Source organism: Pan paniscus, chromosome 18, assembly GCF_029289425.2.
Source record: "Pan paniscus chromosome 18, NHGRI_mPanPan1-v2.0_pri, whole genome shotgun sequence".
NCBI lineage: Eukaryota > Metazoa > Chordata > Mammalia > Primates > Hominidae > Pan > Pan paniscus.
This window is the reverse complement of record NC_073267.2, coordinates 32250882-32379450: the sequence shown is the minus strand read 5'-3', so window position 1 is coordinate 32379450 and position 128569 is coordinate 32250882. Positions and strand designations below refer to the sequence as shown.

Genomic DNA, 128569 nt, shown 5'->3' with positions numbered 1-128569 from the left:
AAATTGGAAATCATCATTCTCAGTAAACTATCGCAAGAACAAAAAACCAAACACTGCATATTCTCACTCATAGGTGGGAATTGAACAATGAGAACACATGGACACAGGAAGGGGAACATCACACTCTGGGGACTATTGTGGGGTCGGGGGAGGGGGGAGGGATAGCATTGGGAGATATACCTAATGCTAGATGACGAGTTAGTGGGTGCAGCGCACCAGCATGGCACATGTATACATATGTAACTAACCTGCACATTGTGCACATGTACCCTAAAACTTAAAGTATAATAATAATAAATAAAAAATAAAAAAACTTACCCAGGCATGGTGGCACATGCCTGTAGTTCCAATTATTTGGCAGACAGAGGTGGGAGAATCACTTGAACCCAAGAGTTGGAGGCTGCAGTGAGCTATGACTGCACCACGACACTCTCTGGCCTGGGTGACAAAGCAAAATCTCATCTCTTAAAAAAAAAAAAGGGAAAAAAAGCTTGACATGTACAAAATAATATGTTAATGTAAGTTATAAGAACATAATGGGCCGGGCGCAGCGGCTCCTGCCTGTAATCCCAGCACTTTGGGAGGCCGAGGCAGGTGGATCACGAGGTCAGGAGATCGAGACCATCCTGGCTAACACGGTGAAACCCCGTCTCTACTAAAAATACAAAAAAAAAAAAAAAAAAAATTAGCCGGGCGTGGTGGCGGGCACCTGTAGTCCCAGCTACTTGGGAAGCTGAGGCAGGAGAATGGCATGAACCCGAGAGGTGGAGCTTGCAGTGAGCCGAGATCGCACCACTGCACCCCAGCCTGGGCAACAGAGTCAGACTCCGTCTCAAAAAAAAAAAAAAAAAAGAACATAATGAACACCTGTGAACATATCACCCAATTTAAGAAGCCGAACATTAACTAGAACAATTGACACTTACTGTGTGCTGCTCTCAGATCCCACCTTCTACCTGCTTTCCTCCCAAAAATAGTCACCATCATGATTTTTAAAAGTCATTTTAGTTTTCTTTGCATAATTACCATATTTATACTCCTAAACAATGCACTATATTTACTTTTATTTGTCTTTGCATTTTATAAATTTATCTCCATGCTGTATTATACTGCTGTTTGTTTTCAACATTATGCTTTTTTTTTTTTTTTTTTTTTGAGACGGAGTCTCCCTCTGTTGCCCAGGCTGGAGCGCAGTGGCATGATCTCCCGCTGTCCTCCCACCTCGGCCTCCCAAAATGCTGAGATTATAGGCATAAGCCACCACGACCAGCCTGAATATTCTTGTATCGTGTCCTGATGTATGTGTACAAGTGTTTTTCTAGGGTGGAACTGTTGGGTTGGAGGGGGCACAAAAAGCTTTTAGGAAAGGAGAAAGGAACAAATTGGATATCTACGATTTTTTTTTTTTTTTTTTTGAGACAGAGTCTCGCTCTGTTGCCCAGGCTGGAGTACGGTGGCACAAGCTCAGCTCACTGCAACCTCTGCCTCCCGGGTTCAAGCAATTCTCCTGCCTCAGCCTCCTGAGTAGCTGGGACTACACGTGCCCGCCACCACACCTGGCTAATTTTTGTATTTTTAGTAGACATGGGGTTTCTCCATGTTGCCCAGGCTGGTCTCAAATGCCTGACATCAGGTGATCTGCCTGCCTCGACCTCCTAAAATGCTGGGATTACAGGTGTGAGCCATCATGTCTGGCTACTATTAGTTTTCCTATTTAGAAATTGTTCATCTGGATCCTCCCTACCTTTCAGCCATTTGCAATACATTTGTTGAGCATAAAGAGTGACCTTCTTGGCTGGGCATGGTGGCTCACGCCTGTAATCCCAGCACTTTTGGAGGCCAACATGGGTGGATCACCTGAGGTCGGGAGTTCGAGACCAGCCTGACCAACATGGAAAAACCCTGTCTCTACTAAAAATACATTAGCCTGGCATGGTGGCACATGCCTCTAATCCCAGCTACTCGGGAGGCTGAGGCAGGAGAATCACTTGAACCTGGGAGGCAGAGGTTGCAGTGAGCCGACATCACTGCCATTGCACTCCAGCCTAGGCATCAAAACTCCCTCTCAAAGAAAAAGAGTGACTTTCTTGTCCACAGCAAAGAATCACTGGAAGCCATTTGATGCAATATGACCTCATCTCTCTAGCCAGTGTCGATTGGGTTACAGGAGGGCACCAAGAAGCTTTTTGAAGGCTGTGCCAATGTACACTTCCAGCAATATCTTCTTAAGCTTGAGTGCAGCTCCTTATTTTCCCAAAGCACAGCTAAGACTAAGGCTGCCAAGTTTTTAAAAAGATTTAAAGGAAACTCTGAGCATTATACAAGAAAAATACTGGCTGGGCCCTGTGGCTCATGCCTGTAATCCCTGTACTTTGGGAGGCTGAGGTGGGTGGATCACTTGAGATCAGGAGTTCAAGACCAGCCGGGCCAACATGGTGAAACCCCATCTCTTCTAAAAATACAAATTAGCCAGGTGTGGTGGCAGGTGCCTGTAATCCCAGCTACTCGGGAGGCTGAGGCTGGAGAATCACTTGAACCCAGGAGGCAGAGGTTGCAGTGAGCCGAGATCGCGACACTGCACTCCAGCCTGGGCAACAGAGCAAGACTTGGCCTCAAAAAAAAAAAAAAAAAAAAAGGAGAAAAAGGAAACCTTGAAACTAAATGCATAATTTCCTGTTGTAATTCTTTGGCCATGTCCGTTCTTTGTGGAGCCTCTATTCAGTCAAATTGTCCTGTGGGCCAACTCATCTTGGCAGGATAAAAGCCTCCTTATCCAGTCTTGCCTTCCCCAGAGAAAATAAAGGGGGTGGAGGAGGGCCAAAGAAAATTAAGACCCTCCCCCTCCAAAAAGAGAAACAACAACAAAAAGCATGCAAGGATTAACATGCTATCTGCAAAGTCACCACCCTGCCCACAGTGTGGCCTTTCACTTCACTGAGTAATATATTGTTTGTAATACAACAATGTAATCAGCTTCTTCATTCCAGAACAAAATTTTGCCTTACTATCATCATATACCCAGAAGACCCATTAAACTGTGTTTTCAAAAGAGCAGCCTTTCCTTAGAGATAAATTTTATAGCTACCCCTAGAGTAGTTCTGTTGGCCAAAGCCTCTTAGCTTGCTAGTGAAAGAAACGAAGTCAAGCCAGCTTAAGCAGAAAGGGAGAATTTGTTCTGAGGATACAAATATATAGTAAGGTACCAAAAAAGAATTTATCATTGGCCAATTTGGATAAGGTGCCCTCCTGTAACCCTCCTGTAATCTAATCAACACTGGTAGAGAGATGAGGTGACAGTATACCAAATGGCTTTTGATGAATCTTTGCTGTGAACTAGAAGGGATTAAGTTATGCTCAACTAATGGTTTGCAAATGGCTGAATGGTAGGGAGGATCCGCACGAAAAATTTCTAAATAACAAAACCAATAGCATGTATCTCATTTGTCCTTTTTCCTTTCCAAAGAGTCAACAATTATTGTATGAGTCAATTATCTTTATAAAAACTACATTCATTAACACAAATGCAAGATCTCAACTATATATCTTTAGTTATATACATGTATACACATATATGTGTATGTATGCATACATTATCCTCAAAGACAACTAATTTAGAGCGTTCCTCATCCCAGTATCTCAGAGAAATACAAAGCAGTTTCTTAGACTTGGCATCATTGAGATTTTGGGCCAACCAGATACTTCTCTGTTGGGTGGGGAGGAGGCTGTTCTGTGCATTGTGGGATGTTCAGCAGCATCCCTGGCCTCTACCCAGTAGATGACAGTAGCACTCCCCTCCTTCCCACAGTAACATTCAAAAATATCTCCAGATGTTGCCAAATGTCCCTGGGGTACAAAACTCTTCCAATTAAGAACCACTGGTATAAACAAGTCAGCTGGGAGTGGTGGCACACACCTGCGGTCCCAGCTATATGGGAGGGTGAGGCAGGAGAATTGCTTGAGCCCAGGAGTTTGAGACCAGCCTAGCCAGAATCTCTGCCTACCCTAGGCAGATCTCTACAGAAAAATACAAAAATTAGCCATAGTGTTGGTGTGCACCTGTAGTCCCGGCTACTCAGGAGGCTGAGACGTGAGGATCAATTGAGCCCAGGAGGTCGAGACTGCAGTGAGCTATGATCTCCCCACTGCATCCCGCAACAGGGACCCTATCTCAAATAATTAATTAATTAATGGAAGAAAGAAAGAAATCCTAGCTTTGTCATTTACTCTATTACTTTGGGCAATTGCCTTATGTTTCCAGAACTTCAATTTTCTTATGTACAAAATGGGAATAACTTTTTGAGCTATTTTAGAGCTATCGTAAGGATCAGAGCACATAATCACAAACCACAAAATATGTCACAGTGTACAGGACAGGGCAGGTTCTCTGTAAATGACAGTATTTGCCCATTTATTTTTCTGTAAATATGAAATATACTAGGATACTTGATGTGGTTACAATCAGGTGGAAACTGACCTATGAGGGAGACAGACAGATAGACACGGTCTTTTTTGTTTGTTTGTTTGTTTGTTTGTTTTTTGAGACGGAGTCTCGCTCTTTCGCCCAGGACGGACTGCAGTGGCACAATCTCGGCTCACTGCAAGCTCCGCCTCCCGGGTTCATGCCATTCTCGTGCCTCAGCCTCCTGAGTAGCTGGGACTACAGGCGCCCACCACCGCGCCCAGCTAAATTTTTTGTATTTTTAGTAGAGACGGGGTTTCACCATGTTAGCCAGGATGGTCTCGATCTCCTGACCTCGTGATCCGCCTGTCTAAGCCTCCCGAAGTGCTGGGATTACAGACGTGAGCCACTGCGCCCAGCCAACAGATAGGTACAGTCTTTATCTGTTCGTGCGGCTATAAGAAAGTACCAGAGACTGGGTTATTTATAAAAAATGGAAATTTTGGCCAGGCACAGTGGCTCACGCCTTTAATCCCAGCATGCTGGGAGGCCAGGGCAGGTGGATCGTGTGACGTTAGGAGTTCGAGATCAGCCTGGGCAACATGACGAAACCCTATTTGTACAACGCTATGAAAAAAAAAAAGCTGGGTGTGGTGGTGCATACCTGTAATCCCAGCTACTCGGGAGGCTGAGGTGGGAGAATCACTTGAACCCAGGAGGCAGAGGTTGCAGTGAGCCGAGATCGTGCCACTGCACTCCAGCCTAGGTGACAGAGACCCTGTCTCATACAAACAAACAAACAAAACCCAGAAATTTCTTTCTCACAGTTCTGGAGGCTAGGAAGGCCAAGATTAAGTTACCAGCAGGTTGGTATCTGGAGAGGGCATGGTGGCCATTTCCAATACGGCACCTTGCTGCTATGTCCTCCTGGGGGGACCAGTGCTGTGTCTTCAAGTGACAGAGGGATGTAAGGGCAATGAAAGGGCCTAGCTCTTTCCTGCCAACCTTTTTATGAGGTTACTAATCCCATGCCCTCATGACTTAATGATGCCCCACCTCTTAATACTACCAGACTGGTGGTTAAGTTTTAACATATGAATCTTGGGGAACACATTCAGACCACAGCAGATATATTGTAGAAAAGAATAGTCCGTAAATTCCCCAGCAGTAACACTTCGCATATATTGCCTCTTCTTACTTGGAGTATACTGTGTTTCATATGGCTTTTTAAACTTTGTAAAAACTGCAGCAAGTGCCTGATTACTTAGGGCTTGTTTATCTAGTGACAGACTATTTAGTCCATTAATTTTGTGCTGTACAACAGGAAAGAGAGAGAAAGAAAATGACTTCTGCAGAGACTGAATCATCTTTATGTCCTCTATGGTAGTTGGCACTTAGTAGATATTAAATAAACAAGAGGCTGGGCAAGATGGCTCATGCCTGTAATCCCAGTACTTTGGGAGGCTGAAGCAGGTGGATCACTTGAGCTCAGGAGTTCAAGACCAGCCTGGGCAACATGGTAAAATCCTATCTCTACAAAAACTATAAAAAGTAGCGGGATGTGGTGGCATGTGCCCATAGACCCAGCTACTTGGAAGGCTGAAGTGGGAGGATTGCTTGAGCCCGGGGGGGTGGGAGTTGGACTGAGCCAAGGTCCAGCTCCAGCCTGGGCCACAGAGGGAGACCCTGTCTCAAAACAAACAAACAAACAAATCTCTTTAACTCCCAAAATGGAAAGTTCTCCAAGATATATGTTAAGTGATTAAAAAAAAAAAAAAAAAAAAAAAGGACCAGCCTGGCATGCTGGCTTATGCCTGTAATCCCAGCACTTTGGGAGGCCGAGGGAGGCAGATCACCTGACGTCAGGAGTTCGAGACTAGCCTGACCAACATGGGGAAACCCCGTCTCTACTAAAAATACAAAATTAGCCAGGTGCGGTGGCGCATGCCTGTAATCCCAGCTACTCGGGAGGCTGAGGAGGAGAATCGCTTGAACCCAGGAGGCGGAGGCTGTGGTGAACCGAGATCGCACCACTGCACTCCAGCCTAGGCAACAAGAGCGAAACTCCATCTCAAAAAAAAAAAAAAAAAACCGCATCTCTACTAACAATACAAAAATTAGCTGGGCAAGGAGCTAGGTGATTATAGTACCAGCTACTCAAGAGGCTGATGCAGGAGAATCACTAAACCGCATCTCTACTAAAAATACAAAAATTAGCTGGGCAAGGAGCCGGGTGACTATAGTACCAGCTACTCAAGAGGCTGATGCAGGAGAATCACTTGAACCCAGGAGGCGGAGTTTGAGTGAGTTGAGATTGCACCACTGCATTCCAACCTGGGCAACAGTGCGAGACCCTGTCTCAAAAGAAAAAAATAATATAAAGTGACCAGGTGTGGTGACTCACATCTGTTATCCCACCACTTTGGGTGGAAGCAGGAGGATCACTGGAGCCCAGGAGTTTGAAACCAGCCTAGGCAACATAGTGAGACCCTGTCTCTATATTAAACACACACACACATGCACACACACACACACACGCACACACACACACACACAAAGGCAGCCAGACTATGCACTAGAAACTGCCCTGGGAATCCCTTTGCATTCTCACAAGAATCCCATTTCACAGATGAAGAAACCAAGGCACAGAAATATTAAGTAACGTGTCCAGGTGCGGTGGCTCATGCCTATAATCCCAGTACTTTGGGAGGCTGAGGCAGGCAGATCACGAGGTCAGGAGTTCGAGACCATCCTGGCCAACATGGTGAAACCCTGTCTCTACTAAAAATACAAAAATTAGCTGGGTGTGGTGGCAGGTGCCTGTAATTCCAGCTACTCAGGAAGCTGAGGCAGGAGAATTGCTTGAACCCAGGAGGCGGAGGTGGCAGTGAGCCGAGATCACACCACTGCACTCCAGCCTGGGTGACAGAGCAAAACTCCGTCTGAAAAAAAAAAAAGAAGAAATACTAAGTAACTTGTCTGAGGCCACTTAGTTACCAAGACGTGGGAGCTGGGACTTGAACCCAGGCAGTCTGGCTGGATTCATGCCTGCAGCCTCTGCACTCCTGCTACTTACTGTGTGAGAAGCGCCTGTTCTGTGGAAGGTTGTGGGCTGAGATCTTTCCATGAGTTCCACTCATTTACCCCCAAGGCTGTTCTTAAAGACGGGCATGACAGTTATGCCCATTTTACAGATGGGGCCCTGAGGCTCACAAGGGCACGCCACTCGCCCATTTCCACAAAGCTATAGCTCGTTAGCAGAGGGCAGAATTCGGCCACCTCTCCCCTAGCTCGAAGGCTGTGATTGACACAGAGATTTTTTTGTTGTTGTTGCTGTTGTTTGTTCCTTTTTCTTTTTTTTTGAGACAGGGTCTTGCTCTGTCATCCTGGCTGGAGTGCAGTGGTGCGATCTCAGCTCACTGCAAACTCTGCCTCCAAGATGCAAATGATTCTCGTGCCTCAGCCTCCCAAGTAGCTGGAATTACAGGTGTGCACTACCACGCCCAGCTGTTTTTTGTAGAGATGGGGTTAGTAGAGATTTGTTTAATAGAGATGGGGTTTCACCATGGTCTCTACTAAACCCTGTCTCTACTAAAAATACAAAAATTACCCAGGCGTGGTGGCACATGCCTGTAGTCCCAGCTACTCAAGAGGCTGAGGCAGGAGAATCACTTGAACCTGGGAGGTGGAGGTTGCAGTGACCCAAAATCATGCACTCTAGCCTGGAGTCTCGCTTTTGCCCAGGTTAGAGTGCAGTGGCACAATCATAGTGGCTCACTGCAGCCTCAAACTCCTGGGCTGAAGGGAATCCTCCCACCTCAGCCTCCCAAGTAGCTAGGACTATAGGCATGTGCCATCCTGGCGAGTTAATTTTTTGTGTGTTTTTATTCTCTTGAGACAGAGTCTTGCTCTGTTGCTCAGGCTGGACTGCAATGGCGTGATCTTGGCTCACCGCAACCTCCACCTCCTGGGTTCAAGCAATTCTCCTACCTCAGCCTCCCGAGTAGCTGGGATTACAGGTGCGTGCCACCATGCCTGGCTAATTTTGTATGTTTAGTAGAGACAGGGTTTCGCCATGTTGGTCAGGCTGCTCTCGAACTCCTGACCTCGTGATCCACCTGCCTCGGCCTCTCGAAGTGTTGGGATTACAGGCATGAGCCACTGAGCCTGGCCTGGTGAGCTAATTTTTAAATTTGTTATAGAGACAAGAGAGACAAGAGTCTCTCTTATGTTGCCCAGGCTGGTCTCGACCCCCTGGCCTCAAGTGATCCTCCCACCTCAGCCTCCCAAAGTGCTGGGATTACAGATGGGTGTCACCGCACCTGGCCTCTGAGGAGGATTTCATTATAAACCTGCCCTGAAGGGAGGGAATCCAATTTTACGAGAGGGTGTAGCCTGGTGAGGCCTGGATGACCCCCAGAGGCAGGGGCTTGTGCCTGGGCTGAGGCCTAAGGGACAATGGGCAGACATGAAGTTGCCCCAGGCAGAGGGTACAGTGTGGGCAAAGTCAGGAAGTGGCAGGGCTTGGATCACTCCAGGAAGAGAAAGGAGTCATGTGTCACAGAAGCTCGAGACCCAGAGAGTGAGGCAGGCAGGCAGGCAGGGACCAAGCTTGGGCACAGCCAGGAAGGCAGGACAGGTCATGGTGGGGCCAATGGAATCATTACCCAAGTCGGGGATTTTCAGGGAAACAGCTTAGATAAGGCCAGGCATACAGTAGCTCCCACCTGTAATCCCAGCATTTGGGGAGGCTGAGGTAGGAGGACTGCTTGAGCCTGGGAGTTCGAGACCAGCCTAGGCAACATAGTGAGACCCCCATATCCACAAAAAATTTAAAAAAGGAGTTTGTGTTCCTGTAGTAGCAGACTTGGGAGGTTGAGGTGGCAGCATCACTTGAGCCCGGGAGTTCAAGGCTAAAGTGAGCTGATTGAGCCATTGCACTCCAGCCTGAGCAACAGAGAGATACGCTGTCTCAAAGGAAATACAAATTAAAAAACCAGCCGGGCATGCTGGCGTGTGCCTGTAGTCTCAGCTACTTGGGACACTGAAGTGGGAGGATCGCTTGAGCCCAGGAGTTCAAGGCTGCTGTGAGCTATGATTGTGCCTCTGCAGTCCAGCCTGGGCGACAGAGAAAGACCCTGTCTCTTAAAAAAAAAACAAAAAAAACTTAGATAAGAGGATGCTGTGCCTCCCTGGGGGTCTTCAGTCACCCATGGTCCTGGCAAGAGAGGAGGGCCAGGAGAGAGCTTCACCCACCTGCTGTCCTGCCCATGTGACATCCGCAGGTGCTGCCATGGCCACGACTGTTGTTACACTCGAGCTGAGGAGGCCGGCTGCAGCCCCAAGACAGAGTGCTACTCCTGGCAGCGCGTCAATCAGAGCGTCCTGTGCGGTTAGAGCCCAGCAGCACCATGCCACCCACCCTGAGTATCCCCTGGGCACCCTGGCATAGCCAGATGACTTCCGTGCCCCTGTTGCAATAACCACTGCTTCCAAGTCTCTATAGACCACCCCTTGGGTATATCTAATGTAAGTGATATTTATTTTATTTATTTTTTGAGTCAGAGTCTCGCTCTGTCACCCAGGCTAGAGTGTGCTGATGTGATCTTGGCTCACTACAACCTCTGCCTCCTGGGTTCAAGCGATTCTCATGCCTCAGCCTCCCAAGTGGCTGGGACTACAGGCATGCACCATCACGCCCAGCTAATTTTTGTATGTTTTTCAGTAGAGGTGGGGTTTCACCAAGTTGGCCGGGCTGGTCTCAAACTCCCCACCTCAAGTGCTCTGCCCGCCTTGGCCTCCCAAAGTGCTGGGATTACAGGCATGAGTCGTGGTGTCTGGCCCTAATGTGAGTGATCTTTAACAATGAGGACTTGAAAAAGAAAACCCTGAAGAAACCTAATTCTTTGATGTCTGGATGACAAGGAAGAAGATAGAAATGGCATCAGATAATAAACAGTGTAAATGTTTATCAGAAAGAGGCTGGTGGTCGGGACCAGTAGGAGGATCGCTTGAGTCCAGGAGTGCATCTCTACAAAAAAGTTAAAGGATTTTTTAACATTGGCCAGGTGTGGTGGCACGCATCTGTGATCCCAGCTACTTGGGAGGCTGAGGCAGGAGGATTGCTTGAAGCCCAGGAGGTTGAGGCTGCAGTGAGTTGTGATCGAGCCACTGTACTCCTGCCTGGGTGACAGAGCAAAACCCAGTCTCAAAAAAAAATAATAATAATAATAATATTTTACATAACCAACCACTTCTAAAGATTAAAAAAAAAACCCTACAATTAATTAAAAACCTCAGGTCCCTCAGGCAATCATACCAGATATTGAAACAAAGCAATAACATAAGGACTGCAGTATTTATTTTATTTTTATATTATTTATTTATTCTTTGTTAGTTTGTTTTTGGAGTGTGGGTTTTGTTTTATTTTTTGATTTTTTTCTTTTTTTCGACCCACGGATTTATTCTTATTGCCCAGGCTTGAGTGCAATGGCATGTTCTCAGCTTACTCAACCTCCGCCTCTTGGGTTTGGGTAATTGTGCTTCGGCCTCCCTCTGCCTCTTGGGCTTGGGCGATTGTTCCACCTCATCCGCCCTCCGCCTCTTGGGTTTCGGTGATTGTTCCACCTCATCCACCCTCCACCTCTTGGGTTTGGGTGGTTTTTCCGCCTCGGCCTCCTGAGTAGCTAAGGGAGGAGTCATGAGATTATCATCCACTGAGGGTGGAAGAGGGATAAGGAGACACTCCTTCAGATTATCATCCACTGAGGGTGGAAGAGGAGAGGGTGGAAGAGGAGCAAGGAGACACTCCTTCAGATTATCATCCACTGAGGGTGGAAGAGGAGAGGGTGGAAGAGGAGCAAGGAGACACTCCTTCAGATTATCATCCACTGAGGGTGGAAGAGGAGAGGGTGGAAGAGGAGCAAGAGGACACTCCTTCAGATTATCATCCACTGAGGGTGGAAGAGGAGAGGGTGGAAGAGGAGCAAAAGGACACTCCTTGATATTATCATCCACTGAGGGTGGAAGGGGATGAAGGAGACATTCGGGAGGTGTCTTGAGGCTCAGGGAGTTATCCGTTATAGAACGTTGTTGAGTTGGAGGAGGTGGCTGGTGGCCCATCCTGTTTTTTAAAGTTTCAGCTGTGAGGTAGGGCCAGTAGGGCAATCCTGAAGAATGACGATGCTCCGCTGCCACCATTCTGACCTGTAGGGCCGAAGAAGGGAATGTTTTCACACATATTCATTTGATGGACAAAATTACCGCCACCAACACGGTCTGCACCTTCTGTTGCTGGTGATAGATTTTTGCACCTTTCCATCCTCCAGGTTTCAAAATAGCAGTATCAGTGTCATAATATCACCCTTCCACTGAGTACTGCCGACAGCTGGGGGGTAAAGAAAAGTCATTGGGGCACACTGTTGTCTCCACATGCCACTGTGTCTGTCTGCAAATGTAGGCAGGCTGGGGTCCTGCCCCAGGGAAGACAGAGTCATAACAGAGTAATAAAGAAGCATGTTTGAGACACAGGAGTGTCTATGTCTATCTTCATTCCTCCCTCACAGCCATCACCAGAGCACGTTTCTTGCACCAGGTCAACAGACAGTAAGAGAGGCATGAAAAGCCCATTGTCCACACATGTTGCAGCTTCTTTTTGGAGAATGTTTTCCAGGCCTTTTATGTTCTGTCTCTGATTCTCAGAACTCTGCAAGGTCAGTGTGACCACCCTGCTCCAAATCTAAGAAAACAGAGGTTTCCAGAGGAAGGAGAAATTGTGCCCAGGGTCACACAGCTTGCAAGAGGCAGAGTGGAAGTTGATTCCAGCTCTGCCTGCAGGACCCTCTCATTTCCCCTCTGTTTCCCTTCTTGACAAAGGATCTTCTTCACTCTGGAGGTGCCACCCATGAGAACAAAGAGCTCTGGAGAGATGTGGATTCCTGAAGAGCTGCAGGGAAACTGGGAGAGGGTTTTCTGACAGAACAATCTTACCTCAAGAAGTCAGTTAGGCATGGCTGTAATATTTCTTTTCACTCCCAGGTAATACCAAATTGTAAGTGCACTAGGACATAAAGAATACTTTTGTCCATGGAAAAATGAGGTGGGAATTCTAAACAATGCAAGTTTTAAAACTGTGTTTCACTTCAAGTGTACAAGTCCCATCACGTGTAATCATAGGACTCGGCAGCTTTTGAAGGTACAGAGGCCACACAAGAACCAGCTTAGCTGAGCATCATTTAAGGCCTTCATTTGGAATTGTCCCTGTGGGTAATAAGTTACATTCATTCTTCACTAATTTACAGTCAGGGCCCATTTGCTATTACAAATATGGAACCTCTGACACTTTGAATATTAGATCAGGGGCCCCACTGGGTGGGGATGAAGGTGTTTTTGCACAACACGGTTACCAACAGGGATGGGACTGTGATGCTTGTAGGCAGCCTTTCTCTCTGCCATCTCCCTCTGCAGGGCTTGAGCACAGAGCTGTAGGGAGAAAAATGTATCCATGTCCTGACCTGGCAGACTATGTTCAAAAGCAAGGAAAACAAACAAACTTACCCGGTTGCAAAGAGGCTTTCTTGCAGAAGGGGGGATCTGAAAAAGCCAACACATGAGAAATTGAATGTTGAGAGAGTCTAAGAGCCGTGGCATCATCTGCATCAGCACTGAACTATCCTGCAACTGCGGGGAGGAAGCTCCTTACTTTGCATTTGTGGTAGTCCTCTGCCCGCCGCCGCAACTCTTGCGCATGTTGAAATATTTTCCTATGGATTACAATCACTTTCATCAGATAAAGCACCACTTTCAGGATGATTTTAAATAATCTGCCATGTTTCTGTTATCCTCACAACTGTACCCTTACACAATCTATCTGTACCTAGAAAACGTATTTCAGATGGCTATAAGAGTACAGTCTGAGCCGGTCGCGGTGGCTGATGCCTGTAGTCCCAGCACTCTGGGAGGGCGAGGCGGATGGATCACGAGGTCAGGAGATTGAGACCATCCTGGCTAATACGGTGAAACCCCGTCTCTACTAAAAATACAAAAGATTAGCCGGGCGTGGTGGCAGGCACCTGTAATCCCAGCTACTCGGGAGGCTGAGGCAGGGGAATCACTTGAACCTGGGAGGCGGAGGTTGCAGTGAGCCAAGATCACGTCATTGCACTCCAGCCTGGGTGACACAGCGAGACTCCATCTCAGAAAAACAAAAACAAAAACAAAAAAACTGTACGGTCTGATCCAAACTGTTGCTATATTGATTCCTCCTCTTGCTTACTGCCTGCTGACTTCTGAGATGATAGTTTCCTTCCCCATTCTCAGTATATCCCTAATTCATCCTTCGTTGAGCATCTTTTATCATAAAGCTGTATTCTCTTTGTATTAATATCCTTACCGTGTTTCACAGGGCAGAAACAGCTGGGCTTATAAACAGGCATAGTCCTTTTGAAGGATGTGGTTGATCCTACAACAACACACTTTCCTAAGGATGACAACAACTCACCCCACCCCTAGAATGGCTGGTATGAACCGAGTTTCCACACAGTCTAGCTGGCAATGGGGTCAGGAGACGTTTTGCTGCTTCACATCTTTTGGTCACTGGTAAATATTAAGGTACTTTGTTTTCTGTTTTGTGAACTCTCTCTCTCTCTCTCTCTCTCTCTCTCTCTCTCGATATGTCTTCTGACCATTTGTTTCTATTTCTGCATTTACTGGGTCTAAACACTGTACAAAGGTTAAAAACAACACTCCAATGGGCGTTTCCCAAGAGGGTGGGGTTCAGTTTCTGAACTCACTTGTAGGTGTGTATTTCTTTCATATCCAATTTCCCATTTTCCTCTGCCTCTGATACCTGCCTCTCCTTTTCTGCATGCTCACATTCTTTCATGCTTAGTTTCCTCAGATTAGAAGGGAGAGAAATGCACACACATGATCCACCAGCCCGTGTGGGATTCCCTCTGCCCTTCTGGCATCTGAAGGCTGTGATTCAAAGATCCCCCCTGCAACCTTCCCACAAATGAACCAACTGATTCTCACAACCAAAGGGAGAATGGACACCTCCCATTGAGGGACAAAAAAAAGTCACACTCTGGCCTGCTGGCAAGTCACCTGTCATTTCCAGCTCATCTTCATACTTCCATAGTTAGTCCTATTCTTTAGTAAATATAAAGACTATTAAAAGCTTCTATGAGGTGCACTATGTGTGTCTCTGGGGTCAGTCTTGTGCTTGACACAGCGAAAGCTCATTTTAGTTCAGTGTGAAAAACCAGACCTCACCAATTCATCACAACTAACTCCATCGGAAGCAGAGGATTGCTCCTCATCTGACTCCTCCTGTGTGAGACCTGATTCTCAGTCAGAGGCTGATGCCGGAACTGAGACCATCAGCCATAGAGAGATCGTTCCAGAATATGGTGTCATTAACCCCGCAGTTCACTACTGCACTTTGCCATGATTCAGGACTGGAACTCTTGTCATCGACTTTAAAGATCCTGGTTGAGAGAAAAGGCAATCTGAATGCTGGGCGCATCTATTGAATTAGAAATGATCGGAATGGCTCCTAAGTCGGGTGTTATGTCCTGAAAATAGGTGACAATGGCAAACCATCCACCCTGGTGTTGACTGACTTTAACAAGGTTCAGTTCACAGAGATTGAGGGCAGAAAAAGGAAATGGCCTAAAAAGGGTAAGTTTGCTGTGTTGCCCTCACACCACTTGATTCATGGTCCTGATCCTAAGGATCTCACCTGATACTTGGTTTTATAGGAAGGATGTGTAAAATTCCCAGAACGCTAGGAAACAGGGACAAAAACACTTCAAAGAGAAAGTTCATGAACTTGTTTCTGACCACAGGGCATCCTTCAGCACATGCTGTCTGGAGTGGCCTCCAACAAGGAGTGTGTGGTGAGGTGCTGAGAATGCAATGGGAGCAGGGTCCTGTCCCCACGCTAAAGAAGCTCACAGTTTAATGCAAATGAGAAGCCAGTGAGGACATCACTACTCCTGCTGTGCACTTGGGAACTAGAAACACAAAACCTGACTCTGGAGGGAAGCTAAGGAAGCATTCTACTCTTGAGTTGACATAAGTGCATCTGAAGCTTCTGATCTCCGATGAGAACAATGGGGGACACCAAACAGAATATAAAACTCATGATTGAATACATCAAATTGCTAACATGGCAGTAAACAGACATGAGGTGAAGATGGAGAAGAAGGAAACCCAGGACGAAAGTCAGCCTCGCATTTGGAACCCATTTCCCTGAGTTTCATTGCTGAATTCCAGAAGGAACTACTGAGATGCAAAGAAGCACAGCAGCTTTTGCACACATGCATGGGATTAGATGGAAAACAAGTGGATTGAGGGTCTGCCAATGAAAGCGACCCATACTGAAGTCCACTGGCTCTGGTTGAGACCCAGAAGAGTCATGCATCAGAATAAAGGTGGACAGAAAATACCCTGGCCTTTGTAGGGACTGAGCCTGCACCGACGACCTCAATTGCAGCCTGTATGGAGGACCCCTGACCATCCCCCAGAAGTAGACTCCCATCTCTTCTGCAGCAAGATAACATGCTACTAGGCCTCAATTCATTGCTAAATATTTTTTTAACAAGTATCTCACATTTAACAGAAAAAGATCAGTCATATGGCAGCAAAATACAATGTAATATGACCAAAACATGAAAGACTGTGAAAATGAATCTGGAGGTGACCCAAGGATTGAATTCAACAATCCAGGCTGGGTGCGGTGGCTCACACTGGGAGGCTGAGGTAGGCAGATCACCTGAGGTCGGCAGATCACCTGAGGTCAGGAGTTCAAGACTAGCCTGGCCAACATGGTGAACCCCTGTCTCTACTAAAAATACAAAAATCTGGCCGGGCACGGTGGCTCACGCCTGTAATCCCAGCACATTGGGAGGCCGAGGTGTGCGGATCATGATGTCAGGAGTTCTAGACCAGCTTGGCCAATATGGTGAAACCCCGCCTCTACTAAAAATACAAAAATTATCCGGGCATGGTGGCATATGCCTGTAGTCCCAGCTACTCAAGAGGCTGAGGGATAAGAATCGCTTGAACCTGGGAGGTGGAGGTTGCAGTGAGCCAAGATCATGCCACTGCACTCTAGCCTGGGTGACAGAGTGAGACTCTGTCTCAAAAAAAAAAAAAAAAAAAAAAAAAATTGGCCAAATGTGCTGGCACGCACCTGTAATCCAAGCTACTCGGGAAGCTGAGGCAGAATTGCTTCAAACTGGGAGCAGAGGTTGCAGTGAGCCAAGATTGCACCATAGCACTCCAGCCTGGGCGACAGAGCGAGACTCTATCTCAAAATTAAAAAAAAAAAAAAAAAAGGCTGGCTGTGGTGGCTCACGCCTCTAATCCCAGCACTTTGGGAGGCTGAGGCAGGTGGATTACCTGAGGTCAGAAGTTCGAGACCAGCCTGGACAACATGGTGAAACCCCATCTCTAGTAAAAATACAAAAATTAGCTGGGCGTGGTGGTGGGCACCTGTAATCCCAGCTACTTGGGAGGCTGAGGCAGGAGAATTGCTTGAACCCAAAAGGCAGTGAGCTGAGATTGTGCCATTGCACTACAGCCTGGGCAACAACAGCAAAGCTCCATCTCAGGAAAAAAAAAAAAAAAAAAAAAAAAAGACAGAGAAAGGAAAACCAATGCCAGTACTAGCAACTCCTCTTCCCCCGAAAAAATGACAAACAAGAATGTAGGAAGGGAAAGGAATTATACAGCTTAAACTAATGAAGCAGAAAGGACAAACTCAATTTTGAACCCACTGAATTTGCCACAAATATTGTAGAAAATATTCTCAAGGACTTTACAGTTGTCTACTTTGATTGGCACATGGTTCATACAACAGTATTTGTGTCAAGGCACATCTTACTGTTTTCTGGCGGTCTTCCTCTTTCCATTGATTTTGTCATGATGGTTGATTTTCGTTGTCACCTTCCTCTTATGGATTTTCGCTCTAAATTTTCTTTCCACATGTCTCCATGGAGTAATGACGTCTTTCAGGCCAATTTTATTTCCTGGAAAGGAAGAAACTCTTTTCTTTGTGTGCATACAAATGGACCTCAGCCTTTGGTGAGAGTGAGGAGAAGAGAAGGTGAGAAACCTGAGGAAAAGAAGCTGTTCTTTCCCTTTCCAGGGCAAACTCATTTCCACACTATGGGGACTCCAAGAGAGCCATACCTTCCTGTCTACGTCGTTTGGACCTCCAGGCTCTCTGCTGTACATCCGTGGATCCATCATGTCCATTTCGAGACCAGAAGATAGTCTTCAGGAAATACACCTAGGAAATAATAATATAAGAATGACGGCTGGGCACGGTGGCTCATGCGTATAATCCCAGTACTTTGGGAGGCCAAGGCAGGTGGATCACGGGGTCAGGAGTTCAAGACCAGCCTGGCCAAGATGGTGAAACCCCGTCTCTACTAAAAATACAAAAATTAGCTGGGCATGGCAGCGGGCGCCTGTAATCCGAGCTACTCGGGAGGCTGAGGCAGAGAACCGTTTGAAGCTGGGAGGCGGAGGTTGCAGTGAGCCGAGATCACACCACTGCACTCCAGCCTGAGCGACAGAATGAGACTCTGTCACACACACACACACACACACACACACACACACACACAAGAATGACATGAGGCTGGCACGGTGGCTCACTCCTGTAATCCCAGCACTTTGGGAGGCCGAGGCAGGCGGATCACCTGAGGTCGGGAGTTTGAGACCAGCCTCACCAACATGGAGAAATGCTGTCTCTGCTAAAAATACAAAATTAGCCAGGCATGGTGGTGCATGCCTGTAATCCCAGCTAGTCAGGAGGCTGAGGCAGGAGAATCACGTGAACCCAGCAGGAAAAGGTTGTGGTGAGCTGAGATTGTGCCATTGCACTCCAACCTGGGCAACAAAATTGAAACTCTGTCTCAAAAAAAAAAAAAAATAGGCCAGGTGCGGTAGCTCACGCCTGTAATCCCAGCACTTTGGGAGGCCGAGGCGGGTGAATCACAAGGTCAAGAGATGGAGAACATCCTGGGCAACATGGTGAAACTCCATCTCTACTAAAAATACAAAAATTAGCTGAGCATGGTGATGCACGCCTGTAGTCCCAGCTACTCGGGAGGCTGAGGCAGGAGAACTGCTTGAACCCAGGAGGCAGAGGTTGCAGTGAGCCAAGATCCCACCACTGCACTCCAGCCTGGTGACAGAGTGAGACTCCGTCTCAAAAAAAAAAAAAAAAAAAATGACATGAATATACTTCACACAACTGAACTGTACACTTCAACATGGTTAGATGGTTACTATCATCTTATAAGTATTTTACCACAGGTTAACATGTTTCACAACTTGAAAAGGAAGTAATTACCTTCAGCTCTCTGAGTTCTAGAATTTGTAACATTTCACCCCCTGCTCCTTCCTGATCTGCACTGGAGCATCTTCCTTCTGTCCCTGCTCTACTCAGAGTTCACTTTCCCTTCCCTCACATCAGCTTCATTGAGGCTGGTTTGAACTTAACGCAAAACATTCTCACTAATGACTGAATTTCCACCAAGATTTCCATATTATCACAGTATGCTTTTAATCTTCTAAGATATTAAATATTTGTTCTCATCATAGCGAAAATGCAATGCAAATCCCATCTCAGATGTGGGTCAGATACCTATGAATCTCCTGAGGTAGTCATTGAAATGACTTTTTTCTTGAGATGGAGTGTCACTCTCAACCATGCTGAAGTGCAGTGGCGCTACCTTGGCTCACGGCAACCTCCACCTCCCAGATTCAAGCGATTCTTGTGCCTTGGCCTCCCAAGTAGCTGGGATTACAGGTGCCTGCTACCATGCCTGCCTAATTTTTGTCTTTTCAGTAGAGATGGGGTTTCACCATGTTGGCCCATCTGGTCTTGAACTCCTGACCTCAAGTGATCCATCTGCCTCAGCCTCCCAAAGTGCTGGGATTACAGGCATGAGCCACCACACCTGGCCTGAAATAGTATCTTTCAAATTCTTTGTAGAATTTGCTTTTTCCTGATTTCTGCACATAGGATAAAAAAAAAAAGTCATGTACTAGGATTTTGAGAGAAGCAATGGGTAATCTAAAAAGATGAAAAGAGCAACCACGTCAATCCCACAACTACTGCTAGATTTCATAGGAAAGGTAGCTGGCCCAGTTTGGAGCTAGGAGAAATGTTAAACACATGAAGAAATGACAAGCAAAGAAATGCCATCATGCATGAATGCTTCATGGCACCCATGATGTCCCTGCTTAGGAGGTAATGGTATAGATGACTAGATGACAAGGACAAAGATGAGAGGTGCGAAGTTGTCCAAGTCCAACAGCTCAACTGAACTTTCCTAAATGGAATTGTTAAAAAGTGGTAAATTTAACAACTTCCCCTGGCTCACGTGGTGGCTCACGCTTGTAATCCCAGCACTTTGGGAGGCTGAGGCGGGTGGATCATTTGAGGTCGGGTTTTGAGACTAGCCTGGCCAACATGGTAAAACCCCGACTCTACTAAAAATACAAAAATTAGCTGGGCATGGTGGTGGGCACCTGTAATCCCAGCTACTTGAGAGGCTGAGGCAGGGGAATCGCTTGAAGCCAGGAGGTGGAGGTTGCAGTGAGCCGAGATCACACCATTATACTCCAGCCTGGGCAACAGAGGGAGACTCGTCTCGGGGGTGAGAAAAGACAAAAAAAAAAAAAAAAAAAAAGCTTCCTCCAATTTATACCGAAAATTCTCTGTTCAGGACTAAGTGGCATAGAGAATGTTAAATGTGCCTAGATATCTTCATAACTCATATATTTTCTGTTTTCTACATATCTTGAAAGGCAGTGCCAAATGACGTGTAATTATCTAGGTGGTGAAACTGAAACATACTTCCTCTTCCCTTGAATATAAAAAAGCATTGTGGTATTAGTACTTTTATCTTGGATCATTGTTCAGAAGGAGGTTCAGCCCCCAGACAACCACATTTTTACTGTCATGAATGGCAAGACAAAATGTAGAGCTCAACTTACCCAAAGGAAAAAAGGCTCAAAAGACAAATTATGGCACAACTTAGCAGCCAAATTCTTACCAAGTACAGACTTTTGACATACTGATCTCTCTCCGGTTGCAAGTGGGAACATGCACTTTGAATGATGTCATTCAAAATTACCCTGCCCAGACACACTTTTCATCGATTCTCTTGGAGGGCAGTTCTAAGAGATTCTCTGGGGCTTTCTCTGCATCATGAGACGCAGTGCTGTTCTGCCCTTCACCTTCCGGCAGTTTGTCACCTCGTCCCTATGACCTCAGAGGAACTTTGTCTCAGGCCAATTGTTTGTTCCTTGGCCTCTTTCATTTCCCCTAAAAATCATTTGCTGCCCCTCTAAATGGCCTACATCTCCATCTATCTCCCTCTCCCCTCAGAAGAGGGTGCTCTTTAAGCATCAACCATCCGGCCCTTCTAGCAGTCTCATTTTTCAGCTGGTTCCCATGTTTATGCCTGTTCTAGGTTTTTCTTTTCCTGTTAAGCTGTCTGTTGTCAGCTCATTTCTGCAGTGAATCTTCAGAGAGGAGATTGGAAGCTTTCCTTCCACCCATACGATAGAACTATAAAGCAGAAGAGTTTAGAAAGAATTTCCTATTTAAGTGACGAAACCTCATACTCCATTTGTGATAAATAGCACAAAGGTTAAAAAAACTTATTTTTGACCAAAAGCTCTGTTGACATTCTATTAAACAAACACCGACCTATTTAATTTTCATAATGTAAATGGCAGACATTTTCATAATTCTTATGCTAATAAATCATTTCCCTGATTGTTTGGGTAAAACCACATATTCATAATGAAGTCCAGAAATGTGAATTGTTTTATATAATTTATTCTTATTTGTGATTACAAGTATACCTCTACAGAAAGTTAGTATACTCACACAAAGGTAATTTGTGCAGAAGAGAATGGTAAATGTGTAAGGTCTCAGAAACCCAATAACGATAATTATCAAATTATCCAATTTTTGTGGAGATGGGGTTTTGCCATGTTGGCCAGGGTGGTCTCGAACTCCTCCACAAAAGTCAGTCTCACGATGACGATAGACAGCCAGAGTGTTGATAACCTGGAATAATAATAATTGAAATAATGAAAAGGTCAACGACACCGACAATATTTCACTCAGAAAGAATCATCCTTAGAAACCGTCAACCTCCTCCAAAAGGTAACCACATCCCTCAGATATCACCGTGGGATTCCACTGCTACAAAAAAGAACAGAAGTTACAAGTCTCATGTTTTTCAGATGGCTGGTAGTGTTTTTAGGCATCGCAAATGTGGGGTGCTGTCTTTCTTGGTATAAAGCAGGGATATCCAATCTTTTGACTTCCCTGCCTATATTAAAAGAAGCAAAGTTGTCTTGAGCCACACATAACATACACTAACACTAACAATAGCTGATGATCTAAACAAAAAATTCTTTTTTTTTTTTTTTTGGAGACAGAGTTCCGCTCCACTCAGTCGCCCAGGCTGGAGTGCAGTGGTGCAATCTCGGCTCACTGCAACCTCCAGCTCCTGGGCTCAAGCCATTCTCCTCCCTCAGCCTCCCGAGTAGCTGAGATTACAGGTCTCTGCCACCATGCCCGACTAACTTTTGTATTTTTAGTAGAGATGAGGTTTCACCATGTTGGCCAGTCTGGCCTTGAACTCCTGACAGGCGATCTGCCTGCCTCGGCCTCCCAAAGTGCTGGGATTACAGGTGTGAGCCACCGTGCCCAGCCATTTGTTTTTGTTTTTGTTTTTGTTTTGGTGTTTTGTTTTTGAGATGGGGTCTCACTCTGTCACCCAGGCTGGAGTGCAGTGGCGTGCTCTCGGCTCACTGCAACCTCTGCCTCTCAGGTTCAAGTGATTCTCCTGCCTCAGCCTCCTGAGTAGCTGGGAGTACAGGTGCCTGACAATGCACTCAGCAAATTTTTGTATTTTTTGTGGAGATGGGGTTTTGCCATGTTGGCCAGGGTGGTCTCGAACTCCTGACCTCAGGTAATCTGCCCGCCTCAGCCTCCCAAAGTGCTGGGATTACAGGCATGAGCCACTGTACCTGGCCAAAATCTCCTAATGTTTTAAGAAAGTTTACAAATTTGTGTTGAACTGCATTCAAAACTGTCCTGGGCCACATGCAGCCCGTCACTCATGGCTAAGACAAGCTAAGTATAAAGTAATTATCTTTTCTTTTTGTTTGGAGACAAAGTCTTGCTCTGTCACCCAGGCTAGATTGCAGTGGCATGATCTCAGCTCACTGCAACCTCCGCCTCCCGGGTTCAAGCGATTCTCCTGCCTCAGCTACTGAGTAACTGGGATTACAGGCGCCTGCCACCGCACTCGGCTAATTTTTGTATTTTTAGTACAAACAGGGTTTCACCATCTTGGCCAGGCTGGTCTCCAACTCCTGACCTCATGATCCACCTGCCTCGGCCTCCCAAAGTGCTGGGAATACAGGTGTGAGCCACTGCACCTGGCCAGTAGTTATCTTTTCTTTAAAGTTATTTACTTGTTTTTTAAATTGATGTATAACATTGGATGCATTTGTTATATATCACATGGTAAAAGAATCCCTCTAAATAATACTTCTCTCTTGGATTATATGAATCTTTGTCATTTAAAGCTCAGCATAAGTAAAAAAAAAAAAAATACAATGAAGAGATTACTTCATTCACAAATAAGTATCAAATTTTAGTGCTTAAAAATTAACAAGGTGGGCCGGGCGTGGTGGCTCACGCCTGCAATCCCAGCACTTTGGGAAGCCGAGGTGGGTGGACCACGAGATCAGGAGATTGAGACCATCCTAGCTAACACGGTGAAACCCATCTCTACTAAAATTACAAAAAATTAGCAGGGCATGGTGGCACGCGCCTATAGTTCCAGCTACTTGGGAGGCTGAGGCAGAAGAATCACTTGAACCTGGGAGGCAGAGGTTGCAGTGAGCCGAGATCACACCACTGCACTTCAGCCTGGGTGACAGAGCGAGACTGTCTCAAAAAAAATTTACCAAGGCGGAGATCATGAAAATGGCATGAATAGTGTGGGATTTCTCTAAGATTGTTGATATTAATTCCATTAGACTCTTATGTGAGTGAAGATGAAGACTTCCCCTGAGTAAGTTCAGACAGCTTGTGATAACATTTCTACATCGATTCCTCAGGATTTAACTATATATTCTTGAAAACATCTCAATTTTAAATGTTTCTTTCAAGATGGTGAATTAAACAGAGATAGCCCTTCATCAGGTTGAACTGCGCATATGCTGAGTCTGAAATGGAAATGATGGAGTTAGAGAACCATACAACAATGGTAATGATTTCAGAAACATGGTGTTGAGCAGAACAAAGCAGACACAAAAGAGTACCTATGGCATGGCATGCATCTGTAGATGCGAAATTCCAGAATAAGCAAGCTAACCTATGATAAGAAAGAGACTGGCTGGGAAGAGTGAGAGTTCACTTTCTGGGGTGACATAATAGTGTAGATCTTGGCTGGGCACGGTGGTTCACGCCTGTAATCCCAACGCTTTGGGAGGCTGAGGCGGGCGGATCACCTGAGGTCGGGAGTTCAAAACCAGCCTGACCAACATGGAGAAACCCTATCTCTACTAAAAATACAAAATTAGCTGGGAGTGGCGGCACATGTCTGTAATCCCAGCCACTCGGGAGGCTGAGGCAGGAGAATCGCTCGAACCTGGGAAGCAGAGGTTGCGGTGAGCTGATATTGCCCCATTGCACTCCAGCCTGGGCAACAAGGGAGGAACTGTCTCAAAAAAATAAATGAATAAATAAAATAATGTAGATCTTGAAAGGGGGTTGGTTTATGCTGGTGTATGTACTTTCCAAAGTTAGTAAACTTACACTTAAGGTTACATATTTTGGCCAGGCGCGGTGGTTCACGCCTGTAATCCCAGCACTGGGAGGCCGAGGCAGGCAGATCACGAGGTCAAGAGATGGAGACCATCCTGGCGAACATGGTGAAACCCCGTCTCTACTAAAAATACAAAAATTAGCCAGGCGTGGTGGTCTACTAAAAATACAAAAATTAGCCAGGCGTTGTAATCTGAGCTACTCAGGAGGCTGAGGCAGGACAATTGCTTGAACCCCGGAAGCGGAGGTTGCAGTGAGCCGAGATCTTGCCACTGCACTCCAGCCTGGGCGACAGAGTGAGACTCTGTCTAAAAAAAAAAAAAAAAAAAGTCATCAAACCAGATGACACAAATCAAATGACATTTCACTTTGTTTTGGTCCATCTTGTTTGTTAGAGACAAGAGTGCAGCGGGGCCATCTCGGCTCACTGCAAGGTCCAGCTCCTGGGCCCAAGCGATCCTCCCACCTCAGCCTCTCCAGTAACAGGGATAACAGGTACGCACCACCAGGCCCAACTAATCTTTTTTGGAATTTTTTGTAGAGATGGGGTTTCGCTATGATGCCCTGGCTACTCTTCAACTCCTGGACTCGAGTGATCTGCCCACACCTCGGCCCCCTAAAGTGCTGGGATTACAGGCCTGAGCTGTGTAATTTCATGCCGCGTGACACAGCCCAGTAAAAAGGAAGAAACCCCGCGGGTCCAGCGTCTACTCACAGGGGTGGGATGATGGCTGATAAATCCCAGCAGGAGCCAAAAGAGGAGCCACCACCGCAGCCGCATGTCCTGGTCCTTTCAGGGCGCCCTGAGGCGGCCAGGACAGAGGTGGAGGTGGCTTAGGGCAGGGGGGAGGGAAGGGGACGGGGACCGGGGCCGGATCTGTGTTGGGGAGGGGGAGGGGAGGGGGAGGGGAAGGGGAGGGGAAGGGGGGAAGTAAGGGAAGGGAAAGGAGGAGAAGGGGGCTGTTGGGCACCTGGAGGAGGTGGAGGAGGAGGACGAGGAGAAGAAGAAAGGGGTCTGGGAAAGGATCCGGTTCAAATTAAGTTCTCAAGCGCTGGTGGAAGGTTTAGCTACAGGTCACGGAGAAGATCAGGGAAGCAACAGGACACGCGGGGCAAGGGAGCGTGAGGCTTAGGAGCAATTAGAGGGAGACAAAAAGGTTCTGCTATCCACCAAACCTTCTTCGGTCTGGGCCCTCCCTTGGCAACCCTGGGGCTTTATACTCCCTCTCCACCAATCCCTGATGACCCCGGTGGTGCCTCACAATGGACAACGCCAAGTAGCGCCCGCATCATTCCAATGACCCCTCCCCCATCTCAGTCTCCCACACTCCTCGCAAGGACAGGTCCTCTCTGGAACCTTCACAAACCTGATTTCTGGTCCTCCCCAACCAGCTCCCTGTCCCTGCTTCTGGGCGCTCCTTCCTTCCTGAGCTCCCAGGGTTCCTCAAGGTCACTTTTGGTGACAAAACATAAAAAACAAATGATGGCAGGATGGCAGGAAGAACCTCATACCCAAGCAGGGTGCCAGGTTTTACAGCCTCCGCTCAGCCATTCATATCCTAAGCAACAAAACATCAGCAGGATGCGGAAGGTCCCGATAGTAAACCATCTCCATCACATCCATGTAGCCATCCGTCCATCAACCTGTATCTCAGGAACAAATGTAGATACATTCATTTTAAGCATGCATGGTACATTTACAAAAATTAACCTGACTTATTTTGTTCCAGCAAATCTCAATATATTTGAGAGCAATCAAATCACACAGCATGTTTCTGATCCTATAACTGTGCTAGAAGTCAATGATTAAAAGCTAATTCAAAATTATTATTTGCTTGGAAATTCAAAGTGCCCTTATAAGACATAAACATAAGACAGAATCCAAAATGAAACAAGATTGCCTTTCAACTCAATGATAAGATCATAACATGGCAATAAAATGTCTCCCTCTGGCCTGGGAATTCCTCTTTGTGCCACAAGGTTGTGTGATCGCAAATCACCCCTAACCCACCTAGACATTTTAACATCCGAAACCGAGTGATGATGTCCGTATCTATATCATCTTACTGCCTGTGTGTGTGGACTTTAAATTCTGAACCCAAATGAGGGGGAGAAAACCAAGTTGACTTTCATGATTGACCTCTCAGGGATGTCCAAGGAATCTGTGCATTTCAAGAAACAAAGTTCATCAGCTTCTCTCCTAAGGTATTTGCCCACAATACCCAGAGGGCTTGGCAGCATCATGTGTGATGGGTGGGGAGCTCCAAGCAGGTGGGCAGGACCCAGGGGCCTGGTGACCAGGACAGACCCCCACTGTCCATCGCCTTTCCTGGCCCTGTCCTCTGCTAAACTTCCCACAGGCCTTCTGCCCGATCACACAGAGTATGCCCAAACTCTCTCAGGCCTCTGGCAGCTGAAAACCACTGCTTTAAATCCCTTTACCATTTACTATGACATAAGGTTATTGTAAACAGGAAATATTCTATTGATGCTACAAATGGAAAGCCAATGCCTTTACCATAAATAGAAAAACAACCCTAAGAAGCAAGCAAAACAAAAACAAAACAGGGGCTGGGTGTGGTGGCTCACGCCTGTAATCCCAGCACTTTGGGAGGCTGAGGTGGGCGGATCACAAGGTCAGGAGTTCCAGACCAGCCTGGCCAATATGGTGAAACCCTGTCTCTAATAAAACACAAAAATTAGCCGGGTGTGGTGGTGGGCACCTGTAGTCCCACCTACTTGGGAGGCTGAGGCAGGAGAATAGTTTGAACCCGGGAGGCAGAGTCTGCAGTGAGCCGAGATTGCACCACTGCACTCCAGCCTAGGTGACAGAGCGAGACTCTGTCTCAAAAACAGCAACAACTACAAAGAAACAAAAAACAGGGTTAACAAAAGTATGGAATTCAATTCTTTTTATATGCTGCAGCCATGTTCTGGCCCTAGATTTGGCTGGGCATGGTGGCTCACGCCTGTAATCCCAGCATTTTGGGAGGCTGAGGCAGGCGGATCACGAGGTTAGGAGTTCGAGATCATCCTGGCCAACATGGTGAAACCCCGTCTCTACTAAAAATACAAAAATTAGCTGTGTGTGGTGGCAGGTGCCTGTAATTCCAGCTACTCAGGAAGCTGAGGCAAGAGAATTGCTTGAACCCGGGAGGCAGAGGTTGCAATGAGCCGAGATCACACCACTGCACTCCAACCTGGGTGACAGAGCAAAACTCCTTCTGAAAAAAAAAAAAAAAAAAAAAGAAATGTTAAGTAACTTGTCTGAGGCCACATAGTTACCAAGACGTGGGAGCTGGGACTTGAACCCAGGCAGTCTGGCTGGATTCATGCCTGCAGCCTCTGCACTCCTGCTACTTACTTTGTGAGAAGCGCCTGTTCTGTGGAAGGTTGTGGGCTGAGATCTTTCCATGAGTTCCACTCATTTACCCCCAAGGCTGTTCTTAAAGACGGGCATGACGGTTATGCCCATTTTACAGATGGGGCCCTGAGGCTCAAAAGGGCATGCCACTCACCCATTTCCACAAAGCTATAGTCAGTTAGCAGAGGGCAGAATTCGGCCACCTCTCCCCTAGTTCGAAGGCTGTGATTGGCACAGAGGTTTTTTTGTTGTCGTTGCTGTTGTTTGTTCCTTTTTCTTATTTTTGAGACAGGGTCTTGCTCTGTCATCCCAGCTGGAGTGCAGTGGTGCGATGTCAGCTCACTGCAAACTCTGCCTCCAAGATGCAAATGATTCTCGTGCCTCAGCCTCCCAAGTAGCTGGAATTACAGGTGTGCACTACCACGCCCAGCTGTTTTCTGTAGAGATGGGGTTAGTAGAGATTTGTTTTATAGAGACGGGGTTTCACCATGGTCTCTACTAAACCCTGTCTCTACTAAAAATACAAAAATTACCCAGGCGTGGTGGCACATGCCTGTAGTCCCAGCTACTCAAGAGGCTGAGGCAGGAGAATCACTTGAACCTGGGAGGTGGAGGTTGCAGTGACCCAAAATCATGCACTCTAGCCTGGGGTCTCGCTTTTGCCCAGGTTAGAGTGCAGTGGCACAATCATAGTGGCTCACTGCAGCCTCAAACTCCTGGGCTGAAGGGAATCCTCCCACCTCAGCCTCCCAAGTAGCTAGGACTATAGGCATGTGCCATCATGGCGAGTTAATTTTTTGTGTGTTTTTATTCTCTCGAGACAGAGTCTTGCTCTGTTGCTCAGGCTGGACTGCAACGGCATGATCTTGGCTCACCGCAACCTCCACCTCCTGGGTTCAAGCAATTCTCCTACCTCAGCCTCCCGAGTAGCTGGGATTACAGGTGCGTGCCACCATGCCTGGCTAATTTTGTATGTTTAGTAGAGACAGGGTTTCGCCATGTTGGTCAGGCTGCTCTCGAACTCCTGACCTCGTGATCCACCTGCCTCGGCCTCTCGAAGTGTTGGGATTACAGGCATGAGCCACTGAGCCTGGCCTGGTGAGCTAATTTTTAAATTTGTTATAGAGACAAGAGTCGCTCTTATGTTGCCCAGGCTGGTCTCGACCCCCTGGCCTCAAGTGATCCTCCCACCTCAGCCTCCCAAAGTGCTGGGATTACAGATGGGTGTCAGCGCACCTGGCCTCTGAGGAGGATTTCATTATAAACCTGCCCTGAAGGGAGGGAATCCAATTTTACGAGAGGGTGTAGCCTGGTGAGGCCTGGATGACCTCCGGAGGCAGGAGCTTGTGCCTGGGCTGAGGCCTAAGGGTCAATGGGCAGACATGAAGTTGCCCCAGGCAGAGGGTACAGTGTGGGCAAAGTCAGGAAGTGGCAGGGCTTGGATCACTCCAGGAAGAGAGAGGAGTCATGTGTCACAGAAGCTCGAGACCCAGAGAGTGAGGCAGGCAGGCAGGCAGGCAGGGACCAAGCTTGGGCACAGCCAGGAAGGCAGGACAGGTCATGGTGGGGCCAATGGAATCATTACCCAAGTCGGGGATTTTCAGGGAAACAGCTTAGATAAGGCCAGGCATACAGTAACTCCCACCTGTAATCCCAGCATTTGGGGAGGCTGAGGTAGGAGGACTGCTTGAGCCTGGGAGTTCGAGACCAGCCTAGGCAACATAGTGAGACCCCCATATCCACAAAAAATTTAAAAAAGGAGTTTGTGTTCCTGTAGTAGCATACTTGGGAGGTTGAGGTGGCAGTATCACTTGAGCCCAGGAGTTCAAGGCTAAAGTGAGCTGATTGAGCCATTGCACTCCAGCCTGAGCAACAGAGAGATACGCTGTCTCAAAGGAAATACAAATTAAAAAACCAGCCGGGCATGCTGGCGTGTGCCTGTAGTCTCAGCTACTTGGGACACTGAAGTAGGAGGATCGCTTGAGCCCAGGAGTTCAAGGCTGCCGTGAGCTATGATTGTGCCTCTGCAGTCCAGCCTGGGCGACAGAGAAAGACCCTGTCTCTTAAAAAAAAACAAAAAAAAACTTAGATAAGAGGATGCTGTGCCTCCCTGGGGGTCTTCAGTCACCCATGGTCCTGGCAAGAGAGGAGGGCCAGGAGAGAGCTTCACCCACCTGCTGTCCTGCCCATGTGACATCCACAGGTGCTGCCATAGCCACGACTGTTGTTACACTCAAGCTGAGGAGGCCGGCTGCAGCCCCAAGACAGAGTGCTACTCCTGGCAGTGCGTCAATCAGAGCGTCCTGTGCGGTGAGTCCCCAGCACCACTATGCCACCCACCCCGAGTATCCCCTGGGCATCCTGGCATAGCCAGATGACTTCCGTGCCCCTGTTGCAATAACCACTGCTTCCAACTCTCTATAGAACACCCCTTGGGTATATCTAATGTAAGTGATATTTATTTTATTTATTTTTTGAGTCAGAGTCTCGCTCTGTCACCCAGGCTAGAGTGTGCTGATGTGATCTTGGCTCACTACAACCTCTGCCTCCTGGGTTCAAGCGATTCTCATGCCTCAGCCTCCCAAGTGGCTGGGACTACAGGCATGCACCATCACGCCCAGCTAATTTTTGTATGTTTTTCAGTAGAGGTGGGGTTTCACCAAGTTGCCCGGGCTGGTCTCAAACTCCCCACCTCAAGTGCTCTGCCCGCCTTGGCCTCCCAAAGTGCTGGGATTACAGGCATGAGTCGTGGTGTCTGGCCCTAATGTGAGTGATCTTTAACAATGAGGACTTGAAAAAGAAAACCCTGAAGAAACCTAATTCTTTGATGTCTGGATGACAAGGAAGAAGATAGAAATGGCATCAGATAATAAACAGTGTAAATGTTTATCAGAAAGAGGCTGGTGGTCGGGACCAGTAGGAGGATCGCTTGAGTCCAGGAGTGCATCTCTGCAAAAAAGTTAAAGGATTTTTTAACATTGGCCAGGCGTGGTGGCACACATCTGTGATCCCAGCTACTTGGGAGGCTGAGGCAGGAGGATTGCTTGAAGCCCAGGAGGTTGAGGCTGCAGTGAGCTGTGATCGAGCCACCGCACTCCTGCCTGGGTGACAGAGCAAAACCCAGTCTCAAAAAAAAATAATAATAATAATAATATTTTACATAACCAACCACTTCTAAAGATTAAAAAAAAAACCCTACAATTAATTAAAAACCTCAGGTCCCTCAGGCAATCATACCAGATATTGAAACAAAGCAATAACATAAGGACTGCAGTATTTATTTTATTTTTATATTATTTATTTATTCTTTGTTAGTTTGTTTTTGGAGTGTGGGTTTTGTTTTATTTTTTGATTTTTTTCTTTTTTTCGACCCACGGATTTATTCTTATTGCCCAGGCTTGAGTGCAATGGCATGTTCTCAGCTTACTCAACCTCCGCCTCTTGGGTTTGGGTAATTGTGCCTCGGCCTCCCTCTGCCTCTTGGGCTTGGGCGATTGTTCCACCTCATCCGCCCTCCGCCTCTTGGGTTTCGGTGATTGTTCCACCTCATCCACCCTCCACCTCTTGGGTTTGGGTGGTTTTTCCGCCTCGGCCTCCTGAGTAGCTAAGGGAGGAGTCATGAGATTATCATCCACTGAGGGTGGAAGAGGGATAAGGAGACACTCCTTCAGATTATCATCCACTGAGGGTGGAAGAGGAGAGGGTGGAAGAGGAGCAAGGAGACACTCCTTCAGATTATCATCCACTGAGGGTGGAAGAGGAGAGGGTGGAAGAGGAGCAAGGAGACACTCCTTCAGATTATCATCCACTGAGGGTGGAAGAGGAGAGGGTGGAAGAGGAGCAAGAGGACACTCCTTGATATTATCATCCACTGAGGGTGGAAGGGGATGAAGGAGACATTCGGGAGGTGTCTTGAGGCTCAGGGAGTTATCCGTTATAGAACGTTGTTGAGTTGGAGGAGGTGGCTGGTGGCCCATCCTGTTTTTTAAAGTTTCAGCTGTGAGGTAGGGCCAGTAGGGCAATCCTGAAGAATGACGATGCTCCGCTGCCACCATTCTGACCTGTAGGGCCGAAGAAGGGAATGTTTTCACACATATTCATTTGATGGACAAAATTACCGCCACCAACACGGTCTGCACCTTCTGTTGCTGGTGATAGATTTTTGCACCTTTCCATCCTCCAGGTTTCAAAATAGCAGTATCAGTGTCATAATATCACCCTTCCACTGAGTACTGCCGACAGCTGGGGGGTAAAGAAAAGTCATTGGGGCACACTGTTGTCTCCACATGCCACTGTGTCTGTCTGCAAATGTAGGCAGGCTGGGGTCCTGCCCCAGGGAAGACAGAGTCATAACAGAGTAATAAAGAAGCATGTTTGAGACACAGGAGTGTCTATGTCTATCTTCATTCCTCCCTCACAGCCATCACCAGAGCACGTTTCTTGCACCAGGTCAACAGACAGTAAGAGAGGCATGAAAAGCCCATTGTCCACACATGTTGCAGCTTCTTTTTGGAGAATGTTTTCCAGGCCTTTTATGTTCTGTCTCTGATTCTCAGAACTCTGCAAGGTCAGTGTGACCACCCTGCTCCAAATCTAAGAAAACAGAGGTTTCCAGAGGAAGGAGAAATTGTGCCCAGGGTCACACAGCTTGCAAGAGGCAGAGTGGAAGTTGATTCCAGCTCTGCCTGCAGGACCCTCTCATTTCCCCTCTGTTTCCCTTCTTGACAAAGGATCTTCTTCACTCTGGAGGTGCCACCCATGAGAACAAAGAGCTCTGGAGAGATGTAGATTCCTGAAGAGCTGCAGGGGAACTGGGAGAGGGTTTTCTGACAGAACAATCTTACCTCAAGAAGTCAGTTAGGCATGGCTGTAATATTTCTTTTCACTCCCAGGTAATACCAAATTGTAAGTGCACTAGGACATAAAGAATACTTTTGTCCATGGAAAAATGAGGTGGGAATTCTAAACAATGCAAGTTTTAAAACTGTGTTTCACTTCAAGTGTACAAGTCCCATCACGTGTAATCATAGGACTCGGCAGCTTTTGAAGGTACAGAGGCCACACAAGAACCAGCTTAGCTGAGCATCATTTAAGGCCTTCATTTGGAATTGTCCCTGTGGGTAATAAGTTACATTCACTCTTCACTAATTTACAGTCAGGGCCCATTTGCTATTACAAATATGGAACCTCTGACACTTTGAATATTAGATCAGGGGCCCCACTGGGTGGGGATGAAGGTGTTTTTGCACAACACGGTTACCAACAGGGATGGGACTGTGATGCTTGTAGGCAGCCTTTCTCTCTGCCATCTCCCTCTGCAGGGCTTGAGCACAGAGCTGTAGGGAGAAAAATGTATCCAGGTCCTGACCTGGCAGACTATGTTCAAAAGCAAGGAAAACAAACAAACTTACCCGGTTGCAAAGAGGCTTTCTTGCAGAAGGGGGGATCTGAAAAAGCCAACACATGAGAAATTGAATGTTGAGAGAGTCTAAGAGCCGTGGCATCATCTGCATCAGCACTGAACTATCCTGCAACTGCGGGGAGGAAGCTCCTTACTTTGCATTTGTGGTAGTCCTCTGCCCGCCGCCGCAACTCTTGCGCACGTTGAAACATTTTCCTATGGATTACAATCACTTTCATCAGATAAAGCACCACTTTCAGGATGATTTTAAATAATCTGCCATGTTTCTGTTATCCTCACAACTGTACCCTTACACAATCTATCTCTACCTAGAAAACGTATTTCAGATGGCTATAAGAGTACAGTCTGAGCCGGTCGCGGTGGCTGATGCGTGTAGTCCCAGCACTCTGGGAGGGCGAGGCAGATGGATCACGAGGTCAGGAGATTGAGACCATCCTGGCTAATACGGTGAAACCCCGTCTCTACTAAAAATACAAAAGATTAGCCGGGCGTGGTGGCAGGCACCTGTAATCCCAGCTACTCGGGAGGCTGAGGCAGGGGAATCACTTGAACCTGGGAGGCGGAGGTTGCAGTGAGCCAAGATCACGTCATTGCACTCCAGCCTGGGTGACACAGCGAGACTCCATCTCAGAAAAACAAAAACAAAAACAAAAAAACTGTACGGTCTGATCCAAACTGTTGCTATATTGATTCCTCCTCTTGCTTACTGCCTGCTGACTTCTGAGATGATAGTTTCCTTCCCCATTCTCAGTATATCCCTAATTCATCCTTCATTGAGCATCTTTTATCATAAAGCTGTATTCTCTTTGTATTAATATCCTTACCGTGTTTCACAGGGCAGAAACAGCTGGGCTTATAAACAGGCATAGTCCTTTTGAAGGATGTGGTTGATCCTACAACAACACACTTTCCTAAGGATGACAACAACTCACCCCACCCCTAGAATGGCTGGTATGAACCGAGTTTCCACACAGTCTAGCTGGCAATGGGGTCAGGAGACATTTTGCTGCTTCACATCTTTTGGTCACTGGTAAATATTAAGGTACTTTGTTTTCTGTTTTGTGAACTCTCTCTCTCTCTCTCTCTCTCTCTCTCTCTCGATATGTCTTCTGACCATTTGTTTCTATTTCTGCATTTACTGGGTCTAAACACTGTACAAAGGTTAAAAACAACACTCCAATGGGCGTTTCCCAAGAGGGTGGGGTTCAGTTTCTGAACTCACTTGTAGGTGTGTATTTCTTTCATATCCAATTTCCCATTTTCCTCTGCCTCTGATACCTGCCTCTCCTTTTCTGCATGCTCACATTCTTTCATGCTTAGTTTCCTCAGATTAGAAGGGAGAGAAATGCACACACATGATCCACCAGCCCGTGTGGGATTCCCTCTGCCCTTCTGGCATCTGAAGGCTGTGATTCAAAGATCCCCCCTGCAACCTTCCCACAAATGAACCAACTGATTCTCACAACCAAAGGGAGAATGGACACCTCCCATTGAGGGACAAAAAAAAGTCACACTCTGGCCTGCTGGCAAGTCACCTGTCATTTCCAGCTCATCTTCATACTTCCATAGTTAGTCCTATTCTTTAGTAAATATAAAGACTATTAAAAGCTTCTATGAGGTGCACTATGTGTGTCTCTGGGGTCAGTCTTGTGCTTGACACAGCGAAAGCTCATTTTAGTTCAGTGTGAAAAACCAGACCTCACCAATTCATCACAACTAACTCCATCGGAAGCAGAGGATTGCTCCTCATCTGACTCCTCCTGTGTGAGCCCTGATTCTCAGTCAGAGGCTGATGCCGGAACTGAGACCATCAGCCATAGAGAGATCGTTCCAGAATATGGTGTCATTAACCCCGCAGTTCACTACTGCACTTTGCCATGATTCAGGACTGGAACTCTTGTCATCGACTTTAAAGATCCTGGTTGAGAGAAAAGGCAATCTGAATGCTGGGCGCATCTATTGAATTAGAAATGATCGGAATGGCTCCTAAGTCGGGTGTTATGTCCTGAAAATAGGTGACAATGGCAAACCATCCACCCTGGTGTTGACTGACTTTAACAAGGTTCAGTTCACAGAGATTGAGGGCAGAAAAAGGAAATGGCCTAAAAAGGGTAAGTTTGCTGTGTTGCCCTCACACCACTTGATTCATGGTCCTGATCCTAAGGATCTCACCTGATACTTGGTTTTATAGGAAGGATGTGTAAAATTCCCAGAACGCTAGGAAACAGGGACAAAAACACTTCAAAGAGAAAGTTCATGAACTTGTTTCTGACCACAGGGCATCCTTCAGCACATGCTGTCTGGAGTGGCCTCCAACAAGGAGTGTGTGGTGAGGTGCTGAGAATGCAATGGGAGCAGGGTCCTGTCCCCACGCTAAAGAAGCTCACAGTTTAATGCAAATGAGAAGCCAGTGAGGACATCACTACTCCTGCTGTGCACTTGGGAACTAGAAACACAAAACCTGACTCTGGAGGGAAGCTAAGGAAGCATTCTACTCTTGAGTTGACATAAGTGCATCTGAAGCTTCTGATCTCCGATGAGAACAATGGGGGACACCAAACAGAATATAAAACTCATGATTGAATACATCAAATTGCTAACATGGCAGTAAACAGACATGAGGTGAAGATGGAGAAGAAGGAAACCCAGGACGAAAGTCAGCCTCGCATTTGGAACCCATTTCCCTGAGTTTCATTGCTGAATTCCAGAAGGAACTACTGAGATGCAAAGAAGCACAGCAGCTTTTGCACACATGCATGGGATTAGATGGAAAACAAGTGGATTGAGGGTCTGCCAATGAAAGCGACCCATACTGAAGTCCACTGGCTCTGGTTGAGACCCAGAAGAGTCATGCATCAGAATAAAGGTGGACAGAAAATACCCTGGCCTTTGTAGGGACTGAGCCTGCACCGACGACCTCAATTGCAGCCTGTATGGAGGACCCCTGACCATCCCCCAGAAGTAGACTCCCATCTCTTCTGCAGCAAGATAACATGCTACTAGGCCTCAATTCATTGCTAAATATTTTTTTAACAAGTATCTCACATTTAACAGAAAAAGATCAGTCATATGGCAGCAAAATACAATGTAATATGACCAAAACATGAAAGACTGTGAAAATGAATCTGGAGGTGACCCAAGGATTGAATTCAACAATCCAGGCTGGGTGCGGTGGCTCACACTGGGAGGCTGAGGTAGGCAGATCACCTGAGGTTGGCAGATCACCTGAGGTCAGGAGTTCAAGACTAGCCTGGCCAACATGGTGAACCCCTGTCTCTACTAAAAATACAAAAATCTGGCCGGGCACGGTGGCTCACGCCTGTAATCCCAGCACATTGGGAGGCCGAGGTGTGCGGATCATGATGTCAGGAGTTCTAGACCAGCTTGGCCAATATGGTGAAACCCCGCCTCTACTAAAAATACAAAAATTATCCGGGCATGGTGGCATATGCCTGTAGTCCCAGCTACTCAAGAGGCTGAGGGATAATAATCGCTTGAACCTGGGAGGTGGAGGTTGCAGTGAGCCAAGATCATGCCACTGCACTCTAGCCTGGGTGACAGAGTGAGACTCTGTCTCAAAAAAAAAAAAAAAAAAAAAAAAATTGGCCAAATGTGCTGGCACGCACCTGTAATCCAAGCTACTCGGGAAGCTGAGGCAGAATTGCTTCAAACTGGGAGCAGAGGTTGCAGTGAGCCAAGATTGCACCATAGCACTCCAGCCTGGGCGACAGAGCGAGACTCTATCTCAAAATTAAAAAAAAAAAAAAAAAAGGCTGGCTGTGGTGGCTCACGCCTCTAATCCCAGCACTTTGGGAGGCTGAGGCAGGTGGATTACCTGAGGTCAGAAGTTCGAGACCAGCCTGGACAACATGGTGAAACCCCATCTCTAGTAAAAATACAAAAATTAGCTGGGCGTGGTGGTGGGCACCTGTAATCCCAGCTACTTGGGAGGCTGAGGCAGGAGAATTGCTTGAACCCAAAAGGCAGTGAGCTGAGATTGTGCCATTGCACTACAGCCTGGGCAACAACAGCAAAGCTCCATCTCAGGAAAAAAAAAAAAAAAAAAAAAAAAGACAGAGAAAGGAAAACCAATGCCAGTACTAGCAACTCCTCTTCCCCCGAAAAAATGACAAACAAGAATGTAGGAAGGGAAAGGAATTATACAGCTTAAACTAATGAAGCAGAAAGGACAAACTCAATTTTGAACCCACTGAATTTGCCACAAATATTGTAGAAAATATTCTCAAGGACTTTACAGTTGTCTACTTTGATTGGCACATGGTTCATACAACAGTATTTGTGTCAAGGCACATCTTACTGTTTTCTGGCGGTCTTCCTCTTTCCATTGATTTTGTCATGATGGTTGATTTTCGTTGTCACCTTCCTCTTATGGATTTTCGCTCTAAATTTTCTTTCCACATGTCTCCATGGAGTAATGACGTCTTTCAGGCCAATTTTATTTCCTGGAAAGGAAGAAACTCTTTTCTTTGTGTGCATACAAATGGACCTCAGCCCTTGGTGAGAGTGAGGAGAAGAGAAGGTGAGAAACCTGAGGAAAAGAAGCTGTTCTTTCCCTTTCCAGGGCAAACTCATTTCCACACTATGGGGACTCCAAGAGAGCCATACCTTCCTGTCTACGTCGTTTGGACCTCCAGGCTCTCTGCTGTACATCCGTGGATCCATCATGTCCATTTCGAGACCAGAAGATAGTCTTCAGGAAATACACCTAGGAAATAATAATATAAGAATGACGGCTGGGCACGGTGGCTCATGCGTATAATCCCAGTACTTTGGGAGGCCAAGGCAGGTGGATCACGGGGTCAGGAGTTCAAGACCAGCCTGGCCAAGATGGTGAAACCCCGTCTCTACTAAAAATACAAAAATTAGCTGGGCATGGCAGCGGGCGCCTGTAATCCGAGCTACTCGGGAGGCTGAGGCAGAGAACCGTTTGAAGCTGGGAGGCGGAGGTTGCAGTGAGCCGAGATCACACCACTGCACTCCAGCCTGAGCGACAGAATGAGACTCTGTCACACACACACACACACACACACACACACACAAGAATGACATGAGGCTGGCACGGTGGCTCACTCCTGTAATCCCAGCACTTTGGGAGGCCGAGGCAGGCGGATCACCTGAGGTCGGGAGTTTGAGACCAGCCTCACCAACATGGAGAAATGCTGTCTCTGCTAAAAATACAAAATTAGCCAGGCATGGTGGTGCATGCCTGTAATCCCAGCTAGTCAGGAGGCTGAGGCAGGAGAATCACGTGAACCCAGCAGGAAAAGGTTGTGGTGAGCTGAGATTGTGCCATTGCACTCCAACCTGGGCAACAAAATTGAAACTCTGTCTCAAAAAAAAAAAAAATTAGGCCAGGTGCGGTAGCTCACGCCTGTAATCCCAGCACTTTGGGAGGCCGAGGCGGGTGAATCACAAGGTCAAGAGATGGAGAACATCCTGGGCAACATGGTGAAACTCCATCTCTACTAAAAATACAAAAATTAGCTGAGCATGGTGATGCACGCCTGTAGTCCCAGCTACTCGGGAGGCTGAGGCAGGAGAACTGCTTGAACCCAGGAGGCAGAGGTTGCAGTGAGCCAAGATCCCACCACTGCACTCCAGCCTGGTGACAGAGTGAGACTCCGTCTCAAAAAAAAAAAAAAAAAAAAATGACATGAATATACTTCACACAACTGAACTGTACACTTCAACATGGTTAGATGGTTACTATCATCTTATAAGTATTTTACCACAGGTTAACATGTTTCACAACTTGAAAAGGAAGTAATTACCTTCAGCTCTCTGAGTTCTAGAATTTGTAACATTTCACCCCCTGCTCCTTCCTGATCTGCACTGGAGCATCTTCCTTCTGTCCCTGCTCTACTCAGAGTTCACTTTCCCTTCCCTCACATCAGCTTCATTGAGGCTGGTTTGAACTTAACGCAAAACATTCTCACTAATGACTGAATTTCCACCAAGATTTCCATATTATCACAGTATGCTTTTAATCTTCTAAGATATTAAATATTTGTTCTCATCATAGCGAAAATGCAATGCAAATCCCATCTCAGATGTGGGTCAGATACCTATGAATCTCCTGAGGTAGTCATTGAAATGACTTTTTTCTTGAGATGGAGTGTCACTCTCAACCATGCTGAAGTGCAGTGGCGCTACCTTGGCTCACGGCAACCTCCACCTCCCAGATTCAAGCGATTCTTGTGCCTTGGCCTCCCAAGTAGCTGGGATTACAGGTGCCTGCTACCATGCCTGCCTAATTTTTGTCTTTTCAGTAGAGATGGGGTTTCACCATGTTGGCCCATCTGGTCTTGAACTCCTGACCTCAAGTGATCCATCTGCCTCAGCCTCCCAAAGTGCTGGGATTACAGGCATGAGCCACCACACCTGGCCTGAAATAGTATCTTTCAAATTCTTTGTAGAATTTGCTTTTTCCTGATTTCTGCACATAGGATAAAAAAAAAAAGTCATGTACTAGGATTTTGAGAGAAGCAATGGGTAATCTAAAAAGATGAAAAGAGCAACCACGTCAATCCCACAACTACTGCTAGATTTCATAGGAAAGGTAGCTGGCCCAGTTTGGAGCTAGGAGAAATGTTAAACACATGAAGAAATGACAAGCAAAGAAATGCCATCATGCATGAATGCTTCATGGCACCCATGATGTCCCTGCTTAGGAGGTAATGGTATAGATGACTAGATGACAAGGACAAAGATGAGAGGTGCGAAGTTGTCCAAGTCCAACAGCTCAACTGAACTTTCCTAAATGGAATTGTTAAAAAGTGGTAAATTTAACAACTTCCCCTGGCTCACGTGGTGGCTCACGCTTGTAATCCCAGCACTTTGGGAGGCTGAGGCGGGTGGATCATTTGAGGTCGGGTTTTGAGACTAGCCTGGCCAACATGGTAAAACCCCGACTCTACTAAAAATACAAAAATTAGCTGGGCATGGTGGTGGGCACCTGTAATCCCAGCTACTTGAGAGGCTGAGGCAGGGGAATCGCTTGAAGCCAGGAGGTGGAGGTTGCAGTGAGCCGAGATCACACCATTATACTCCAGCCTGGGCAACAGAGGGAGACTCGTCTCGGGGGTGAGAAAAGACAAAAAAAAAAAAAAAAAAAAGCTTCCTCCAATTTATACCGAAAATTCTCTGTTCAGGACTAAGTGGCATAGAGAATGTTAAATGTGCCTAGATATCTTCATAACTCATATATTTTCTGTTTTCTACATATCTTGAAAGGCAGTGCCAAATGACGTGTAATTATCTAGGTGGTGAAACTGAAACATACTTCCTCTTCCCTTGAATATAAAAAAGCATTGTGGTATTAGTACTTTTATCTTGGATCATTGTTCAGAAGGAGGTTCAGCCCCCAGACAACCACATTTTTACTGTCATGAATGGCAAGACAAAATGTAGAGCTCAACTTACCCAAAGGAAAAAAGGCTCAAAAGACAAATTATGGCACAACTTAGCAGCCAAATTCTTACCAAGTACAGACTTTTGACATACTGATCTCTCTCCGGTTGCAAGTGGGAACATGCACTTTGAATGATGTCATTCAAAATTACCCTGCCCAGACACACTTTTCATCGATTCTCTTGGAGGGCAGTTCTAAGAGATTCTCTGGGGCTTTCTCTGCATCATGAGACGCAGTGCTGTTCTGCCCTTCACCTTCCGGCAGTTTGTCACCTCGTCCCTATGACCTCAGAGGAACTTTGTCTCAGGCCAATTGTTTGTTCCTTGGCCTCTTTCATTTCCCCTAAAAATCATTTGCTGCCCCTCTAAATGGCCTACATCTCCATCTATCTCCCTCTCCCCTCAGAAGAGGGTGCTCTTTAAGCATCAACCATCCGGCCCTTCTAGCAGTCTCATTTTTCAGCTGGTTCCCATGTTTATGCCTGTTCTAGGTTTTTCTTTTCCTGTTAAGCTGTCTGTTGTCAGCTCATTTCTGCAGTGAATCTTCAGAGAGGAGATTGGAAGCTTTCCTTCCACCCATACGATAGAACTATAAAGCAGAAGAGTTTAGAAAGAATTTCCTATTTAAGTGACGAAACCTCATACTCCATTTGTGATAAATAGCACAAAGGTTAAAAAAACTTATTTTTGACCAAAAGCTCTGTTGACATTCTATTAAACAAACACCGACCTATTTAATTTTCATAATGTAAATGGCAGACATTTTCATAATTCTTATGCTAATAAATCATTTCCCTGATTGTTTGGGTAAAACCACATATTCATAATGAAGTCCAGAAATGTGAATTGTTTTATATAATTTATTCTTATTTGTGATTACAAGTATACCTCTACAGAAAGTTAGTATACTCACACAAAGGTAATTTGTGCAGAAGAGAATGGTAAATGTGTAAGGTCTCAGAAACCCAATAACGATAATTATCAAATTATCCAATTTTTGTGGAGATGGGGTTTTGCCATGTTGGCCAGGGTGGTCTCGAACTCCTCCACAAAAGTCAGTCTCACGATGACGATAGACAGCCAGAGTGTTGATAACCTGGAATAATAATAATTGAAATAATGAAAAGGTCAACGACACCGACAATATTTCACTCAGAAAGAATCATCCTTAGAAACCGTCAACCTCCTCCAAAAGGTAACCACATCCCTCAGATATCACCGTGGGATTCCACTGCTACAAAAAAGAACAGAAGTTACAAGTCTCATGTTTTTCAGATGGCTGGTAGTGTTTTTAGGCATCGCAAATGTGGGGTGCTGTCTTTCTTGGTATAAAGCAGGGATATCCAATCTTTTGACTTCCCTGCCTATATTAAAAGAAGCAAAGTTGTCTTGAGCCACACATAACATACACTAACACTAACAATAGCTGATGATCTAAACAAAAAATTCTTTTTTTTTTTTTTTTGGAGACAGAGTTCCGCTCCACTCAGTCGCCCAGGCTGGAGTGCAGTGGTGCAATCTCGGCTCACTGCAACCTCCAGCTCCTGGGCTCAAGCCATTCTCCTCCCTCAGCCTCCCGAGTAGCTGAGATTACAGGTCTCTGCCACCATGCCCGACTAATTTTTGTATTTTTAGTAGAGATGAGGTTTCACCATGTTGGCCAGTCTGGCCTTGAACTCCTGACAGGCGATCTGCCTGCCTCGGCCTCCCAAAGTGCTGGGATTACAGGTGTGAGCCACCGTGCCCAGCCATTTGTTTTTGTTTTTGTTTTTGTTTTGGTGTTTTGTTTTTGAGATGGGGTCTCACTCTGTCACCCAGGCTGGAGTGCAGTGGCGTGCTCTCGGCTCACTGCAACCTCTGCCTCTCAGGTTCAAGTGATTCTCCTGCCTCAGCCTCCTGAGTAGCTGGGAGTACAGGTGCCTGACAATGCACTCAGCAAATTTTTGTATTTTTTGTGGAGATGGGGTTTTGCCATGTTGGCCAGGGTGGTCTCGAACTCCTGACCTCAGGTAATCTGCCCGCCTCAGCCTCCCAAAGTGCTGGGATTACAGGCATGAGCCACTGTACCTGGCCAAAATCTCCTAATGTTTTAAGAAAGTTTACAAATTTGTGTTGAACTGCATTCAAAACTGTCCTGGGCCACATGCAGCCCGTCACTCATGGCTAAGACAAGCTAAGTATAAAGTAATTATCTTTTCTTTTTGTTTGGAGACAAAGTCTTGCTCTGTCACCCAGGCTAGATTGCAGTGGCATGATCTCAGCTCACTGCAACCTCCGCCTCCCGGGTTCAAGCGATTCTCCTGCCTCAGCTACTGAGTAACTGGGATTACAGGCGCCTGCCACCGCACTCGGCTAATTTTTGTATTTTTAGTACAAACAGGGTTTCACCATCTTGGCCAGGCTGGTCTCCAACTCCTGACCTCATGATCCACCTGCCTCGGCCTCCCAAAGTGCTGGGAATACAGGTGTGAGCCACTGCACCTGGCCAGTAGTTATCTTTTCTTTAAAGTTATTTACTTGTTTTTTAAATTGATGTATAACATTGGATGCATTTGTTATATATCACATGGTAAAAGAATCCCTCTAAATAATACTTCTCTCTTGGATTATATGAATCTTTGTCATTTAAAGCTCAGCATAAGTAAAAAAAAAAAAATACAATGAAGAGATTACTTCATTCACAAATAAGTATCAAATTTTAGTGCTTAAAAATTAACAAGGTGGGCCGGGCGTGGTGGCTCACGCCTGCAATCCCAGCACTTTGGGAAGCCGAGGTGGGTGGACCACGAGATCAGGAGATTGAGACCATCCTAGCTAACACGGTGAAACCCATCTCTACTAAAATTACAAAAAATTAGCAGGGCATGGTGGCACGCGCCTAGAGTTCCAGCTACTTGGGAGGCTGAGGCAGAAGAATCACTTGAACCTGGGAGGCAGAGGTTGCAGTGAGCCGAGATCACACCACTGCACTTCAGCCTGGGTGACAGAGCGAGACTGTCTCAAAAAAAATTTACCAAGGTGGAGATCATGAAAATGGCATGAATAGTGTGGGATTTCTCTAAGATTGTTGATATTAATTCCATTAGACTCTTATGTGAGTGAAGATGAAGACTTCCCCTGAGTAAGTTCAGACAGCTTGTGATAACATTTCTACATCGATTCCTCAGGATTTAACTATATATTCTTGAAAACATCTCAATTTTAAATGTTTCTTTCAAGATGGTGAATTAAACAGAGATAGCCCTTCATCAGGTTGAACTGCGCATATGCTGAGTCTGAAATGGAAATGATGGAGTTAGAGAACCATACAACAATGGTAATGATTTCAGAAACATGGTGTTGAGCAGAACAAAGCAGACACAAAAGAGTACCTATGGCATGGCATGCATCTGTAGATGCGAAATTCCAGAATAAGCAAGCTAACCTATGATAAGAAAGAGACTGGCTGGGAAGAGTGAGAGTTCACTTTCTGGGGTGACATAATAGTGTAGATCTTGGCTGGGCACGGTGGTTCACGCCTGTAATCCCAACGCTTTGGGAGGCTGAGGCGGGCGGATCACCTGAGGTCGGGAGTTCAAAACCAGCCTGACCAACATGGAGAAACCCTATCTCTACTAAAAATACAAAATTAGCTGGGAGTGGCGGCACACGTCTGTAATCCCAGCCACTCGGGAGGCTGAGGCAGGAGAATCGCTCGAACCTGGGAAGCAGAGGTTGCGGTGAGCTGATATTGCCCCATTGCACTCCAGCCTGGGCAACAAGGGAGGAACTGTCTCAAAAAAATAAATGAATAAATAAAATAATGTAGATCTTGAAAGGGGGTTGGTTTATGCTGGTGTATGTACTTTCCAAAGTTAGTAAACTTACACTTAAGGTTACATATTTTGGCCAGGCGCGGTGGTTCACGCCTGTAATCCCAGCACTGGGAGGCCGAGGCAGGCAGATCACGAGGTCAAGAGATGGAGACCATCCTGGCGAACATGGTGAAACCCCGTCTCTACTAAAAATACAAAAATTAGCCAGGCGTGGTGGTCTACTAAAAATACAAAAATTAGCCAGGCGTTGTAATCTGAGCTACTCAGGAGGCTGAGGCAGGACAATTGCTTGAACCCCGGAAGCGGAGGTTGCAGTGAGCCGAGATCTTGCCACTGCACTCCAGCCTGGGCGACAGAGTGAGACTCTGTCTAAAAAAAAAAAAAAAAAAAAGTCATCAAACCAGATGACACAAATCAAATGACATTTCACTTTGTTTTGGTCCATCTTGTTTGTTAGAGACAAGAGTGCAGCGGGGCCATCTCGGCTCACTGCAACGTCCAGCTCCTGGGCCCAAGCGATCCTCCCACCTCAGCCTCTCCAGTAACAGGGATAACAGGTACGCACCACCAGGCCCAACTAATCTTTTTTGGAATTTTTTGTAGAGATGGGGTTTCGCTATGATGCCCTGGCTACTCTTCAACTCCTGGACTCGAGTGATCTGCCCACACCTCGGCCCCCTAAAGTGCTGGGATTACAGGCCTGAGCTGTGTAACTTCATGCCGCGTGACACAGCCCAGTAAAAAGGAAGAAACCCCGCGGGTCCAGCGTCTACTCACAGGGGTGGGATGATGGCTGATAAATCCCAGCAGGAGCCAAAAGAGGAGCCACCACCGCAGCCGCATGTCCTGGTCCTTTCAGGGCGCCCTGAGGCGGCCAGGACAGAGGTGGAGGTGGCTTAGGGCAGGGGGGAGGGAAGGGGACGGGGACCGGGGCCGGATCTGTGTTGGGGAGGGGGAGGGGAGGGGGAGGGGAAGGGGAGGGGAAGGGGGGAAGTAAGGGAAGGGAAAGGAGGAGAAGGGGGCTGTTGGGCACCTGGAGGAGGTGGAGGAGGAGGAGGAGAAGAAAGGGGTCTGGGAAAGGATCCGGTTCAAATTAAGTTCTCAAGCGCTGGTGGAAGGTTTAGCTACAGGTCACGGAGAAGATCAGGGAAGCAACAGGACACGCGGGGCAAGGGAGCGTGAGGCTTAGGAGCAATTAGAGGGAGACAAAAAGGTTCTGCTATCCACCAAACCTTCTTCGGTCTGGGCCCTCCCTTGGCAACCCTGGGGCTTTATACTCCCTCTCCACCAATCCCTGATGACCCCGGTGGTGCCTCACAATGGACAACGCCAAGTAGCGCCCGCATCATTCCAATGACCCCTCCCCCATCTCAGTCTCCCACACTCCTCGCAAGGACAGGTCCTCTCTGGAACCTTCACAAACCTGATTTCTGGTCCTCCCCAACCAGCTCCCTGTCCCTGCTTCTGGGCGCTCCTTCCTTCCTGAGCTCCCAGGGTTCCTCAAGGTCACTTTTGGTGACAAAACATAAAAAACAAATGATGGCAGGATGGCAGGAAGAACCTCATACCCAAGCAGGGTGCCAGGTTTTACAGCCTCCGCTCAGCCATTCATATCCTAAGCAACAAAACATCAGCAGGATGCGGAAGGTCCCGATAGTAAACCATCTCCATCACATCCATGTAGCCATCCGTCCATCAACCTGTATCTCAGGAACAAATGTAGATACATTCATTTTAAGCATGCATGGTACATTTACAAAAATTAACCTGACTTATTTTGTTCCAGCAAATCTCAATATATTTGAGAGCAATCAAATCACACAGCATGTTTCTGATCCTATAACTGTGCTAGAAGTCAATGATTAAAAGCTAATTCAAAATTATTATTTGCTTGGAAATTCAAAGTGCCCTTATAAGACATAAACATAAGAAAGAATCCAAAATGAAACAAGATTGCCTTTCAACTCAATGATAAGATCATAACATGGCAATAAAATGTCTCCCTCTGGCCTGGGAATTCCTCTTTGTGCCACAAGGTTGTGTGATCGCAAATCACCCCTAACCCACCTAGACATTTTAACATCCGAAACCGAGTGATGATGTCCGTATCTATATCATCTTACTGCCTGTGTGTGTGGACTTTAAATTCTGAACCCAAATGAGGGGGAGAAAACCAAGTTGACTTTCATGATTGACCTCTCAGGGATGTCCAAGGAATCTGTGCATTTCAAGAAACAAAGTTCATCAGCTTCTCTCCTAAGGTATTTGCCCACAATACCCAGAGGGCTTGGCAGCATCATGTGTGATGGGTGGGGAGCTCCAAGCAGGTGGGCAGGACCCAGGGGCCTGGTGACCAGGACAGACCCCCACTGTCCATCGCCTTTCCTGGCCCTGTCCTCTGCTAAACTTCCCACAGGCCTTCTGCCCGATCACACAGAGTATGCCCAAACTCTCTCAGGCCTCTGGCAGCTGAAAACCACTGCTTTAAATCCCTTTACCATTTACTATGACATAAGGTTATTGTAAACAGGAAATATTCTATTGATGCTACAAATGGAAAGCCAATGCCTTTACCATAAATAGAAAAACAACCCTAAGAAGCAAGCAAAACAAAAACAAAACAGGGGCTGGGTGTGGTGGCTCACGCGTGTAATCCCAGCACTTTGGGAGGCCGAGGTGGGCGGATCACAAGGTCAGGAGTTCCAGACCAGCCTGGCCAATATGGTGAAACCCTGTCTCTAATAAAACACAAAAATTAGCCAGGTGTGGTGGTGGGCACCTGTAGTCCCACCTACTTGGGAGGCTGAGGCAGGAGAATAGTTTGAACCCGGGAGGCAGAGTCTGCAGTGAGCCGAGATTGCACCACTGCACTCCAGCCTAGGCGACAGAGCGAGACTCTGTCTCAAAAACAGCAACAACTACAAACAAACAAAAAACAGGGTTAACAAAAGTATGGAGTTCAATTCTTTTTATATGCTGCAGCCATGTTCTGGCCCTAGATTTGGCTGGGCATGGTGGCTCACGCCTGTAATCCCAGCACTTTGGGAGGCTGAGGCAGGCGGATCACGAGGTTAGGAGTTCGAGATCATCCTGGCCAACATGGTGAAACCCCGTCTCTACTAAAAATACAAAAATTAGCTGTGTGTGGTGGCAGGTGCCTGTAATTCCAGCTACTCAGGAAGCTGAGGCAAGAGAATTGCTTGAACCCGGGAGGCAGAGGTTGCAATGAGCCGAGATCACACCACTGCACTCCAACCTGGGTGACAGAGCAAAACTCCTTCTGAAAAAAAAAAAAAAAAAAAGAAATGTTAAGTAACTTGTCTGAGGCCACATAGTTACCAAGACGTGGGAGCTGGGACTTGAACCCAGGCAGTCTGGCTGGATTCATGCCTGCAGCCTCTGCACTCCTGCTACTTACTTTGTGAGAAGCGCCTGTTCTGTGGAAGGTTGTGGGCTGAGATCTTTCCATGAGCTCCACTCATTTACCCCCAAGGCTGTTCTTAAAGACGAGCATGACGGTTATGCCCATTTTACAGATGGGGCCCTGAGGCTCAAAAGGGCATGCCACTCACCCATTTCCACAAAGCTATAGTCAGTTAGCAGAGGGCAGAATTCGGCCGCCTCTCCCCTAGCTTGAAGGCTGTGATTGACACAGAGGTTTTTTTGTTGTCGTTGCTGTTGTTTGTTCCTTTTTCTTATTTTTGAGACAGGGTCTTGCTCTGTCATCCCAGCTGGAGTGCAGTGGTGCGATGTCAGCTCACTGCAAACTCTGCCTCCAAGATGCAAATGATTCTCATGCCTCAGCCTCCCAAGTAGCTGGAATTACAGGTGTGCACTACCACGCCCAGCTGTTTTCTGTAGAGATGGGGTTAGTAGAGATTTGTTTTATAGAGACGGGGTTTCACCATGGTCTCTACTAAACCCTGTCTCTACTAAAAATACAAAAATTACCCAGGCATGGTGGCACACGCCTGTAATCCCAGCTACTCAGGAGGCTGAGGCAGGACAATCCCTTGGACCCGGGAGGCGGAGGTTGCAGTGAGCCGAGATCGTACCATTGCACTCCAGCCTGGGTGACAGAATGGAATGAGATTCTGTCTCAAAAAAAAAAAAAAAAAAAAAAAAGCCCTTGATTTCGGTTGTGTTGGTTTTAAAAGGAGAGACCAAGTAAGTGGGGGTTGAAGTCAGATTAGAGCAACAGTGAATGGCAGAGTGTAGTATAATGTCCATGAAGGACTGCTAGAGTCACCGTGATCATAGCCCAAGCAGAGACAGGGAGAGGAAGATGTGAGCAGAGTTTGGGGTCTCGAACAATGGAGGTTATTGGTGCAGCCCAGGAAAGGCTCCCCAAAGCCAGGATCAACCTCCCTTGCAGGCGGTCCCTCATGGAGGCATGGCCAGGCACCTTAGATTTGAGACCAGCTATGTTGCTGCTGACCAGCTGTGTGACCCTGGGCTGGTTTCCTTCCATACAATGGGAGTGCCAATGGCTGCAAGCATGCAAAGACCGTCTGAGGATAGGAGGAAGCAATCTGTTGAGCACCCGTGTACCTGAGTGTCATCACCTCCCAAGGACATCCTTCGTTCCAGAGCTGGCACCTTGGAAGGCCCTTGGTCACTGAAGGCAGTGATGATGGTAACAGCAGTAAATCATCATTTACGGCTGATGAGGGAAGGCCAGGGGTAGGGCTCCTACGTCCTGGATAACAATGAGGGTCTGGGCACTCCTGGGGACAGCTGAGTGGTAGGACTCCTGGGTCCCCAGGGGGCAGGTCCATCTTCAGTGGCATTGGGCCTAGGCTGGGATGCTGAGTTATCCACTGGAGCATCAGCAGTACAGGCAGGCACAGACGCAGTGGATCCATCGGAGGTGGCAGGTGTAGGATCATCTGGTGAGCAAGTAGAGTCACCAAGCCTGGCTGACCACTACCCCCACTACCCCCACTATCCCCACAGACGATGCCCTGTCCCTTGCCTCATGCTCCGGCAGGGTACAGGTTCGCACCTGGGGCCTCATGGAGCATCTCTCTAAGACCTCTGTGTCCTGGTCATTGAATGGGCACTTGAGTCACCCAGGGCCATTGGAACAAAGAGGAAGAATCAGGCCCCACGATGTTTTGGGATAGTGTTTAGCACAGGAAAATGCACAGAACACATGCACGACACTGGGGCACTGTCAGTGTGGGAGCAATAGTTTACAACCTCCAGCCCTAATCTGAGCACTCTCACCTGTGCAATCTGAAAGGAACAGGAGACTTGCAGGAAAAAGAGTGCCTGGATTTAACTTAAAGGAACTAAAATGTTGGAATTTTTACTCTTGATATCCTTCCAAACCAACTCTCTCAATGTTCCCATCCTCAAAACTATCATATGGGGTAACTGAGGCAGTCAGAGATTTACTGACTCAATGTCACTCAGTTGATTCTGAGTTCACTGCTGATTACATCTGACCAAACTGCTTTTTCTGAAGTCTACTCCGTTTCATCATGCTGGTGATGATTTTGTGCAGCTCTGGGACAAACTCCACCTGGCTGATAAAGCAAATCTGCAGTGACTTAGTCCTCCTGTCATTTCCCATCAGTTCCCCACTCTCCTCCTCTGCCCCTCCACAGTCTCCCATGCAGGCTGACACCATATGATGGCCTTAATGGAGCCCACCGAGTATTTCAGGTTCTCTCCTGGGCCACTTGAAAGTGGATGTACCCATGGGATTTGCTTTGACCCAAGAGATGTGAGTGGAAGTGAAGCGTGTCACCTCGAGGCAAAAGAATTGGGAGCCACTGAGACTGGCCACCCTCTCCTTCATCTCTTAGAGCAGCTGACAGCTCCCATATGGAGGCTGCTCCTTTATTCTCGTGGCAGGATGAGGGCATGTGGGGCACAGGGCACAGGAGAGCCATGGAGGATGTGCAGCATGGGCAGGAAAAGAGCCTTCAGTGGTGTACATTTCCATCGTTTGGGGCTGTTTCTTACCTACAGTGATACCTAGCCCATCCTAGCAGGATGCACCATCTACCCCACACTCTGTGATGCAGACTAGCCTGCCGTCAGAACATGAACTGGTGGTCAGACACATGTAGGTTTCAGTTCCAGCTCTGCCTCTTATTGACTGTAACCTCAGGCTTAACTTTCAGTCTCTGAGCCTCAGTTTCAACTCTGTAAAATGAGGTGGCTATACCATCTCAGGTTGCAGAGAGAATTAAATGAAATATAAGTGCATGTAGAGCATTGAACCCAGGGCCTGGCACACACAGTGAGTACTCAATGTTAGCCATGTAGCTTCATGATGCATACTGATTGTCAATATTCAGACAATCCAGTAAAGTATTACCAAAAATAAAAGTAAACTTATTTGCATATGTATTCTTTCAATCTTTATTTTTAAACAGGGTAAAACTATGCATATTCTTTCATAGCCAGTGTTTTTCTCTTCATAGTATATTGTTAAAATAATTTTATCTTGGACCGGGTGCAGTGGCTCACACCTATAGTCCCAGCACTTTGGGAGGCCACGGTGGGCGGATTACGAGGTCAGGAGTTGACACGAGCCTGGCCAATATGGTGAAACCCCATCTCTACTAAGAATACAAAAATTAGCTGGGCATGATGGTGCACACCTGTAGTCCCAGCTACTCAGAGGCTGAGGCAGAGGAATTGCTTGAACCTGGGAGACGGAGGTTGCAGTGAGCCAAGATTGTGCCACTGCACTCCAGCCTGGGCGACAGAGTGAAACTCTGTCTCTCTCTCTATATATGTGTGTGTGTGTGTGTGTGTGTGTGTGTGTGTGTGTGTGTGTGTGTGTGTATCTATATAAATCTCAAAAATAAAAGATCATTTTTGAGATTATCATTTTAAAAGACAAGATAATGTTCAACTTAATGACTAATTTAATTATTACTATTGGACTTTTTGTAGACTGCACAGAGCATTCAAAACAAATGAAGGAGAATAAAAAATATGTATTACAAGTTGTAAAATAAATGTGATGTGGTTAATTCTTTTATTCAAAATTATAGAACATATATATGTACTATAGAATGTATTTCTTATTATGAGTCATGTTAAAAAGTAGTTTAGAAGCTGTTGATTTGAATTTCCTTTTCAAATTTTGCAGGATAATTTTTTTTTTTTTTTTTTTTGACAGAGTCTCACTCTTTCGCACAGTCTGGAGTGCAATGGCGTGATCTCGGCCCACTAAAACCTCCACCTCCTGAATCTAAGCAATTCTCCTGTCTCAGCCTCCTGAGTAGCTGGGACTACAGGCTCACACCATCATGCCCGGCTAATTTTTGTATTTTTAGTAGGGACGAGGTTTTGCCATATTGGTCAGGCTGGTCTTGAAGTCCTGGCCTCAGGTGATCCACCAGCCTCAGCCTCCCAAAATGCTGGGATTACAGGCATGAGTCACCATGCCCAGCCTAAACTTGGCAAGATAATAAATAACCTTTTTAAGTGTCGTTGGGCCCTTGTCTGGTTGTTTTTCTTTAGGTTACCATGCCAGCAATGATTCCTTTTGAGTTTCTGACAGAAGATAGTGGTTTTCATCCAAATAAGTCAACTACTCTACCCCATCCCTAAGCCACTTGTATGGAAAGAAAAAGAGGAAGAAGCCAGTACTGTGACTGCGTAAGCTTCCCCCAGCATCACCCACTATGAGATGTGTGGCAGCTGAGACCCAGGAACTGCTCAAGGGCACCAGGCCCCATCTGTCTGCACTCACTCACCTTCCTCAGGTACTCGCATGGGCATGTCACTGACTTTACGTGCTGCTGCAGCTCCTTGGTGAGCTGGCCCTGCTCATGGGACAGGAACTGTGGGGTCAGGACAATAGAGAGCTTCACCATTTGCAGAATGAGAACAGGGGCTCATGATGATTGCCAACCTATTAGATAATTTTTAAAAAAAGTATTGAATGAGTGGAAAAACAAGCTGATGTTTCAGTCTATAGTGGTCAAGGGCTTCAGAAAAGGACAGAACCAAGTTCAAATTCCTGTACTTTGAATTTCTACTTCATGCCATGCAAAATTACTTTACCCCTTTTAACCTCAGTTTTCTTCTGTGTGAAACAGGAACAATAGTTTCATTCGTCATTCACTTGCTCTCAAGGTTTCACGAGATCATACCTATAAAACATCCAAGTCATTTAAATGTATCATCATTTCTGTCATAATTAGTGGGATCCATTTCACTATTATTGGATATACAGTTCTGTGCCTGAAACCTACAAAAAAAGAAAATGTTAAGTCTAAAAAGCATTAGTGATTTCTCATTTTTATATTATTAATTATAACCCTATTTAATCACACAAGGCCTTGTCCGTGGCAGGTGCTCAATAAACACTTGTCGAATCAATGCATGTGGGCTCCGGAGCCACACTGTTTAGATTCTATTCTGCCTCCACCACTTATCAGCTGTGTGATCTGGGTAAGATAATTCACCTCTTTATGTCTGCACTTCCCTCTCCATAAACTATATATAATGAGAATCCTTAGCTCATTCAGTTGTGGTGAGGGGTGAATGATTTGGCACACAATCCCAGCTACTCGGGAGGCTGAGGCATGAGAATCGCTTGAACCTGGGAGGCAGAGGTTGCAGTGAGCCAAAATTGTGCCACTGCACTCCAGCCTGGGCGACAGACTGAGACTGTGTCTCAGAAATAAAAATAAAAATAAACAAAAATCAATGAACTAAAAACCAATTTCTAGTGGTTTCTAATAAGGAAAAAATGGTTCAAAAAACTGCTAAGCGAGATCAAGCAAAACAAAAAAATCTATTAAGATAATGTTTTTATAGCTCGTATTTAAAACATTGTTGATTCATTCTTTATTTTTATTTTTATTTTGAGATGGAGTCTCACTCTGTCACCCAGGCGGGAGTGCAGTGGCAGGATCTCCGCTCAGTTCAAGCGATTCTCCTGCCTCACCCTCCCGAGTAGCTGGGATTACAGGCGCCCGCCACCACGCCCAGCTAGTTTTTGTATTTGTAGCAGTGACTGGGGTTTCACCATGTTGGCCAGGCTGGTCTCCAACTCTCGATTTCAGGTGATCACCCCCTGCCTGGGCCTCCCAAAGTGCTGGGATTACAGGCTTGAGCCGCCGCGCCCGGCCCTTGTTTTGTTTTCTAGATTGAAGAAAGGTTTTTCTCAGAAGTTATCTAGCATTTATACCGATTTGGTAAAGCACACTTTTGTGAACAAAGGTGGGTGGAAGCGTTTGTTTTTCCTCCCTATTTGATCCTTCTAAAGTTTGGAAACTATTCATAAATATTCTTATTTTCATGTACATATGTTCTCTTTATAAGCAGGTTACAATCAGAAAGATTGGTTATATTATCAAGGCTTTGACTGAAACATCCTATTTAAGAATATGCAGAAAATTTCTGGCTTCGAGTTTGTAGCCTTACGTTACAGTCAGGGGGAAACTGTCACTCCCCGCAGGCCTGAGAACCTTAGAGCTTTTCGGGGAGCAACTTGGCAAGGGGGGTCCCAGCAGCTGCTCGCGGGCAGGAACCATGGGGCACGGCCCCGGGCGACCCTCGGGCCGGCGAGAGCTTCCGCTTCCTGGCGTCTTTCTTCCCCGCCCCGCCGGCTGCTGGGGAAGCGGCGGGCGCCCAGTGCCTGGAGGTCGCTCCCTCGCCTCCTCTGGCTGCGGGAAAGGAGAGGCGGCGGCGGCCGGAGCAGGGTGGGCGGCCTGAGCCGAGAGCCCGGCCGGCCCCCGCGAGGAATATGGCGACCTGCGGCGACCAGAGCAGCAGCGGCGTCAGTTGCTGCACCGCCGACTTCTCGGAGCAGCGAAAGCGACTCGCGAGAAGACGCCGCCAAGTGGAACCTGGGCCCTGCGGCCCTGGGAGGGGGCAACAGCGACACAGCCATGAAGCCCCGGGCGGGGCACTGGGCGCCAATGAGCGCCACGGCAACCTCCAGACGGCGCCACAGCAACCTCTAGGCAGTGCCCACACCAGCCTACAGGTGGCGCCCCTCGCACTGCACCTGCCGCGGCCGCCCCGGGGCGTGAACTGCGCTGTCAGCAGGGTCGCGCTGACCCGGGCGGCCCAGGCCCGCAGCAGCCGAGGAGCCCAGGGGCACTGTCCGGGGTGACGAGAAGGAGAAGACGGTGCCCCAGAAAAAGGCAAGAGCTCAGAGCTCGGGTCCCCGTGCCAGGAATGGCCAGGAGCAGAAGATAGAGAGGTGGAGATGGAGATGGAGAAGCAGCAGGTGGGAAGGAGCGGCGCTCCACCAGTGGGGTCAACATGCGCTGGCTGAGCTTAGAGTATGAAGAGGATGAAGCAAGGCAGAAAGAGCGGAAATGAGAAGGTGCAATGACACAATGGAGCACAATGCAGAATCCAGCCCTAGGACTCCAATAAAGGCTGCGTTTAATTCCAACTCACACCCTCCCACCCCTAATCAGAGAGGATCACGGGAGAGAGAGGACCCAAGGAACACTGGAACCTGAAGGACAGGAATCTGAGGCCAAGACTGATTGCTGGAAATTGTGGGAATCAGGAAAGGAGAAACTGAGGCAGAATGGGGGGATGGAGGGTGGTGGTGGGGGGCAGTGAGCTGGGTTAGGAAGGATTAGAAATCAGAACCTTAGGAAGGATCCAGAAAGGAACTGTCCTTAAGAAGGTGCATGCTGCGGCTGGGTACTGTGGCTCACACCTGTAATCCCAGCACCTTGGGAGGCCGAGGCGGGCAGATCACCTGAGGTCAGGAGTTCGAGACCAGCCTGGCCAACATGGCGAAACCCCATCTCTACTAAAAATACAAAAATTAGCCAGGAGTGGTGGTGTGCACCCGTAATCCCAGCTACTTGGGAGGCTGAGGCAGGGAGAATTGCTTGAACCTGGGAGGTGGGAGTTGCAGTGAGCTGAGATCGTGCCACTCCATTGCAGCCTGGGCAACAAGAATGAGATTCTGTTTCAAAAAAAAAAAAAAAAGAAGAAGGTGCATGCTGGGGATGAAGGAATGGGTTCTAAGACTCAGGGAGTGAGGGAAGGGGAGGGACAGGGGTTGGGGGTGCAGTGGGGTGCTAATGCAGCACCCAAACAGAAGAAGACTGGAGGAAAGCAGGGCCCTTCTCCTCCAACTCCAGCTGCTCCTCTGAGTCCCAGGCCACCTGCTCCTGTGTCTGCCGACCTACTGGCCTGTCTCTGAATCCTGCTGGAATGCCATTCCTCCTGATGTCTGCCCTGCCTCAGACCTTTCACTAACACCACCACCCCTACTGCCCAGGGCCCACCACCCCCACTGCCCCCGACCATAGCCTGCCCCTATCCCAGAAGCCCCTGCTTCCAGCCACATGCCCTAGGTGACCTAAAGGGGACCTGGACATGCAGGGGAAGAGGGTGCTCTTCTGGTTCCTCCTGCTTAGGTATCCCAGTCTCGCAATCATGAGGGTAAATGTTGGATATGACACAGATCCTATTTCTCAAGCTGTTTCACACTGTGGTTTACCTAACAGTGTTTTGTGGGGTCATCGATGGGGATTTGGTTCTCCCTGCAGACCAAGGACCTCAGCGCAGATTTCTTGAGCAGCCTAGAGAGGCTCTGGCCTCACCTGGCCACATCAAGTTCTGGGTCCTGCCTGCCCTGCTTGGCCCAAACACAGCAAGGGTGACAGGAGGGAAACGGGAAAATGGTGACTTTATAATATTGGAAAGGAAGGATTTCATGGCCCAGCGGAACACAACAGAGAACCCAGAAATAAATCCATGCATTTACAGCCAGCTCATTTTGCACCGAGGCACCAAAAACATACCATGGGAAACAGATGGTGTCTTCAATAAGTGGTGCTGAGAAAATGAGATATATCTATGTGTGAAGAATAAAACTAGACCCCTGTGCTTCACCACATATAAAAATCAAATCAAAATTAATTAAAAACTTATATGTAAGAAACTACAGGCTGGGCACTGTGGCTCACATCTATAATCCCAGCCCAGGCCGAGGCGGGAGGATTGCCCGAGCTCAGGCGTTCGAGACCAGCCTGGCCAACATGGCGAAACCCCGTCTCTACTAAAAATACAAAAATTAGCCAGGCGTGGTAGCGCACACCTGTAATCCCAGCTACTAGGGAGGGAGGCGGAAGAATTGCTTGAACCCAAGGGGTGGAGGTTGCAGTGAGCTGAGATTGCGCCACTGCACTCCAGCCTGGGTGACAGAGTGAGACTCCATCTCAAAAAAAAAAAAAAAAAAAACAAAAGAAAAGAAAAGAAACTACGAAAATATTAGTAGAAAACATTGGGGAAATGCTTTATAACACTTGTCTAGGCAAAGATTTCTTGAGTAAGACTTCAAAAACACAGACAACCAAAGCAAAAATTGATAAATAGAATTACATCCAGCTAAAAAGCTTCTGCACATAAAAAAAATTTGTTTAATGAAAATTAAAAATAAACAAAGTAGACCAGGCACGGTAGCTCATGCCTGTAATCCCAGCACTTTGGGAGGCCAAGGCGGGCAGATCACTTGAAGTCAGGAGTTCTAGACCAGCCTGGCCAACATAGTGAAACCCTGTCTCTACTAAAATACAAATAATTAGCTGGGGATGGTGGTGGGTGCCTGTAATCCCCAGCTACTAGGGAGGCTGAGGCAGGAGAACTGCTTGAACCCGGGAAGCGAAGGTTGCAGTGAGCCGAGATTGTGCCACTGCACTCCAACCTGGGCCACAGAGTGAGACTCCGTCTAAAATAAATAAAAAAAACAAAGTGAAGAGACAACCCACAGAATGGGAGAAAATTTTTGCAAACTATTCATCCATCAAAGGATTAATACCCAGAACATATAAGAACTCAAAAACAAAAATCCCAAATAATCCCATTAAAAAATGGACAACAGCCACGGCGGGCCGGGCCAGCAGGTCCATGCCTCGCCTGGGGCCCAGGCCCGCTGCCCCGAGCGCGGCGCCCAGCCCGGACCGCATGGACTCGGCCTCGCCCGGTGCCGCCCGCGGCTTGGACCCACAGGACTCTCCGTGCTCGCGCTTCTGGTCCAACTTGTGACCCTCACCAACTGCCCTGAGGGGCCCAGGCTGGCCCGGGGCGGGGTGTCATCCAGACCAAAGCTCTGTCATTGCGCTGCCCCGGCCGCCAGCCCCTCAAGAAGCTATAGACGAGACGTAGGTAGCCGTAGTCGGACTGACTACACTGGCCGGGGAGCAGTCCCCTCCGAGCCCCCGGCCGTCCCCCCTCATCGCCCTGCGCCCACCCCCAACGCCCCTGCCCCCGGCGGCGGCCTCGCGTGTGAGGGGGCTCCCTCCACCTCGGTGCCTCAGTTTCCCCAGCTGTAAGATAGGGACAGGGCGACCCAGTGGCGGAGAGGAGCCGGCTGTGGAGCCCTGCCCGCCCCCTGCCCTCTAGGTAGCCCGCCGTCTGATGAGGATTGTTATTCTAAGTGCAATACTTGGCCCTCCGGCTTCCCGCTGCTCCCACCGCGCTCACGCAATAACCTGCCCAGCCGCCGTCCACGCGCGTCCCGCGGTGACCTCCCGGAGCAGTGCCCCGGCTCACTCCAGCACCTGCGCCGAGGGGCGGGCCGTCCTGGCTGCGCAGGGTGCGTGGGTGAGGCTGCAAAGGCTGGAGTCCCGCCGCCTTGATTAATGTACTGACGAACCGAGGCAGCAGTGCCCCCATCACGACCCCCACGCCCCACTAACCCCCACGCCCCCACTCCGCGCAATAAACGACAGCATTGGCAAAAAAAAAAAAAAAAAAAAAAAAAGGCAAAAGATCTCAATGGCTATTTTCCAACAGAAGACATACAAGTGGCCAACAGGTATATGCAAACTTAACATCACTAATCATCACAGAAGTGCACATCAAAACCCAGTAAAATTTCATCTAACCTCAACTAAAATGGCGACTATCAAAAAGTCAGAAAACAACAAATGCTGACAAGGACGCAGAGAAACAGGAGCACTCAAACACTTGGTGGGAATGTTTTTTGTTTGTTTGTTTGTTTTGAGACAGAGTCTCTCTCTCTGTCGCCCAGGCTGGAGTAGTGCAATGGCGCGGATCTCGGCTCACTGCAACCTCCGCCTCCCGGGTTCCAGCATTCTCCTGCCTCAGCCTCCCGAGTAGCTGGGACTACAGGCGTTTGCCACCACGCCCAGCTGTTTTTTGTGTTTTTAGTAGAGATGGGGTTTCACCATTTTGGCCAGGATGTTTTTGATATCTTGACCTCGTTATTCTCCCGCCGCAGCCTCCCAAAGAGCTGGGATTACCAGTGTGAGCCACCACGCCTGGCCGGTGGGAATGTAAAATAGCTTATCCACTACGGAAAACTGCATGGAGGGTCCTCAATAAGCTAAAAATAGAACTACCGTATAATTCGGCAATCACACTGCTGGGTATAAGTCCACAAGAAAGAAACTCAGTATCTCAAAGACACATCTGCACTCCTATGTTTATTGCAGCACTATTCAAAACAGCCAAAATACAAAATCAACCTAAGTATCCATCAACAGATGAACGGACAAAGAAAATGTGGTACATATACACAAAAAGAAAGGATTTGTGAATATACTAAAAGCCATTGAATTGTATGCCTTAAATGGGGAAGTTGTATGCTACGTGAATTCTATTTCAATAAAGTTGTTTTTAAAAAACGTAAGGGGTCAGACACAATGGCTCATGCCTGTAATCACAGCACTTTGAGAGGCCTAGGCGGGTGGATTACGAGGTCAGGAGTTCAAGACCAGCCTGGCCAAGATGATGAAACCCCGTCTCTACTAAAAATGCAAAAATTAGCCAGCGTAGTGGCGGACGCCTGTAATTCCAGCTACTCGGGAGGCCGAGACAGAGAATTGCTTGAACCCAGGAGGCGAAGGTTTCAGTGAGCTGAGATCGTGCCACTACAATCCAGCCTGGGTGACAGAGCAAAACTCAAAAAAATAAATAAATAAAATAAGGGGCCGGGCACCATGGCTCATGCCTATAATCCCAGCAATTTGGGAAGCTGAAGTAGGTGGATCTTCTGAGGTCAGGAGTTCGAGACCAGCCTGAGCAACAGGGTGAAAGCCTGTCTCTACTAAAAAGACAAAAAATAAGGCAGGCATGGTGGTGCACACCTGTAATCCCAGCTACTCGTGAGGCTGAGGCAGGAGAAGCACTTGAACCTGGGAGGCGGAGGTTGCAGTGAGCTGAGATCACACCATTGCACTTCAGCCTGGGCAACAAGAACGATCACTTTGGGACTGTGATTTTTGAGATTTTAGATGTGAGGGATTTTGATCTTTCAGGATTTAACCTATTTTACAGTTGAGCAGACTGAGCCACAGAGAGGGGATGTGAACTGCCCAAGGTCTCACAGGTGGTAAGTGTTTGTAGCTGGAACCTGAACTAAGGAAGGAGACCACTACTACTCCGGCTGCCCTCCTCCCACCATCTTGCCTAGTTCACAAGACAGGAGGAAAGAGAGAAAGCAAAAATTTAGAAACAAAAGTAAGATAAGTAGCCAGACACCTTGGCACCACCACCTGCCACAGGAGTTAAAAATAATAATAATGATGATATCAACCCCTGACCTAAACTACTTGTGTTATCTGTAAATTCCAGACATTGTATGAAAAAGCATTGCAAAACTTTCTGTTCTGTTAGCTGATGCATGTAGCCCCCACTCACCTTCCCCATGCTTGCTCGATTTATCACGACACTTTCACGTGGACCCTTTAAAGTTGTAAGCCTTTAAAAAGGCCAAGAATTTCTTTTTCGGGGAGCTCGGGTCTTAAGACACAAATCTGCTGACGCTCCTGGCCAAATAAACCTTTTCCTTCTTTAATCCGGTGTCTGAGGAGATTTGTCTGTGGCTCGTCCTGCTACAGAACCAGGGTCTACCTTGGCAAGGGATTCCACACTGAGTCTCCTCCTGAGAAGCCTGCTCTCAAGGGTTTTGAGGAAATTCATGGTCAGTAAACTGTGTCTCAGGAAATTGTTCCTCTCATGCCATTAGTACCTCTAATGCATCAGTCAGCATAAACAAGATTATGATGCAGTCACAGGCAACCTCCATTCTCTCTCCCTTTGTTTTGCTTTGTTTCGTTTTATGGAGATAAGAATCTCGCTCTGTTGCCCAGGCAGGAGGGCAGTGGCGTGACCTTGGCTCACTACAACCTCCACCTCCTGGTTCAAGCAATTTTCCTGCCTCAGCCTCCTGAGTAGCTGGCATTACAGGCATGCCCCACCACACCTGGCTAATTTTTGTATTTTTAGTAGAGACGGGGTTTCACTGTGTTAGCCAGGCTGGTCTTGAACCCCTGGCCTGAAGTGATCCACCAGCCTTGGGCTCCCAAAGTGCTGGAATTACAGGCATGAGTCATCCTGCCTGGTGCACCCCCCATTCTCCATAGAGAAATCGACAAAGTCGATTTCTCTCCCACAGGACACATCCACAGCAGCCTTGGATTAGTCTGCATTGGAAACATCCAGAGTCCTGTGGCACAAAAAAAAGAGACATGCCTGGCCACTTACTGACTCTGAAAGTTTCTGCTAAAAAATGACAGGGGTTCAGGCCGGGCGTGGTGGCTCACGCCTGTAATCCCAGCACTTTGGGAGGCCGAGGCGGGCGGATCACAAGGTCAGGAGATCAAGATCATCCTGGCTAACACAGTGAAACCCCGTCTCTACTAAAAACACAAAAATTAGCCAGGCGTTGTGGCGGGCGCCTGTAGTCCCAGCTACTACTCAGGAGGCTGAGGCAGGAGAATGGTGAGAATCCAGGAGGCGGAGCTTGCAGTGAGCCAAGATTGCGCCACAGCTGGAAGTTTTTGTTTCCTTTTGCTTTCCTTCTTTTTCCTACCAAGATTCACGCTCTACCTTTCTTCCTTCTTTCAACAACCCATGGTTTCACTTTCTTTACTATAAGAAAATGCTGGCCGGGTGCAGTGGCTCACGCCTGTAATCCTAACACTTTGGGAGGCCGAGGTGAGTGGATCACTTGAGGTCAAGAGTTCAAGACCAGCCTGACCAACATGGTGGAACCCCATCTCTAGTTAAAAAAAAAAAAAAATACAAAATTAGCCAGGTGTGGTGGGGCATGCCTGTAATCCTAGCTACTTGGGAGGCTGAGGCAGGAGAATTGCTTGAAGCCAGGAGGCGGAGGTTGCAGTGAGCTGAAATCACGCCATTGCACTCCAGCCTGGGCAACAAGAGCGAAACTGCATCTCAAAAAAAAGGGGGGCCGGGTGTGGTGGCTCATGCTTGTAATCCCAACACTTTGGGAGGCCAATGCAGGCAGATCATGAGGTCAAGAGATGGAGACCATCCTGGCCAACATGGTGAAACCGTGTCTCTACTAAAAGTACAAAAATTAAGCTGGGCACAGTGGCTCAAGCCTGTAACCCCAGCAGTTTGGGAGGCCAAGGTGGGTGGATCACGAGGTCAGGAGATCGAGACCATGGTGAAACCCCATCTGTACTAAAAATACAAAAAATTAGCCAGGCGTGGTGGCTCATGCCTGTAATCCCAGCTACTCGGGAGGCTGAGGCAGGAGAGTCGCTTGAACCCAGGAGGCAGAGGTTGCGGTGAGCCGAGATAGCACCATTGCACTCCAACCTGGGCAACAAGAATGAAACTCTGTCTAAAAACAAAAAATAAAAGGCTCTGCATTCCATGACTTATCATGGAAAAGATAAAATGATCCAAATTAAATATGTATTTCTATGCTGACTTATAAATTGCTAAAATAGTTCATAACCAATGTTTCGTTTGTCAAATCCATGTTCCTGGGAAGACAATCAAAGCTTCAGGTGCATTTGGCTACCTCATGGGCAATTTGAACATTTCAATTGTCAATTGTCATTTTCAATGCATGTTTTCTGGTTGCTTTCCCATGCAAGAGGGCTGATATTATAACAGTAGATCTATGGTACGGTGTATTTTCACCAGATACTGAAAGCTTTTTATGGCTCACTGACTGGGGACAATCAATTCCTTCACAATCTAGAACCTGAAGATTGGATCTTCTGAGAACATCAGAGAAAGAACGTCCTTGCCATCCACACTACAGCAAAACTTCAGGACCTTGAACTTTGGGTTCATAATCTCACAAGAGGGAAGTTTTTCGCTGGAAGAAGATGGCATCCTTGATGTGAACAGCTTTTCCCAAGATCACAGATCAAGACTTCTGGTTTTTATTGTTTTTTTTTTGTTGTTTTTTTTTTTTTTTGAGACAGAGACTTTTTTTTTTTTTGATATGGAGTCTCGGTCTTCTCGCTCCAGCTGGAGTGGAATAGCGCAATCTTGGATCACTGCAACCTTCACCTCCCAAATTCAAGCAATTCTTGTACCTCAGTCTCCTGAGCCGCTGAGACTACAGGCACATGCCACCATGCCTGGTTAATTTTTGTGTGTGTGTGTGTGTGTGTGTGTGTGTATGTGTGTCTGTGTGTGTGTGACAGGGTTTTACTCTTGTTGCCCAGGCTGGCGTGCAGTGGTGCGATCTTGGCTCACTGCAATTTCTGCCTCCTAGGTTCAAGTGATTCTCCTGCCTCAGCCTCCTGAGTAGTTGGGTTTATAGGCGCCCAACACCATACCCAGGGAATTTTTTGTATTTTTAGTAGAGACAGGGTTTCATCATGTTGGCCAGGCTGGTCTCAAACTCCTGACCTCAGGTGATCCACCCGCCTCAGTGTCCCAAAGTGCTGGGATTACAGGCGTGAGCCCTGTGCCCATCCTCCGTCCCCCCCAACCCCTCTCTCGACTGAGAGAGAGAGACTGACTGGGGACAATCAACTCTAGACTGACAGAGAGAGAGAGAGAGGGAGGGAGAGAGAAAGAGACGGAGTCTGGCTCTCACCCAGGCTGGAGTGCAGTGGAGTGATCTTGGTTCACTGCAACCTCCACCTTCCGTGTTCAAGTGATTCCTGTGCCTCAGCCTCCCAAGTAGCTGGGATTGTAGGTCCGCACCACCACGCCCTGCTAATTTTTGTGTTTTTAGTAGAGACGGCTTCGCCATGTTGGCCAGGCTGGTTTTGAACTCCTGACCTCAGGTGATCCACCAGCCTCGGCCTTCCAAAGTGCTGGGATTACAGGCGTGAGCCACCTCGCACCCGGCCAAATGAAATAAAATGCAAAGGAAATTCATGACTACCCCTCCTCCAAGTCTTCTGTCCCCTTTGGGCGCCCAGGTGAGCGGGGGAGGGGCTGGGGGAATAATAACATCAAAAGAGCGCCTTTTCCTCCCTTATTCCGAGGAGACTTTCCTGGGCCTGACTCCCAGTCCTGTCCCCAGCACCCCGTGGCCTCTCGAGCCCCTTCAGTGACCAAGATGCAGAGATCAGGATGCCTTTGCGCCGCCCCAGGTGCCCACCCCTAGCTGGTTCCGCCTGGGCCCCGAGGGAAGGTGAGGTCGAGGGCCGGGCCGAGGCGTGGCAGCCAGGGTGTGTGTCCGCTGGGATTGCTGCCTCCGGCGGCCCGGCAGCACCGTCCCACCTCTGCCACCCTCCGATGGGGCTGCTACCTGTGCGCCTGCCAATCATGCTGCTCCTGCGGCTCCCGTAGCTGCTGCTGCTGCTGCTGCTTGGACCTGGCCCTGGGTCCGGCGAGGGTAAGTGAGAAAGGGGCTTTCCCGGAACTCAGGCGTTCCGGGATTCCTCCAGCCCTTCCTAGGGACCCAGCAGCCCTGCCTCCCATCCCTCTTCAAGTTCCTAGTTGCCCTAGAGCCCCCAGCTCGCTCTTCTAATGCTCACCCACACTCTGGGTCCCAGCCCTCTGCAGGGCCCCCCACTCACTCCTCCCAGGGACCCAGAACTAGCCCAGCCCTTCCCCGGGGCCACAGAGTCCTCTCCTGGCTCCCTCCCCTAACCGGCTGTGACCCTCTCCAGCAGCCTGGAAGCTTCCCGCTTGTCCTGATCTGGGGTCCGCGAACTTATCCTTCATTCCACCTGTCCCTGAGATGTGAGACACCAGAGGGTGGGAGGAGCAGGGGCAGAAAGGGCCCGGCTTGGGGGTGGGAGAAGAATATATTGTGCCCCTGTACAACAAACCCCTGTGACCAAAAAAAAAAATACAGATCATACTGTCCCTATCTCACTATCCATCATTTGGGGTCACTGTAGAGAGGTCTCCTGGGTGACTGCCCATTTCTGGGGTGCACAGATACATGTAGCCACAGAATACTATGCAGACACCGCCAGCACACAGATACGCAGGCACAGGACCAGCCCCAGACTCACCTGGCCCTCAGGTGTGCAGCTCACGGTGTGCAGCTCCCACAGGAAAAAATACTGATATACCGCTAGGGGGACACATGCACACACAGCTCAAGGATACCCGAGACAGCACTCAGGACAATTCAGATGTGCCGTGTACACACACACACACACACACACACACACACTGAGAGAGAGAGAGAAAGGCACAGACACACATATGTGCACATAGACCCTGGGGCTCACAGGATGCACAGACAACCCTGGCCCTCCCCGAGGAGGCTGCAGTGGGCAGACAGGGCAAACAGACCCCAGCGTGACCTGCCCCACCTATGTTGGCACAGAGGGAGTGTTTTGCTTCGTTATAAGCACAGTGCTCATGCCTGCCCCATGCCTAGAACCCTCCCTCTATAGGGCTGTTGCTAGGGCTCTGAGATACCAGAGTGGTCAGGGAGTGTGGCAGGGGAAACTTTGGGGACAGCTTCAGGGTACTGTGTTGGGACTGGGACATTGTCAGGGTGCTCAGAGTGGGCGTGTTCCCTGGGTCTTGGTGGATTTAGAGGTCGAGGGACCATTTCTGGAAGCTCACTGTGTGCCAGGGGAGCTTATATCAGAGATTTTTTTTTTTTTTTTTTTTTTTAAGACAGAGTCTCACTGTTGCCCAGGCTGGAGTGCAGTGGCACCATTTCAGCTGACTGCAACCTCCACCTCCCAGGTCCAAGAGATTCTCCTGCCTCAGCCTCCTGAGTAGCTGGGACTACAGGCGTGCACCACCACACCTGGCTAATTTTTGTATTTTTAGTAGAGACGGGGTTTCACCATGTTAGCAAGGCTGGTCTCGAACTCCTGACCTCAGGTGATCCACCTGCCTTGGCCTCTGAAAGTGCTGAGATTACAGGCATGAGCCACTGCGCTAGGCCAGAGATCTGCTCTGGAAGACCCCCTAGGCCGGAGGGCACTGCCACAAGCAGACAGTATGGCGAGGGTCCCTATGGCCACCTGGCAGGCAGGGTGGATTCTGGAGGGAGGTGGCCTGGGAGCAGGCTGAGGATGGGGTGAGGGCATTTGAGCAGCAGAGTGTCTGCGTGACCAGGCATAACTGGAGGGACAGTAAAAAACTCTTGTGTGAGAGGATGAGGGAGGGGTGAGAGGGGCTGACTACCCCCAGGACTTGGGGTGCGTTGAGACTCCTTAGCTTTATCCAGACTCTTGGGAGCCATGGAGGTTTGAGGCAGAGGCGTGGACTGCTGGGAGAGTGAGGACTCACCATCCAGAGAGGAAGGCGAAGCTTTCAACTCTAAATGCCGTTTTATTTTCGTGTGGTTTTTTTTGTTTTTTTGTTTTGAGATGGAGTTTCACTCTTGTTGCCCAGGCTGGAGTGCAATAGCACGATCTCAGCTCACTGCAACCTCTGCCTCCTGGGTTCAAGCGATTCTCCTGCTTCACCCTCCCAAGTAGCTGGAATTACAGGAATGCGCCACCATGCCTTGCTGATTTTGTATATTTATTAGAAACAAGCTCTCCCTCTCCCTCCCCCTCCCCACAGTCTCCCTCTCCCTCTCTTTCCACAGTCTCCCTCTGATGCCAAGCCGAAGCTGGACTGTACTGCTGCCATCTCGGCTCACTGCAACCTCCCTGCCTCATTCTCCTGCCTCAGGCTGCTGAGTGCCTGCGATTGCAGGCGCGCGCCGCCACGCCTGACTAGTTTTCGTATTCTTTTGGTGGAGACGGGGTTTCGCTGTGTTGGCCGGGCCGGTCTCCAGCTCCTAACCGCTAGTGATCCGCCAGCCTCGGCCTCCCGAGGTGCTGGGATTGCAGACGGAGTCTCGTTCACTCAGTGCTCAATGGTGCCCAGGCTGGAGTGTAGTGCCGTGATCTCGGCTCGCTACAACCTCCACCTCCCAACCGCCTGCCTTGGCCTCCCAAAGTGCCGAGATTGCAGCCTCTGCCCGGCCGCCACCCTGTCTGGGAAGTGAGGAGCGTCTCTGCCTGGCCGCCCATCATCTGGGATGTGAGGAGCCCCTCTGCCTGGCTGCCCAGTCTGGAAAGTGAGGAGCGTCTCTGCCCGGCCGCCATCCCATCTGGGAGGTGAGGAGCATCTCTGCCAGGCCGCCCATCGTCTGAGATGTGGGGAGTGCCTCTGCCCGGCCGCGACCCCGTCTGGGAGGTGAGGAGCGTCTCTGCCCGGCTGCCCCATCTGAGAAGTGAGGAGACCCTCTGCCTGGCGACCGCCCCGTCTGAGAAGTGAGGAGCCCCTCCGCCCGGCAGCCACCCCGTCCGGGAGGGAGGTGGGGGTCAGCCCCCTCCAGGCCAGCCGCCCCGTCCGAGAGGGAGGTGGGGGGGGTCAGCCCCCCGCCCGGCCAGCCGCCCCGTCCGGGAGAGAGGTGGGGGCAGCCTCCGCCCGGCCAGCCGCCCCGTCCGGGAGGGAGGTGGGGGGCAGCCCCCGCCCGGCCAGCCGCCCCATCTGGGAGGGAGGTGGGGGGCAGCCCCCCACCCAGCTGCCACCCTGTCCGGGAGGTGGGCACCTCTGCCCGGCCGCCCCATCTGGGAGGTGAGGAGCCCCTCTGCCCGGCCGCCACCCCATCTGGGAGGTGTACCCAACAGCTCATTGAGAATGGGCCATGATGACGATGGCGGTTTTGTCAAATAGAAAAGGGGGAAATGTGGGGAAAAGAGAGAGAGATCAGATTGTTACTGTGCGTGTGTAGAAAGAAGTAGACATAGGAGACTCCATTTTGTTCTGTACTAAGAAAAATTCTTCTGCCTTGGGATGCTGTTAATCTATAACCTTACCCCCAACCCCGTGCTCTCTGAAACATATGCTGTGTCCACTCAGGGTGAAAAGGATTAAGGGCGGTGCAAGATGTGCTTTGTTAAACAGATGCTTGAAGGCAGCGTGCTCGTTAACAGTCATCACCACTCCCTAATCTCAAGTACCCAGGGATACAAACGCTGCGGAATGCCGCAGGGCCCTCTGCCTAGGAAAACCAGAGACCCTTGTTCACGTTTATCTGCTGACCTTCCCTCCACTATTGTCCTAGGACCCTGCCAAATCCCCCTCTCCGATAAACACCCAAGAATGATCAATAAATACTAAAAAAAAAAAAAAAAAAATTTTTGTGCCCTGCTACTGGCCTCAAGTGATCGTCCCGCCTCGGCCTCCCACAGTGCTCGGATTTCAGGTGTGAGCCACTGCGCCCAGCCCCAGCTGTGAATTTGTTTATAAAAACCCAGAGCATTGAAAGTTTTAAGAGACGGCCCGGGTAAGTCTCCAGTGCATCTCCTGCACATGCTCCACACGTGCGTTACACTAATCATGCCACTATCTCACTTCTCCAACCCTTTGAGCTTGCACTTTTTCCCTCTGCCTACATCAGTGCTTCTCAAATGTGGTAAAGGATCATTTAAAAAAAATTTCCAATCTAGACCAGGCATGGTGATGCATACCTGTAGTCCCAGTTACTTAGAAGGCTGAGGTGGGAGGATTGCTTGAGTCCAGGAGTTCAAGACCAGCCTGGGCAACACAGCAAGATCCCATGTCTTAAAAAAAAAAATCCAATCTGCTGTGGACCCATACTTATGTAAAACACAATAAGGCCGGGCGCGGTGGCTCACGCCTGTAATCCCAGCACTTTGGGAGGTGGAGGCGGGTGGATCACGAGGTCAGGAGATGGAGACCATCCTGGCTAACATGGCAAAACCCCGTCTCTACTAAAAAAAAAAAAAAAAATACAAAAATTTAGCCAGGCGTGGTGTTGGGTGCCTGTAGTCCCAGCTCCTTGGGAGGCTGAGGCAGGAGAACGGTGTGAACCCGGGAGGCGGAGCTTGCAGTGAGCTGAGATCGTGCCACTGCACTCCAGCCTGGGCGACAGAGTGAGACTCTGTCTCAAAAACAAACAAACAAAAAGCAAGCAAACAAAAAACACAATAAACTTAAATGATCAGAAAACAACCACATGCTTAGATATCAGAGCAAAGGCCCAGTCTCTCAATGCACCCTCTTACTGATGGCACCTGTCTTGTTATGAACAGGTAACAGTGCATCCACGCTGGTCTAGACCAGCTCTCCCTTCTCCCTGCCTGGTGAACCCTCAGGGTCCAACTGTCACTACTGTCTTCCTGATGTTCCACCCCCGGTCACATCCTCAATACATCTGTGACTTTCTTTTTGAGATGGCGTCTCGCTTTGTTGCCCAGGCTGGAGAGCAGTGGTGTGATCTTGGCTCACTGCAACCTCCACCTCATGGGTTCAAGCGATTCTCCTGCCTCAGCCTCCCAAGCGGCTGGGACTACAGGCATGTGCCTCCATGCCCGGCTAATTTTTGTATTTTTAGTAGAGAGGGGGGTTCACTATGTTGGCCAGGCTGGTCTGAAACTCCCAACCTTGTGATCTGCCCACCCGGGCCTCCTAAAGTGCTGGGATTACAGGCGTGAGCCACTGCGACTGGCCTTTTAAAACACCCATTATAACTTATGTTACTATAATTTTCTGTTAAATGTCAAAAAGCAGCAGGCTCTTTGAGGTCAGGAACGTGTTCAATTCACCTCTTCATCTGAGCCTTGTGTCTGTCATGTGGTAGCAGCTCAGAAATATAATCAGCAAATGAATGGGCTCAACACACCTTTGTGGCAACAAGCAATCAACCAGAACAACTTTAAACAGACCTTTAGTGACTGAGGTGTGGTTTAGGACTTCAAGGTTGGATGGTCTAGGCGGGAAACAGAGTGGAGAGCTCAGTAGGCCGTCTGAGACTGCTGCTGGCGGTAGCCACCGCGGCGCATGTAGCCCTCGTTTTTGCGGTAGCCGTCCTTCTGGTCTGTAGGAGAGAGATGGGAAGGAAGGGGAGGGAATGCCAGGTGAGAGGCGGTGAGGGCACCAGGAGCTGGGCAAGGAGAGGAGCCGAAGTACTCACCTCGGAAGTAGCCCCCGTAGGTGCCCTGCTTGTGGTCAAACACCCGTTCGTTGTTCTCCACCAGGCTGCCCAGCTTCTCGGCCAGCTGCAGAGCCAGGTTCTGCTGGGCAGTGGGCTCAGTGCGGTGCATCACCACTGTCTGTGTTGGCTGGTCCAGGGAGGCCTGACAGGCGCCAAGGCAGAGGAGGGGACACGACACAGATCAGGCCCCTCTGCTCCAATCCCTCCATGGCTCCACCTGCCCGCTTCCCACCCCGGCCCCTACCATCAGCTCCTCATTAATGATCATTTTGCTGATGATGGAGTGCACAGTGGGCAGATCCAGCTCAAACATGTCTGACAGCGTCTCCATGCTGGGAAGAAAGAAGGCAGAGGGCAGGGGCAATCAGGACACTTGCCCACAAGGCTGGGGCCCTTCTGTGTCCCCAGGGCCCCGCCTACCTGATGGAGTCATAGACACTGCTGTAGGTGAAGAGGTAGGTCCTCAGTGACTCTTCCTGGATCTTCCTGTGGGAAGAGGGGACAGAAGACACAACAGGGCCTCAGGGAAGGGGACCAACCAGTCTCTTCTTCCCCGACCCATCATGGCCTCTCTGTCTGCTCACCTAACCAGCATGGTGCGGACTTTGTCAGCCTCGGGGAAAAGGTCCCACACTTTCCCATTCATCTTCTCATTGATGATAAAACTGTGACAGGTCTTCCAGTCACCCATCTTCATGGCCTTGGAGGCAGCGACCACATGTTCCCGCATGGACTCAGGGGGACCTGAAAGGGTGGGAATGAGGCAGGGCCTAGGGAACTTTTGGGACAAGTTCCATTAGCACTCTTTAAGGAGGAACAGAGGCTGGAGGAGCAAACCATACTAGAGACTCTCCCCGCCTCTCCACCAAACAGCCACGTAGTCGCCCAAGCCACTCCATCTGCACAAATGTTTGAACTCAATCAGTCCATAGATGCACTTCAGGGGACTGCCGAAACCCTCAAAAATGTTGACAAATTGTGCACATGTCCTCATGTACATTCTTCCTAGGAAAAAGGCCCACGGCTTTCATCAGATTCTCGTCAGCTTCCTTGACCTAAAAACACCTCTTCCAGCCAGGCGTGGTGGCTCACACCTCTAATAATCCCAGCACTTTGGGAGGCGGATCATCTGAGGTCAGGAGTTGGAGACCAGCCTGGCCAGCATGGCAAAACCTCGTCTCTACTAAAAATACAAAAATTAGCCAGGCATAGTGGCACACGCCTGTAATCCCAACTACGCGGGAGGCTGAGGCAGGAAAATTGCTTGAACCCGGGAGGCAGAATTTGCAGTGAGCTGAGATCTTGCCACTGCACTCCAGCCTGGGCTACAGAGCGAGACTCTGTCTCAAAAAACAAAACAAAACAAAACAAAACCACCTCTTCCAGCTCAACTGGAATGGAATTTACCAACCCTTCCTCACTCACATCACCTTCATGAATGGTGCCTTTCCCATGCATCAATTACACTGTTGCCAGCTTATTATTCTTCCAAGCAGCTCACTTCTTTTCCTTAAAAAACTTAGCCCCGGTCAAAATTATCTCTAAAATCACAAGTTTATATATTAATTATGAACTCAGGCCCCCAAATACAATCCTAAGACAAGCCAGGAAGGTAAGACATGGTACGCCATAGTAACTGGAATTCAGGGTAGACAAAGTGCAAAAGTTCTACGGCTAGAAATGGGTGGCAGACAGTGAAACACAAACACGCAGACTCCACAGCAAGAACGGCAAGCTCAATGCGAACGGGGATCAGGTCCAAATGGAACCATAGGAGCAGGGCTAAGTGTAAGAGTGTAAGGAGAGGCACACAGCCCTCCTGGATGAACCTCCATTTTAACCATATTAACACTTGCAAAAGGCAAGGTTGGTCTGGGCGCGGTGGCTCACACCTGTAATCCCAGCACTTTGGGAAGCCGAGGTGGGCGGGCCACCTGAGGTCAGGAATTCGAGACCAGCCTGGCCAACATGAAGAAACCCCATCTCTACTAAAAATACAAAAAATTAGCTGGACATGGTGGCGGGGGCCTGTAGTCTCAGCTACTCGAGAGGCTGAGGCAGCAGAATCACTTGAACCCAGGAGGTGGAGATTGCGGTGAACTGAGACTGCACCACTGCACTCCAGTCTGGGCAACAGTGAGGCTCCGTCTCGAAAAAAAAAAAAAAAAAAAAGAAAGAAAAAGGCAAGTTTAGGGGCTCAAAGAATATTTCTCTATAGGCCGAACAACAGTGCAGGGCTGATGGAAACTGGCTTTTGGAACCACTGTAGGGAGAAATTGAGAGGCAGGGACTGTGGAGAAGCAGACAGCCCTTTCCCATCGCTGCTACTTCAGCTCCAGCCAAGGCTAGCTCTGCAGGAAGGCAGGGCCAGGAGCGACAGATTGCCAATATTCTAAGACATGAAAATTCCGATTTTCATGGGAAATTTCCCCACAAAGTAAATCTCACTACATAAGCCAAACAAAATGTGCCTAAGGGAACTTGCCCTTTAGCCCAAACATACACATGACCAGGAGAGGACAAATCTGTAGGGGGATGTGGCTGTGGACACTGGGCTCAGCTCACTCGTCAAGCCCTCCTGTGGGCCAATGTCACAGGAAGGGCGCAGCTCAATTCCTTTCCAGTGAGTCACCACTCACTGCAACCCTGCAGGATCTGTCCTTCAAAAGGGGCCAAAGGAATCAACGTTAGCCTCTTGAACGATATGGCTCTACGATAGTTGGTTTGGCTGGAATATAATGTACATGAAGGGAAGAAAAGGGAAAGAAAGATCAGAGGTACACATGAGCTGCATTAAACTCGGGCAAGTCACTTAACTTCTCTGTGCCTCAGTTTCTCCACTGGGAAAAAGGGTATTACTAGTACCTACCGGCATAGGGTTATTACTAATGCAGATTAAATAATTATTTGTAAAACACTTAGCACAGTGCCAGGCAGAGGAGGTGTCATTAAATCAGATGAGTCGAGTGGTGGGAGAGTTACTCCCTTCACTTCTCTTAATCCTTATGTGTAATCAGGGAGCGAGGCAGCCTGCTGAACCCTGGAGCTCCACACTCACCCAGCAGGGGCTGTCGCTCGCCCACGCGCAGCTGGTGGTGGAACTGCTTGCTGATCATGCGTCGGCGGGCATCGCTCTCATGGGCGGCCATGTAGGGGATCTCCAGGAGCATGGCAGACACCAGGTAGACACACTCCAGCAGCTCCAGGTTGATGTGCAGGTGGAAGGGGACCTGACGGCGCCGCTCCACCTTCTCCTGCTCCTGGTTGCGCTCCTGCAGGCTGCGCAGCAGCAGGCCCTGGCCCAGAAGCTCCTTGGCTCGGCCACTCGACTGGATGTCCAGCAGGGCGTTGTGTGCGTCCTTGGTCAGGCCTTGGTGGAAGGCACAGATGCCCAGCTGCACCATGGTGCGGTTGTAAAGGATCTGGGGGCAAAGGGTCATAATGCACTCAGAGATGACAGCTGCAAGACAAGTCTTCATTTATTCCATAACTAAGCCGGGTAGCAGTGGCTCACACCTGTAATCCCAGCACTTTGGGAGGCTAAGGTGGGAGGATCACTTGAGCCCAGGGGTTCAAGATGGGCCTGAGCAACATGGAGATACCCCATCGCTAAAGATAAAAAACAAAAACAAAACTAAACAAATCTACTTCAAGTGCCTACTATGTGCTGAGCACTAGGCTGGGGAGGGAGAGCAAAACAGACAAGTCCCCAGTCTGCATGGAGCTTATGTCTAGGGGTGGGGTGTGGTGGGCAAGAGAGCTGCACTACGAGGATGGTGACTCATGCTGAGAAGAAAAATAAAGCAGAGGACGGAGCCAGGAAGGCAGTCTGCGCAGTGGTGGAGGCTCAAATGTTCATATAACTACAGAAGGCCTCATTGGGAAAGAATGTTTGAATAAAGACCTAAAGAGAGAGCAAGTCATGCAGGCATCTGGGGAAAGAATATCCTATAAAAAGGAAAAATAAACGCAGTGATCCTGTGGAAGAACCGGGCCAGGCATATTCAAGAAACAAGGGGCGTGACACAGCTAGGGCTGGGAAAAGATGCCACCACAAGCTGGGGGATGGGCGAGCACCAGCCCTGTATGAGTTTTTTGTTTTTTGTTTTTTTTTTTTTTTGGAGACGGAGTCTCACTCTGTCACCCAGGCTGGAGTGCAGCGGCGTGATCTTGGCTCATTGCAAGCTCCGCCTCCCGGGATCACGCCATTCTCCTGCCTCAGCCTCTCCGAGTAGCTGGGGCTACAGGCGCCCGCCACCACGCCCGGCTAATTTTTTGTATTTTTAGTAGAGACAGGGTTTCACCGTGTTAGCCAGGATGGTCTCGACCTCTTGACCTTGTGATCCACCCGCCTCGGCCTCCCGAAGTGCTGGGATTACAAGTGTGAGCCGCCGTGCCTGGCCTTGTTATGAGTTTTAAGACAAGAAACCATGGGAAGGTTTTGAGCAAACAGGTAATATGATCTGACATAACTGAACAGGGTTAATCTGTATTATGAACAGAACAAAGGGACTGAAGGGACACAAAGGCAGATGATGGTGGCTGAGAGCAGAGGGTACAAGCAGAAGTGACAGAAGTGTTCTCATCATGGACTGTGAACAGGAATGGCTGGGGAATCAGATACAGTATATGAGGGAAAAGTTCGAATCAAGAATGACTCCAAGGTTTCTGGTCTAAGCAACTGGGAAGAGGGACTTGGCACTAATTAAGACAGGGGAGACGGTAAGTGGTACAAATCTTGGGGGGAAAAGGCTAAGTGTAGTCATAACAACAAAAATGTGGAGATCAATACCAGTCATAAGCTTACATGCAAAAAGCCTTAAAAATGTTAGCGACAGAATCCAGCAATATATAATATAAAAGAGACAATATACATGACCAAACTGGATATACTTCAGGAATAAAAGGTTGGTATAAAAATGTAATGAACTCGGCTGGGCGTGGTGGCTCATGCCTGTAATCCCAGCACTTTGGGAGGCCGAGGTGGGTGGATCGTGGGGTCAGGAGTTCAAGAGCAGCCTGCCCAACATGGTGAAACCCCGTCTCTACTAAAAATACAAAAGTTAGCCGGGTAGTGGTGATGTGCACCTGTAATCCCAGCTACTCGAGAGGCTGAGGCAGGAGAATTGCTTGAGCCTGGGAGGCAGAGATTGCAGTGAGCCGAGATCGCGCCACTGCACTCCAGCTTGGGTGACAGAGTGACACCCTTTTTCAAAAAACAAAAAACACACAATAATGAACTCATAGTTACTCATTATATGAATAGAATGAAGGAGAAGTAACCGGGTATTTCTTTTCTTTTTGAGACAGTCTTGCTCTGTTGCCCAGGCTAGAGTGCAGTGGCGTGATCGTGGCTCCTGCAGCCTCGACCTCCTGAGCTCAAGCAATCCTCCTACCTCAGCCTCCTGAGTAGGTGGGACTACAGGCGTGCACCACTATGCCTGACTCGTTTCTGTATTTTTTGTAGAGACAGGGTTTTGCTATGTTGCACAGCAATGAAGATAGTATAAGGACAGACAAAAAGGTAAATGAATGGGACAGAGGGAATGACCTGAAAAACACCTACTCTTATAGGTAATGTGGTTTTTCATATTGTTTTCCACAAAGACACCAAAGCAATACAATAGGGGAAAAGAAGTCTTTTCTACAAATGATGCTAGAACAACTAGGTATCCATATGGAGGAAAAAGAAACCCTGATCCCAACCTCACCAGATGCAAAAATCAAACCAAGACCAACTATAAGACTAAATGTAAAAGCTAACACCCATAGCAACTTACAAAAAGAAAAAAGAGAGAAATTTAAAAAGTCTTCATGAATTTCAGTTAGGCAAAGGTTTTTTAGACAGGATCCAGAAAATAATTACTATAAAAGAAAAAACTGGGCCGGGCGCAGTGGCTCATGCCTGTAATCCCTGCACTTTGGGAGGGTGAGGCGGGCGGATCATGAGGTCAAGAGATCGAGACCATCCTGGCCAACACGGATACTAAAAAATAAAAAAAATTAGCTGGGCATGGTGGTGGGCGCCTGTAGTCCCAGCTACTCGGGAGGCTGAGGCAGGAGAATTGCCTGAACCTGGGAAGCAGAGGTTGTAGTGAGTCGTCAAGATCGCGCCACTGCACTCCAGCCTGCCGACAGAGCGAGACTCCGTCTCCAAAAAAAAAAAAAAAAAAAAAAATTCTGACACAGGACTAGCTATCCAGGATAGATAAGGCACTCCTACAACTCAATAAAGTGAACAATCCAATTGTTTTAAATGGGCAAGAACTGACTAGATATTTATTATTTCATGAAAGATAAATGGCCAATAAACATAAAAAAGTAAAAAAGTAGCCAATATCAATAGTCACCAGGGAAATGCAAACTAACACCACAATGAGATACCATTAGACAACCAACTAAAATTTAAAAGACCTTTGAGTGGCCGGTTGTGGTGGCTCACGCCTGTAATCCCAGCACTTTGGGAGGCTGAGGTGGGTGGGTCACCTGAGGTTCAAGACCAGCCTGGCCAACATAGTGAAATCTTGTCTCTATTAAATATACAAAAATTAGCCTGGTGTGGTGGCACGTGCCTATAATCCCAGCTACATGGGATGGTGAGGGAGGAGAATGGCTTGAACCTGGGAGATGGAGGTTGTAGTGAGCCAAGATTGCACCACTGCACTCCAGCCTGGGCAACAGAGCGAGACTCTGTCTCAAAACACACACACACACACACACACACACACACACACACACACACACACCCCCTAAAAGATACACACACACACAACCCCTAAAAGATACACACACACCCCATAAAAGAGACACACACACACACACACACACACACACACACACACACCCCTAAAAGATCTTTGAGACCAGCCTGGGCAACATAGTGAGACCCTGTCTCTACAAAAAATAAAAAACTAGCCAGGCATGGTGGCACATGCCTGTAGTCCCAGCTATGGCGGCAGATGCCTGTAGTCCCAGCTACTATGGAGGCTGAGGTGGGAGGATCACTTGAACCTGGGAATTTGAGGCTACTGCGGGTCATGATCATGCCACTACACTCAGTCTAGGTGACAGTGCAAGACCCTGCCTCAAAAAACAAACACAAAAAAAAGTTTAAAAGACCAATACCACCGCCGGCATGATGGCTCACTCCTGTAATCTCAGCACTTTGGGAGGCTGAGGCAGGCAGATCACTTGAGGTCAGGAGTTTGAGACCAGCCTGGCCAACATGGTGAAACCCTATCTCTACTAAATTACAAAAATTAGTCGGAAGTGGTGGCGGGCACCTGTAATCCCAGCTACTCGGGAGGCTGAGGTAGAATCGCTTGATCCTGGGAGGTGGCAGTTGCAGTGAGCCAAGATTGCACCACTGCACTCCAGCCTTGGCAACAGAGCGAGACTCCCTCTCAAAAAAAGACCAACACCACCAAAAGTTGACAAGGAACTCCCAAACACTAGCAGGAGTGTAAAATGGTATAACCACTTTTGAGTTTCTTACAAGAATGTTCACAGCAGCTTCATACATTAGAGCCAAAAACTGGAAATAAACTGGGTGTCCGCCAAGAGGAAAACAGACACAGTGATATGTTCATACCATAGAATAAAAACACAAACAGGAGGGCTGTTTAAAAACCAGCATTACCCCCAGACAGGTTCACCAGGTGCTCTACACATAAACATTTCCTAGTTGCCTCAAATATACTTTTACATGATCTACACTTCCAGACACAGCTTTTTTTTTTTTTTTTTTGAACAGTCTTGCTCCATTACCCAGGCTGGAGTGCAGTGGCACAACCTCGGCTCACTGGAACCTCTGCCTCTTGGGCTCAAGCACTACCAAGCCTGGATAATTTTTTTTTTGACACGAAATTATGTGTTCACATGCAGGAGGACTGCAGGATGCTGGCAACTGGGAAAGACCAAGTGTCTACTTAAATTTGCACCGGCCAGACAGGTGGCTGTTCTGGTTAAGCCAGTTTGCCAAGAGGCCAGGGGCCTGGCAACTCCTTCACCTCCAAGGCCTCCCCATCCTACCTGCACTGGCGGGTCTGCATGCTGAATGTTGTCCTGCAAGTGGCTCATGAGCATGAGGTCGCGGGCCTGGTACCAGCGGGAGTGCAGAGCATGGTGGTAGATGTGGCAGAGGATGGCGCATGTGCGGATCCGGTCTGTGCGGTCCTTGGCGTAGATGTACTTGCACAGTCTCTCCATCAACACAGCCGAGTCCTCGCCCTCATTTTCTGCCTGGTCTTGCTCAGACTGGGGAGGAAGGGAGGTTATTTGCAAAGGAGATCCAGCTTTAAAAGGCACAGGCTCTAGCAACTAAAGATGAGACTCTATCCAGTCTCATTCTAATACCTCAGTTTCCCTCCCTGCTCCACCTGCGGAAGTCTAGAGAGTAACAGATTTGCTGTCAAGTCCTGACAGAAGTGGAGGACAGGTGGACACACCCATTCCCCTCTGCCATGACTGCCACGTGCTCACCTTTGAGGAGCCCTCAGGCGGGGTCAGCTGCCGCTGATGGGCCTTGTAATCAAACTTGTAGTAGGTGTGCAGGATGCGCAGCAGGTAGATGCGGCAGACCTCCTCGGTAGTGCCCTTCTCCTCCAGGTAGCGCTGCACACGCTCGATGATGGCACACACCTGGGCCTCATCCTTCAAGTGCTCCACGTACTCTGGCAGGGAGAGCACCCACCCTTGTCTCAGCTGGGCAGCCAGGCTTTCCCATCTGTCCCCACTCATTCCAATCAACCCGTCCCTCTTCTGCACCCGTCAGAAAAGTCTAGTCAGTGTGCCCCAGAAAGGCCATCTCCCACTCCCAGGACCCAGAACCTTCCAGTCCCACAGCTTAGGAAAAAAATCCCAACTGCCAACCTCTGCCAATAAGGGTCTGCCAGGCCTGGCCCTTGCCTGGTCTCCCACGATTCTCCCTCTGGCTTCCTGTGCTGGAGTCCTACTGGCCTTTTTACTCCTGGAACATCAAGCTCGTTCTCTGCTCCTCCTGTCAGGCGCTGTCTTCAGCTGATTCTTCCCCTAACTCCTCCTCATTGGATCTCACCTCAGGTGGTCCCTACTTAAGGGTGCTTTCTCCAGCTGTTAGCTACAGCAGCCACCCCTCCAGCCACTTCTTACCACAGGGCCCTAGTTTAACTCTGAACTTTATATCATCTAGAATTTATTATTATTTTTTGAGATGGAGTTTCACTCTTTCGCCCAGGCTGGAGTGCAGTGGTGTGATCTCAGCTCATTGCAACCTCTGGCCCGCTGGGCTCAAGGGATTCTCCTGCCTCAGCCTCCCACATAGCTGGGATTTACAGGCACCTGCCACCATGCCTGGCTAATTTTTGTATTTGAGTAGAGCCAGGGTTTTGCCACATTGGCCAGGCTGGTCTCAAACTCCTGACCTCACATGATTCACCCACCTCAGCCTCCCAAAGTGCTAGGATTACAGGCGTGAGCCACTGCACCTGGCCCAGAATTATCTTAATATCATACTTTTTTTTTTTTTTTTTTTTTTGAGATGGAGTCTTGCTCTGTCGCCCAGGCTGGAGTGCAGGGGTGTGATCTTGGCTCACTGCAAGTTCCGCCTCCTGGGTTCATGCCATTCTCCTGCCTCAGCCTCCCGAGTAGCTGGGACTATAGGCGCCCAGCACCACGCCTAATTTTGTGTGTGTGTGTGTGTGTGTGTGTGTATTTTTAGTAGAGATGGGGTTTCACCGTGTTAGCCAGGATGGTCTCGATCTCCTGACCTTGGGATCCGCCTGCTTCGGCCTCCCAAAGAGCTGGAATTACAAACGTGAGCCACCACGCCCGGCCATATCTTACTACTATTATTTTTCAAACTGCCTTTCTCCATCCAGCACAAAAGGTAAGCTTTTGGCTGCCTTGCTAATCACTACACCCTTGACTTGATGGGCACATTCACACTTTTACTGAGTAAACTATGCTGCACTTTCACACCCCAATGCCTCTCATCCAAGCTAAACAAGAGAAGTGAATAGATGCCTTACCCCAAAGGTTCTCAAAGTATAGCCCTGAGACCAGCAACCTGGGAGCAGGCTAGAGGTGCAGGTTCTCAGGCCCCACTCAGACCTATGGAATCAGAAACGATGGGACTGGGAGCCAGCATCTCATCAGGCCCTTCCGTGTGAATGCTAGGTAGGTAAGTTGAAAGGCTGGCTTTTCAAGCACTCTGACTTAGTATAATCCTCACAAAGCTCTAAACCTAGTAATATTCCCCACAATTTTCCTCTCAGCAAAGCCCACGCTTGCTCAGGCTCACCTTGGGAGTGAGGGTCAGTATTTTGCATTATTTTGGTAAATTCTTCATCCATTCGTTCCACCAGAGTTAGGATGCAGCCACGGACACGCAGTGGCTGAAAAGGAAGGCGAAGGAGGAGTCAACAAATTAGCCCAGATCTCAGTCTCAAACCTCAACCCTCGGGTCCCACTGAGCCTTCCCAAAGCATAAAATACACACCTCCAGTTATCCTGCCAACTCCTCCCTTTACCTGGTCAGTGTTGTGCAGGTTCTCACTCTCTTCCAGAATATTCTCTCCAACAAAAATGTTGGGATTTGCAAACAGGATATCCATCAGCTCATTGATGCAGTCCAGGCACTTCCCCCACATCTCTGGCTGCCAAGATTTCAGACCACATCAGAGTCAGAGGTGTGAAGGTAGAGTAAGCGGATGCCTCCCCCTTCAGCAGGAATCATGGGGCCTTCCACCACCAAGACTGCCTCCATAGCCCCTGAGTCTTAAGATGCTAGGTACCTTCTTCCCCCAACCCACCAGCGATGCCCTGAGATGAGCCTCTTCACTGCTCTCACCTTCATGTAGGTTGCCAGGTTGGGGTTGTAGTCATAGAGAGAGGCGATGATATTGAACTTGATCTTGACAATGACGCCCTCTCCCAGGTTGTTTTCCGCTGCAATCTGAACCAGCAGTTGCAGCAGCTCAATCTGGGCAGCACTAGAGGGCCAGAGAGCTGGGTGAGGCTTTGGAGACAAATCACAAAGTCTCTCCCAGCATGCCCTCTTCAGATAACACGCCCTCCTCATCACCCATATCCCTGCTTCTCCTTTATAAATTCCAAACAGAAGCAACAATAATCCCAACCATCCTGGAATGCTGTGAAATGCTTCACACCTACCACCATCCTCTGTTACCTAATAACTAAAGAAGGTAAACACTCTTACTTTTTTAATCTTAAAAAAAAAAAAAGCCACGTGTGGTAGCTCATGCCTGTAATCCCAGCACTTTGGGAGGCTGAGGCAGGTGGATCACTTGAAGTCAGGAGTTCGAGACATGGTGAAACCCCATCTCTACTAAAAGTACAAAATCAGCCAGGGATGGTGGCGGGTTCCTGTAATCCCAGCTACTCAGGAGGCTGAGGCAGGAGAATCGGTTGAACCCAGAAGGCAAAAAGGTTGCAGTGAGCCGAGATCGTGCCAGTGCACTCCAGCCTGGGCAACAACGAGACTCCATCTCAAACAAAAAAAAAAAAAAGAGGAGAACATTATCTCATTGTATAGATGGGAAAACAGACCCAAAACGTTAAGTGATTGGTTTTAAGTCACAAGAAGAGTAAACAGCAGATAATGGACGGGGATGCCCCAAGCATACAATTCCCTCTACTACAGCCACACACAGACCCTCCCAACAATCCCTTCCCCCAACCTCCACCCTCTGCCACCCTGCAATCCCACTGCCCAGGCCCACGAATCTTACCGATCAGTTCCCTTCTTGCCTCGTGCCTGTAGGATCTCATTCAGTTTCTTGATAACAACAGCATGGGTGATCTCAGTTCCCTTGGCAAACATTTTTGGCTTCTCCTGTATCAGTACATATCCCGTCATGTGCATGCCAGCGGGAAACTGTCCTTGCCTTTTCCCCACAAGGGGACCTTTATGTCCTCCCAAACTGTTCCCCAATTCATTTTACCTCTGAAACCCTCACCTTAACCAACGGCACTCCGCCCCGGACCCTTTCCCACTCCCCGCCTTCATTGTCCTCCTCCTCCTCATCCAGGCGCTTGGATTTCCTGTCGTGCTTCTTCTTAGCTTTGTCCTCCCGTTTCTTCTCGGCTGCCTTCTTGTCCTCATCTGTGGTGGGTGCCCTGCCGACAGACATGGGAGAAGATGACAGATCAGCCCCTCCCCACCTCTAAGGCTTCTTCCTCCCATCAACTTCCTCTTTTCCTCCAGCAGCTCCTGGGTCCAAGTTATGCTCTACAACAATGACCTAGAGGGCACAGTGAACCATAACCATAGCCATCTCTAATAAGACAGAGTACTAACCAGGCCACTGTAGACATATTAATAGAAACAACCTGTCAGCTAGGCGTGGTAGATCACTTGACGTCAGGAATCCAAGACCAGCCTGGGCAACATGGTGGAACCCCGTCTCTACTAAAAGTACAAAAATTAGCCAGGCATGGTGGTGCACGCCTGTAGTCCCAGCTACTTAGGAGGCTGAGGCACGAGAATCACTTGAACTTGGGAGGCAGAGAAGGCTGCAGTGAGCCACAATCATGCCACTGCACTTAAGCCGGGGTGACAGAGCAAGACTCAGTCTCCAAAAAAACAAAACAAAATAAAACAAAACAAAAAAAAACCAACCTGTCATTTTGCTCCAAAGCTAACATCTACAGTTTTCCAAAGAATCCACAAACAACTTATTTTCTTTGATACCAGCTGCTTTCTCCAGACTGACCAACTAATCAATGAATCAGTTCCCCCAAATATATAAAAACATTTTTTTCTTTTTTACTATTCCTAAACTGTTTTATCCCTTTCTCTCCTCTCTTGACAACCGATTAATCTAAATTCTGAATTTTAAAAAAATGTTCATTACAAAAAAGGTCCCCACAAAACAGAAAAAGATCACCAGCTACCTTGAAATGGTCTTAGGCTACTACTAGATGTTGCCTGAAACCATCTCCAGACTTGAGTATGTATTTATGTAACAAAATACAAACCAAATGGCAAAGACAAATTACTTCAAACTTTGCACACATACTGAAGAATAAATCTTTCCAGAAAGACTCAACATTTTTGAAAACTCATATGTAATTACCATAATCTACCATTTGAACATTTATAAATAAATTTCATTTTCACTGCTTAAAAGGTTTGAATATGTTTTTGGAATAGTCTATAAGTTTACCAGTTAAATTAAGTCTTCCCTTGCCAGAAGACCAATGCCATAACTCTCAACAGAAGTGTATGGACTGGCCAAGCACGGTGGCTCAAGCCTGTAATCCCAGCACTTTGGGAGGCCGAGGTGGGCGTATTGCTCGAGCCCAGGAGTTTGAGACCAGTCTGGGTGACAAGGTAAAAAGCCCGTCTCTATTAAAAACAACAACAACAACAACAACAAAAGCTTATGGATCTTTCCCCCGTACCACTGCAAGACTCTAATGATGACTCACTTTATAGGTAAAATCCTTTGCAAATATGCAAAGCATGTTCATTAAACTAAAACCTCTTGGTCCAAACCATCTGTATAGCTCTGAGATCAGAAGAACTAAAGCTATTTTTAAAAATGAATGCTTCAAAAGAACTTAAACTTCCTTGGCTAAAGTATTACTTCTAGCACTAAAGATAGTATGATACACACCTCAAAAGGGAAATGTACTATTGTATGAAATTCTAACGGAAAGACCTAAGACTTGGCTTGACCTCTCCTATGACAGATTATACTCTGGTATATTCATATCTTGTTAGAAATTATCAGATAACAAATGTTTATATCCTCAGCTATATAATCAACAGATAAAAGCAACATTTCTAAACGAGTATTACCTCTACTTAATACATAGTTAAGAGACTAAAAACTCATTATTGAGAGACACCAACGGAAGTCAGGCCTAACTACACTGCAGAGGACCACACCATTTTCCCATGCCTTCCCAACCACAACTACTGATGGAAAGCCCTAGATGTATACCCTTCCTTAGGATCCCAACTCGGACATTCAGTCTCACTATAGATCCTGGGGTTCACTTAAAAAACAAAAACAAAAACAAAAAAACGCCTCCAGAATCAGGTAACTCTTAGAAGTAGACAGCAGCTCTGTAAGAGTTCACAGGTCGCTGGGCGCAGTGGCTCACGCCTGTAATCCCAGCACTTTGGGAAGCCGAGGTAGGCAATCACGAGATAAGGAGATCGAGACCATCCTGGCTAACATGGCGAAACCCCGTCTCTACTAAAAATACAAAAAATTAGCCAGGCGTGGTGGCACGTACCTGTAATCCCAGCTACTTGGGAGGCTGAGGAGAACTGCTTGAACCAGGGAGGCGGAGGTTGCAGTGAGCTGAGATTGCACCACTGCACTCCAGCCTGGGCAACAGAGCAAGACTCCATCTAAAAAAAAAAAAGAAAAGAAAAAAAGAAAAAGAGTTCACAGGTCAATCATGACATCAGGTATAGATGAACTTCCCCCTAATACCTTCAGATCACCATAAGACAACAGATGGCCTTATCCCACATCAAAGAGGCTGAAGCTCATGAGAATAAACCCACTCCTTTACAAGCTTGTTTTGACCAAAAGATGAAGGCTGAGAAATGCTGATGACGGAAAGGGTATATTTAGACTGGCTGAATCTGGAGTTGCTGAAAACCCTTACTGGCAGTGGGCCTATCGTGTTTTCTAGAGCATCCACCAACCCTAGTTGGCATACTCAAGGAGAGTTAGTATCAGAGTTTACACAGAAAAACGGGCAAACAGAATCCACTGTTCTGTGGTTTTGCCCTCTCTCCTTGTTCCTCTTTCTCCTATATAAATCCTGCTTTTGCTCGGTTGGAAATTAATCTGAAAATGTCTCCCTTGTTATACAAGTGAAATAGTGTCTGTGAATTATTCTTCTACACTACAAAGCCACAAACTCTCAATGTCAAAAGATTCTAACACTTGAAATTCTAACTTTATTTTCTCAAGGGTTTTCCTCAGAACATTGATTCAACTAATTTTAGATTTTTCTGATTAGGTATACAAGTTAGTTTACAGGTTAACAAAAAAAAATGTGGCTGGGTGCGGTGGTTCACGCCTGTAATTCCAGCACTTTGGGAGGCTGAGGTGGGCAGATCACGAGGTCAGGAGATCGAGACCATCCTGGCTAACACAGTGAAACCCCGTCTCTACTAAAAATACAAAAAAATTTAGCTGGGCATGGTGGCAGGTGCCTGTAGTCCCAGCTACTCAGGAGGCTGAGGCAGGAGAATGGCGTGAACCCGGGAGGCGGAGCTTGCAGTGAGCCGAGATCGCACCACTGCACTCTAGCCTCAGCAACAGGCTGGTGTCTCAAAAAAAAAAAAAAAAAAAAAAAAATTCAAGGATAACCTCTAAAAGCATAGCATGTCTAACTCCCAAACCAGCAGAGAAAAACAAAATGAATAATAAGAAAATATATATAACTAGAAACGGGGAAAAAAAAAAAGAGGATGAGAAAATACATGTAGGCTAGGTGTGGGGGCTCATGCCTGTAATCCCAGTACTCTGGGAGGCTGAGGCGAGCGAATCATCTAAGGTCAGGAGTTCAAGACCAGCCTGGCCAACATGCTGAAACCTCATCTCTACTAAAAATATAAAAATTAGCTGGGCGTGGTGGTGCTCACGTGTAGTCCCAGCTACCCAGGAAGATGAGGCCTGAGAATCACTTGAACCCAGGAGGCAGAGGTTGCAGTGGGCCAGGATTGCACCACTGCATTCCAGCCGGGGCAACACAGTGAGACTCCATCTCGAAAACAAAAACAAAAAACACACAAATAAAAGAAAAATAAAATACAGGCTGAATATCCCTTATCTGAAATGCTTAGAACCAGAAGTGTTTCAAATTTCAAATAATTGCATATATATAATGAGGTATCTTGGGAAGGGCTCCAAGTCTAACTATGAAATTTGTGTGTTTCATCTACACCTTATACAAACAGCCTGATGGCAATTTTACATAGTATTTTAAATAACTTTGTGCATGAAACAAAGTTTTGACTGCAACCTGTCACATGAGGTCAGATGTGGAACTGTCCACTTATGGTGCTCCAGAAGTTTCAGACTTTGGAATTAGAGATGCCCAATCTTTAGAAGACAGAATGAATTTCAAAATAATTATGATGAAAGAAACTACCCCCTCCAAATTATATACCGTTGATTCCATTTACATAAAATTCTAGAAAATGCTAACTTACCTAGTGACAGAAAGCAAATTAGTGGTTGCCTAGGGATAGGGTGAGGAAACTGAGGCAGGGAGAAGTATTACAAAGGGGAAGGTGGAAATGTTTAGGTGTGAAATTTTTAGGATATTATGTTTTGATTGTGGTGAGTTCTATGGGTGTAAACATATGTCACAACTTATTAAATGTAACTTTAAGGCCGGGTGCGGTGGCTCATGCCTGTAATCCCAGCACTTAGTGGAAGGCCGAGGCGGGTGGATCACGAGGTCAGGAGATCGAGACCATCCTGGCTAACATGGTGAAACCCTGTCTCTACTAAAAGTACAAAAAATTAGCCAGGCGTGGTGGCGGGTGGCTGTAGTCCCAGCTACTCAGGAGGCTGAGGCAGGAGAATGGTGTGAACCCGGGAGGTGGAGCTTGCAGTGAGCCGAGATTGCGCCACTGCACTCCAGCCTGGGCGACAGTGCAAGACTCTGTCTCAAAAAAAAAAAAAAAAAAAACTTTAAACAAGTGCAGTTATTGTATGTCATTTACACCTCAATAAAGCTATTACAAAATTTAAAATAAAGAGGATAAACAGAAAGTATAAGATATCATAAAATGGTAAGAATAAATACATTGATAACCACAACAGGCTGGGTGCAGTGGCTCACGCCTGTAATCCCAGCACTTTAGGAGGCCCAGGCAGAAGGGTTACTCGAGCCCAGGAGTTCGAGACCATCCTGGGCAACAGGGCAAGACCCCATCTTGATAAAAACTAATTATGTAGACACATATATAAATAACCATCATATATATGTAAATAACTATAATAAACGTAAATGAACTAAATTGCCAGAGAAGCAGAGATCAAGTTCTGGCGGTCATTGCACAATGTGAACGTACTAAATGCCACTGATTTGTATACCTGAAAATGGTTAAAATGGGAAATGTTATGTATCACAATAAAAGAAAAAAAAAGCAGAGATTTTATGAGATTAAAAAAAAAACAAACCAAAAACCTAGCTGTGCTTAAGAGACACTCTTTTTTTTTTTTTTTCCTGAGACGGAGTCTTGCTCTGTTGCCCAGAGCTGAAGTGCAATGGCGCGATCTCGGCACACTGCAACCTCCGCCTCCCGGGTTCAAGCAATTCTCCTGCCTTAGCCTCATGAGTAGCTGGGACTACAGGCGCAGGCCACCACACCGGGCTAATTTTTTTGTATTTTCAGTAGGGATGGGGTTTCACCATGTTGGCCAGGCTGGTCTCGAACTCCTGACCTTGTGATTTGCCTGCCTCCGCCTCCCAAAGTGCTGGGATTACAGGCGTGAGCCACCACGCCCAGCCAAGAAACACTCTTAATCATACAGCATGGCAGAGTTAAAAATAAAAGGACAGGAAACATCCTTTTCATAAACATCCTTTATCAGGTAGAGGGAAGCTCCCTTCTATTCCTAGCTTCAGTCTTTTATCATGAAAGAATATTAGGATTTTTTTCAAATGCTTTTTTTTTGCATCTGCTGAGATGACTCTATGGCTTTTGTCTGTTATTCTATTGATATAGTATATTAGTTGACTTTCATATTAAAACATCCTTCTATTATTGGGATAAATCCTACTTGGTTATTAAATTTTTTTTGAAAACTTTTTTGGGAGACGAGCCCACCCATCCTCCATCCCCCTACAGGCAAGGAGGGGGTGCTCCCATATAATCCTTATTGTATGTTGCTGTGTTTGGTTTTCTACTATGTTGTTAAGAACTTTTGAGTCTGTATTTATAAAAGTATAGCTTTATAGTCTTACAGTTTTTTTGGTTTTGTTTCGTTTTCTGAGACAGAGTCTTGCTCTGTCGCCCAGGCTGGAGTGCAGTGGCACGATCTCGGCTCACTGCAACCTCTGCCTCCCAATTCAAGCGATTCTCCTGCCTCAGCTTTCCGAGTAGCTGGGACTACAGGCACCGGCCACCATGTCTGGCTAATTTTTTGTATTTTTAGTAGAGACTGGGTTTCACTGTGTTAGCCAGGATGGTCTCGATCTCCTGACTTCGTGATCCGCCCGCCTCGGCCTCCCAAAGTGCTGGGATTACAGGCGTAAGCCACCGTGCCCAGCCTTGATGTCTTAAGTTTAATTTTAGGCCCCATTTGCTCCCTCAGACAGGAGCCTTTGTGTAACACACATGTGCAGTGCACATCACACGCCAGAGTCCACACAATGGGAGACTTCAATACACAATTATTCAAAGACAAAAACACAAAGTACAGTAGATATAAAAGACCTGAACCAATAGTAACGCTGATAGTTCTGTAAGATGTCAACAGGTTAAAAAAACGAGTTTCATGATCAAGCAAGTTTTTGAGATGGTTAATAAAACAAAGTTAGGTATATTTATTCTCATGGAACTTTCCAGAGGTGGTTGTAAACCCTCCAAGAAGGGGTGTGATAGACAATGTGGCCCAGACCTTGACCAGTGTTCCCTGAAGCACTGGACAAAAAAGGCCTTCTCAACAAAATGCCCACCAAGTAAGTTGTTCAGCCTCTCTAGACCTCTAGAGGGCTGGAAACTCACTACCTCCCTAAAGCAGCACGACCACAACTTTTAAACACAGGAAAGCAACCTTGAGAGCAATAATCTTCCCATTAAAGGGGTACTATTTGTCTGGGTGCAGTGGCTCACGCCTATAACCCCAGCACTTTGGGAGGCTGAGGCGGGAGGATCGCTTAAGCCCAGGAGTTCAAGATCACAGCATGGGTAACATGGTGAAATCTTGTCTGTATTAAAAACACAAGAATTAGCCGGATGTACTGGAGTGTACCTGTAGTCCCAGCTACCCAGGAGCCTGAGGTGGGAAGATCACCTGAGCCCAAGAGGTTGTGGTTGCAGTGAGCCAAGATTGCATCACTACACTCCAGCCTGGGAAGAGCGAGACCCTGTCTCAAAAAAAGCACTTTTTATCTGTAGTTTGCGCAAACTGGCTAAGAAAAAATAAATAAAAGCGCTATTTTTAGTGAGCTTGAGATTTCACTCCCATGGGATACAAAAGAGCAGGTATCACTTTTATTTCAAAGGGAGAAACTAAGACTTAAGGTCAAGTAACTTATACAATGTCGTACAGCTGATAAAGGCTGGGAGACAGAATCCACACTGGGATCCTCCCCTATTCTGACTGTCCCAGTAAAGGTCATGAACACTTGCGGCAGTCTGTATGCTGTATGTGTACTAAGAAGTTATCAGGAAGGGTAACACAGTAGCAACGCACACTGAGGGCTCACCACACGTCAGTCCTAGATGAACTACTTTCTTACATCACACCTCCCTGTATTCCTGCAGCTATTCTGGAAGGGAGGGTTCCCTGCCTTATTTTACAGATGAGAAAACTGAAGATTAGACAGGCTAAGTAGTTTGTCCAATGTCACACAGGTATCGGGTGCCAAAGTGAGATTTGCACCCAATCCACACGCAGTGAGTAAGGCTGTGGGTAAATATTTGGACTCTGGAGCCTTCAATTCTCATCTTTAGGACACATTAGCTTCGTGACTTTAGCCAACTAATGTACTTGACTCTCTGATCCTACTGTAAAATGCTAACAGTTGGCTGCTCCAACCTAAAAGGACTCCATGGAAGAATCAATAACCTTCCAGACAATTAAGAGCTTTCCACCAGTTCCAGTGTAACCTAACCCTAGGTCCCACTACTTTCCTTACTTTTTAAGAAATCTTGAGGCCAGCGCGGTTTGTTTCCCTTCTTCCTCCTCTGAGTCGGAATCGGAAGATGTGGAACCTGTGTCCCAGTCTTCATCATCTTCGGAATCTTCTGAGTCCTCATCTTCATCCTTAGAGGGAAGAAAAGAGGATCAGCAAGAAGATAGGGAGATCGACTGGTGTCTCCTCCTTACTAACACATGTTTGAGATTTATTTTCATGAGTAGAACAAGAGCAGCTACTCATGGAATCAAGATACCAAGGGCTGGGACTCATCATCAAGTCCCAGAGTGATGCTGCAATTTGGCCGCAGGAACACACACAGCTTCCCCCGGCAGAGCTGGGCCCAGATCCCTGTTTGCCCACTGCTCTGATGTAAGAGGAAGCTTGTTCTCAACTCCACTAAATTCCACCCCTCCCAACCCTAGGGGTTTGAGTCTTGTCTTTCTCCCCCAGGGACTCAGGAACTACCTCTGGCAGGAAATCATCCATCTAACCCTGGCTCTTACATCCATCTTTTTGAGGAACTTGCGACTCTCCCCAGAAGGAGCTTCTGATTTCTTCTTCAAGAAAGTTGCAGCACTGACTCCGTCCTCATCCTCATCCTCATCTGAAGAGCCTAGTGGTAATGGAGGGAGAAAAAGATCCTGAATGTTGAAAAGCCAGACTAGAGGGCAGCCAAGAAACCAGGCCAAGGGCAGCACTAACTCTGGACTTCCTATTTGCAACAAAGGTTCTTTTGCTCACCTTCTGAATCCTCCTCATTTTTCTCAGCATCTTCATCCGCAGACTGCTCGGGGTTCTGGACAGAGAGGGAAGTGAGAGAACAATCATGGATGCTCTCCAGCCATCAGCCCACCCCACCCCTCCACCCCAGACAGTTCTGTCATCTTCCTGCTCCAGTCACACCTCCCACTAGCAATTCCATCTTTGGGCCTCAGTCACGGGGTCACTGTTCCCAGTTCGGTAAGTGTGCCTCTAGCCTCCCCACCTGCTTGTAGCTTGGGATATGGGACTCGAAATCACGGTTGTATTTTCGGATCTTCTGACGCAAGGTGCTCAGAGCCTTGGCATTGTTCTTGTTCATCTTCTTCTTCCCTTCCTTATCTTCCCAAAGCTAAAGGGAAGAAGAGGAAAGAAACAGAGAACAGTGATTTGAAACTAAGTAACATTTCCTAAACTCCAGGCTTCTTCTCCACTTTTGAGTCTTGCTATTGGAACACCGCTGGTACTACTTATTAACTACATCTGTTAGCTTATTTTTAAAAGATCCCATACATCCCACCACTAAAAGTACAAAACCATGAATAAGTGGTGGTAATAAATATAGGCATCACACCTCATTAAGATAGTCCTCTAGGTCAGCCAGGATGCGGATATAGAACCGGGGGACACCTTCTTTGTCCACAATGCTTTTGGCCTTCCCATATGCTTTTCCCAGGAGCTCAAACTCTTCCAGGCACTTGGTGACATCACGAATCTTCATGGCATTACGGATGGTCCGGATAAGGTTGGTCAGCTCCTCAAACCTGGGTTGGGAGCCCGATACCACATTGAACGTGCCCACCGAGGGAAAACTCACCACTGCTCCCAGAGACTCCTATCACCCAGCCTCCCCACAGCTTCATTGCTCCCAGAGACTCCCATCACCCAGCCTCGCCATGGCTTTACCTCTTGTCCTTGGCACTGCGGACAACTCTCTTGGTATCTTCTTCATCCTCGCTCAGCAACAATGGCCTGTTTGGAAGGAACAGAGGCCATTAACCTCCTTTCCCAGTCTTTCCAAGAGATCCATATTCCCCTACTCAGGACAGGTAGAACTAAGTAATCCAGGCCATCCACACCACACCCATCCTCTTTTTGACTCCTCCTCAGGGCCACTTCATATACAACTCAATCTTTTAAGTGTACACTAAGTAAGGCCTTTTGCTCAGTGTTGTAGCAACACAAAGATGACATTCACTATCCTCTCAAAAACAAATGAAAGTGCTAATTTACTGTGTAACTAATGACATAGAGACGCAAGTCACCACAGAAGTAATGAATAAAAAAAGAGGTAGAGAAAAATGATACTTGAGCTATAATGAACAGAAAAGGCTTTAGGGAGGTGGTACCTAAACTAGATCTTAGCAACATTTCCCAAAGTATGAGAGGCCAACAGCAAGGAGAAAGTCTCAATGGTATTAACACCTCCACTGCTAGTATTTTTCTATGATAATAAGACCAGACCACAGGCTCACAGTCAGCAACAGTATCTCTACTCTTTTGGTTTGTTAAGAGATAAGGTCTCACTATGTTGCCCAGGCAGCCTCCAACTCCTGAGTTTCAAGGGATCCTCCCACCTCAGCCTCCAGAGTAGTTGGGACTACAGGCATGCACCATCTTGCCTGCCTCTTTTCCCTTTTTATTATTTTTTGGATTATTTTAGCGGTGTTTTTTGAGGTGGAGTTTTGCTTTTATCGCCCAGGCTGGAGTGCAATGGCGCAATCTCGGCTCACTGCAACCTCCGCCTCCAAGGTTCAAGAGATTCTCCTGCCTCAGCCTCCTAAGTCGCTGGGGTTACAGGCATGTGCCACCACAACCGGCTAATTTTTGTATTTTTAGTAGGGACGGGGTTTCACCTTATTGGCCATGCTGGTCTCAAACTCTTGACCTCAAGTAATCAGCCCCCCAAAGTGCTGGGATTACAGGCTTGAGCCACCTGCCCAGCCTGGATTATTTGGTATTTTATGGCAAATGACACTGGTTTCCACCTGGGGAAGTGATATGAAACCATATGCATATTGGCATATACATGTGCAATACATACTTTTAAAACAGTAGCACAAACGTGGCAGATGTTTAAGAAACACCATTCCAGTGGGGCACAGTGGCTCATTCCTGTAACCCCAACACCTTAGATTGCTGGGCGGGAGGTTCACTTGAGCCCAGGAGTTCAGAACCAGTCTAAGCAACACAGTGAGACACCTTCTCTACAAAAAATTAAAAACAATTAGCCTGCTGCGATGGCGTGCACCTGTAGTCCCATCTACTTGAGAGGCTGAGGTGGGAGGATCGCTTGAGATCTGAAGGTCGAGGCAGCAGTGAGCTGTGACCCCTCAAAAAAAGAAAAAAAAAAGGAAAAAGAAAAACCATTCTATTGTTCCAAAGGGTAAAAAAAAAAAAAAATTAATGTACAGAAATGGCGGACGGGTATTTACGTAGAGGTGAACAGGCATATAAAATGTTTAAGCACCTGCGTACACAGCAGGTGACCAGACTTCAGAGTCGCATCAGGGGGCTCCCAGATACCAATCAAGCATTTTGCATTTCCTTCTGTGAGCAGTGAGAAGTCACTAAGGACTTCTCGGCGGTAAAATGAGACAGGTAGAGGCTGTAGACTTAAGGCCAGTTAAGAAGCTGATGCAACAGATCTGGCTTGGGAAACCTCTGTGATTCTATCCCTTGTGCCTGGTGGGTGGCTACCGGCTATCACAGCCCTCTAAGGCTGTCTCTCTCCAACACCGCTCCGATCCTGCAAACTCCGGTCATTGTCCAAACCCACTCTCCCCGCCCTCACCTCCATCCCCTCCCATGTGCACTGCGTTCCACAGCCTGCCTAACCCCGCACTCCCAGAATGGTCACAGCCACAGCCCCCGCAACTCACTGTTTGCCATAGTTGCCTCCGACAGGTTTGGAGACGAGCTCCTCCCCGGACAGGGACGACTCGGACTCGCTGTCCGAACCGGTGGTGAAAAACCGCGACATGGCGACGGCGCGGAGGTGCTACGGCCGGACCTGCGGGGGAGCCAAGGCGTCACCGGCCACGCGAAGAGGCCCGAGCCAACACCTCCCGACGCCCAACCCCTCACCGGCCCCACCCGGACCTTGACCTGGGTCTCCCACCACGAAGCACGAGGCCCAAAAAATACCAACCAGCTGGGCCCGCGAGTCACACCGCAGGGCCCTGACAGCGGAAACGCCGAGAGAGAAGGCGGGTCCTCGCGTCACTTCCGGGAAGCGCCGACTAACTACACTGGGAGACTACAACTCCCAGTGGCCTTCGCGCCATAAGGGGGCGGGGACAAGCCTGAGGGAACCGGGCGCTGAGACCTTGGCTGCAGGCGTCGCGAATCCTACCGCGCGTTGGTGTCGGGATTTAAAACACGAAGATCGGCGGGGCGCAGTGGCTCACGCGTGTAATTACAGCATTAATAGGCATTAATAGTATAGAAGTAGATAATCCTGCCGGGTGCGGTGGCTCACTCACGCCTGTAATCCTAGCACTTTGGGAGACCGAGGCAGGCGGATTACCCGAGGTCGGGAGTTCGAGACCAGCCTGACCAATATGGAGAAACCCCATCTCTACTAAAAATACAAAATTAGCCAGGCGTGGTGGTGCATGCCTGTAAGCCAAGCTACTCGGGAGGCTGAGGCAGGAGAATCGCTTGAACCCGGGAGGCGGAGGTTGTGGTGAGCCGAGATCGAGCCATTGGACTCCAGCCTGGACAACAAAAGCGAAACTCTATCTCAAAAAAAAAAAAAAAAAAAAAAAGTAGACAATGCTAGCCAGGCACAGTGGCTCACTCCTGTAATTCCAACACTCTGGGAGGCTGAGGTGGGTGGATCACCTGAGGTCAGGAGTTCGAGACCAGCCTGGCCAATATGGCAAAACCCCGTGTCTACTAAAAAATACGACAATTAGCCTGGCACAGTGTCACCTGCCTGTAATCCCAGCTACGTGGGAGGCTGAGGCTGGAGAATCACTTGAACCCAGGAGGAAGAGATTGCAGTGAGCAGAGATCACACCACTGCATTCCAGCCTGGGTGACAGAGCAAGACTCTGTCTCAAAAAAAAAAAAAAAAAAAAAAAGTAGACGATGCTAGATCTTGCAGGTCTTTATAGGCCTGTGGTTTGGAGCCGCCATCGGCAGAGGTTTTAGTGCAAGGGACTGTTACATTTTTCAAGGTGGTTTTGATATGGGAGCTGGACAGGGAAGTGCTGGGAAGGGAAGAGCATGCTCTTCCAAAGTGCTGGGATTATAGGCATGAGCTACCACACGTGGCCGTTTTATTTTTTATTGTGAAATATTTCAACAGACAAGAATAAAGATTATTCCAATGGACATCTATGTACTCACAACACACCCAGCACCGTCAAAACTTAATATGAGGCTGGGCATGGTGGTTCATGCCTGTAATCCCAACACTTTGGGAGGCAGAGGTGGGCAGATCACTTGAGGTCAGGAATTCGAGACCAGCCTGGCCAACATGGTGAAACCCCATCTCTACTAAAAATACAAAAATTCACCTGGCATGGTGGCAGATGCCTGTAATTCCAGCTACTCAGGAGGCTGAGGCAGGAGAATTGCTTGAACCCTGAAGGTGGAGGTTGCAGTGAGCCAAGATCGTGCCACTGCACTCCAGCCTGAGCGACAGAGCAAGACTCTGTCTCCAAAAAAAAAGTTAAAAAAAAAAAACAAGGTTCATTGTACATCTGTAAATCCATAAATATCTTTTTTTTTTTTTTGAGATGGAGTTTTGCTCTTGTTGCCCAGGCTGGAGTGCAATGGTATGATCTTGGCTCACTTCAACCTCCGCCTCCCAGTTTCAAGCAATTCTCCTGCCTCAGCCTCCCAAGTAGCTGGGATTTACAGACGTGCACCACCACATCCAGCTAATTTTTGTATTTGTAATAGAGAAGGGGTTTCACCATGTTGTCCAAGCTGGTCTCGAACTCCTGACCTCAGGTGATCCACCCGCCTCGGCCTCCCAAAATGCTGGGATTACAGGCGTGAGCCACCACACCCAGCTCTCTTTATTTTTAAATAATATGTGTACATTTTTACAAAATGAAAATGGTACAACAGAATACACAGGAAGAAAAAATAGACAGGAAAAAATGTTTCCTTCCTGCCCTGACCTCATGTTCATCAGCTTTTCTCTCTAGAAGCAAACACAATTGTCAGTTTATAGCGTTATCTTCCAGATGTCCCTTTGTGCCCTCTCTCTCCGTATCTCTCTTTGTGTATACACACACACACACACACACACACACACACACACACACACACACAGAGTTGACTCTTGAACAATGTGTAGGTCTACGTATATGTGGATTTTATTCAATAAATACACTCAATCCTCCATACAGGTGGGTTCCACATCTGGAACGAAATGTCAATCAAAAATAACAGTATTCACTGGATTTGAAACCCATGTATACCAAGGGCCCACATTTTGTAACCACAGGTTCCACAGGGGCAACTGCGGGACTTGAGTATGTACAGGTTTTGGTATCTCCCAGGAATCCTAGAACTAATCCCCTGAGGATACCAAGAAATGACTAGATAGAGACAGAAAGGATATAGATAGATGTATTGTATGTGTGTATGTATACATATATGTGTGTGTATATATATATTCAATATATATATATGAATTATATAGATCAGGGTATGTGTGTGTGTGTGTGTGCGTCTACCTGGAACATATCTGTCTCTACCATTGTTTCCTGCATCTTATTTCATTATTCATATATCTTGCAGCTCATTCTGTATCAGTGCATATGGCTCTGTCTCATTCTCTTTTTTTGTTTGGTTTTTGAGACAGAGTCTTGCTCTGTCGCCTAGGCTGGACATAATCTTGGCTCACTGCAACCTCCGCCTCCTAGGTTCAAGCGATACTTCTGCCTCAGCCTCCTGAGTAGCTGGGATCACAGGTGCCTGCCACCACACCTACTTTTTGTACTTTTAGTAGAGATGAGGTCTCACCATGTTGGCCAGGCTGGCCTTGAACTCCTGACCTCAAGTGGTCCGCCTGCCTTTGCTTCCCAAAGTGCTGGGATTAAAGGCACAAGCCACCACACCCAGCCTGATTGCCTTTTAAAAGTATTCATAATAGGCTGGGTGTGGTGGCTCATGCCTGTAATTCCAGCACATTGGGAGGCTGAGGTGGGTAGATCACCTGAGGTCAGGATTTCGAGACCAGCCTGGCCTGGTCTCTACTAAACATGGTAAAACCCCATCTCAACTAAAAATACAAAAATTATCTGGGTGTAGTGGTCCTGTAGTCCCAGCTACTTGGAAGGCTGAGGCAGGAGAATCACTTGAACCTGGGAGGCAGAGGCTGCAGTGAGCCAAGATCGCAGCACTGCACTCCAGCCTGGGCAACAGAGAGAGACTCCATCCCAAAAAAAAAAAAAAAAAAAAATTCTCAACCTCAGCCTGGTGCAGTGGCTCATGCAGGTAATACCAGCACATTGGGAGACCAAGGTGGGATGATCACTTGAGGCCAGGAGTTCGAGACCAGCCTGGGCAACATAACAAAACTCCGTCTCTACAAAAAATTTAAAAATTAGTTGAGCATGGTGGCACGCACCTGCAGTCCCAGCTACTCGGGAGTCTGAGACAGGAGGATTGCTTGAACCCAGGAGGTGGAGGCTGCAGTAAGCTATGATTGTGCCACTGCACTCCAGCCTGGGTGACAGAGCAAGATCCTGTCTCATAAAAATAAAAATAAAAATAAAAATAAATAAAAAAAAAAAATGGAGGCTTCTTAAAGGAAGTGGGACCATTGAAACCAGGATTTCTCAATTGCAGCACTCTTGGCATTTGGTGCTGGTTGTTCTGCATGGTGAGGGCTGTCCTGTATATGGCAGTGCATTTAGCAGGATCCCTGGCCTCTGCCCGCTAGATGCCCATAGCATCCCTCAGTTGTGACAACCAAAGCATGCCTGCAGACGTTGCCAAATATCCTCTGGGCAGCAAAATTGCCCCTGTTTGAAAAACCGTTGGTTCACGATGGTAAAACAAGGTGGGAGTAGCCGGGCATCCTATTCAGCTGGGCTCGAACTCCTGGTCTCAAGCAGTCGCTGCCCCCCTGCCTCAGCCTCCCAAAGTGCTGGGATTATAGGCAGGAGCCACCGCACCTGGCCAGGAAGCCTCTTTGATCCCCACCCCAGGGTGTAGGTCCCACCTCTGTGCCCCAGTCTCTCAAGGAGGTGCCATCCTCCCAGCCCTGACCACACCACATTGCCTCTTGTGCAGTGTGTAGGCCTCCTCCTGGCGGTTCATACTTTTCGTATATGTAAGAATCGCCTGGGGATCTAGGTACAAATGCCCCAAGCGGGGCTTACCCTAGAGGTCCTAATTCATTAAATCTGAGGTGGACTTAAAGATGAGCATTAAAAAGGACACACCTCTAGCCAGGTGTGGTGGCTCACACCTGTAATCCCAGCACTTTGGAAGGCCAAGGCGGGTGGATCACCTGAGGTCAGGAGTTCAAGACCAGCCTGGCCAATATGGCGAAACCCCATCTCTACTAAAAAATACAAAAATTAGCCAGGTGTGGTGGCACGTGCCTGTAATCCCAGCTACGCAGGAGGCTGAGGCAGAAGAATCGCCTGAACCTGGGAGGCGGAGGTTGCAGTGAGCCAAGATCACGCCATTGTACTCTAGCCTGAGCTACAAGAGCGAAACTCTGTCTCTAAAAAACAAAACAAAACAAAACAAAACAAAAAATTTGCTGGGCTTGGTGGCGCGCACCTGTAATCCCAGCTACTCGGAAGGCTGAGGCTTGAGAATCGCTTGAATCTGGGAGGCAGGGGTTGCAGTGAGCCAAGATTGCACTGCTACATTCCAGCCTGGGCAACAGAGCGAGACTCCATCTCAAAAAACAAAACAAAACAAAAAACATTATAGCTAAAAACATGTAGCTTAAAACCATAAGCTACATGTTTCAGTGGTATCTACAAGCACCCTGAGTTATAAATTTGGGGCTTTGTGGGTACAAACCCTGGGCTTGCAGCACTGCTCAGATAAATAAGGAAGGAGGCTGGAGGATATTTACATGCTTTTGCCATAATACGAAAGTGTAATCTTTTTTTTTGAGATAGGGTCTCACCCAGGCTGGGGTACAGTGGCATGATTATGGCTCACTGCAGCCTGGAACTCCTGGGCTAAAGCGATCCTCCTGCCTCAGCCTCCCGAGTAGCTGGGATTACAGGTGAATGTCACCACACCCTGTTGTTGTTTTTTGTAGAGATGAGGTCTCGTGATGTTACCCAGGCTGCTCTCTCAAACTTCTGGGCTCAAGCAATTCTCCCACCTGGCTTATTTTTTTTTTAATTTTTTGTAGAGGTGGGGGGTCTCACTATGTTGCCCAGTCTGGTCTCAAGCTCCTGGCTTCAAGTGATCCTCCCACCCTAGCCTCCAAAAGCATTGGGATTACAGGTGTGAACCACAACACCTAGCCTAAAGTATAATCTCTATTTCTGTATTTTGCTATCACAGAATTGAGTTCCTAAGTCTTTTTTTTTTGGAGATGGAGTCTCGCTCTGTGGCCCAGGCTGGAGTACAGTACTGCAATCTCGGCTCACTGCAACCTCCATATCCGGGGTTCAAGCAATTCTCCTGCCTCAGCCTAGCGAGTAGCTGAGATGACAGGCAGGTGCCACCACGCCCAACTAATTTTTGTATTTTTAGTAGAGACGGGGTTTCACTGTGTTGGCCAGACTGGTCTCAAACTCCTGATCCTGACCTCAGGTGATTCACCTGCCTTGGCCTCCCAAAGTGCTGGGATTACAGGTGTGAGCCACCAGGACTGGCCAAGTTCCTAAATTTCAAAGGCAGAGGACTTTCCTGTCACAGTTGACAGTTTATTGTAACAGTTACCTGCAGGGGCTGTGGATTTGTAACCTTGAAACAATGAATGCTGGTTATATGAAACTCCTTTTATTAGACTGTTGTAAGGAAGGGTGTTTGCACCCTTAAAGCTGTAAACTACTGTTTGCCAAGGGCAGTTGAATTTGCTCACCACCCTCAAGATAAATAACCCACTGACTTCAAAGTCACCAATTCTATTATAATTAACTATCTAGAATAAAAGAACTGTATATTTTCTTATAGTTAGAAACATTATTTGAAAGCCTGTCTCTTTGCCTGAGGTAAATGACCTATGATCATGCCACTGTACTCCAGCCTAGGCGACAGAGGAAGGTTCCGACTTTTCCTTTCTTTTTTCTTTTTCTGGGAGACAGGGTCTCGCTCTATTGCCTAGGCTGGAGTGCAGTGGCATGACCTTGGTTACTGCAGCCTTGACCTCATGGGTTCAAGTGATCCTCCCACCTCAGCTTCCCAGTAGCTAAGACTACAGGTGTGCGCCACTGCACCTGGCTAATTTTTGTAGAGATGTGATTGCGCCATGTTGCCCAGGCTGGACTTGAACTACCAAGCTCAAATGATCCACCTGCCTCAGCCTCCCATAGTGCTGGGATTACAGGCATGAGCCACCTGGCCCAGCCCAATCCCAATGCTTACAACACACACACACACACACACACACACACACACACACACACACACACACACTACAAAATCTTGTTCTTCGATTCTTTCTCTCATCTCTATTTCTTACAACTACCCTGAAAAATAGGTATTGGCCACACCCAGTTTATACATGAGGAAATTGAGGCTCAGAGAGGTTCTGAGACCTGCCCTAAGTCACACAGTGGCTGAGTACTGAAGCTCAGTTTTGCTTGGCTCCTGAGGCTATACATTTTACATGGAGCTCTGCTGGACTTTGGTTCCCTGTGCTAAGAAATGATAGTGTACAATTTACACTTCCCTGTAATCCCAGCACTTTGGGAGGCTGAGGCCGGCAGATCACCTGAGGTCAGGAGTTCAAGACCAGCCAATATGGCAAAATCCCATCCCTACTAAAAATACAAAAATTAGCCAGGTATGGTGGCGGGCACCTGTAATCCCAGCTACTCAGGAGACTGAGGCAGGAGAGTCACTTGAACCCGGGAGGCAGAGGTTGCAGTAAGCCAAGATTGCGCTACTGCACTCCAGCCTGGACGACAGAGTGAGACTCTGTCTCAAAAAAAAAAAAAAAAAATTTACACTTCCCACTGATAGTGGGAAGCAGGGGGTTTGGGGAAGCTGGGAGCCAAGCTGGGAGCCAAGGTGGGAGTGAAGTGAGGGGCAGGGGTTTGGTACCTGCAGCAGGGCCAGGGCCCAGGTGAAACGGATGCGACAGCAGCGGAGAGAAGAGCGGGAGGCAAAGACGCCAGCCTGGTACAGCATCTGGTACCTGAGGTTAGGGTTGAGGGTAGGAGAGGAGGCTCCTCCAGGGACCATCCCGCTCCCCCCAGTGCCTACTGGGCAGCGCAGCTGCATCACCACGGCACCCTCCCAGCCCACTGCCCTCGCTCCTCTTACCAGCGGTATTGCTGAGCGTGACTCAGGGAAGTGTTCTGGAAAAAGAGGAGTTCAAACTGCAACAAATACCAGACAGGGGAGATGGACGGGGCCGTGTGGGTCCCAGCCCCAATCGCCACCTCCACACCCCTCCTAGCACCCCTCACTTACAAGTCCCTGGTTAATGAAATACTTGGCAAAGTAAACTACGACCAAGGAACAATGTACCACAGCAGACCCTGGAAAAGGCAGAAGATATAAGTGGGGGGCCTGGAGGTGAGCAAGCCCCACAGGGACATACCCCAGCCATCATCCGAACCTTGAACACTGTCCACCTTTCCCGAAGGGAGAGGCTGGAGCTGGAGCCTGCAGGGGAACAGAGAGAGAAGGGCAGATGAAGTTTTCACACTGAAGACTCGGCAAAGAGGCACCGGTATGACAGAATTAACCAGACCACGCAACAGTGGGAACTCACTTACGTGCCACTGGATTGGACACTTAAAAATGGTTAAAATGGCTGGGCGCAGTGGCTCATGCTTGTAATCCCAGCACCTTGGGAGACTGAGGTGGGCGGATCACCTGAGGTCAGGAGTTCAAGACCACCCTGGCCAACATGGAGAAACCCCATCTCTACTAAAAATACAAAAATTAGCCATGTGTGGTGGCAGGTGCCTGTAGTCCCAGCTACTCGGGTGGCTGAGGCAGGAGAATCACTTGAACCCGGGAGGCAGAGGTTGTAGTGAGCTGAGATTGCACCATTGCACTCCAGCCTGGGCAACAAGAGCGAAACTCCGCCTCAAAAAAATAAAGTAAGATAAAAAATAATAAAATGGTAAACTTCGAGTAATATACATACTTTATCATGATGAAAATAAAAGCTAACCAGGTGAGACCTCTTCACGTCTCTTTGATTTTTAATTTTTTTTTATTTTTTGAGACAGAGTCTCACTCAGTTGCCCAGGCTGCAGTGCAGTGGTGCAATCTCAGCTCACTGCAGCCTCTGCCTCCTGGGTTCAAGTGATTCTCGTGCCTCAGCTTCCCAAGTGGCTGGGACTACAGGCATGCACCACCACACCTGGCTAATTTTTTTATTTTTAGTAGAGACGGGGTTTTACCATGTTGGCCAGACTGGTCTCAAACTCTTGATCTCAGATGATCCATCTGCCTCAGCCTCCCAAAGTGCTGGGATTACAGGTGTGAACCACCACGCCCGGCCAATGTCTCTTGTACAGCTCCACAGATGGCCATTGGCCCACCCTGCCCAGTCTCACTGGCCATTCTCTGGTTCTAGAACATCCCAGCTTATCCCCACCGCAGGGCCTCAGCACTTGTGATTGGAATGCCTGGTACATGGTAAGTACTCAATTAATATCCCTCCTTCTCTCCCTCCCTTCCTTCCTTTCTTTTCTTTTCTTTTCTTTTTTTTTTTTTTTTGCGACAAGGTCTTGCTCTGTTGCCCAGGCTGGACTCAGACTTCTGAGCTCAAGCGGTCCTCCTGCCTCAGCCTCCCAAAGTGCTGGGATATTACAGGCATGAGCCACTGTGCTCGTCCTCAACAAGTATTTCTCAAATAGACAAAGGCTTTTCCCATAACCAGTACACTCACTCTCTTTCCCCTCTTAACTTTGCCTATTGCAGAGAGGAAAAGGCCAAACCCAGAGAGAAAGAAAGTGACCTCTCTGAGGGTCTGTGTCTCCTACCTGGCTTCGACTCCGGGGCCTCGGTTCTTATGAGGGGCTGCCGGGCTGCGCTCTCTGCCTCTTCTTCCCCTCCAGGGTCCTGGGCCTCAGGAGATGTGAGCAACAAGAAATAGCTAGGAGTAGGATGAAGGCAGGGTCAGAAAACCCTACTGGCTGGGAAGGTCCCCAGGGACCATCTAGGCCACTTTTCCCAGGGAACACCTCTACCTTTGAACACTTCCAAAGATGGGTAGCTCACTGCCCCTAAGGCTTCTACGCTGTGCAGGAGAGCTCCAATTGTGGACAAAGGCTTCCTTCTTTGGAGCTGAATTTATCTCCTTGTTCCTATTCATGGGCCTTCATTTTGTTTTGATTTTTTTCAGAGACAGGGTCTTTCTCCAGCATCCAGGCTGGAATGCAGTGGTGCAATCATAGCTCACTGCAGCCGCGACCTCCCAGGCTCAAGCAATCCTCCCGCCTCAGCCTCCCAAGTAGCGGGGACTACAGGCATGTGCCACCAAGCCCGCCTCATATTTTCCATTTTTTGTATAAATGGAGTCTCGCTATGTTGCCCAGGCTGGTCTCAAATTTCTAGCCTCTAGTGGTCCTCCAGCCTCAGCCTCCTAAAGCACTGGGATTACAGCTGTGAGCCACTGTGCTCAGCAGGCCCTTGTTCGGACTGCTGGCTCATACCTAGCGAGTCAGTTCTGTTTTCTGGCCATTATTATTCTAATGGTTGCTCTAGCTCCCATTAATTATACGTTCACTCTGTGCTAGGCCAGAACTTCCTCGATTTTAGTCACTTAGGTTCTGGCTTCATGTTATTTGCCATATCCATATTCCTCCTGTATATATATATTTTTACTTAATATTTTTCTTTAAATGGACTCACTTTTTCTACTTAGACTTGTCCTAAGCACTAATCTTGTGAAGGGCCAGGTGTGTCTGGCTAGTTCAAAGTGTGTGTTTTTTTTTTTTTTAGACGGAGTCTCGCTCTGTTGCCCAGCCTGGAGTGCAGTGGCACAATCACGGCTCACTGCAACCTCTGCCTCCTGGGTTCAAGCGATTCTTCTCCTCAGCCTCCCAAGTAGCTGGGACTACAGGCAAGCGCCACCAAGCCTGGCTAATTTTTGTATTTTTAGTAGAGACGGGGTTTCACCATATTGGCCAGGCTGGTCTCAAACTCCTGACCTCGTGGTGCGCCCGCCTCGGCCTCCCAAAGTGCTGGGATTACAGGTGTGAGCCACCATGCCCGGCCAAAGTGTTTTGTAATATGCATGAAAATACACAGAACTAATCAGGCCGGGCACGGTGGCTCACGCCTGTATTCCTGGCATTATGGGAGGCCAAGGCAGGTGGATCACTTGAGGTCAGGAGTTTGAGACCAGCCTGGCCAACACAGTGAAACCCCGTCTCTACTAAAAATATAAAAAATTAGCCAGGCATGGTGGCATGGGCCTGTAGTCCCAGCTACTCGGGAGGCTGAGGCAGGAGAATCACTAGAGCCCGGGAGGCCGAGGCTGCAGTGAGCTGAGATCACACCAGTCACTGCACTCCAGCCTGAGTGACACAATGAGACTCCGTCTCAAAAAAAAAAAGGGAGTCACCATGGTTCAGGCCGGTTGCCCTGGCACTCAGGCAGGCAAGGCTACACATTCAAGGCCAACCTGGTCAACACTGATTAAAAAAAAAAAAAAAAAGGAGCTAATCAAATAAAGTCCACCCTCATCCTACTTCTAATCACCTTGGGAACCACACTGTGCTGAATGCATTACCCTCATCACCTCCAAGGAAAGCAAGAACAACTGCCATTTGAGATATGGGGAAACTGAGGGTTCAGAGAGGTGGAGTAACTCGTTCAACACTACAAAGCTAAAAAGTGGCAGCTCCAGGACTCACACCTGGGGCTATCAGAGTCCAGATTCCGCCTCCCTTCACAGCAAGGTAGGGACTTGAAGATTGCAATCATAATCAAGTTTTCTTTTCTTTCTTTCTTTTTTTTTTTCTTCCTGAGACAGAGTCTCACTCTGTCGCCCGGGCTGGAGTGCAATGGCACGATCTCGGCTCACTGCCACCACTGCCTCCGGGGTTCAAGCGATTCTCCTGCCTCAGCCTCCTGAGTAGTTGGGACTACAGGCACCCGCCACCACACCTGGCTAATCGTTGTATTTTTAGTAGAGACGGGGTTTCATCATGTTGGCCAGGCTGGTTTCCTGACCTTAGGCGATCCGCCCTCCTTGGCCTCTCAAAGTGCTGGGATTACAGGCGTGAGCCACCACACCCAGCCATGGCCAAGTTTTCTCTCCTTGGACCCCTCTCCCTCCTGGCTCAGGGTAGCTCACCTGGCCAGCAGCAGGGCAGGGATACCCAGCATGGACAGCAGGGTCTGCTGAGGGGAGAGGCCGGCCTGGGTGAGGCCCAGGTAGGACAGGGCCCCCAGCAGCCCAGCTCCCCCAGTCCCTGAGGACCACCAGGAGATCACGGCCCTGGGAAGGAGAACACAGGAACATTCAGGAGGACCTAGGCTGACCATGGGACAGCCTCTCCCCACACTCCCTGCTCCACCTGCTTACCTGGGGTAGAAGGCAGTGAGGGAGAGGAAGGTGACCTCCCCAAGGCCTGATGAGATGCTAGCGAAGACCACACCTGGGGGGAGGACAAGCACTGGGATGGTCACACCTCACCTTGCCACACTGCCCAGGCCTCTAATGTGTCTGGCCATGGCCTCCTCAGTATCAGCTCATAGAGGCTCCAATAGATCCCATGCATAGGCCAGGTTCCAGGTCTGAAGCAGAGCCCCACTCCCTTGCGTGTCCCTTCATGGAGAGTGGCACCTCCATCCACCCAGTTATCAGACCAGGGGCAGACATGCACCCTTGATGTCTCTGCCCCTTCATCAGTCTTTTTCTTTTCTTTTCTTTTTGGAGACGGGGTCTCGCCCTGTCACCCAGGCTGGAGTACAGTGGCGTGATCTCGGCTCACTGCAACCTCTGCCTCCCAGGTTCAAGAGATTCTCCTGCCTCAGCCTCCCGAGTAGCTGGGATTACAGGCTCCTGCCACCACACCCAGCTAATTTTTGTATTTTTGGTAGAGACGGGGTTTCTCCATGTTGGCCAGGCTGGTTTCGAACTCCTGACCTCAGGTGATCTGCCTGCCTTGGCTTTCCAAAGTGCTGGGATTATAGGCATGAGTCACTGTGCCTGGTCCATCACAGAGTCTTGACTTTGTTCACCTCAATCTCCATCTAATTCATCCATTTTCTCCCATCTCCTCCACTGCCTACCCCTCCAAATTGTCCCAGTCTCCCATCTCCTACTGCTGATAGCCCTAGCAGGCTTCTAAGGGTGACAGAATGAATCCCTTTCCTCTGGGAGGCTGGGGAGACTCTTCCCACAAATGCTCTGATGCGGTTCCTCGGGGCTCCCCATCTGACACAGAACCACACACTCACCACACAGGCTGGTCCCCACAGAATGAGAAAAGGCAACCAGGACGAAGCTTCCAGCAGCACAAATCCCACTGACGAGAACCCGGGGGCTGAGGGGGTGAGAAGGGAAGGGAGGGGGAAGGTCGGTCTCTACTCTCAGCATCTCAGCCATCCCGGCCTCCCCTTTCTCAGCTCCTGCCCACCCTGCCTCCCACTACCCTCACCCAGACCTGTAGGGCAGCAGGTGAAGGCCAAGAGGAGCCAACAATTTGATGACGAGTGTGGGGAGGATGTCCGCCAGGAGCACAGCCTGGGACAGGAGAATAGAGTGAGACCGCAGAGCTTCCAGGGGACAACCCTCCCAACCACGTGGCCAAGGAGAGGCAGGAGCTGGCCAAACAGGCCTGCTACAAACACAGGCTCTGGAGTCAGGCACGCCTGGGTTCAAGTCTCAGCTCTGCCACTCCTTAGTTGTGTGTCAAGAGTTTATACTCTCTGAGCTTCAGTTTCCTCATCTGGAAAATGGGAATATCATAGCGCCTAGCTCACAGGACTGCTGTGTGGCTTAAATGAGCTAATATATGCTACAGACAGAAAGGACTCAGAAACCATATATATTTTTTTTTTTTTGAGAGTGAGTCTCATTCTGCCACCCAGGCTGGAGTGTAGTGGCTCGATCTTGGCTCACTACAACCTCCACCTCCTGGGTTCAAGTGATTCTCCTGCCTCAGCCTCCTGAGTAGCTGGGATTACAGGCGTGCACCACCATGCCTGGCTAATTTTTGTATTTTTAGTACAGATGGGGTTTCACCATGTTGGCCAGGCTGGTCTTGAACTCCTGGTCTCAAGTGATCCATCCGCCTCAGCCTCAGAAATTATATTAAGGTCTCAATTATTATACACATATATATATTTTTTAATTTTTTTCCTTAAGATGGGGGTCTCACTATACTGCCCAGGCTGGTCTCAAACTCCTAGGCTCAAGTGATCCTCCCACCTTGGTCTCCCAAAGTGCTGGGATTACAAGTGTGAGCCAGTGCGCCCAGCCCAGGTCTCAACTGTTTTAATCATGACAGTCCCAGCTGGGTAGTGAAGGGCTGGGAGTGGGGTCTATAGACCCAGGGGCCCTGGGTCAGGCAAGGACCAGGTGAGATGAGTACGCGCAGCCGTAGAGACAGAGTTGCAGTCAAATCGTGATGAGCTGTTGTGGGGCATCGGCGTTGGGCCTGGGTCCACCTAATGGGAGAAAAGCATGTCTTTCACCCTGGAGGCAGAGGGATAGACACACAGAGCCTGGCTCCCGTCCCAGCTCTGCCTTCACTTGAAGGATGGCTTTGGGTCAGCAGTGACTGACTTCTCAGGACCTCAGCGTCTCTGCATGCACAATGAAGAGGGGGTTTCCATATGAGTCTCACACTACTAGACCACAGGCCACAGATGGCCCTGTAAATGGACTTTGTTTAGATAACACATTCAAGAGCTTTCTTTTTTTTGAGATGGAGTCTCACTCTGTTGCCCAAGCTAGAGTGCAGTGGTGTGATCTTGGCTCATTGCAACTTCCACCTCCTGGCTTCAAGCAATTCTCCTGCCTCAGCCTCCTGAATAGCTCAGACTACAGGTGTGTGCCACCACACCCAGCTAGTTTTTGTATTTTTAGTAGAGTTGGAGTTTCACCATGTTGGCCAGGCTGGTCTCGAACTCCTGACTTCAAGTGATCCGCCCGCCTCAGACTCCCAAACTGCTGGGATTACAGGTGTGAGCCACTGCGCCCAGCCAGAGACTGGAAACTTTACCCCACCTTGTCCCACCCCCTCATCTTCCCACAGGGACTAACCATGGTGGTGGTGGTAGAGAGTCACTTACATGGCTCTGGTTTCCCGATGTCCTCTTGTGGCTAAGGATGTCGTGGGCGGCACTCAGCATCACCACATAAGAGAAGTTGTTGCAAAGGCCCAGCAGCCTGGAAGGAGCAGGACAGGTCTCAACTCCCTCCTCATCCTGCAGCCATCTGTAGCCTTTGTGCCAAACCTTCCCTTACCTGTGCCCTTCAATCAGCCCCCTCTTTTTTTCCCCTCCATCACCAGATCCCATCCTCATTCAATGTTGGGGTCAAAAATACAGGCTTTGGTGCTTGGGCAAGATAGCGAGACCCCCATCTCTACAAAAAATTTAAAAATTAGCCAGGTGTGGTGGCTTGCACTATAGTCCCAGCTACTTGGGAGGCTGAGGTGGGAGGATTGCTTGAGTCCAGGAGTCAGAGGCTGCAGTGAACTGTGATCATGCCACTGCACTCTAGCCTGGGTGACAGAGCAAGACCCTGTCACAAAAATAAAAAATAAAAAGGAAGAGGCCGAGTGCAGTGGCTCACACCTGTAATTCCAGCACTTTGAGGGGCCGAGGCGGGCGGATCGCCTGAGGTCAGGAGTTCGAGACCAGCCTGACCAATATGGAGAAACCCCATCTCTACTAAGAAATACAAAATTAGCTGGGCGAAGTTGCACATGCCTGTAATCCTAGCTACTCAGGAGGCTGAGGCAGGAGAACCACTTGAACCCGAAAGGCGGAGGTTGCAGTATGCCGAGATTGTGCCATTGCACTCCAGCCTGGGCTACAAGAGCAAGACTCTATCTCAAAAAAAAAAAAAAAAAAAAAAAGGAGAGTGGTCACAGAGAATTTCTGGGAGAGGCCTTGGAGGCTGGAAGTGAATCCAAGTCTGTGATCCCAAAGCCCCCTATGTCAGGGTGGGGCACGGTGGCTCACGCCTGTAATCCCAGCACTTTGGGAAGTGGAGGCAAGCGGATCACCTAAGGTCAGGAGTTCCAGACCAGCCTGACCAACATGGTGAAATCCTGTCTTTACTAAAAATACAAAAAATTAGCTGTGTCTGGTGGCACGCGCCTGTAATCCCAGCTACTCGGGGAGCTGAGACAGGAGAATCGCTTGAACCTTGGAGGTGGAGGTTTCGGTGAGCCGAGATTGTGCCACTGCTCTCCAGCCTGGGTGATAGAGTGAGACTCTGTCTCAAAAATAAAATAAAATTAAAAAAAAAAAAAGCTGGGTGCGGTGGCTCACACCTGTAATCCCAGCACTTTGGGAGGCCGAGGCGGGCGGATCACGAGGTCAGGAGATCGAGACCATCCTGGATAACGCGGTGAAACCCCCATCTCTACTAAAAATACAAAAAAATAGCCGGGCGTGGTGGCAGGCGCCTGTAGTCTCAGCTACTCCGGAGGCTGAGGCAGAAGAATGGTGTGAACCTGGGAGGTGGAGTTTGCAGTGAGCCGAGATTGCGCCACTGCACTCCAGCCTGGAGGACAGAGAGAGACTCCGGCTCAAAGAAAAAAAAAAAAAAAAAAAAAGGTTCAGGCCCGGCATGGTGGCTCATGCTTGTAATCTCAGCACTTTGGAAGGTTGAGGTAGGAGGATCACTTGAGGCCACGAGTTTGAGACCAGCCCAGGTCCCATAGTGAGACCCCCATCTCTATAAAAAAATGTAAAAATTAGGCAGATGCGGTGGTGCACACCTGTAGCCACACCTACTTGGAGGCTGAGGTGGGAGAATCACTTGAGCCCAGGAGTTCCAGGCTGCAGGGAGCTGTGATTGCACTACTGCATTCCAACCTGGGCAACAGAGTAAGACGCTGTCTCAAAAAGAAAAAAAAATAAGATAAAATAAAATAAATTAAAAAAATAAAAAGTTTTAGTAGTGATGCATTTATTTAAACGTTCATTAGGAAAACGCTGGTTTTCCAAGTGGAGTCGTGATTTAAAGTTTTCTTTTTAAAAATATGTGCATTAAAAAATGTTAAGGCTGAATTGGCTGGAAGAAAAAAGTAAATAATCCTACAGGTGGTAGGTATGAGGATCTTGCTAAATCCGGAAGGTGATAAGGAGTGAAGTTTGGAAATTTTACATGCTGCCCCCGGGGCAAACCAGTGGATTCAGTAAATATTTGTGGGTTCAGCTCCTTTGCGCAGCTTAACTCTTTCTTCCCCCTTTCCTCCGGTCACTTCCCTGTTCTCATGCCATTGTCACTTGCTGAAGTCTCAGGCCACTCACCAGAAGCGCACCGCGTTCTTCCAATGCGCGCCCTGATGGTCCAACAGAGGGAGCCGGGGCTCCGGGACGGTCTCCTCCCCTGGGAGAGCGAGAAGAGGGCATGACCCCCACCTACTCTCAGGTGCACGACCGCTCCATGCGTGTCCTCCCGGGGCCGAGTCAGCTCTCATTCCCCTCAGGTGGGCTGCGAGCCAGAGGTGGTCGTTCCATGAGGGTGGGCGGGAATACTCACCCTCGGAATCCGAAAAGCGCCGCCGCGAGCCTGCACAGCCTCCCATCGCATCAAGTTCAGGTCCCCCGAGGGTCCAGGGTCATAGAGTGTCCAAAGGGGGCTCCCACGGGAGGGATGAGGGTCTGCGACAGGTGACAAGGATCAACGCCCGATTGCCGGTCCCAGCTCCGCCTTGTCTAGGGCACTCGCGCCCCGCGATCCATCAAGAAAGCTGGGGGCTCCATCTCGAGCGCCCTACGACCCACCACGCCCCACCCATCGTACTCTGCCCCCGCCCCGTCTACAGCAGGGACCCTGAGGCCTGTACCTTTAAAAGCAGCAGAATGTTCTGCACTATGCAGAGGCCGTTTGTCGGATCACGTGACAGCACCCGCGTGTTCCCCCATCACGTGCTCAGAGGTTTTCCCTACTTCCGGGTCCTCTCTGTCTTCGCTTTGGGCCTTCTCGGCTTCGGAGCGTGAGAAAGGGAGGGGCTGGAGAACCCTGGAACCGCAGGTTTTAAACTGGAGCAGGTGGGAGCAGCAAGCAGAGCCGTGACCTTAGATCAGTGGCGCCCAAGACCGAGACAGTAGCCTGCCAGCACCAGTTATGGCTGTGGGAGGCTTCAGCTCCTTTCCTTCAGCACTCACTTGCCAGAAACAAATATGGCCACCTGCCTACTCCCTTTTTTTTTTTTTTTTTTTTTGAGGCAGGACTGTTTCTGGTTGCGAACAAAGACGACCAGCTTCAGGTCATTCTTATCCCCATCTGTTGACCTTACAAATTGTTTTAGAGACCTAAGTAAACATAACACTCATCTAAAGGGATTTCCTGAATGATCTATTGGCAGTATCCAAGATGTTAAGAGATCCCTATTTCCAAATTATCCTAGAACCAAAAAATATCACAGCACTTCAACTCCTGGTGTTACAGATGAGAAAACCAAGGTACAAATATATATATATAAAACAAAATTAGCCGGGCATGGTGGCGCATTCCTGTAGTCACAGGTACCTTGGAAGCTGAGGTGGGAGGATCACTTGTGCCCAGGAGGTTGAAGCTACAGTGAGCTATGATCACGCCACTGCACTCCAGCCTGGGTGACAGAGTGAGATCCTGTCTCAAAAAAAGAAAAAGTAAAAAATAAAATAAAAAATATATATATATATGAAAAAAATTGGAAAGTTGCTGACAATCATTCATACAATGTTAGACCTAAAGGTGAACTTAGAGACCTGTATGGTGATAAGAAATAGAGCACCAGAGGCAGGGAGCCATTGGGTTGGCTCCAGGCTGCTGCAGGATTCCTGCCTCCATCAAAGGTGGTGCTTAGACCAGATTTTTTTTTTTTTTTTTTGACAGGGTTTTGCTCTGTTCCCCAGGCTGGAGTGCAGTGGCAGGATCTTGGTTTGCTGCAACCTTGACCTCCCAGGCTCAGGTGATCCTCCCACCTCAGCCTCCCGAGTAGCTGGGACAGCAGGTGTGCACCACTGTGCCCAGCTAATTTCTGTATTTTTTGTAGAGACTGGATTTTGCCACGTTGCCCAGGGTGGCCTCAAACTCCTGAGCTCAAGCAATCCACCCGCCTTGGCTTCCCAAAGTGCTAGGACTACAGGCGTGAGCCACTGCACCTGGCCAGACTAAATGATTTTAAGGCCTAAGATTCTGATGCTGTGATTTCATAGAATTGCCCTAATTGGAATAGGAAAGTGGGGCTGGGGAGGGGAGAAGGAGGGTATGGGGAAGAGAAGTAGAGCAAGGTCACTTTATGTAGTTCCAAATAAGGAATCATACCCTTACCTTCTTCTAGGTGGAAAGCGGCATCCTGCATTCTCTTCTTGTCCTTGGCCTCATCTCTGCTATGGGCTGTGCCACCTCTATATGCTCTTTCTCACCACCAGGCCTTCAGAATGCAGTTGGAAATGTGCCCTCTCGTCTGGGCGTGGTGGCTCATGCCTGTCATCCCAGCACTTTGGGAGGCCAAGGTGGGCAGATCACCTGAGGTCAGGAGTTCGAAACCAGCCTGGCTAACATGGTGAAACCCTGTCTCTACTAAAGATACAAAAATTAACCAGGTGTGGTGGCATGCACCTGTAATCCCAGCTACTCGGGAGGCTGAGGCAGGAGAATCACTTGAACCCAGGAGGCAGAGGTTGCAGTGAGCTGAGACTGCGCCACTACACTCCAGCCTGGGTGACAGAGTGAGACTGTCTCAAAAAAAAAAAAAAAAGAAAAGAAAAGAAATGTGCCCTCTCTAGTGTGCCTCCCAGGTCACTCAGCTGATGGAAAATGGAGTCCTACTAACGTGCAGGGCTCTAGAAATTCAGCAGCATTTCATACATGGCATCTGCCATCAAGGAAGTCACAGGAAGGTGGGAGGCAGACACAGATATCCACAATATAAAGTTTAGCCAAGTTCTTTTTTGCAAGCCTAATCATAGGTGAGGGGATGCACCCCAGAGCCACCAATCCGGCCCCTTCTGCCCCTGGGGGAAGCGTTAATGATGCCGAAATGTGTCAGAGCTCCCACCAGCCCCCTCTTCACTGCTACTCTTTCTTCCCAGGCAAAACAGGAACCACAAACCCCAGCTTCCTCTTGCAGAATGGCTGTGGATTCTAGGGGAGGCGGAAATGGCTGAGGTGCGGATACGAGACCTGACTCACTTGAGCTGCTGTTGCCACATGTCCCCTCCCTCTCCCCCTCCCCAGTTCTAAGGTCTCCTACTCCCACTTTGTCCTTTCTGGCCTCTTGCTTGTCCTTTATTTCCAAATGTGCACCTGAGTCCCCTGTGTGATGTACACCCATTTCCCGAGCTGCAGTGGGGGCTACTGTGGGCATCAGGGGCCATGGGCAGGGCCTGGGGTGGGGACGCATCAGGGAGACAGGGGAAGAGGAAGCGCCTTTGGTCCTGGGGAAGGTTGGCTTGTCTTGGTGGGTGGGGATGGTCATTATCAGCTTTCTGGACACACAGACAGAGACAGACAGGATGGACTTCCTCCGGCTATACCTCCCTGGGCTGCACCAGGCCTTGAGGGGGGCACTGGTGAGAAGGGCAGACAGCTGCCAGATACTTGCACCCCATTCCCTGGGGCCTCACTTCCGGGCACCTCCCCTGGGGCCTCACCTTTCGCCTCCTCCTTCTGATCTCCTCAAACTGGAGATTGCTTTCTCAGGTTCAGGCAGACTCCTGGCCTAATATTTTCTGAATTTCAGTCCCCACCTCCAACCATGCATCCTCGTACCCCTAATCGATGCCCCTTCTGGCTCCTTCTGCAAATCCTCTTCTTCTCCTTTCAGATCCCAGTACCCTCTTCCTTAACCTGGGCTCCTCCAGCCAGGGCCCCCAGGGAAAGGGCTGGGACTCTCCTCAATGACTCTCCCCTCTCTCTTTTTTCCTAGGATTCCCTTGGCACCTTTGTCTCCTACCTCCTGGGAGATGCAGTCCCCACTGTAGAGCGGGAGGCGCAGGCGGCTGAGGAACTGGGGGCGGTGGCGGTGGGAAAGACAGGGAAGATTGTAGAGGAGGAAGCCCAGGAGGACCTGGAGGGCCTTAGAGGCAGCCAAAATGAGGGGGCTGGAAGGCTGAGAGGGCCTGGAGATGACAGAAAACGTGAAGTGGGGAGCTCAGCTGTAGAGCAGACCTGGGGCTGGGGAGATGGCAGCTCCCATGGGTCCCAAGCAGAGAGGCAGGACAGTGGGGCTGGGGAGACAGCCAAGGCTGCCAGGTGCCAGGAGCCAAGCGCCCACTTGGAGGCCAGAAAGAAATCCAAGGCAGGGTCTGGGGCTTGCCAAGACAGGAGCGGCCAAGCCCAGGAGAGGCAGGAGTCCCATGAGCAGGAAGTGAACAGAGAGGAGAGGCTGAGAAGCTGGGAACAGGAGGAGGAGGAGGAAGAGGTCAGGGCAAGAGAGCCAGGGATGGCCAGAGGGGCGGAGTCAGAGTGGACCTGGCATGGGGAGACGGAGGGGAAGGCTGGTGCTGTTGGGCCAAAGGCGGCAGGGGACAACCGGGAGATGGAGCAGGGGGTCAGGGGAAACTGAGGAGCCTGGGGCCGAAGGGGCTGGGAAAGGAGAAGAGGTGGTAGTGGTGGAGAAGGCCTGTGAAAGCACTAGGGCATGGGGGACGTGGGGCCCAGGGGCAGAGCCTGAGGACTGGGGAATCTTAGGCAGAGAGGAGGCCAGGACAACCCCAGGTAGGGAAGAGGCCAGGGCAATTTTAGATGGGGAGGAAGCCAGGACAATCTCAGGCGGGGAGGAGGCTGAGACAGCCTCAGGCGGGGAGGAGGCTGAGACAGCCTCAGGCGGGGAGGAGGCCGGGACAGCCTCGGGAGGGGAGGAGGCTGGGACAGCCTCGGGAGGGGAGGAGGCCAGGACAGCCTCAGGAGGGGAGGAGGCCGGGACAGCCTCAGGAGGGGATGAGGCCTGGACGACCTCAGGCGGGGAGGCTGGGACAGCCTCGGGAGGGGAGGAGGCCGGGACAGCCTTAGGAGGGGACAAGGCCTGGACAACCTCAGGCAAAGAGGAGGCTGACCTGCTGGGAGTCAGACAGACAGAATATGGAGCATTCCCAGGAGAAAGGCTCCTAGAGGCTACTGGAAAAGTCTGGGTCCTAGAGGAGGAGGGGGATGAGGAGAGAGAGGCTGAGGTGAGCCCTTTCCCCAAACAGGCCCAGGTCCTGGGCACTGAAAGAACAGAAGAGGCTGCTGAGAGCCAGACCGCAGGGAGGGAGGCTGTGGGAGGCCAGGAGGCAGGGGAGAGCTTTGAGGGCCAGGTAGACCTGCGTGGTAAGGAGGCTGAGATGAGGCAGGACTTGGAGATCAGGGCCGACCGGGCCAGGATGGAAGAGCTGGTACAGGCAGAGGAGGCCCAGGAGGAGAGAGGGAGCAGCAGGGATCCAGTGGCTGAGCTGCCCTCAGATGGAGAGGCTGAAGGCGCTGCCGACTTGGAGGCAACTCCAGAGGCCAGGCCTGAGGAGGAGCTCACAGGGGAGGAGAGTGAGGTGGCCCAGACTAGCTGTGGCCCACTGGGGGTGGAATGGGGTGGCCTCACACACAGCGTCACCAAAGGTCAGGGACCTGAGCTGATGGGGGGCGCCCAGACCCCAACGAAGCAACCCGAGGAAAGGGAGGCAGGGGAGGTGGAGCTCATGGGAGTTCTGGCCCTGAGCAAAGAGGAGCAGGAGAGGAGCCTGGAGGCAGGTCCCAGGCACGCGGGGTCTGTAAAGCCTGAGGCCTCCGAGGCCTTCCCAGGAGCCTGGGAAAACCGCACGAGAAAGGACATGGAGAGAGGAAATACTCAGGAGGATGTGGCCGATGGCGAGCAGCAGGAGGAGGAGGAGACTGCGGGAGGCCAGACCCTGGCGGCTGAGGCTGAAGGAGACCGAGAGTCTGAACTATCAGAAGTCCCAGAGGCAGGCGGGGAGGGGCTGACAACCCAGGACGCGGGATGTGGAACTGAGGAGGGAGAGGCGTCTGTCTCAGAGAACCAGGAGCTGGACGGAAGCACAGGGGCAGACGCAGGGCCTTGCCCGTCACTGGGAGAGGCCTATGCCAGAGAAACTGAGGATGAAGAGGCGGAGGCTGACAGAACATCCAGAAGAGGCTGGAGGCTGCAAGCGGTGGCTGTGGGCCTCCCGGACCGTGAGGATGCACAGACTGGCTCTGTGGCTGCTGGGATTATGGGGGGTGAGGTGGTCCCAGACATCAGCGCTGCTGGCGCTGGTGAAGCTTTGGAAGGGGTGCTTGGGCAAGGCTGGGACTCGAAAGAAAAGGAAGAGGCAGCAGCAGGAGAGCATGCAGGTGGGCAAGAATTTGGTCTGGAGGGCTCAGCAGAGGAAGAGGTGACTGGCAGAGGCAGCCAAGTAGAGGCTTTTGAGTCCAGGGAGGGAGGACCTTGGTGAGGGCGGGTAGAGGCCGAGGAATCTGCAGGCGCAGAGGACAGCTGTGGGCTGGATCCCGCGGGCTCCCAGACAGCGAGGGCAGAGGGGATGGGAGCCATGGTGGAGGCTGGGGGGCTTCTAGAAGAGTGGACGCTGTTGGAAGAAGAGGCTGTTGGATGGCAGGAGAGAGAACAGAGGGAAGACAGTGAGGGGCGGTGTGGGGACTACCACCCTGAGGGAGAGGCACCAAGGCTCCTTGATGCAGAGGGTCTCATGGTGACCGGGGGCCGGAGGGCAGAGGCCAAGGAGACTCAGCCAGAAAGCCTGGAACACGTCAGGGGCCAGGAGGAGCAGCCAACACACCAGGCCCCTGCAGAAGCTGCACCGGAGTCAGTCGGGGAAGCCGAGACGGCTGAGGCCATGGGCAGTGCCAGAGGAGGTGCTGCCAACAGCTGGAGCGAGGTGAGGGCTCTTGGTGGCGTCTCGGGGGGAACGAGTGGAATCCCGAAGCTGGCCCCATGGTCCTCTGTGCCCCCTTTCCTGCAGGCCCCGCTCCCCGGGTCCCTCCTAGACGTCTCTGTCCCAAGGAGTCGCGTGCACCTCTCGAGAATCTCCTCACAGCGTCGCTCCCGGCCCTCTTTTCGTCGGACTCCGGCCTGGGAGCAGCAGGAGGAGCCCCCAGCCCCCAACCCTCCTGAGGAGGAGCTGTCAGCTCCTGAGCAGAGACCCCTCCAGCTGGAGGAACCCCTGGAGCCAAGCCCTCTGAGGCATGATGGGACCCCAGTGCCAGCCAGGAGAAGGCCCCTGGGACACGGGTAGGCACAGGGCAACTCAGCTGGGGTGGGGAAGAGACCGCGGGCACCTGGGAACCTGTTCTCACGGGCCTGACTTCCGCCTCCAGGTTTGGCCTCGCGCACCCTGGCATGATGCAGGAGCTGCAAGCCCGTCTGGGCCGGCCTAAGCCCCAGTGACTGAGACCCGGTGCTCTGGGAGCCAGGCCCTGAGTGGGTGCCAGAAGGCTTGCTCCAATGCCACTGAGCCTTGCTCCCTCTGCCACTGTGGACACATCCTCTCCACCCTCTGGGCCTCAGTGTCTTGATGTATCATTCATGGAGCAGGCAAAACCAGACATCTGGGAAGACCGTGAACTTAAGGAGTCTGATTCTCCAACACAGGCTGGTGGACCACCTACCCCACTGAGACCACCTCTCAGGGTGCCTGCCCTGGTTCCTCCCCAGCCTGAGTCAGCTGTCTGGACTGCAAGGAGGCTGGGCACGGGGGCTCATGCCTGTCACCCCAGAGCTTTGGGAGGCCAAGGTGGGAGGATCGCTTGAGACCAGGAGTTCGAGACCAGCCTGGGCAGCATAGCAAGACCCCCATCTTTTAAAAACAAAATAAAACAATAAAGACTGCAAGGAAGACTGAGGGAACAGCGACCATTTTCCTTACAGGCCTTCCTCTCTAACTCCCACTTCCCAGCCCAACTCCCTGCACCAAGACCCTCAGAACTGGGCGGGGATAACACAAACCTCTGGAGTTGCATCCAGGCCAAAGGAAGGCGGTTAGGAGGGCTTAAGGAGCACTGTTCAGAATCAAAGATGAGCTGCCTTGAGCTTCCAAAACGGTAGCTCGGCCTCAGGATGCTGCTGGTTACTATGGCAACTGCCTGCCTGAGCAGGACATAGTAGGGGAAGGTGGGCCAGAGACCCCAAAAATGTAGGAGCAGAGAGGGGTTCAGGATGGCTAGAGGTTGCTGACCCCGTTCCAGGCTGCCCTGCCCTCTGGGTGTCAGACAGCCCTTACCCGAAGAGAAGCGGAGGCCAGGGGTGGATGAAAGTGCTTTATTGGGCACCCAGCATGGGGGCTTGGCCCGAGGAGGACCATCAGGCCCCAAGACAATAAATAAACCATCATCTCCCTAAACAATAAATAAATATCCAAGAAATAAATAGCTGGCGAGGACCAGAGGGGCTTTCAGTTACTGGGTAGGGCCTGGGGCAGGGGGCTGGAAGAGCCCTCCCTTGTCCAAGGCTGATGATGCGAAGGCTGCCCTGATGCCAAGACTCCAGTCCTAAAGTTCTAAAGGGTGGGGGGCAGGGGGCTAAGAAGCCACCGATCAGGGCTGGGGGCTCAATGTTGGGAACCCCAAGGGCCAGACTGAGTGCCCAGCCTTGGACAGCAGCAGCAACTCCCGCACGGCCCGAGATAAGACGAGCTCCAAGGAGTGCAGCAGGCGGTAGGTGGAGAGGAGCTGGGGCCAGGACACCTGGGCCGGCCCCTGTAAGGCGCTGCCCAGTGCCCCTGGGAGCAGCCCCTTCCTCTCCTCCTCCTCCTCCTTTTCCTCCTCCTCCTCCTTTTCCTCCTCCTCCTCCTCCGGGAGGTTGAATCCCGCAGCCAGCACCTGTGAGGAGAGGCCATGGGTCAGGGAGGGGCCAGGCCGAGAACCTGAGAGGAATCCTCATTCCCTATTCATGCCCAGCGGTTCCCAATGACATCAGTGACCACAAGGTCATGATTTCCCCGGACATTCCCTGCTTGATCTTCCATGATGTCACCTGCTAACGCGTCTCACCTGATCTTTCGGTTCGAGAAAATGGAAGTCAAGGAGCAAGAGGATGCTCACAGAGCTAGATCACCCCAAGGACTGCACCGAGGCGTGGGGTTCAGGAAGTTTCTCTCTGCTGTGAAAGTTGCTTTTGGGTCGGGTCAGCAACAGGCAGAGGGTGACATAGCTCAGATTCCCTGCTGCTTGCCATTCCTCTCTCTCTCTCTTTCTTGGGAGTCCCGCTCTGTCGCCCAGGCTGGAGTGCAGTGGGGTGATCACGGCTCACTGCAACCTCTGTCTCCCCAGTTCAAGCAATTCTCCTACCTCAGCCTCCTGAGTAGCTGGGACTACAGAAGCGCACCACCACGCCCGACTAATTTTTGTATTTTTAGTAGAGATGGGGTTTTACCATGTTGGCCAGGCTGGTCTCGAACTCCTGACCTCAAATGATCCACCCGCTTTGGCCTCCCAAAGTGCTGGGATTCCAGGCGTGAGCCACCACGCCCAGCCCTGCTGCTTGCATTTTCTATTCTCGTTTCATTAAGTGTAAAATTCTGATTTCCCTTTGAAAGGTTCTGGAGGATCTGGGTGACATCAGAGAATCAGAGGGAGAAAGGAAACAGGAGGCAGACGCTGTGCTGGGCACTCAGGACACACCCCGAGTGACCTCACAGCCCAATGGCCTCCTGTTGAAGATGGAGCCCCAGGAGAATGCGAAGATTGAGGGATGGCACCAGGGCCTGGTGTGGCTGTGTGTGCGTGCACACACACGCACACACTCACACACATACTCATTCTCACAACGCACCCACACTCATTCCCATACAGTCACATTCACACAAAACACATTCATGGCTGGGCACGGTGGCTCACGCCTGTAATCCCAGCACTTTGGGAAGCCGAGGCGGGCAGAGCACGAGGTCAGGAGTCTGAGACCAGCCTGGCCAACATGGTGAAACTAAAAATACAAAAAAATTAGCCGGGCATGATGGTGCATGCCTGTAGTCCTAGCTACTCAGGAGGCTGAGGCAGGAGAATTGCTTGAACCTGGGAGGCAGATATGACAGTGAGCTGAGATCTCACCGCTGCACTCCAGCCTGGGCGACAGAGTGAGACTTAGTCTCAGAAAAAAAAAAAAATCGTTCACGTACCCACACACTCTCACATTCACACTCATCCTCACACACTGACATACCTATACCCAAACTCTCACCCACACACCTCACTTTCACACTCACAACACTCACATTCACACACCCACCCACACACTCCCACACTCTTACACTCACAGTCCCATACACTCACACAGTCTCACACTCATGGACCTACACACTCACACACGGTCACGCTCACACTCATACAGACCCACACACACTCACAGTCACACCCACACACACACTCACAGTCACACACTTTCACACTCACAGACCCACACACTCACAGTCACACACTCACACACGGACCCACATACACACAGTCATGCTCACACTCATACAGCCCCACACACACACACTCACAGTCACACCCACACACTCTCACAGTCAGGTACACTCACACAGACCCACACACACACACTCTCACACTCACGGACCCACACCCTCACACACAGTCATGCTCACACTCATACAGACCCACATGCACTCACAGTCACACCCACACACTCTCACACTCACAGACCCACACTCACACACTCTCACAGTCACACTGTCACACTCATGGACCCACACAGTCACACTCACACTCTCACACTCATGAACCCACACACTCATGGACACTCAGTCACACTCACACTCTCACACTCACACACACTCAGAGCATGGGATCACTGAATGAGCCAGCGAGTCTTCTCTCCCACGTGGTCTGGGGTGGTGGAGGGTGGCCGGGCTCTACCTGGAAGCGGAGGTGCCGCTGCAGATCGCGGAGGTCCAGCCTCATGGCCCACAGCTGCATCCTCTCCATGTTGGTCCAGCGGCCCTGGGTCCCCAGCCCTCCCAGCAGGGCATGGAAGGGCTGAAGCGTGGTGGAGATGAAGCAGAGACGCTCCGGGTCCTGAAGGGGAGGGGGACGGTCAGGAAAGGCCCACAGGCCAAGGATGGCCATATCACACCCACCCCCTCCCTATCCGGGTCTCCTTCCCATTCCACGCTCCAGCCTCCAGTCCATCCCTGTAGCTCTTCCCCAACCTCAGCCCAGCTGTGTCCCCATTCCTTCCATCTCCACTGTCTGGGACATTTGTCCCATCTCCTTTTCCAGCCTCCCTTTCACTCCTATGCCAATGATCTTCTCTAACCCACCCCCTCTCAGTCCCTGAAGCACTCTCCATCCACAGCCCTGTTCCCTTCCCTCCTCCACCATCCCATCATACCTCCTGCCCATGTGTTTCCATCCCATCTTCAGCCTCATTCCCATTCCTAACCCCAACTCCATCCTTCCTCCATGTGCCCAGACTCACTCTTTCCATCTTTCCATCCCATCTCCAACCTCATTCCTAACCCTATTCCATTCCCTTCCCCACCAGCAATCCCCATCCCTTCTCCATCCCATGCTTAACGTTCACCCTCATCATCACCTTCTCATCTCTAACTATCCGCATTCTCACCCCCAGTGCCACCTCCACCCACCCTCCATGCTGCTGTGATCTCTCTCCAGCCTCATTCCAGTCCCATGCCTGCCGCGTTCCATGCCTAGCTCCACTCTTACCTCTTCCCAACCCCACTTCCTTATTCCAGCTTCATCTTTATTGTTGGTTTGTTTTGAGATGGAGTCTCGCTCTGTTGCCCAGGCTGGAGTGCAGTGGCGTGATCTCATCTCACTGCAACCTCCACCTCCTGGGTTCAAGTAATTCTCCTGCCTCAGCCTCCCGAGTAGCTGGGATTACAGGCGCACAGCACCATACCCGGCTAATTTGGTATTTTTAGTAGAGGTGGGGTTTCTTCATGTTGGTCAGGCTGGTCTCAAACTCCTGACCTCAGGTGATCCACCCACATCAGCCTCCCACAGTGCTGGGATTACAGGCGTGAGCCACCGAGCTCAGCTAATTTTTGTATTTTTTAGTAGAGATGGGGTTTCGCCATGTTGGCCAGGCTGGTCTTGAACTCTTGACCTCAGGTGATCCGCCCTCCTCAGCCTCCCAAAGTGCTGGGATTACAGGCATGAGCCACCACGCCTGGCAGTTTATTTATTTTTCTGAGACAGGGTTTCCCTCTGTTCTCCATCCTGGAGTCCAGGATCATAACTCACTGCAGCCTCCAACTCCTGAGCTCAAGCAATCCTCCCATGTCAGCCTCCTGAGTAGCTGGGACCAAAGGTGTACACCACCATGCCTGGCTAACTCTTAAATTTTTTTTTGTAGAGACAAAGTTTCACTATGTTGCCCAGACTGGTCTTGAACTCCTGGCCTCAAGCAGTCCTTCCACCTGGGCCTCCCAAAGTGCTGGGTTTATAGGTGTAAGTCACCATGCCTGTCTTTCATCTCTATGTCCAATGACATATTCAGCCTTATCCAGGTTCTATCCCCAATGCATCTCCAGCTCAATCTCCAGCCTCATCTTGCACCCTGGCCCCAGCCTATCACAAGCTTCCCGCCCCACTCCACCAGCCCTCACTCACAGAGAGGCGGCGCCAGGCCTGGAAGGTCAGGGAAACACCAGGGAGCTGCTCTCCCAGGGGCAGGAGGTACAGGTTCACTCCTGGCAGGTGAGATTCTGCCTGGGGGGCAAGGTCTGTTAGTGGGGGCCAGAAGGGATTGGGGGTCTGCCCATCTCCAGCACCAGCTGCATTAGGGGGACTTACAAAGCGGTGGGCCTGGCCCCGAACCTTGGAGAGTAGCTTCCTGGCAAGATGCAGGCTGACTGTGAACTCCCTTCGCAGCTCCTGCAGGCTCAGCTGGGGCCTCCCTGGGGGCCTTGGGAATCCCCAGACACCAGCTTGAACCAGGAGCAAGGGAAGCAGCAACAGGCTGAGCCCTGGAGAGATGGGAAGAGGGTGGCAAGACAGGGAGAGAGCTTGAGAACTCGGGAGAAGGAAGGGAACATGCCTTTTCTGAGCCTGTGCTAGCTGTGAGCACGGTGCAGGCACTTTGACCAGCATCATTCCTCTGCGTCCTCAAAACCACAATGGAGGCTGGGTGCGGTGACTCACACCTGTAATCCCAACAATTTAGGAGACTGAGGCGGGCGGATCACCTGAGGCCAGGAGTTCAAGACCAGCCTGGCCAACATGGCGAAACCCTGTCTCTACTAAAAATACAAAAATTAGTCGGGCGTGGTGGTGCATGCCTGTAATCCCAGCTACTCAGGAGGTTGAGGCAGGAGAATCGCTTGAACCTGGGAGACAGAGGCTGCAGTGAGCTAACACCACTGTGCTCCAGCCTGGGCGACAGAGCCAGACTCTGTCTCAAAAAAACAAAACAAAACAAAACAAAACCCCACGATGCAGCCAGCACGGCCCCCATATGGCATCTCCGCATGGTGTGCCCACTTTTGCAAAAAGACCAGAAGCCTGGTCCTTTTTTTTTTTTTGAAACAGAGTTCTGTTCTATCACCCAGGCTGGAGTGTAGTGGTGTGATCACAGCTCACTGTAGCCTTGAACTCCCGGGCTCAAGTGATCCTCTCGCCTCAGCCTCCCAAGTAGCTGGGATCACAGGGACACACCATTGTGCCTAACTGTTTCTATTTTTTTGTAGAGACAGGGTCTCACTATGTTGCCCAGGCTGGTCTTGAACTCCTGGCCTCAAGAGATCTTCCCGCCTCAGCCTCCCAAATTGCTGGGATCACAGGCATGAGCCACTGTGCCGGGACAGAGACTGGATTTTGACCCCCATAAACTCCCTTGGCCAAATGCCTTTTTCAGTGAGCAACCTGCACAACCACGTGTGGCAGCCTCAGTGCTATTGTTCTCCCCAATTTGCAGATGAGGCTCAGTGAGGTTGCCTTGCTCAAGGTCAAATAGCCAGAAGGTGGGAAGCCAGGACTGGATTCCAGGTTTTTCCAAATGCAGAGCCCATGGGTTTTCCCCAGAGAATGCAGAGGGAGGCAGCCATCTGCCCCAGGAGTGGGCACACCATGTTCTGCCAAGGATTCTTTGGGCTCAGCCAAGCGACTCTGATGGCTTGAACTGGCCATGAGGTCCCCAGGGATGGGCTGGCAATGCCAGAGGCTCTATTCCAGGGAGTCAAAAGGACAGGTTTGTCCAGTTTCCACCACGGCAGGTGGATCCTAGCAGGGTAACCTGCCTGGGGCGAATCCACAGTATGGGAGCTTTTGTTTTTTTAAGACAGATTCTCACTCTGTCACCCAGGCTGCAGTGCAGTGGCGCGATCTCGGCTCACTGCAACCTTCACCGCGATCTCGGCTCACTGCAACCTTCACCTCCCAGGTTAAAGCAATTATCCTGCCTCAGCCTCCTGAGTAGCTGGGATTACAGCCATGTGCCACCACGCCTGGCTAATTTTTATTATTTTTAGTAGAGAGGGGTTTTGCTGTGTTGGCCAGGCTGGTCTCCAACTCCTGACCTCAGGTGATCCGCCTGCCTTGGCCTCCCAAAGTGCTGGGATTACAGGCGTGAGCCACTGAGCCTGGCCAACATTCTACTTTTTAAGTGAAAATTAGAATTAAAAAAAATGAAAAAAAAATCTGTTTTCATTAACCTGGCGGCTGCCTACTACTTACAGATTTTATCCTCTCCTTTATTATTATTATTATTATTATTATTATTATTATTATTGAGATGGAGTCTCGCTCTGTCCCCCAGGCTGGAGTGCAGTGGCATGATCTTGGCTCACTGCAAGCTCTACCTCCCAGGTTCACGCCATTCTCCTGCCTCAGTCTCCTGAGTACCTTGGACTACAGGCACCTGCCACCATGCCTGGCTAATTTTTTGTATTTTTAGTAGGGATGGGGTTTCACCGTGTTAGCCAGGATGGTCTCGATCTCTTGACTTGTGATCCACCCACCTCGGCCTCCCAAAGTCCTGGGATTACAGGTGTGAGCCACCGCACCCGGCCTCCTTTTTTTTTTTTTTTTTTGAGACAGAGTCTTGCTCTGTTGCCCAGGCTGGAGTGCAGTGGCTCTATCTCAGCTCACCACAACCTCTGCCTCCTGGCTTCAAGTGGTTCTCCTGCTTCAGCCTCCCGAGTAGCTGGGATTACAGGTGCCCACCATCACGCCTGGCTAATTTTTGTATTTTTAGTAGAGACAGGGTTTCACCATGTTGGCCAGGCTGGTCTTGAACTCCTGGCCTCAGGTGATCCACTCACTTCGGCCTCCCAAAGTGCTGGGATTACAGGAGTGAGCCACTGCGCCCAGCCAGTTTAATGTGTTTTATTTTATTTTATTTATTTATTTTGTTTTTTGAGATGGAGTTTCGCTCTTGTTGCCCAGGCTGGAGTGCAATGGCGTGATCTTGGCTCACCACAACCTCCGCCTCCCGGGTTCAAGTGATTCTTCTGCCTCAGCCTCCCGAGTAGCTGGGATTTCAACAAGCATGTGCCACAATGCCCGGCTAATTTTGTATTTTTAGTAGAGACGGGGTTTCTCCATGTTAGGCTAGTCTCAAACTCCCGACCTCAGGTGATTCACCCGCCTCAGCCTCCCAAAGTGCTGGGATTACAGGCGTGAGCTACTGCTCCCAGCCAGATGGACTATTAATTATTAATAGACCCTTCCTGGCCAGGCACCGTGGCTCATGCCTGTAATCCCAGCACTCTGGGAGGCTGAGACGGGCAGACCATGAGGTCAAGAGATGGAGACCATCCTGGCCAACATGGTGAAAACCAGTCTCTACTAAAAATTAGCTGGGCGTGGTGGCATGTGCCTGTAGTCCCAGCTACTTGGAAGGCTGAGGCAGGAGAATCGCTTGAACCTGGGAGGTGGAGGTTGCAGTGAGCCGAGATCGCGCCACTGCACTCCAGCCTGGTGACAAAGTGAGACTCCATCTCAAAAAAATAAAAATAAAAATAAAATAAAATAAAATAAACACTTCCATCTATTTGTCTGAGACCTTCTATCTCATATGTAGGCAATTCTAGGAGAGGTTGGGGTTACAAGGAAGTTGAGGGCAATGGTGAGAATAACCTAAAAGCTTGGGAGTGGTTATTCCCAAGAACTCTCATCTTGTGGACAAAGGAGGGTTGGAGAAATAGAGCCTTTGATTCTATTTTAAAAGGCTCAGGGAGGCCAAGCAAAGTAGCTCATGCCTGTAATCCCAGCACTTTGGGAGGCAGAGGTGGGAGAATAACCTGAGGTCAGGAGTTCGAGACCAGCCTGGCCAATATGGCGAAACATCATCTCTACTAAAAATACAAAAATTAGAGCCAGGAGCGGTGGCTCACGCCTGTAATCCCAGCACTTTGGGGGGCCAAGGCGGGCGGATCACCTGAGGTTGGCAGTTAGGGACCAGCCTGACCAACATGGAGAAACCCCATCTCTACTAAAAATACAAAATTAGCCGGGCATGGTGGCGCATGCCTGTAATCCCAGCTACTCGGGGGGCTGAGGCAGGAGAATCGCTTGAACCTGGGAGGCGGAGGTTGTGGTGAGCCGAGATTGCGCCAATGGGGCAACAAGAGCAAAACTCCATCTCAAAGAAAAAAAAAATTAGCTGGTTGTGGTGATGCATGCCTGTAATCCAAGCTACTAGGGAGGCTGAGGCAGGAGAACCATTTGAACCTGGGAGACGGAGGCTGCAGTGGGGCAACAAGAGCAAAACTCCATCTCAAAGAAAAAAAAAATTAGCTGGTTGTGGTGATGCATGCCTGTAATCCAAGCTACTAGGGAGGCTGAGGCAGGAGAACCATTTGAACCTGGGAGACGGAGGCTGCAGTGAGCCAAGATCACGCCACTGCACTCCAGCCTGGGTGACAGAGCCAGACTCAGTCTCAAAAAAAAAAAAAAAAAAAATGGTGGCGGGGGAGCTTGGGAAAAGTGATGAGAGAAACCTGAGGTCTGACAGGTGCATGAGGAAATCTCACCTGTGACCCAGAAGAGGGTCGTACTGTGCTGCTCTGCGTTTCGCAGGGCATGCCACATTTTTTTTTAAATAATTTCAACCTTTATCTTATTATTTTCTTGAGATGGAGTCTTGCTCTGTCGCTCAAGCTGGAGTGCAGTGGTGCAGTCTTGGCTCACTGCAACCTCTGCCTCCCAGGTTCAAGTGATTTTCCTGCCTCAGCCTCCCAAGTAGCTAAGATTACAGGTGCCTTCTGCCATGCCTGGCTAATTTTTGTATTTTTAGTAGAGACGGGGTTTCACCGTGATGGCCAGGCTGATCTTGAACTCCTGACCTCAGGTGATTCGCCTGCCTCGGCCTCCCAAAGTGCTGAGATTACAGGCGTGAGGCACCCACCGTGCCCGGCCATATTATTATTATTTTTTGAGATGGGGTGTTGCTTTGTTGCCCAGGCTGGAGTGCAGTAGCTCGATCACAGGTCACTGCAGTCTCAGCCCCGCAGGCTCAAGCAATCCTCCCACCTCAGCCTCCTGAGTAGCTGGTGCTATAGCACGTTCCACCACACCCTGCTAATTTTTTGTAAAGGTGGGGTCTCTCTATGTTGCCAAGGCTGGTCTCGAACTCCTTGGCTCAAGCCATCCTCCCACCTCGGCCTCCCAAAGTGCTGGGATTACAGACGTGAGCCACTGAGCCTGGTCTCCCAGCTTTTATTTTAGGTTCAGGGAGGCGTGTGTGGGTTCGTCACCTGGGTATACTGCATGATGCTGAGGCTTGGGCTATGAATGATCCTGTCATCCAGGAAGTAAGCATAATACCCAACAGTTTTTCAACTCTTACTCTCCACTGTCCCTCCCCACTCTAGGAGGTCCCAGTATCTATTGTTCCCATCTTTACATCCATGTGTGTACTCAATGTTTTTTTTTGTTTTGTTTTGAGATGGAGTTGCGCTCTGTCGCGTAGGCTGAAGTGCAATCATGCAATCTTGGCTCACTGCAACCTCCACCTCCCGGGTTCAAACGATTCTCCTGCTTCAGCCCCTCGAGTAGCTGGGATTAAAGGCGCCTGCCATCATGCCCGGCTAATTTTTGTATTTTTGTAGAGACAGGGTTTCGCCATATTGGCCAGGCTGATCTTGAACTCCTGACCTCAGATGATCCACCTGCCTCAGCCTCCCAAAGTGCTGGGATTACAGGTGTGAGCCACCGCACCCAGGCAATGTGTACTCAATGTTTAGATCTCATTTATAAGTGAGAACACGCAGTCCTTGGTTTTCTGTTCCTGGGTTAATTTGCTTAGGATAATGACCTCCAGCTACATCCATGTCAGAGCGAAGAATATGATTTCATTAGTGTTTATGCCTGGGCGTGCTGCATTCTTTCACTGCTTGCTGAGCATCAGCAGGGAAGCATTGCCTTGGGAACAGAACTTGATGGGAGGCCTCCTTGGGACCTCTCTCCTTCTCCGCCTCCTCCTCACTCTCCTCCTTCCTCGTCCTCCATAAATTGGACCAAAACATATCCTGCTGGGGACCAAAACATATCCGCACTGGCTCACGCATGTAACCCCAGCACTTTGGGAGGCTGAGGCGGGTGGATCACTTGAGGTCAGGAGTTTGACACCAGCCTGGGCAACACGGTGAAACTCCATCTCTACTGAAAATACAAAATTGCTTGAATCTGGGAGGTGGAGGTTGCAGTGAGCCAAGATTGCGCCACTGCACTCCAGCCTGGGTTAACAAGTGAGACTCTGTTTCAAAAAAAAAAAAAAAAAAATATATATATATATATACGTGTATATATATATATATATACGTATATATATATATACACACACATATATATATACGTATATATATATATATATATATATATATATATACGTATATATATATATGGCCAGGCACTGTGGCTCTCGCCTGTAATCCCAGCCACTTTGGGAGGCTGAGGCAGGCAGATCACAAGGTCAAGAGATCGAGACCATTCTGGCAAACATGGTGAAACCCCATCTCTACTAAAAGTACAAAAATTAGCTGGGTGTGGTGGTGCGTGCCTGTAGTCTCAGCTACTCAGGAGGCTGAGGCAGGAGAATCGCCTGAACCCAAAAGGTGGAAGTTGCAGTGAGTTGAGATTGTGCCACTGCACACCAGCCTGGTAACAGAGTGAGACTCCATCTCAAAAAAAAAAAAAAAATATATATATATATATATATATATATATAAAATAGAGGACCAATTTCAGCAGCATATTAAAAGGATTTTATGGGGCTGGGCGTGGTGGCTCATGCCTGTAATCCCAGCACTTTGGGATGCCAGGGTGGGCGGATCATGAGGTCAAGAGTTTGAGACCAGCCTGGCCAACATGGTGAAACCCCATCTCTATTAAGAATACAAAAAGTAGCC

General features: G+C 49.1%; 3 protein-coding genes and 3 pseudogenes across 12 annotated transcripts; 1 reads left to right on the top strand and 5 right to left on the bottom strand.

Moving 5' to 3' along the window:
* Positions 1–10204: 10204 nt before the first annotated feature.
* LOC129394207 (nuclear pore complex-interacting protein family member B15-like) lies at positions 10205–27071 on the bottom strand. Its single transcript, XM_063597528.1, has 7 exons — positions 25797–27071; positions 21321–21503; positions 17597–17696; positions 17289–17433; positions 13101–13161; positions 12956–12991; positions 10205–11605 (listed from the first exon to the last, which is right to left on the bottom strand). The coding sequence occupies exons 1-7, from the start codon at positions 25857–25859 to the stop codon at positions 10823–10825; spliced, it is 1371 nt and encodes a 456-aa protein (XP_063453598.1). The 5' UTR covers positions 25860–27071; the 3' UTR covers positions 10205–10822.
* A 3853-nt stretch (positions 27072–30924) lies between these two features.
* LOC100972297 (nuclear pore complex-interacting protein family member B6) lies at positions 30925–52439 on the bottom strand. 2 transcript variants are annotated; one of them, XM_055099787.2, is made up of 8 exons: positions 52351–52439; positions 52041–52127; positions 41415–41597; positions 37697–37796; positions 37389–37533; positions 33205–33265; positions 33060–33095; positions 30925–31709 (listed from the first exon to the last, which is right to left on the bottom strand). In XM_055099787.2, the coding sequence occupies exons 1-8, from the start codon at positions 52405–52407 to the stop codon at positions 30990–30992; spliced, it is 1389 nt and encodes a 462-aa protein (XP_054955762.2). In that variant the 5' UTR covers positions 52408–52439; the 3' UTR covers positions 30925–30989. The 2 variants fall into 2 exon arrangements, with proteins under 2 accessions (XP_054955762.2, XP_063453595.1); XM_063597525.1 differs by lacking the exons at positions 52041–52127; positions 52351–52439 and adding exons at positions 45885–46016; positions 48868–49006.
* Positions 51068–93332, bottom strand: LOC117977830 (eukaryotic translation initiation factor 3 subunit C-like). Of its 9 annotated transcripts, none has more exons than XR_010110241.1 (22): positions 92893–93023; positions 90917–90982; positions 90585–90774; positions 90237–90362; positions 89993–90047; positions 89755–89864; positions 89249–89376; positions 81355–81514; positions 81127–81230; positions 80226–80367; positions 79906–80031; positions 79677–79770; positions 77879–78069; positions 77429–77653; positions 72456–72819; positions 69982–70141; positions 69818–69883; positions 69642–69729; positions 69377–69539; positions 69129–69280; positions 52351–52439; positions 51068–52127 (listed from the first exon to the last, which is right to left on the bottom strand). XR_010110241.1 is itself a non-coding variant. In XM_055099659.2 (21 exons), the coding sequence occupies exons 2-21, from the start codon at positions 92991–92993 to the stop codon at positions 69198–69200; spliced, it is 2742 nt and encodes a 913-aa protein (XP_054955634.2). In that variant the 5' UTR covers positions 92994–93023; positions 93162–93332; the 3' UTR covers positions 69115–69197. The 9 variants fall into 9 exon arrangements, 3 of the variants coding, with proteins under 3 accessions (XP_054955634.2, XP_054955635.2, XP_054955636.2); XR_010110237.1 differs by having other exon boundaries at positions 51068–52198; positions 52361–52439; XR_010110242.1 differs by having other exon boundaries at positions 52361–52439.
* Positions 93333–93478: 146 nt separating this feature from the next.
* Positions 93479–110168, bottom strand: LOC117977831 (battenin-like; annotated as a pseudogene).
* Positions 110169–111486: 1318 nt separating this feature from the next.
* Positions 111487–117388, top strand: LOC117977833 (apolipoprotein B receptor-like; annotated as a pseudogene).
* Positions 117389–117777: 389 nt separating this feature from the next.
* On the bottom strand, positions 117778–122257 carry LOC129394216 (interleukin-27 subunit alpha-like; annotated as a pseudogene).
* Between the last annotated feature and the right edge of the window lie 6312 nt (positions 122258–128569).

Bases quoted from the DNA above. Each gene is read 5' to 3' on its own strand.
- LOC129394207 (XM_063597528.1), bottom strand. From the start codon at position 25,859: ATGTTTTGTTGCTTAGGATATGAATGGCTGAGCGGAGGCTGTAAAACC. The intron at 17,434-17,596 runs GTATGGCTCTCT...CTTCCTTTCCAG, and splicing joins CAAACGACGTAGACAGGAAG to GAAATAAAATTGGCCTGAAA. The intron at 12,992-13,100 runs GTAAGGAGCTTC...TGGCTTTTTCAG, and splicing joins AGGACTACCACAAATGCAAA to ATCCCCCCTTCTGCAAGAAA.
- LOC100972297 (XM_055099787.2), bottom strand. From the start codon at position 52,407: ATGACGAATGAAACTATTGTTCCTGTTTCACACAGAAGAAAACTGAGG. The intron at 37,797-41,414 runs GTGAGTATACTA...ATTATTTCCTAG, and splicing joins TCTGCACAAATTACCTTTGT to GTGTATTTCCTGAAGACTAT. The intron at 33,266-37,388 runs GTAAGATGTGCC...TGTAATCCATAG, and splicing joins AGGAAGACCGCCAGAAAACA to GAAAATGTTTCAACGTGCGC.
- LOC117977830 (XM_055099659.2), bottom strand. From the start codon at position 92,993: ATGTCGCGGTTTTTCACCACCGGTTCGGACAGCGAGTCCGAGTCGTCC. The intron at 80,032-80,225 runs GTGAGAGCAGTG...AAATCTTGGCAG, and splicing joins ACCTGGCAACCTACATGAAG to CCAGAGATGTGGGGGAAGTG. The intron at 69,730-69,817 runs GTAGGCGGGGCC...CTTTCTTCCCAG, and splicing joins AGTGTCTATGACTCCATCAG to CATGGAGACGCTGTCAGACA.